This window comes from Micromys minutus (assembly GCF_963924665.1).
Source record: "Micromys minutus genome assembly, chromosome: 14".
Classification (NCBI taxonomy): domain Eukaryota; kingdom Metazoa; phylum Chordata; class Mammalia; order Rodentia; family Muridae; genus Micromys; species Micromys minutus.
In genome coordinates, this window is record NC_137983.1 from 1340899 (window position 1) to 1482709 (window position 141811).

General features: G+C 48.5%; 6 protein-coding genes across 19 annotated transcripts in view; 3 read left to right on the plus strand and 3 right to left on the minus strand.

The window, feature by feature from the left end:
• The window catches only part of GATAD2A (GATA zinc finger domain containing 2A), an 81666-nt gene extending 50157 nt beyond the window's left edge, over positions 1-31509 (minus strand). For 2 of the 8 annotated variants that reach the window (XM_080928358.1, XM_080928357.1), the window contains exon 1: positions 31222-31509. The gene's annotated coding sequence lies outside the window, so the exon portion shown is untranslated. Of the gene's footprint in view, positions 1-6526; positions 6555-11485; positions 11679-31221 lie in introns of those variants that run through there. The other 6 variants (XM_080928361.1, XM_080928360.1, XM_080928359.1 and 3 more) reach the window with 5 other exon arrangements.
• An 18364-nt stretch (positions 31510-49873) lies between these two features.
• Positions 49874-75058, minus strand: MAU2 (MAU2 sister chromatid cohesion factor; the record flags this gene model as incomplete). 5 transcript variants are annotated; one of them, XM_080928325.1, is made up of 19 exons in its annotated part: positions 49874-52205; positions 52301-52428; positions 52792-52882; positions 54532-54643; positions 54754-54831; positions 55005-55054; positions 56011-56097; positions 57888-57953; positions 58234-58311; positions 58664-58767; positions 59438-59528; positions 59596-59742; positions 60566-60721; positions 61163-61190; positions 62310-62404; positions 63143-63238; positions 64912-64977; positions 65322-65339; positions 74765-75058. In XM_080928325.1, the coding sequence occupies 19 exons, from the start codon at positions 75056-75058 to the stop codon at positions 51945-51947; spliced, it is 2046 nt and encodes a 681-aa protein (XP_080784451.1). In that variant the 3' UTR covers positions 49874-51944. The 5 variants fall into 5 exon arrangements, with proteins under 5 accessions (XP_080784451.1, XP_080784448.1, XP_080784447.1 ...); XM_080928322.1 differs by having other exon boundaries at positions 51997-52212; positions 56014-56097; XM_080928321.1 differs by having other exon boundaries at positions 51997-52212.
• Positions 75059-75330: 272 nt separating this feature from the next.
• On the plus strand, positions 75331-98842 carry SUGP1 (SURP and G-patch domain containing 1). 2 transcript variants are annotated; one of them, XM_080928291.1, is made up of 14 exons: positions 75331-75452; positions 79945-80116; positions 82026-82126; positions 85118-85336; positions 88049-88172; positions 88505-88605; positions 89308-89431; positions 93379-93746; positions 96449-96555; positions 96912-97089; positions 97289-97395; positions 98011-98156; positions 98410-98539; positions 98692-98842. In XM_080928291.1, the coding sequence occupies exons 1-14, from the start codon at positions 75419-75421 to the stop codon at positions 98716-98718; spliced, it is 1938 nt and encodes a 645-aa protein (XP_080784417.1). In that variant the 5' UTR covers positions 75331-75418; the 3' UTR covers positions 98719-98842. The 2 variants fall into 2 exon arrangements, with proteins under 2 accessions (XP_080784417.1, XP_080784418.1); XM_080928292.1 differs by having other exon boundaries at positions 88061-88172.
• A 980-nt stretch (positions 98843-99822) lies between these two features.
• TM6SF2 (transmembrane 6 superfamily member 2) lies at positions 99823-106193 on the plus strand (the record flags this gene model as incomplete). 2 transcript variants are annotated; one of them, XM_080928931.1, is made up of 10 exons in its annotated part: positions 99823-99917; positions 101075-101178; positions 101801-101898; positions 101968-102071; positions 102447-102529; positions 103787-103911; positions 104285-104386; positions 104718-104810; positions 105212-105331; positions 105827-106193. In XM_080928931.1, 10 exons carry the CDS (start codon positions 99823-99825, stop codon positions 106034-106036), a joined length of 1134 nt encoding a protein of 377 aa, XP_080785057.1. In that variant the 3' UTR covers positions 106037-106193. The 2 variants fall into 2 exon arrangements, with proteins under 2 accessions (XP_080785057.1, XP_080785058.1); XM_080928932.1 differs by having other exon boundaries at positions 104291-104386.
• A 510-nt stretch (positions 106194-106703) lies between these two features.
• HAPLN4 (hyaluronan and proteoglycan link protein 4) lies at positions 106704-117152 on the plus strand (the record flags this gene model as incomplete). Its single annotated transcript, XM_080928592.1, has 7 exons — positions 106704-106786; positions 109858-109964; positions 110509-110672; positions 110758-110878; positions 111114-111476; positions 113122-113445; positions 114456-117152. 7 exons carry the CDS (start codon positions 106704-106706, stop codon positions 114845-114847), a joined length of 1554 nt encoding a protein of 517 aa, XP_080784718.1. The 3' UTR covers positions 114848-117152.
• Positions 117153-123077: 5925 nt separating this feature from the next.
• Positions 123078-141811, minus strand: part of NCAN (neurocan) — a gene marked incomplete at both ends in the record, with an annotated part of 19647 nt that continues 913 nt past the window's right edge. The window contains 13 exons of the mRNA XM_080929127.1: positions 123078-123205; positions 124078-124260; positions 124677-124821; positions 126424-126506; positions 127761-127919; positions 128409-128522; positions 129967-130083; positions 133194-134372; positions 135182-135778; positions 137263-137556; positions 137764-137891; positions 137987-138161; positions 141101-141499. Of these exons, the coding sequence (XP_080785253.1) occupies positions 123078-123205; positions 124078-124260; positions 124677-124821; positions 126424-126506; positions 127761-127919; positions 128409-128522; positions 129967-130083; positions 133194-134372; positions 135182-135778; positions 137263-137556; positions 137764-137891; positions 137987-138161; positions 141101-141499 (3701 nt within the window). The remainder of the gene's footprint in view (positions 123206-124077; positions 124261-124676; positions 124822-126423; positions 126507-127760; positions 127920-128408; positions 128523-129966; positions 130084-133193; positions 134373-135181; positions 135779-137262; positions 137557-137763; positions 137892-137986; positions 138162-141100; positions 141500-141811) is intronic.

The following is a 141811-nucleotide window of genomic DNA, read 5'->3' on the forward strand; positions in this document are numbered from 1 at the left end:
ACCCTTATTTCCTCAAGTCTGCCAGAAGAGCTAAAACTCAAAACCACCTGAGCAGTCCATGAAAGCATCACAAAAGCTACTAGATAACGTGTTTCAGAGAAATTTTCCTGTATGTACACATGTGCACACACATAATGTCTAAGTGTGTGCATACAGGCACAGAAAGAAGTGTCATGTCTTGCCTCCATCTTAAGGCAGCCCCTGTTACTGTTGCTGATGGCAGGCTAACTAGCTGTGTGAACTAGGAGTCTTTCCTGTCTTCACCCATCACCCATAGTTAACACTGGTATTACAGACATTGCTCCTGCTGGGAATTAAAATTCAGGTCTTCATGCTTGCATAGCATGCACTTCACCCACTGGTTCATCTCTCCAGTCCCCGATTGTCTGATGTGTGCACACTGGAAGAAAAGCCAAGCACTCTTAACTTCTGAGCCATCTCTCTAGCCCCGCCCCACCCTCTCTATGGAATAAGGTGTGCATGTGCCAAAGAACAACTTGTAGGAAGCAGTTCTCTCCTTCCACCATGCAGGTCCCAGGCATGGAACTCAGGCTGACAGGTTTGGAGCAAGCATCATCATACTAGCTCCTTCCCTGGGTCTTTCTAGAAAGATTCCAAAACTCAAATTGGACACCAAATACAGTGGCTCACCAAGGAAGAGTTTGAGCCCAGTTTGGGCTATGAAGAGAGCCTGGATCAAAAGGTCAGATGTGGTGACCCACACCTGTCATCCCAATACCTGAGATATGGAAGCAGGAGATCTAGACAGAGGACAAGGCTAGCCTTGACTACACAGCAAGTACCAGGTCAGTCTCAAAAATTTTTTTATTTATACATAAATAAAAAATTTAAATCCTCCAAGCTTGAAAAAGCACTTTTCTCAGCTAAGGTAGGGGCTGGGTCCTTTTAATTTGACAAAAAAAAAAAAAAAAAGCCAGCTGTTTGTTGCATGTGCAAGAGACCTGCCATAATGTTCTCACAAGTCTCTCCACACTCGTTTGCACAGAGCACTACTGTCTGGAGAAGCGTGATGACTACAGACTAGACTCCAAACACCTCCTCAAGGGTCAGATTCACCCTCTGTGCTCAGAGATAGCAGATGGTCACATGGGCTCACATTTCCACTCAGGGTAACAAAGCAAAAAAAGGCTACTCAGAGCTATGGGCTACCTCACTCACAGCAAGTCTCTCCAGGACCCAGGTCTTCCCTGCCTCTGCCTAACTACCAATTTTGCACCTCCTAAAACTCAGATTCAGTCTTGGAATCTGTATTACCCTCCAGTCCCTACTCAGGTGCCATCCCAAACAGCCTCCCACTGACCTTCTTGTCTCAGGGCACTCTGTTACACCTCTTCTCTTTCCCCAGCTCACTAGCCTCCAAGGCCAAGTGAGGGCGTCTTTACTAACACAGGATGGCATGGCTCACCAGGGGCAGAACCTGGGAGCTACTCCCAACAGTTGTCAAGCAAACAGACAGAAAGTCCCTAGTCTGACTCCAGTTAACCACCACAACCTGTCCAATGTGTCTTTGATACCTATCCTTTTTTATGTAGGCAGACAAACCCAAGATCATAGGAGTGTCTATCTGTCTTTGCCAATGGTCTCTCCTTCGCCACAGCTTCCCTGCACAGAAGCTCACATAGCCCTATGCAGGTACACTTCAGGTTCTCCTGTGTAAATGCTCAACAATGACCCAATGCCTGCCCATTACACTGTCCAGAAACCCTAGGTCCTGAGGGTGAAATGGCTACTCCACTACTCCTAAGAAACCATATCCCTGCCTAGGATAGTGGGAGAGGGTGGCACAGAGATGCTGATGTAGTAAGAGGCTTCTCACACTCAAAAAAGTAGCTGGGCAAGGACTGGGGCCACACTTGTCTCCCTATCCTCCATCCATCCCAACCTCCCAGCTAAGCAGCTCTGTTCAGACTCCCATCTTGCTCTCCATCCAGTCACTCTGCAGTGAGGAGGAAAAGCCGGGGCTGTGCCACACTCCAGGACTAACAATGGTAGATTAGGCTTTCTATGTCCATGGAATTTTTGTTTTTTCTTTTGTGGTGTTGAACCTCGGAGCTCATGTGTGCTAGGGAAGTGTTCTATCCCTAGCCTCTGGATAAACTTAAAATAACTCAAAAGGGTATGGAGCCTATTCAGTGGTAATACTCTTGCCTAGAGTGCATGACACCCGGGGTTCCACACCTGCCCCCAATAAAAAATAAATAACTTCTAAAACTTTTAAAACACCCAACAGTGCCTTTCAGACTCCGGAGTCTCATTGCTGATGATGTGCAGCCTGTTGTCCTTCTTGCTTGTGCAGTTACGTCATAACCACAGGGTGCTCCCATCGCTACTAAAAAGAAACAACCTCTAGACCAACTCATTCCACAAGTTCCTTCCTTGGGACTACCTGTCTTTGTTGCTTTCTATCTCTGGAGAGAGAAAAAACCCTCTGCACTCCTCACAATCTCTAGTATCAGAAAAGTCACCTTCTCAATCCCAAACCAAGAGCCTGGCTTCCCTAGAACTAGAATCTTAAAGCCTCTTGGCTCCATCTCTTTTGTAACACTGTGAGGAGTACCCCAGGAACCACAATGGACTTTTCCAGACATAAAAGCCATACAAGAGAGGCAACCTGACATACACATACACAGGGCCTGGGTCTCTAACTCTAGCACAGATTATTAGAGGATTATGCAAGACACTGAACCCTCTGCCAACATCACCCTCAGCAGGGTGTGCCAAGCTTACCTCCCCCTGGACAGGCTTGGGCATGGTCAGAGCTGCTGTGGGGCTGACAGACAGGTACTCTGCTTGCTGCTCCCTACTGCCAGGGCTAATTCTGGACCTCAAGTGTGCCTACAGTTAAGTGCATTTACTTTTTTGATTTTGGTTTGTTTGTTTGGAGACAGGGTTTCTCTGTGTAACAGCCCTGGCTGTGCTGGAACTCAATCTGTAGACCAGGCTGCCCTCAAACTCAGATCAGCCTGCCTCCATTTCCCAAATGCAGGGATTAAAGGTGTGTACCACCACCACCCACTCACAGTTACTTTCTTAATGAGACAAGGAAGCACTGCTTAAGCTTTAAACCATCACCCACTGGATTTCTGGGATAGGAAGCCCTGAGATTCCTAAAGCAGCCCTGCATAACTTCCTCCTCACATCCTGTCCTCTTCTCAGCAGAGACCCACAATGACCTCAAGTTCAAAAGTAGACAAAGCCAGGAGAGAGGAAACTGGCCAGCAGACCTATATAAACAAACTGTGCAAGCCTAAAACAAATGACAGACCAGACAGACTGACCAGGGATACTCTAGGAGGAGCCAGATGCTCAGCTCCTTCCTACTACAAGTCAATGGTGGGAAGTCTCACTCCCTTTTGGGCCTTAATTTTCAGTTTGTACCATGGAGAATCTCCTGGCTCACACTCAAGTATGGGGTTCAGCAGAGCAGAGCACAAAGGAAATCCCACAGGGGATGCTACACCTGTCTGCTGTCAAAAATCTGTGTGTGCAGGCTGGAGAGATGGCTCACAAGTTGAGAGCACTGGCTGAGTTCAATTTCCAGCAACTACATGGTGGCTCACAACCATCTGTAATGGGATCTGATGCCTTCATCTGGTGTGTCTGACGACAGCTACAGTGTACTTATATACATTAAATAAGTAAATAAAAAATCTGTATGTTCATGTATGCACATGTAGTGTGTCAATACAGGTGCATGCAAGACAAAGTGCATTTGTGAAGGTAAGAACAACCTCAGGTCTCAGAGTGTCCTGTCCAAACATTCAGCACTGTGAACAGTAGGATGGCTAACCATTGAGCCTCCCAGGATTCTCCTGTATTCACTTCATCTCTATAGGAACATTAGGATTACAGGTGCCGGCTCTGTGTCCTGTTTTACCCACTGAGCTATCTTCTTATCCCCAAAAAGGTATTTTTTATTTCATTTTATTGTGGTGCTAGACCCAGAACCGAAAGCATGCTAGTACCATTAATCACCTCCCTTGGCCTAACAGTTCCATTCTTAATGAAATGGCCTGGCAAATATAGTAATAGTGGCCTTCATACTCAGGGCCTAAACCTCTAAATGGCAAGAAAGATGACTAAGCATAGTAAAGGCTTACGTGCTACAGGCCTTGCAATCTGTGTTCATTCTCTAGAACCCAGTTAAAGGTGGAAGGAGAGTGGCATGCACCAGTTACACATCATGCAAACACAATAATGAACAGCTAGGTACCATGACACACACCTTTAACCCCAGCACTCAGGGTGCAAAGACAGGTCAATCTCTATGAATTCAAAGCCAGCCTGCTCTACACAGTGGTTTCTAAAACAGTCAGGTACATAGAAAGGCCCATCTCAAAAAGCAAAAATAAAGTAGGCCAGGCAGTACCACCCCATTACTGATGTCAAGTTCCTACTTCTTCCCCAGGATTCAGCACCAGGAAATATGACTTCTGCAGGTGAACAGGAGAAAAAAATTGCACAAAACTTTACTGTAAAAACAAACAACAGGTTGGAGATGACTCAGTGGTTAAGAGACCTGCCTGCTTTTGCATAGGACTCTGATTCAGTCCCAGTGTGAGGGGACCCCACACTCTGGTCTCTGTGGGCACCAGGTATACCCAAAGCACACATACATTCATACAATGAATGAAAAATAAAATCTCCTTTGGACACAGTGACACACTCAGGAGACACTGGCAGGTGGATCTGAGTTAGAGGCCAGCCTAGTCAACACAGACAGTCAGAGCTACACAGTGAGCATTGGTCACAGACACCAGCAAGCAAACTTTCCTGGAGCGATGCAGAAGTCATGAGTTCATCTACCAAGCAAGTTAAGAGAAAGGCAAACATAACCAGAAACTGTGTTTCTATTAGTGGCCATAAGAGAACCTCCAGGATGGAGTTGGTTCAAGAATCCTCTGAGGAAACCTTACCACTTGTAAGATTCAACCTACTCACAAGCTGGAGCAGCAAATGAGACATTGGAGAAGAAAAACTCAGCTGTCCAGTCTAATGGCACCCAAGCCAAGCATGCCACAGGTTTAAGTGACTCAACCACTTCAATATAGCTCTAAGACAAGTTGGTTTAGCTAAGCACTAAGCACTCATGGCACAAACCTGTGATTCCAGCCTTGACAAACCAGAGGTAGAAAGAAGGCACACCACAAGTTCAAGCCCAGCCGCCAAAAAATAGCAATCAGGGGCTAACTGGATGGCTTAGAAAGTAAAAGAACCTGTGGCTCAAACACAAGAACTTGACCTCGATTCCCAGCATAATATATCAAGTAGATCACATCCTCGTACCTACCAATGGAAGCAGATAGCAGGATTGCTGAGCCTTGCTGGATGCCAGCCAAGGTACAAACAAGTGAGCTGCAGGCTCAGGGAGAGACTCTGTCTCAAAGGAACACGGCAGAGAACGAGCACAAGAGCAGCCGTGCACACATGTCATTGTGCTTTCCTAGTCAAACCTCCAAAAGCAGCTGGGAAAAAATGTCATGAATAAGTACACAAGAAACTACATCTCTATGTCTCTACCACAAAACCCACACCTGGAAACTCAAAAAGAACAGAAATACAGACCTGTACAAGTCACCAGCTGAGGTGAGCAGTCAGTTAAGGTGAGGATGCGTTCCACAGTGCCAGATCAAAGGCCAACTGCTATAGAAGCTATGTCTGGAGCAGTGCTGGAGTAGGGCAAAAAGCAGATTTTTCACAGTTGCTCCTTTCTCCTCAAGATACCCTGACCACCACGCAGATGAGAATCCTACTCCCAAACCCTCCACATTCAGGGCTGAAGAGATACTTTAGCAATCAAGAGCTTTTGCAGAGGACCCAGGTTCTGTGCCTAGCATCCATATAGTAGCTCACAACCAACTGTAACTTTCAGTTCCAGGGGATTTAAATACACTCTTCTGACCTCCACAGGCACTAGGCAACACCTGGTACAAACATGCAGGTATAACACTTAAGCACAAATAGAATAAGTAAATTTAAAAAAAGAAAAACAAACCAGGCTGGAGAGATGGCTCAGCAGTTAAGAGTACTGACTGCTCTTCGAGAGGTTCTGAGTTCAAATCCCAGCAACCATAGTAGCTCACAACCATCTGTAATGAGATCTGATGCCTTCTTCTGGTGTGTCTAAAGACAGCTACAGTGTATTCATATGGAATAAAGATCTTGGGAGGCAGATTCAGACAGATCTCTGAATTAAGAGGCCACCCTGGTCTACATACCAAGTATCAGGCCAGCTAGAGCTACACAGTGGCAACCAGTCTCAGAAGTAAAAAATTTAAGAAAAGAAAAAGAAAGACCCAGCAATTGGAGGCAGAGAGGCAGACAGATCTCTTGAGTTCCAGGACAGCCAAGGATACACAGAAAAACCCTACCCAACCCCAACACACTACTGAAAGGAAGGAAGGAAGGAATAAAAGGAAGGAAGCAAGCAGTCCAGTTGGTGAATCTGAGCAATCTCATTGGGAAGACTGTGGCTCCAAGATGAGAAGAGCAGAGACTGGAGTACCTGTTTTTTTATTGACATGTCCCACTTTCCCCAAAGCCATCCTAGGACATCAAAGATCACTTGCCAACAGATGAACAAGCTGAGGCTACGTGGCCAGGTGGCCCACCTAAAATGAAAAAGGTTAAACTAAGCATTGTCAAACAACTCTGCCCACTCAAGCTAGCTGAAAAGCTACCTGGAAAACTGTTCTCTAGAAGAGACTCTAGAAAAATGAGCCTGGGGCTGGAGAGATGGCTCAGCGGTTAAGAGCACTGGCTGCTCTTCCAGAGGTCCTGAGTTCAAATCCCAGCAACCACATGGTGGCTCACAACCATCTGTTAATAAGATCTGATGCCCTCTTCTGGTGTGTCTGAAGACAGCTACAGTGTACTTATATATAATAAATAACTCTTAAAAAAAAAAAGTAAAAGAAAAGAAAAATGAGCCCTAGTATGCCCACTGGCCACTGTGTACACCACCCCACAACCCACCAGTAGCTATTCATGACAATTAAGTAGGATCCACAGCTCCCAAAGGGCCCATGGCAGACCTGCCTAGTAAGGCTGAAGAGGCCACCTGGACAACAGAGAGCTGGGCTCTGTAAGAAGGCTACAGATGAGGACAGAGCCAATCTGGCCACTTGGTGTTGCCAGAGGCCTGAGAAAGGAGGAGGAGGAAGAAAAGGTGAGAATGGTGGAAGAATGAGTTCAGAGCCCACAAGGTGACCCTCAAACACTCCCTCGTGGTTCTGGACTTTGCCCCCTTCATCTAGATGGAACAAGAGGCCAAGCTGTGCCACAAAGCCGAGGGTGAATGTGCTCCATGTGGGAGTGCACAGTGATCTGGCATCCCTAACAGTACTGCACTATGCTGAAGCCCATGTCTATACCCCAGGCATGAAGAGACTGTGAGCATTCCTTATCTCACTAACTCCCACACAGCCTTTCTTCCCAAGCAGATAGAAAGCACCACCCCTTTTCCAGAAAAGGAGACAAGGGCAGTTCAGCAGCAGCCAATCACTTGCAAGTGGCAGGTGGGGCTCACACCCTGGCAGAGCAGGCTAAGTCAGGCATATCCAGCCGCCTAAAGTATTCAAAAAGGCACCACCACCTCAGGCAGGCTGTAGAACAGACTTATGTGGGTCATGCTCAGGACTGCAAAGAACTGCTAAGAAGAGTTGCTAACAAATCCTTAAACAAGTGTCCTTTACCCTCTCCCCAGCCACAGCTCAAAGTAAGGTACCTTGCTATCTGAGGACAAGTAGCCTCCAGGATACTACAACTTCAACCCCCCCCCCAATGCCTACCCTCAACCTTCTAGGAGCTCCTCTTCCCTCCCAAACCCCCCCCCCAAGCCCAGATGGATGCTCTGGGCCCTGACATAGGTGACATCAACCCTTTCATATAAAGAACCCAGAACTGAAAGTGGAACAGAATATGGAACAAAAATCCCTAAGGATCTCATCTGGGAATCAAGTGCTTCTTCGAAGATGAAGACAGAAGACCAGTGCAACCCACAAGGTCCTGGCTGGACAACCTGAGGGCTATCCTCAGTCTACCCTACAGATATTCCACTAAAATTAATTCTGTCTTTTAGAAGTGTAACCTACATTTTTTTCATCAGTCAAAAAGAGGTCACAAATATCGACCAGGGAATTGAGCCTGACATTCTCTTAACTAAAAAGTCCTGGTCCACGTTGTAGGCGTCTTCTGGTGCCAAGCAGAATGGGCACTCTTCTTTCTCCCAGACTGGAGACATCTAGTTTGCTGTGATCAGTTCAACGACTGCCTTTGTACTTCAATCCAAAGAGACCACTTTGTTCATATAACAATGAAGTCAGTCCTGCTACCTGACTATCTGTCACCTCCTGAAGCTACATCCACACTGACCATGACCACACTCAGCCTCAAACTGTAGCTGATGACAACTTGTTCTTCTGGTTCTTAGGAGGAAACCCCAGCCATGTTCCTCAAAGACTGCACCTACCAGCCTGTTTCATAATCTTCCAAGCTCTCTACACTGAACATAAATTACTTCACTTATGAGGGCAGAGAAAACAGTCCTGCCTCTCCCTGTAAGGGACAAGAAGTCTGGAGTCTCAACACTTAGACACTCAGCTGCTGTACTCGAGCTGGCCCTAAGCACAACTCTCAGGAAGGGCTGAACACCAAGACTGCTCAAGCCAAGATCTTCATTTTCTCCCAACAAGGCTAACACTGCTGAACATGGAGCTGTTTTCCCACCTACAGCCTTTCAGTTAGTTGTCTGTTCAGATCTAGCAAGCAAGGTCCTGTCCTGGGCTGTCTGCCCCAGTGATAAGTCCCAATACTCTCAGGGGAAACACCAGCTGCCAAGCTATTGGGGATGGGGCTGCCACAGTACCCAACAGAGATAGATACGCACACACACGCACACGCGCAATCGCGCATGTACAGAACAATTCCAGCTGCCTTCAGTTCAAGCACTCTCCGCACAGAAACTCCCTTTTTCTCTTGATGTACTCAACCTCTACTTATTTTGTGACCCCAAAATGGAAAAGCTCCCACACCAGGCCCATATGGTCATATAGCCCTTCTCCCTCTGTCCCATCTAAGTTTTCTTGCCCCACTAATCTCACTGCACCTCTCCAAGCAGGGAGTTCTAGTATAAAGTCAGAGGCACAGTATGCACACCGATATGCACTGAATAAATCAATCTGTAAATCACTACTTGCAATGCCAGAAATTCACAAAACAAATGATGCAGAACAAGTCAGACAGCTATTGGAAAACTGAACTCTAAGTCTTAACAATGCACTTTATTACTCAAATAAGGGGTGAGGATTGTAACAAGTTTGAGGCCAGCCTCCCCTATACAGTGAGCTCCAAGCCAGCCAGAGGGAGAGTGAGATCCTGCCTCAAAAAGAAACAGAACCAACACAAAATAGCTCCTTCCTGGAGGTGGGGCAGCACAGACACAACAGAAAGCTTCCCAAGGAGGCTTGAACCCAGATATAAAGATCTGTCACCACCACAACATGCTTCATCACAGGACCTGCCAAATGACACATTAATAGATATGACATGACACTAAAGAAATGTCATCAAAGTGGAACTAACAAGGCATAGCGAATAATCAGTAATGCACAAATGCGTCCATTTCCTGAACTACACAGCTTCCAAGGGGAAAGGCAATCTCTGAATTGAGAGGGCTGGGGCCTGGTGATCAGCTGGAAAAGACACTTGCCCCCAAGCCCCATCACACAAGCTTTCTCAAGAACCCACATGGTGTAAGGATAAGCAACTCCTGAAAGTTGTCCTCAGACTCCACACACGCTCATGAATACAAGCACACAAAAAAATTACATTTTTAAAGAATATTTCAAAATTTAATGGAGCAAATGAAGAATTAGAGGTGGGTAGAGAATGGGTAATAAATAAAGGGTGGGTGGTTCCCACACTTAGCTGTTTCCTCTAGAGAACTCTGGGTCTGAAGCAGGAGCTTGGTGGCTGTGCCCCTCAAAGGCCATCTGGATTCTGTTCTCCAAAGATACAGAAAGGCTGGCATGGTGTTCTGCCACCAGATAAGGCTGCAGAGGTACAAGGAGCTTGCTTCATGTCTGGAGCTGGGGGAATTCACAGACAGGCTGAAAACAGCAACACTCCCCAGTTCTAAGGCAGAAAGGGAACCACAATCACATCTCTGCCTCCACTAAGCAGCCCTGAGGGAATAATAAGACCTGTAGAAGCTGCAAACTCCTCAAGTGGAAATTAGGTATTACACACCCTACATCTGAAGGATCACTTTTGGCACTTACTATTCCTGCAAAGGAAACTTGCCCACACACTCTGAGCCAGGTATAAGCTACGAACTGGAGAGTATTCACAGTGTTGTGGTGTAATGTTGCTTTAAAGGAAAGTTGCAACCACCGAACGGCAGGATGAGACCAGAGCAAGAGGGAAACTCAGGCTCAGCATACAGAATTATTGTCACAACAGGTATCTAAAGCTTTGTGAAAGGACACACACATTAACAGAGACATACAAGTGCAGCGTACTCCAAGAAGACAAAAAGAAATTAATGCAGTCAAGAAAATGTTAAGACTCAAGAGACTCACCCAGACTTTGTCCTAAAGAATCAAAAGCCACAGCTAAGGGTGAGTACCTGCAGTGGGTCAGGTACGTAGAACTTGCACCCTCTGCTAAACTGCAGGAGCAGGGAGAAAACACACACCACACAGGCTGCCATACAGGTCCTAATAAGGGCTCCCCATTTATTTCTGGGTTCCGGAGAGCGCAGACCTGTATCGGTGTCCGGCGGCGGCTGAGGCCTGCCCAGAAGCCTTTCCTTGTTGAAGTGATCAATTCCGATTCTTGGCATTAATCCCTTTAAAAGGCCAGCTGCTGCTGTCTAGTCACTGATGCCAACCCGTTTCAGGTGGAAGAAAAAGGAAATTATTAGAGCTACATCGTGGACCCGGAGGCAAATTTAAAGTGGAGAGCCATGAGGAAGCCAGGAACTAAGAGAGGGGGAAGGGTCCCGTGACTCCCCGGGGTCAAGCAGGAAGGGCGCGAGCCCAAGCAGGACCGTGGGGGGGGGGGGGCGGCCCTGCAGGCGTGGGCGCGCGGGGACTCTTATTCTGACACGGGATCCTCCGCCGCCTCCTCCACCGCCTCCTCCGCCGCCGCCGGATTCAACACCGCCGCCGGGCCGGGACCCCCGACCCTCGCGTGGACTCTCATCCTACGCCACTCGCCCACGTGTTGTGCGCCCGCCGCCCCCTCTGGGGCGGCCTCCCAGCCTTTAAAGCTCAGGAGACAGTGAAGCGGCTCGGCCACTTCCCGGGACCCGGCACCCCGGACCTCAGCCCCACGTGCGCGGGCGGCGGGGAACTTTCCAGTGGCGCCGGCGAAGCGAACCGCATCGTAGCTCGCCGAATCCGACCGCGCTCCCACTTTCCCGCGCCCCCGCCCCGCCTTGCCAAGTTTGCTGGGAACTTACCCGGTCGCGCGTCGACCGGGCCCAGGGGTAGCGCGCCAGTCCACAGGGCTGGGGGCGGGGGGCGCCGGCCGCGCGTGCTCGCTGCGCCAGAGGGGCCGCCGGGGCCCGCGGCGCTCGCTCAGCCGCTCCGCCCGCCCGCGCCGCCGGCCAGATAATGCGCCCCTCGGCCGCACACATGGAGCCCGGCGCCGGCGTCACCGCCCGGGACATGCGCACCAGGTCAGCGCGCCCGGCCCGCGGCCCCCAAAACACCGGGGAGCTCTTAAAGGCGACGCCACCCTCCCGCGCCCGGATGGGCGGGGACCGAAAGGGAGGGGCTCGTGGGCGTGGTCTGATGTGGGCGGGGTACCCTGGAGGCGAGGCTGGGCCGGCCTACCCGGAAGCGCCGCCCTCCCTACCCCATAGACTCGCGACTCTGCGCTAAGCAGCTGAGTTTCCCACTGGGGCTGCTAAGAGCCCCTCAGCCATGGCCAGCTTAGTGCGAACAGCTCGGCCGCGCCCAGGGCTGACTCACGCTGACCTCGCCCGAGCCCTGCGCAGCCACCTCTGGTAACTCTGAGACACGCGCCTGGGGCCTTGCAAGGCTCCCTCTCAGGAACTTCGGTGTTGACCTCCAGGGAGAGGGTGCGATGGGCTCAGCGGTTCCCTCCCCACGGAGCCGCAGACAGTTAAACCTACCCACTGAGCCGACCCACCTCCAGACAGAGGTGTATGGCTGTCCCCTTCCAATAATCCACATCTGGCCTATGCCTCTGAAGAAGGAATCCCAAGAAAACAAACCTGCGCTCAATCCTCTCCGGTAGCACCAAGGAGACAATAATAACCAGAAAGGAAGCGAGTTTGGGGAGGTTATGAAGTACCTAAAGCCAATTTACAATTTCATCAGGGAAAGTACAAAGTTCATAGAAAACCTATTTCAGGACAGCGCGATGGCTCAGTGGTTTAAAGAGGCTTGCCACCAAACCTAACGACCTGAGTTCCATATGCAAAAGTTGTTCTCTGATACAAACACATGCTCAAATAAAATATGTTAATTTTTTTAAAACCGCACATCTAAAGCAATGGCTTGGCATTTAAAGGTACTACTGCATGCCCTTGCAGAAGACCCAAGCATCCACATGGTGGCCTTACAACCTTCCATAACTCCAGTTCTGGGAGATCTATGCCTTCTGTCCTCAAACACATACATAGTGCCACAGAAAAACACTCATACACATCATAAAATCTTTAAGAAAACAAAGCCCAAGGCTAAATAAAGACTTAGCCCAGTGGTTAGGGGCACTTCTCATTGTAAAAGACCTGGGTTCTATTCCCAGCACCCACATGGAGGCTCTCCACCTCCTCAGGCAACAAGCACACATTTGGCACACAGATGAACATGCAGGCAAAACACTTGTGACATATCAATTTTTTAATATAAAAAACAAAAAGAAAGGAAAAGGAAGCCTCAAGGTAGGTGGATGAGTTGGTGGCCAGCCAGTGCTTAAGGCTACAGAGAAACTCTGTCTTGAGGAGAAAAAACGAAAAGGAAAACCTAGTGTCACAAAACAGTTGTTAAAATCAGAATCACTGACACTGACTCCTGCTATGTTCCTATTCCAGCTATAAAAGGTGATGAGACAGACACCTGACTCCTGAAAACTCAAGGGCCTTTTTGTAACACAGAGAACTGAAAGGTGTTACTGCACAACTGTAATGTAATCCCATGGCTTCTGTTGTGTTAGAAAAAACATCAAAATACTTCTAACCCATAAGTGGGTCTCACCCCAAATTTGAAAAATTACAAAAATCTTCAATACTGCCTTCCCAAAGTCCTTTTGAATTTCTGTGGAGTTTCACAGTTGGCAACTTTGTCATTGACCCTACCAACACCTAAACCTTCCAAGTTTAAAGCAACATCTTGCAGGATTTTAGGAGAAGCATTCTTCTACCTCAAAAAGATACAAAATGACCAATCTGCGAGGAACCTAGCAAAGAATTGCAAATGTTTCTGCTTAGACAAAAAGCTCTCAAACTTCACTAGGTGTAGTTCAGCCGCCTCTTGCTCCATCCCTGTCCAAGGAAGGATGGGTAGGCAGAATCCAGGGCTTCCGCTGCACACAGCACTGTTGCTCTAAGAGCCACTGGTGCCACAGTGGTTAATCAGATGGCGTGCATTACAGCAAAACAAGCAACATGTTACCACCTCACATACCTCACCTGGTTCCGATTAATGCCAATTTAATTAACCCAAGAACTGAACCAAGTGTGGTCAAGTGGGAGCCCCGAAACTCCAGGCCAGAGTAAGGATTCCAAGAGTCCAAACTGTTGAGCCCTTTGTGAGTCACCAAGGTGGCAAACTGTCCAGTTTAAAGGAGGCATCAGTTGTGACATGGGAATGACACAGCCCTGTGGACTAGTGACCCATGGGCTGCTCCAGAAGGCAGTTCAGCTTCTCTAGCTGAGAAAGTATTGGGTGAAGAGCAAAGGTAAAACACAACAGGGTTTCCTTCTGTGACAGAAACAGATAGGGACACAAATAATGAAGTGACAGTAGGGCAGGCTTCTTTGGGGGTCTTTTTATGGCTTAGCTGTTTGAATGGAAACCTCCCTGCCCTGATGCATTGGACTGACTTTTATGAAACTTGAGACACTCAGCAGCTCACAACACTGTCCAAGCTGTAGAAATCCTAATTACCAGCCATGCTTTCCTCTGCTCTCTCTGCCCTAAGAACAAGCTGCTAGTGAACCACTTTCAAAACACTTCTCTAGCAGGGGATGTAGCTCGATAGTAGAGACCTTGCCCAGCATGCCCAAAACCCCAGGGAAGAGGGGAGAAAGAAAGAAAAAAGAGCTTGGCTAATAATAGCCAAGCCTCCTTACTCCCCAACCACTGTAAAAAAAAAAAATAGTCTAATTATCTTTTAATGCTCTATTAAATAAACTCACATCTGAGCCTGTTCCTACACAATGAAGTTACTGAGGGGAAGAAAAAAAAATTGGGGGGCTAAATTCCCATGTTTGGGTCTCCTTTCATAGCAGAAGCTAGGGTTGGCTCAAGAATCCATAGCAAGTACAGTGTGCCCCGCTGAATACTAGAGACACTGCACATTTTTCTCTTTCTTTTTCTTTCCTCCTTTTTCTTCTTCCTCTCCCTCCTCCTTTTCTCTTCTTCCACCTGTCTGTCTCTCTCTCTCTCTCTCTCTCTCTCTCTCTCTCTCTCTCTCTCTCTCTCTCTCTGTCTCTTTCAGGTTTTTCAAGACAGGGTCCCTCTGTGTATCCCTGGCTGTCCTGAAACTTGCTTTGTAGAACAGGCTGGCCTCAAACTCAAAGGTACACCTGCCTCTACTTCCCAAGTGCTGGGTTTAAAGGTTTGAGCCACCACACCCAGCTGGACACTGCACTTTTCTATTTTATTGAAATATAATGCATTTCTAACTGATGGTCAGGAACTTGGAGAACACTGATACCTGATAGCACAGGTGACAGGCTAACAGGAGCATAGTCTAGAAGCTGATGGAGTAAGAAAGATAGAATGACCCCAGAATGACTTAAGAAACACTCAAGTCAGCAGGTACTAACGTATCATCCAGCACTCAGGAAGCAGAGGCAGGAGGATTAGGAGTTCATGGCTACCTTAAATTGTATAAGATCCTGTCTCAAAAAACTAAAAAGAGGAAAAGAGAAGGGGAGACTAAGACACTCTAGCCTAGCTACAGCTCAAGAGATAAGCAGTGACTAGCAAGCTCAAGACCCTTGGTTCCCAGTAGCATAAAATAAAAATTAAAGAGTCATTTGGCCTAGGGATACAGGCTGGCCATCCTGACAGCAGAGAGGCTGAGGCAACCTTGGCTATAAAATTTGAATTCAAGTTTGGGTAACTTAGACCATGTCAGGTCCCTCAAGAAATTCCTTTCCCCAAAGTCTGGCATTTAGACAGACTTTGTTTCAAAATAAAAAAGAAAGCTAAAGCTAGATTAGTGCTAGAGAGGGCTAGAGGGCTTGTCATTCATGTGGAGGCCCTAAATTCTATTTCAGTGTAGGGGGCTGAGAAAGTCCTGGGTGAATGTAAAAAGAGTGGATGAAGTCCTCAGTGAATGTGTATTGTTGGCATGGGCATAGCCAATGCCTCAGAAGCCAAGGGAATTAATTGGTAAAGCCTTCTCCCAGGGTGAGGTTAGAGGGATGGTAAAACTTTCCTCTGGTTCCAGTTTAAATGCTGGCAATGTTTACAAAAACTAGCATGTACATCTTCCTCCTCCCCGCCAGGATGCAGAGATTGCTCCCCTACTGAACCTCCAACCCAGACTAGCTAACTCCTCCCCTCTGTGGTATACACAAGAAACACCAAAAGGTGTCAGGTGTAGTAGATGTCCTCCATCAGAGCAAGCACAGCCTACCCGACCCCAGCTTTTCTGTGCAAGTCTGTTCTTTCCTCATTCTTTCACCACCTCAGTCTGGGCCTTTCCCAAGTCAGTGTTAGGAGGAAGGAAAAAAAGAAAAAGGACTATCAGGAACTCTCCTTTACAGCCCTCTTCCTGCTCTCTGACTCCAGCCCTGACACACACAGCCCATATTTAAGGAAAACATCTGTCCAATCATTGACCTAGGTAGATTAACATCAAGCCTGAGATTTCCAGCCTCACCCCAGTACAACAATGTCAAAATGGCACCTTCCTAGTCCTATAGAACAGAGTGACAACAGGGCAAAGGGAACCGCATGCACTCCAAGCTTTACAATCCATGACAAAGCAGTCAGTCAGTTACTGGAACCTTCACCTTCCCTGGGTAATCAAAAATAGCCAAGGAGCTCAGGTGGTAGAATACTCAACTAACAGGCACAAAACCTTGTGTTCTATCCCTGGGACCACATAAACTTGGTGAGGTGGTACATGCGTGTCACTGAAGCCCTGAGGAGGTGGAGGAAAGAGGGGCAGAAGGTCAAGCTCCCCCAGAATTCCATAGTGAGTTTGTGTCAGATGATGATGCCTAGATTCTTTCTTGTCTGAATTTCTTAATATTTTTTTAAAATACTTTTGGGGGTGTTAGACAGGGTAATACTACGTAAAACAATCTACCTCTGCCTCCCAAGCACCAGGATTAATGTGTACACTACCAAACCTATGTCTATAGATTCCCAAGGAGGCCAGAAGTGGGTGTTAAATCTGAGGTTACAGGTGGCTGTGAACACCTGAGTGCTAGAAACTGAGCTTGAATCCTTTGGAAGAGTAGCAAGCAATCTTAAGGATCAGACCATCTCTCCAGCCCTGAACTTTTTCCCTTCAAACTGATAGGGTAGTGCCCACTATAATCTCAGAACTGTAGATGTGAGACAGGAGGAATGTAAGAATTTAAGGCCAGTCAAGGATGGTGGTAATCCCAGCATCACTCAAGGATCTCTGAATTCTGAGGGAAAATAGCAAGACCCTCAGAAGAAGAAAAACAAAAAACAAAACAAAAACCAGGTAATCCTACAGTCCCAACTACAGTGGGAGATCAATTGAGACCGACTTGGTCAACAAAAGATTCTGTACCCTGTCACCAAAAGAGGGCAGAGACAGAAAGATGGAGTCCCAGGCAGCCTGGGTAACACAGCAGAACGCTGTCTCAAAAAATTAATCAAAGCAACTGAGGAGGAGCAAGCAGGAAAGTAGCTGTGTATCTTGGAGCTTGCCTAACATGAGTAGGTCTCTGGGTTTCATACTCAGCACTACCAAAAGAAAAAAGAAGAAAAGAAAAAAAGCTTCAATGTGAGAAGAACTTTGCTAGCCATTAACTTCCGCAATAACTCTGCCCTGAAGGGATGCCATAAGACTCAAACACACAGTATGGTGGTTTCTACAGACTCAAAGCTGAGCATTCTGCTCTTACTGATTACCCCAGATTCTCTGGTTTCTCAGCCAGTTGCCATGAATCAACTACTGCCAACAACCATCATAAACCTCACAAATGCCAGAGCCTCCTGGCCTCTGTTTCCAGGGAAGAAACAGAAGCTAGGTGAGGAAGTTAGAGAAACAGTGAGGTTTCACTTTGATACCTCCCAGAAGTAGACACTCAGACTCCCAGTGAGACTGGCTGCAGCATCCAGGGGTATACTCCAGGAAATACCATGGAGTTGAAGCTTGTCTCCCTGTCTGCAGCTGGACTGGCAGCTCAGTGAAAGCCACCATTCTGCTCACTTACAGACTGGTGAGACTCGGCGATCACTTCAGGCAAGCAAACACTGTTGAGATTTTCGCTGGCATGGGAAGTTACATCAAGCAGTAAACGTCACACTTCCAATTTTTAAACTCAAACTAAGATAAGCATTTGTTTGAGACATGGTCTCCCAGGCTCTTGTATCTCATTCAAGAATCAAACTTTCTATGTAGCGAATAACTACTGATCCTCCTGTATCAGTCACACTGAGTTTATACTGTACTGAGTACTAAATCTAGAGTTTTGTGCACACTCTGCAGTGCTTTACCCATTGAGTTACATCACCAGACCTAAATTATTTTTTAATGGCAGGAGTGGCAGGATGGCTCAGTGGGTCTTTCTGCCCCAGGCCTAATGGTCTGAGCTCAGTCCCCTATGCCCACATGGCAGAAAAAGGAAGACTGCTAATACTCAGCTTCTGACCTCCACACACATGCCATGGCATGCACTAAACCCCACACATATACAGAATAAATAAGTAAATAAATGAACAAATTTGGGGAAGAAATATTTTTTTCAAAGACATTCCTGAGGCTGGAGTTGGTGGCAGAAGACCAGGGTTCAATTCCCAGCGGCTCACACCATCTGTAACTCTACCTCTAGTGGGTCCTAAACCCTGCTCTTGGCATCTTGGGCACCAGAAACACATGTAGTACAGAAAAATATAAAAGCTAAACACCCATGTGATGGGTGTTCCTGATTGTCAACTTGTTTCCAATGCAGAAATGAAGAGCATGCCTATAAAAGAGATTTTTTTGTCATGTTTGAAGTGCGTAAACCCCTTTTGTTTTGTTTTTTGTTAAGATTTATTTATTTATACTATGTATATGAGTATACTGTAGTTGTGAGCCACCATGTAGTTGCTGGGAATTGAATTTAGGACCTCTGGAAGAGCAGTCAGTGCTCTTAATCCCCAAACCATCTCTGCAGCTGGGGGAGGGGGCGGTCTAATCTGGGCCTTTGAGAGAAGGCACATGCCAAGACTTAGATCCCGACGTTTTAAAGTGGGAAGACACGCCTGTAATCTGGGCCTCACCTTCTGCTGGGAACTTATAGAACAATTGAAGAAGGAAACCTTGGCTCTTTGCCGGCTTGTCCTTGCCTTGTTTGCACATCCATTCCTTCACTGACACTGGAGTCTACTTCAAGACTCCAGCACACACTGAAGACCAGCTGAGATACCCAGTCTTGTTGACTGAACAACTACTGGATTCTTAGACTTTTCATTCACAGCAGCCATTGTTGGACTGTCTGGACTGCTACCAGATATAGAAGGGGGGAGGGGAGGTTCATTCTGGAAGTTTTGTTACTCTAGAGAATCCTAATGCAACCCATACTCATAAATTTTCTTTTAAATAATTAATATTGAATCATGGTCTCTATGCAGCTGTGGCTATCCAGGAACTCACTCCATAGACCAGATTGACCTCAAATTCAGAGTTCTGCCTGCCTCTGCCTCCAAAATTCTAGGATTAATGGCGTGTGATACCACACCCAGTGACATAAACCCCTCCAGAAGCAGAGGCAGGCGGATCTGTAAGTACTGTGCCAGTTAAGGCTACATAGGGTGACTCTATATCATTCAACCAATCACCAACCAATCAATAAATAAATAAATATAATTTAAAATAATAGTTTAAATGGTGCTGGAGATGTAGTTCAATAGTAACAGTACTTGCCCAGTAAGACTGAGAGCGGAGAATCTCATCCTTAGACCCTCAATAAATAAATGAAAACATTTTATTCATTTGACAACCTGAGGTCAATCCTTGGGGCCTACATGATGGAAGGAGAGGAGTCACTGGAAAAGATGTCCTTTGACTACATGCTTTCCCACAATAACTAAATGTTAGTAATTTAAATAAAGTCACCTTATTGACAGCAACACAGAAAACCCTGCCATAGTAGCTCTTTTTTTGTGGGCGAGCAGAGAGTAAGAAGTCTCATTATATTGCCAAGGCTGAACTTACAATCGCCCCACCTCAGCCTCCCAAGTGCTGGGATGATTAGTGTTCACCATGTGCATAGCTAGAACTCTTAAGTTCTCGTGTACCCATTACAAGCCAGTTTATAGGAACCTACCCACACTCAGTGATACAGCACCACACACATGATGGTGGCATTGCCAACAGGGGCAGGCCAAGTCACTGGACATTACAAATAACTCCTCATCCACTAGACTTCCATCCCATACAGTAGTCATTTTCCAGTTCCCAAAGAGGCTCCTTATTTCTTATTCTCAGCATCCCACAGGGAACAAATGCCCCAGTGCTGTCTGCAGCAGGAAGGAAGCCCTGACTTCCCTGGCTATTTCAGTTATATAAATCAACATTTCCTTGGCTGGAACAGGGCAGGGGCAATGTTTGGACCCATATGCATATCAGCACTGCCCACTAACTTATAACCACAAATTACATTATACTAAACAAAAATGCCTAGATTAGTTCTGTTTCTAACTACCCAAGGGGTTTTGGGTTTTTTTGTTTTTTTTTTTTTTTTTTTTTTTTTTGCTATCAAGACGGTATTAAATGGGAAAAAAATGAAATTTAAATGTAATTTAAGGAGAGAGTGAATTCCCTAAGTTGATTACTTTACAAACATACATACAATTTTAATTATATAAATAAAAATAGGGGACTGGAGAGATGGATCAGTGGTTAAGAGCACTGACTGCTCTTCCAGAGGTCCTAAGTTCAAATCCCAGCAACCATATGGTGGCTCACAACCATCTGTAATAAGATCTGATGCCTTCTGCTGGTGTGTCTGAAGACAGCTACAGTGTACTTATTATAACTAAATAAATCTTTAAAAAATAAAATAAGTTAGCTTGCATAATGGCTCATGCCTATAGTTCCAGCACTAGAGAGGCTAAGGCAAAATTGCCATGTGTTTGAATCCAACCTGGGTGACAGTGAACCCATCTTCTAGCCCTAAAACCTATGTTCAAAATGCTAAGCATGGTGATGAACCCTTTAATCCCAGCACTGGGGAGGTAGACACAGGCACAACCCTGAGGCTACCTGGCCAACCAAGACTACCCTACTGGGACCAGTGAGAAACCCCATTACAAATAAATAAATATTGTTTTTTTTAAAGTTTATTTATTATATATAAGTTCACTATAGCTGTCATCAGACACACCAGAAGAGGGCATCAGGTCTTATTATAGATGGTTGTGAGCAACCACATGGTTGCTGGAATTTGAACTCAGGACCTCTGGAAAAGCAGACAGTGCTCTTAACAACTGAGCCATCTCTCCAGCCCTAAAAATTGTTTTTAATGTATCACACCAAAACCTTTTTCAAAGTTTAAGATTAATAGGAATTTCTTAAAATGTTAAAAGACTCAAGAGGCAAAGGCAAGCAGGTCTCTGAGTTTGAGGTCAGCCTGGTCTTCAAAGTTAGTTCCAGGATAGACAGAGCTTCACTAAGAAACACCCTGAGGGAGGGGGAGCTTAAAAGCCAAGTCAAGCCAGGAATAAATATTAGCATTTAGGAGGCAGAGGTAGTCAAGACTGGTCAGGTCTACAGATTAATACCCTGTTTACACAGATAAGATGACAAACTGAAAGACCCCCGCTTAGCAACAGTAAATGCCATTTCTGTAAGGCTGTGCACACACGGGGCAGGCTAGGTCAGGGTCCCAGGTGGCCAAGCAAGATACCGGTGGGCAGCCAGCTTGCAATAGACAAAGAAAGGGAGACACTCAGACAAGCCCAGCTTTCAGATAAGCTGCAGCCCCTGACTGGTACCAAGAGTTGTGTCCTTGGAGCCATATTTCTGCCACAGTCCCTGCCAAACAAGATGTCTGTAGTTGACCACCTGGACCTGGGTAAAGACACAATATTTTGTCATACATGCTGAGACAAGGACGAAAAACAGCACCCTGTCCCAGAGGAGGGGCCAAGGCCACCCTTTCCGAAGAACTTGAGGCTTGTCCCCAGTTCACCCTGGTTTCATTTAAACTAACCAATTAAAACCCTGTTGCTATGCTTCTGCTTCTGTACCTTGCTTCTGCCCCCTAAGCCCTATAAAAAGGGGACTGCCCCTTTGTCCGGTGCACAAGTCCTCTGAGAGACTGTGTGCCCACAGGTACCTGTGTAAATAAACCTCTTGCTACTTGCATCCGAAGTGAGTGGTCTCGCTGCTCCTTGGGAGGGGTCTCTTCAGAGGGAAGATACCCTCTGGGGTCTTTCATTTGGTGCATTGGCCGGGAAACTGAGACCCCCTACCCAGGGACCACCGACCCACTATCGGGAGGTAAGCTGGCCAGCCCTTGTTTGTGTTTGTGTCTGATTGTTTGTCTAACTGTCTGCCGCGCAGGGAACTCTGTATTTTCGGTACTTGGCGCCAAGTAATCAGGTAATCAGTATTAGTATCTGAATCAGTATCTGTATCTGGCGGACTTGGAAGGAGCTGACGAGCTTGGACTTCCCCTCCGCAGCCCTGGAAGACGTTCCATGGGCATCTGTCTGGTTCCACTGTACGTGGAACTTCTGGGAGAGGAGGGATCCAGATCTGGACCCTCATCTGTATGGTCTCCGTCTGATGCTGTGCGCTCTGTGTTGATCTGTCTTTGTCTCTTATTCGTTTGTTCTGTGTTTGCCGTTGCCTTGTTTAAAGCCATAGGACAACTCGCCCTTGCCTTACCCTCCCAGTCCTCCCTTTATCCCGCTGTAACCCGAGGTCCCCAAACAGGAACAAAAGAGAAGCCACCCAGAGATAATTTATTGATTGACCTCCTGACAGAAAAACCCCCGCCCTATCCAGAGGAGGGGGCACCCGGGGAGGCTGACCCAGCACCTGTGGCACTTCCGCTGGCGGCCCCGGCCGAACTGGCTCCATCCCCAGTGGCCGGACGCCTCTGTGGAAGAATAGAGCCAGCCCTAGACCCTACGTCTCAGGCTTTCCCCTTACGACCGGGGCCAAACGGTCGCCTGCAATACTGGCCCTTCTCGGCTTCTGATCTGTACAACTAAAAAAAAAACAACAACCCCCCCTTTCTCTAAAGACTTCTGTATGCTAACCTCTTTGATTGAGTCTATTCTAGTTACCCATCAGCGCACCTGGGACGATTGCCAACAGCTGCTGCAGGCACTCCTAACCTCTGATGAGAGCCTACCTAGAAGCCCGGAAAAACGTTCCTAGAGAAGATGGGTGCCCCACTCAGCTACCCAATAAAATTGATGCTGCCTTTCCCCTTACCAGACCAGACTGGGACTTCACCACGGTTAGAGGGCAGTAAAGGCCTTTGTCTTACAGGAAGGACCTGGATCGCACCCTGGAGGAGTTCAGCGGGAGGAGGCTTGCATGCAGAGAAGAGGCTGCACGGGGAGGGAATGAGTGCAGGGAGCGGTAAGACCGGCCTGGGGCAGAGACAGAGCCCGAAAAGGTTGGTGGCTGTAGCAAAAAAAAAAAAAAAAATTGCACAGTGAGACGGTGGGGAGTCTGCCGGCAGTTGCTAAGCTGCAGTGACCATATATGTAGTGATGGTGTAGCTGAGACAGCAGGCGGGAAAAGAGGCCAGCATGGCCCATGCCTCCGGAGCAGCTAGGTGCTATGGCTCACTGAGGGGCGTCACCACTGGCCCCCAACACCCCGAGAGGCCACTCCCACCAGGGCGGCCTGAGTAGTGCTAAATGAGTTCAGGGCACCCGCCAAAAAGGTGGCGCTGCTAGAGCAGAGCCGCGGGTACATTGAGGAGCTGGAGCTGAAGGCAAAAGAGCGACTGCCCGTTAAGCCAGAGACTCCTCGGATTGCAGGCTGGGGTGCACGGAGGTGGCAATGGTAGTGGGGGAGGGCTACGTGGCTGGCAGGCTTGGGGCTGGTCCAATTGAGTCCGCTTGGAGGCAGGAGGAAGGGAGTGACTGACAGTCTGTTGCTGGGCTCTCTGGCAGCAGGTCTTAAAGGGACCGAGATTTGGCTTAAATAAGAAGATATTAGCTTATTTATTAGAGACCAATTAAAAATTACATTGTGCTTACCCTAAAAGAGACCAAAATTGGCCTTAGAGACCAGCAAGAGTAACTGGACAGCCCTCTTTATCCTCCACTGCCTTCAATCATAAAAAGGTTCAAGAAAAAAAAAACTGGTTTACAGGATTGGTCCTAGATAACATGGCCAAACTCAGGGAACGACTAGCCCAGAGGCAAAAACTGTTTAAGAGCAATCAGGGGTGGTTCAAAAGTTGGTTTTCTAAGTCTCCCTGGTTGACCACCCTGCTCTCCTCCCCGATGAGACCCATAGAGATCTTACTCATGATTCTGACATTTGGGCCCTGCATCATCAACAGACTCCTGCAATTTGTCAGAGAAAAAATTTCTGTTGTCCAGGCACTGGCCCTGACTGAATAGCACTACCAAAGATTACAACAGCAGGATACAGAGGTACCCTGATGCAAATAAGTGAAAGATTTCCCTTAATGCAGAAGAGAAAATGGGGGAATGAAAGACCCCCGCTTAGCAACAGTAAATGCCATTTCTGTAAGGCTGTGCACACACGGGGCAGGCTAGGTCAGGGTCCCAGGTGGCCAAGCAAGATACCGGTGGGCAGCCAGCTTGCAATAGACAAAGAAAGGGAGACACTCAGACAAGCCCAGCTTTCAGATAAGCTGCAGCCCCTGACTGGTACCAAGAGTTGTGTCCTTGGAGCCATATTTCTGCCACAGTCCCTGCCAAACAAGATGTCTGTAGTTGACCACCTGGACCTGGGTAAAGACACAATATTTTGTCATACATGCTGAGACAAGGACGAAAAACAGCACCCTGTCCCAGAGGAGGGGCCAAGGCCACCCTTTCCGAAGAACTTGAGGCTTGTCCCCAGTTCACCCTGGTTTCATTTAAACTAACCAATTAAAACCCTGTTGCTATGCTTCTGCTTCTGTACCTTGCTTCTGCCCCCTAAGCCCTATAAAAAGGGGACTGCCCCTTTGTCCGGTGCACAAGTCCTCTGAGAGACTGTGTGCCCACAGGTACCTGTGTAAATAAACCTCTTGCTACTTGCATCCGAAGTGAGTGGTCTCGCTGCTCCTTGGGAGGGGTCTCTTCAGAGGGAAGATACCCTCTGGGGTCTTTCAAAACTAAGAGACAATCATAATTTTATGTGAGATATAGCCTCCTTCTCCCATTAAAAAAGGCCAATGTCACTAAACATACTGTTATACTTCTGTAATTCAGAAAACAGACACAAAAGAATCAGTGGTGAAGGGTATTCTGGGCTAGGCGTAGAGTTTAAAGTCAGCCTGGGCTATAACAAACTGACTTTTTTCCAACATGGGAGGGTCTGGTTCAGACTTTTCACTCGTTATTTCCCCCCTGGGTTTTCTCCATCTATTGCCACACTATTCATATACCATGATTATAGGGCTTTCACTAATTACTAAGAAAAAAATCCACAAAAAAAGCATGTGGGCATAGAGACACATGCCTATAATCTCGGCCCTCGGGAGACAGAGGTTCCTAAGTTAGAGGACCATGAGTCTAAAGCCAGTCTGGGCTACATAGTGAGTACCTATCCCAAAAGGTGGGGATGGGGGTGCAACTGTTCTGCCCTCTCATTCCCAATCCACCTTATCCTTGTCTCATCTCAGCCCCGGAAGTGGGGTTAGCAACTCAGCTCCCTAGAGCTGGATCCCAGAGAGGGGACTTCCAGTCTCCTTGTGAGCACTAAGCCACACAACTTGTCTTCTCAAAATACTATTATTATGTGTAGTTAAGTGCCTTTGTACAATACTTTTCCATCTTTTGTTCCCAAATCTGATCCATTACCACGAAAAAGGTTCATTTTTCAAGAACCTCTCCACATCATATACTGTTTCAAAACAGGACAGGATCCTTTAAGATTGCAGCTCACCTACTTTTTGGCTTCCCACAATGCTTCTAGTTCATTATCTTCTATTTCGCCTCAGGTCTAATTAGTTATGCATCTCTCTACTTGCCCTTCACTCACAAATTACCCCATTTGAAGGAGGGAGATGCCAAGGCCAAAGCAAACACAACTGCCTGCCACATAGCAAATCTTTCTCACATCTGGTAACAGAAAAGAACACAGAAAAACTGAAAAACTTCCAACATTTGTTTCTCTCTGAGAATATTTAGCTTTGGCAGAATGTCTTCTGGTCTGGGAGTCTAGGCCAGGGCCCTAACATGAAGTATCATAAACACCCTGTGCTGACCATCTAGTCCCTTACCTCTTTCCCTCGAGTTATGAGCACTTCCTGACAACATGCCAGTCTTCACCTTCACTCACAGCAGTGTGCTTCAATCTTTAGTAACATGCTGGGTTTGTGCTGTAAGTTGGTAAACCACACAACTAGGACAAATATGCCCCTTAAAGCATCAAAAGGGAAACCTCCAGAAAGAGGTATTACCCTGTTGTACAGAAGAGAGAGAGAGAGAGAGAGAGAGAGAGAGAGAGAGAGAGAGAGAGAGAGAGAGAGAGAGAGAGAGATCACAACTGTGCTGTTATCAGGTTAGAAAACCAAGTGTGGTGGCATTGGTCTTTCATCCCAGCACAGGAAAGATGGGATGTAAGAGGATCAAAAGTTTGAGGCCAGTCTTGGTACAGAGCAAGCACAACTCCAGAGGCTACATGAGACCTTGTCTCAACCATGTTCTTCCTCAAAAAATGAGGGTAGAAATTTAACTAGGCTATATGCTATTTAAATACGAGTCTGTAGGTGCAAGTCTGAAATATCTGTTGCTCAGGGTCTGAGGCAAAAAGGATTCTAAGATCAAGGCCTTCCTGAGCTAGAGTGAGCTCAAGGTCAGACTGAAAACATAACAAGATTCTATCTCACAACTACAATAATAAAAATTGGAAGGAGGGGCAAAGAAACGGCTCAGTAGTTTAGTTCAGCTTCCAGCACCACATAATACCTCATAACCACCTCCAACTCCAGTTCTAGAAATTCAACACCATCTTTTGAGTATATATCAATATGATGCACATACACACAGGCAAAATGCCGTACTCATAAAATAAAAATGTTAAAATGCTTAAAAAATTTTAAATACTAAAGATACAGCTCAGTGCTGTTCAATGGTAAAAAGCACTTGCTTAGCACTCATGAGCTTGGTACAATGACAAATAAGGGTTGGCTTTAGAATTCATGAAAATCAATCCTTAGGGTGAAGCTCCCTTGGCTAATCTGGTAACCTTTTAAGAGAAGGGCTAGAGGGCTGGAGAGACGGCTCAGTGGTTAAGAGCACTCACTGACTGTTCTTTCAGAGGTACTGAGTTCAATTCCCAGCAACCACATGGTGGCTCACAACCATCTTCTGTAATTGAATCCGATGCCCTCTTTCAGTCTGTCTGGAGAGAGACAGCGTACTCTTAAAAAAAAAAAAAAAATTAGAATGCATTTAAAAAAAAAAAAAGGAGGTGGGGGGAGGGAGCTAGAGAGATAGCTCACCAGTTAGGAGCACTTACTGCTCTTGCATAAAACCCAGGCTCATTTCCTAGTACCCACAGTTCCAGCGGATTCAACTCCCTTTTCTGATGCCCTCCAGTTTATATACACGAAACTCACATACATAAACATTAATTTAAAAAAAAAAAAAAAGAAGAAGAAGAAGAAGAAGAAGAAGAAGAAGAAAGGAAAGGAAATGCTGGGTATGGCAGCATGCCTTTAATCCCACCTGAGGCAAGTGGATCTCTGGGTTCAAGGCCAGTCTGGTCTACAGAGTGAGTTCTGAGACAGCCAGGGTTATACAGAAAAACTCTGTCATTTATAGATAGATACATACATACACAGTTACGCACATCAATAGCCTGCTCCCAGTCCTTGCCATTAACACCCTGTGCCATCTCAGCAGTCAATAAACCTCTTTATAAAGTAGCCTGACTCAAACCACTTTGTTACAGTAACAAACAAGAAACAATTCTCACTTTAAAGTCAGCATTCACCTCTTTTTTTTTTTTAAACACTATATGAACTGAGTTATCTTTCAAGAGATAAATATATACATGTATATCTCATCTCAGGACACCCTAAATCCCAAGCTCCTCACCATCTCCACTAAGAGCAATATCTACAGATAACCAGAAAAAAAAAAGCAATGGAAAAGCAACAGGTCTGCAGCAGCCTCCTGCCTGGACTTGACTACCCTAAGAGCTGAGGACCCAGGAAACACTCCAACTGCTTCTCCACAGAAGAAAATAGCTCCAGTTGAAACTTGTGTCCACATGGTCCACTGACAGATTTAGAACTCAAATTATAGCCTCAGAAAGAGTCTTCACAAGAAACTCAAATTAAGCAAGACCAGGATGGAAAAGAAACAGGGAGAGACTATGTTAAGTCAAACTAGAAAGAAAAGTAAAGGTCGAGCTGAACCGCTGAACTGAGGGACACAACTTGTTGAAAGCTGAACAGCTCACCCACTTTGGTGCTCTGCTCAGGCCAGCTCTCTTGGTGCCCAGTCTGAAACCAGCCTGTGGACTCCAAGCGGTTAGGACTTACTCAGATTTCAAACTGAGTTCACTTCTGTCCTGGGGACCATCTCTCAATGACAGCATTCATTTCCTTAGGCTCCTGAGAGTTCTGCCTTGGCAAAGCAGATAAAATTAGCTATTGCAGTGACTTGGAATCCAGGGTGGGCCACTAAAAAAATATGTAAGAGATTTGTAAACACCATGGAAAACCTTCCTTTGGGCCAGGTAAAAGTCACCAAAAACTTAAAGAAATGTAGTTAAGTCCTCAGTCTCTTGCCTGCTTCGCACCTTTTCCACACCTAGGATGACCCATTTCCTGCTTTTGTCCTTTCAAACCAAGGTCACAACCTGGGACTCCTCTTTTGATCAGGGAGTAAGTCAGAGGCTCAACAGCAGGAAGCCCTGAAAGAGCAAAATGCTTTCTTCTCTTTTCTTCAAGGGAAGGTTCTCTGCAGAGAGGACTGAGGAACAGGACAGGAAGTGGGTTCGCCCCATAGGCTTGACCTTGTGATAATAGGGAGACAATGTTTCTGCCTTGTTTCTCAGTGTCCACAATCTTCTGACACTGGCCTCAGATGTCAGGAAAATGTAATACATTATGGGGACATTGCCCACCTACAAGGCCAGCACCCAAGAGGCTAAGGCAGGGGGACTATCAAAAGTTTGAGGTCAGCATGAGCTACATGGAAAGACGCTGTCTCAAAAAAGAAAGAAAGTTGGGTATGGTGACCTGTGACATTAATCTCAGCTTTAAGAGTCAGAGGCAGGCAGATCAGGAAGAATTCTGTGAGTTCCAGGCCAGCCAGGGCTAAATAGAAATCTTGTCTCCAAAAAAATTAAAATAAAAAAAATAATTTTTAAAATTTATTTATTTTATGTATATGAGATCACTATAGCTGTCTTCAGACATACCAGAAGAGAGGTGATTGTGTGATTGTGAACCAACATGTGGTTGCTGGGAATTGAACTCAGGGACTCTGGAAGAACAGCCAGTGCTCTTAACTACTGAGCCATCTCTCCAGCCTCTAAAAATAATTTTTAAAAGAAGAAAAAAAATGAAAGAAAATAGAGTAACACACCTACAAACAACCCCAAATCCCAGGACATAGAAAAACATTAGGTAGGCAAAATTTTTGTTTTGCTTTGTTTTTGATTGTTTGTTTGTGTGTTTTTCATACAGGTCTCCCAACTTTCCTTCTAGCCACAAAAGTCTCGGTCCTCTGAAAACAAAGATAAAAGTCAAGGAAAAAAATCCAGCACTCTGGAAGCTTAAACAAGATGATTTAAAGACAGCCTAGCTACAAGTATACATGGGCACTTTGAGAACAGTCTGGGCTACACAGTAAAAGGCCCTGTCTAAAAAAATAAAACACTGAGAAACCCCAAAACTGTCATGAAAAAAAAAAAAAAAAAAAAAACTAAACAAAAGAAAATATTTGTAAGTCTTTCCCTTCACAGCAGAGAATTGGATACCATACAGAAATAAGAGAAATGATAAGTCTCTCCAGTAAAATGAAGGAGGGGAATCTCATGTAGGGAAAAATCCCAGGCAAGTAGATATGGAACTCCTACACTGCAGGACCCCTCAGGAAAATGAGTAATCCAGAATCTCTTATAAGGAAAAGGATACCTATCGAAAGTAGGGACAAAGGCCTTTAGTCTTCAGGCTGAGGCAGGAAGATGACCATGAATTTGTAGCTTCCCTGGGTGCAGAGTGAGTTCCTGTGAGACCCTGCCTCAAAAAGGAAAGAAGGATGCATGCCTTTGTTTCTAGCACTGGGAATACAGAGGCCAGCATGGTCTATAGATTGAGGACAACCAGTGTTGCACAGAGAAACCCTGACTCAAAAAAAAAAAAAAAAATTTCAAGACAAATCTTAATTCAAGGACAGCCTAAGCTATATAATGTAACAAAACTGAGTCTCAATTAAATCAAAATTTAAAATGTGGGGAGACCAGGCATAAGGGCACGGGCTTTTAATCCCAGCTCGCAAATGGCCTCGGCAAGCTGACCTCTGAGTCCAAGGCCACCAGAGAGAGTTACACAGTAAGACACCCTCTCTGCCCTCCAAAAAAAAAAAAAAAAAAAAAAAAAAAGATGGTAAAGCTTGCTAAAAAATTAGAAACAGTTCAGAAAAGTGGGAAAAACCTCCAAGGAGCACTTCGAAAACTTGAAAAAAAGAAAGGAGTCACTCAAAATAAGGACAGAAAAGCAGGGAGAGAATTTCAGAGAGGGGATCAGTCAAAATAAATAAATAAAATGAAAAAACAGAAACAACCTCCTGAGAAAATTGTGGGAGGTTCCCCGAGAGGCAGGGTGATCGCAGAAACATCCTCCATAGAAGAGTCAAAGTGTCTCCTAAGGGAAGTGGAACCTTCCTGAGGGAGGCAAGGAATACCAGAAATGAAGGGGGGCGCTCATCAGACAAAAAGCCACCTTTTACAGAAGTGACTGTGGCCAAAGACCCTGTGGGGTGGGGGGGGGGCTCGGAGAATTACTACAGACCCTTAAAGAGACGGCGTACCTCTGGGAGGTAAGGATCTCAGAAATAGGGGCTCCCCTCAAGAACTCAGGAAGTTTGAAATAGGGTTCCTCTCAATTATGGATCAGAAAGACTCCCCTGAGAGAGTTGAAGATTTTCTCAAAAAAGAGGTTCTGCCTCACAAGTAGGGGTTTATAGGCGGGGGTAGGGAGAGGACACGGATAAACAAGGGTCCTTAAGATTAGATTCCTCAGAAAAGTTGAGTCAAGAAAGGCAATGGTCCCCTAAAGGGGACACTCAGAAACACAAGATCCCCCTTTCTAGGGTACTCGCGGAAAGGCATGGGTTCTCTAGGGAAGGAGCACCCTCAGAGAGGTGAAATCCTATAAAGAAAGGGCACCTTCAGACACTAAGTCCCCTACAGAAAGGGTTCCCTCAAAACAAGGAGTACCCCAGAAAACGGCACTCTCAGACACGCGGGGGCTCTTCCAGAGAGGGGGAGCCATCGGGGACAGAGGGCCTTCAGACGCAGAGTCCCTAAAGATTAGTTCAGCAGAGAAACGCACCAGCCCGGCCAAGCGGAAGCCGGGGGAGCCCGGGGCACCGGAAGCCGGGACCCCGGCAGCGGCGCCTGCCCCGCACTCACCGAAGTTGCTCAGCTCCGCGCGATCCGCAGCTGGGCCCCGGGCCAGCCTCAGGGAGAGCGCTCGGGTCCGGTCTGGTCGCGTCCCACGGCGACGGCTCCCTCGGGTGGCGCCTGAGGCGGCGGCGGCGACAGGACGACCGACGGACCGACTGCGCGGGGCGCGCTCAGGCAGCGAGGGTGCGCGTGCGCGCGCCGGGGCACTGACCCCGGGCGGAAGGAGCTGCCGCGGCGCGCTCGGAGCCGCCGCTCGGTCTCACCGCTTCTTCTCACACTGAAATTGCCCGCTTCACAGCCCGGCTTCCCCGGTTGCTAGGCAGATTTTGCCTCTCACACTTCCGGGTTGAGGAACGTATCTCCGAGTGGCGGCGCCGTAGGCCAATGAAGTCTGGCCGGGGCGCTCCAGACCAGAACCCCACAGGGGGTGTGGCCAGCCTCAGGACTGACAGTTTCCAGCAACCAATGAGCGCGTTGGCCGGCTGGCCCTCCGGATCGCGCCGGTGGCTGGGGCGGGCCTAGGGGGCGGGCCAGGATGATTGACAGAAGATCATCCAATGGAAGAATGGAGCGGGTTGCAGAGCCAGTCAACTCGCCATGGGGGTGGGCTTTAGGTTTGGGGCGGGAATGCCGTGAGGGGTGCGGTCTTGGAGGACACGTCAATTCGTGGCCGGCTTGCTGGGACCTTGGAGGGCGGTTCGACTGGGCCGTCCGGCGGCCAGCAAGTGGCTGAGCTGAGGGTTCCCCACTGTGCTCAGCAGGGGCTCCCCACCCACAATGCACCGGAGGCTGTCGGGCCTGGACTGGCGCCTCTGAGTAGACCTCAAGTGACTGGTAACTTGGCTTGGTTCCCATGGGCGCTGGGGATCCTATGCTCTTCCATTGGAGCCAGGGCCGCGGCCGCCGCCGCCACCTTCTGAAGAGAGTCCCGGTACGCATCCCTGGCCCGTTCGGAGGAGAATCTTCAGGTTCGCGTCGCTGGTCCGGTTCTGAGGACGCCGGCGCCGATCTTGGCCTTCACCTACCTTTCTGAGAATTGCCTAGATGTGGATACTTTGGGAGTGGCGGGGTTCAGCAATCCCGAATCTCCCGAAAGCTACTGGAATGCATGCACCTATCTGAATGAAAGCCCCACCCTAACCCTGTAGAGCACATGCCACCACACCTAGAGATTTGGGACTACAGAGGTCCTAGATTTCCCCTCACCCTTTACTCAAATTGTAGCCTTTTAACTTTTTCTTCCTCTTTATGTAGACCCGGCAGGCCTGAAACTCACAGATATCTGCCTGCCTCTCTCTGCCTTCTGAGTTCTTTCCCTTTCATCTTTGTTTTGGAGGAGGGGTCCTTTATTATCTAGCATTTATTCTATCTGTTGGGTTTGATGTGAATGCCGCCACAAGCGTGTTTAAGACAAAGGACAGCTTGAAGGACTTGAGGCCCAGAGATCAAACTCAGGCTTGGTGGCAAGAACCTTTACACTTTGTGCCCACTGTTTTGTTTTTCAGACAGGGTCCTAGAAATCTATGTAGAACAGGCTACCCTCAAACTTAAAAGATCCCCCACACACACACCTTTGCCTTTCAAGTGCTGGAATTGAAGGCATGCCCCCACTACACCTGCAAGATGTATTTTGATATGTCTCATGTATCCCAGGCTAGCCTCAGACTTGGTACTGTGTAGCTGAGGATGACCTTGAATTCTACTATCCCCTGATGAAATCTTTCTGTCTCTCCATCTCCACAATTTCTCTGCTAGATAGAAACTTTCCAAAAACCTTTCTACTTCCCAACCACTTCAAATAAAAACTAATCTGTCATTCCAAATTCAGCACATCATTGGAGTGCTGAATTGCACAGCAAAGGAGTTTCAACTATCTTCCCCTATTTTTTTTTAAGATGTATTTATTTATTTAATGTATGTGAGTAAACTGTAGCTGTCTTCAGACATACCACAAAAGGGCATCAGATCTCATTACAAATGGTTGTGAGCCACCATGTGGTTGCTGGGAATTGAACTCAGGACCTCTGGAAGAGCAGTCAGTGCTCTAACCACTGAGCCATCTCTCCAGCCCCCCTATTTTTTAAAGTATATATATTATGTGAATGGTTGCATTCCTTGTTTGTACCAAGTACAGTGCCCCCACTGTATGCCAGAAGAAGGCATCTGATCCCCTGGGGCTGGAGTCACAGAACATTATGAACTGTCTTATAGAGTCCTAGGAATTGAACCTGGGCTAGAAAAGCAGCTAAGTACTCTTAACCTCTGAGCTACCACCATTCGAGTGTGTCCCTTTCTAAGCAGGATCTCATGTAGCACAGTGTGGCCTTAAATGACCTTGAATTACAAGTAAGGCCTTGAACTGCTGATCCTCAGGCTTCTCCATCCCAGCTATGACAAGTATGTGCAATCACACCCAACTTGTACAATGCTTGTGCAAATCAAGTAGCTTACTAGTGGAGCTTCATCTGGAGCCCCCTCTTATTTTCTTCAGGAGGGTCTTGTTGCCCAGACAGGTGTTAAACTCCTCTTTCTGTCTCCATCTTTCATGTGCCAAGATAATAGGAGTGCACTACCATGTTTAACCCCTAATTCATTCCAAAGTTCTTGCCTGATTTACGACCCAAAGGATCCAGCTTTATCTAAATAGGTAACCAAACAACCTAGTGAGTCCAAGAAATGAAAAAGGCAGTGAGGAGAAAGACCTTCAACTCTGAAGATTCAAATGGTGAGCTGTGGTTGCCATTGCTTGGTACAACAGGCATAGGCAGGCACACAGATTATCAAAGGGAAGTTATTACTGGAGAGATCCTATGATCCAAAAAGAAGGCAACAAAGGGAAAGACAGACCTATTTATTACACGAGGCAGAATTGTACATTGAAGTGATACAAAGAAATTGCAATTCTAGGGGCTGGAGAGATGGCTCAGTGGTTAGAGCACTGAGTGCCCTTCCAGAAGTCCTGAGTTCAAATCCCAGCAACCACATGGTGGCTCACAACCATCTGTAATGAGATCTTATGTCCTCTTCTGGTGTGTCTGAAGACAGCTAGTATACTCACATACATAAAATAAATATCTAAGAAGAAAAATTGCTGTACTAATGTTCAGGAAGAAGCCATCAAATAAAATAATGGATGAGAACTAGAAAGCATTCAAGTGTTCCGTGTGAACCTGGAAGCCCTGTGCTTCTATGAGGATGGACTTATGCTTACAAGTAAGCTGAGCTTTTGAAAGAAAAGTAAGGGGCTGGAGAGATGGTTCAGTGGTTAGAGCACTGACTGCTCTTCCAGAGGTCCTGAGTTCAATTCCCAGCAACCACATGGTGGCTCACAACCATCTGTAATGAGATCTGATGCCCTCTTCTGGTGTGTCTGAAGACAGCTACAGTGTACTTCCATATAATAAATAAATAAATCTTTAAAAAAAAGAAAAGAAAGAAAGAAAAGTAAGTTCAGATATAGCAGGGATGAGAGCGAGGAGCCATGCATGACTCCTTGAGTAAGCGCAAACTGGCCCCAGATGACAGGCCAATTCACTGTCACTGGCTAAGGAAGGGAGCCATGGTAAAGTTGAAGACACGTCCTCTACACACTTGTGCCACCTCTGCTCCAGGAGCTACCACCACATTCCCTTATGTTGAACCCAAGGGCTGGCAGAGCTGGAAAACCCATGACTGCCACATCCGGAACCCTGAGCCAGGCCCAGTGGTGCACATGTTAACCCAGGGGAAGCTGGGGCAGGAGCATCTCAAGTTCTAGGCCATCCTGGATTGGGGATAAAAGGACTCTGCTTCAAACAAAACCAGCAATCTGTTCAAATGCCAACACTGGAGATGTGAACCAGTGCTTTGCACTGGCACACAGTAGGCTACAGAGGCTAGTTCAATTCCTGTTCCTAACTGGGAAGCTTTACGAGCACAAGAACCAGCCTATTTAAGTGATCTGGTACTTTACACATAACTCTTCTTGTTCTTCTTGAGAAGGGACTTACTGTGCAGCCAGGCTAGCTTAGGTCTATGTAGCCCAGGATGACCAAGCATGCATAGTTCTCTTGGTAGGTGTGTCCATTACAACAAGTATTGATGAAATCAAAGGTCAGCACATTATCTAACTCCTCCACCGTATGCAGAAGAGAAAGGCAGGTATACTCAGCTACTGTTATGGGTCTACATTAACTAACATCTTTACTTACATCTTAATTGACCGTTGTAGTATTTAAATCTCAGATCCAGAAGCCATTATGACACTTGTTGCTTTTGCAGAAAACCGGATTTGATTCCCAGTGCTCACATGGTGACTCATAACCCTCTGCTACTCCAGTTCCAGGGCATCTGGTGCATGTGGTACACTTATAAAGGCAAAGCATTCATACACATAAAAAAAACATAAGACCTGAAGAGATGGCTCAGTGGTTAGAGCACTGACTGCTATTCCAGAGGTCCTGAGTTCAATTCCCAGCAACCACATGGTGGCTCACAACCACCTGTAATGAGATCTGATGCCTTCTTCTGGTGTGTCTGAAGACAGCTACAGTGTACTTGTGTATAATAAATAAATCTTTTTTTAAAAGAGGGTATATTGAGCTGCACACTAACTAGAGTACTGCTTATCAATTTTTTAACACTTTTTAAAAAGATTTATTTATCTTATGTATGTGAGTACACTGTCACTCTCTTCAGACACACCAGAAAAGGGCATCAGATCCCCATTGCAGATGGTTGTGAGCCACCATGTTGTTGCTGAGATTTGAACTCAGGACCTCTGGAAGAACAGTCAGTGCTCTCACCACTGAGCCATGTCTCCAGATCCCTCAATATGCTCTCTTATAGTGATGGCACTAAACACTCCTGAGGCCACCAGGATAGCTCAAGAGATGATAGCACTTGCTACTAAGCTTGACAACCTCAATTTGATCCCCCATCTAATAGAAGGACAGAGCCAATCTCCACAAGTTGTTCACTAACCTCCACATGTGTTTTGTGATGTGTGCCCACACACAAAATAAATGTAAAAACTAAGCCACTCCTGTACTGGTAAAACAATCCAAATAAATAATCAAAACATTTGAGCCCCAGAATTTAGGAAAGAGATTGGAAATGCCCAGTGTGCGCAGTGTCTGCTCCCAGCACCACATAAACTAAGTATGGTAGTGCACGCCCATCGCCCCAGAATTCAGGAAATAGAGTCCCAAGACTCAGAAATCTAAGGTCATCCTCATCTTCATAGTTCAAGGACAATCTGAGCTAAGAAAAAAAAAGTTCCTAAGTCTTTACCTTCTCTGAGGTGAACTTCGAGGTCTCTGAAGAGAGACTCTCTCAGACGTCCTAGTGAAATTCCTGAACCTCTGAGCTAAGGGCAGCCTGCTCAGGGCCCAAACCAAACTACCTCTGTCAAAATGAGCTGGCGAGACAGGCATGGTGGAGCACAACAGTCATCCCAACACTAGGAAGACTGAAGTCGGAGGATCTCAGTGAGTTCAAAACCACCTTGAGCTTCATAGACAGACCTAGTTTTATAATACAAACTGAAGCACGAGCCACGTGACTGAGGATGAGTTTCCTTTCCCTGGTGGAAGCTGATTGCATCTGTTCACCAAGGCGCGGCTCTTTCTGGGTCTGGGAAACCAACTTGGCAAACAGGCTGAGTGACATTTACACCCATATAGGGAAGTGGGAGCTGGCCCAGGCGGCCCCACAGGCGTTAGGAAGGCGGGGCCTCTGCCAGCCAGAGATCTGCTGCTGGCTTCCTGAGAAGTCTCCTTGCACAGAGGAAGCAGGTCCCACCAGCACTGAGAGCGATCGCTGAGTAACAAACGCCGCAGACAGATAGCAAAAAGGTTATAGCTTCCAGACGCGAGGTCTCAGGTCTGTTCCTGCACACAGGAGGCTGCGGAAGGAAGGATTCTGGATGGCTAGTGTGAGCTACAGAATGAGACCCTCTTTTGAGAAAGAACACAAAAGCTAGGTGCGGGAGGCCTCAAGCCTGTAGTCCCAGCACTTTAGAAGAGGATCACCGTGAGTTTGAGAATAGCCTGGCTTGCAAAGGAAGGGGAGGAGAAGAAAAAAGGAGAAAAGGGAAGTGGGCTCTGGAGAGACGGCTTAGGGGCACTTGATGCTCTTGAGGGTGATCCAAATACCCACCACGTAAGACAGCTCACAGCCGCCTCTGTGTGCAGCTCCAAGGGATCCTCTGCCCTCTTCTGTCCTATAAGGCCACCTGCAAGGCACACGTTAATAAAAATTAAATATATCTTCATTCTTAAACAGTAAAAAAAAAAAAAAAAAAAAATGGGGCTGGAGAGATGGCTCAATGGTTAAGAGCACTGGCTGCTCTTTCAGAGGTTCTGAGTTCAATTCCCAGCAACCACACGGTGGTTCACAACCATCTGTAATGAGATCCTATGGTGTGTGTCTGAAGACAGCTGCAGTGTACTCATATAAATAAATAATCTTTTAAGAGAGAGAGAGAGAGAATGGGGAAAGGAAGGGAAAACTGCGTGTTAACCAATTGTCACACCAGCACTTAGAAGGCAAACATGTAATTTAAGGGTTATCTTTGGCTACATATGGAATTCCACAACAGCCTAGGCTATAAGGAAAGGGAAGGGGACAGAAGAGGGAAGAAAAGAAAGGAGGGAGGAAAGAGAGAAGAGAGCTGGGTTAAAGCTGTACAGTTACTGAGTGGCAGAGTTGCCGTGCACAGAGCTAAATACTATACCTTCCATCAGGGCAGCGTCTTTATTCACTAGTGTTTGATCAGCATGTGTGTGTGTGTCACACACTCGTGAATCACTGACCTACTGAGGGTCTGTGGGCTTGGTCCTGGTTCCCCCGGAGAACTGGATCGTTGTTTCCAGAGGGGAAAAGATTTGGTAGAACAGCAACAACAGGCTGCTACACGCACCCCGTGTTTTCCTAGAGAAAGTCAGGTAGACACCTAATGCTAGGGTAGAGCAAACTGACTTATTGAAATCAGTTTCTAGAATATACAGAAACAAGGCCAGACTGCACAGGAGCTCTTAATATGTAGCTCAAGCTGCCTGACATCCCTATCTCAAACTCCTAAATAAGGGGTCACAAGCCTGAGACCCACACAAAGCTGCTGGCTGAATTTCTTTAAAGAATTTATTTATTTTATGTATTCAAGTACACAGTCACTGTCTTTAGAAACACCAGAAGAGGACATCGGATCCCATTACAGATGGTTGTGAGCCACTATGTGGTTGCTGGGAATTGAACTCAGGACCTCTAGAAGAACAGACAGTGCTCTTAACTGTCGAACCATTTCTCCAGCCCCTTGAATTTTTTTTTAATATTTATGTTATTGGTCACCAGGACTGACAATCCCAGCACACGGGAGGCAGAGGCAAGAGGAGCTCTGTCATGAACACACACATACACACACACACCTTTATTTTTAATGATGTATATGTGGGGGGGGGTTGACTAATGCAGGCATTTGAAGGAGTTACAGGTAGTTGTGAGCTACTCAACACGGTGCTGGGTCTGAACTCAGGTTCCCTCTCTAGCAACAAGATATTTTATTTTTTGACACAGGGTTTCATGGACTCTAGGCTGGACTCAAACTCTTTGTAGCTGAGGATGGACATCATCTTCTAATCAGTTGGTCCACAGATGCTTTAACCAGTGACTTCGCCACGACCGTAGAGCATTTCCATCTGTAGTTTCTGAAAGAGAAAGCATCCTTCCTAGACACGAGCTGCACAGGAAGGCAGGAGGAAGTGAGCTCCCTGGGCCTTCTGTAGAGTTTGAAGACAGCATCACCACACCCGTTTACATATAAGCTGAAGCACAAGGCAGAGGTTCCTCTCAGCCTCCCGGAGTGTGGGTGTGGTCCCACCTGGGGTCTGAGATACTGTCTCACTTACACACCCTTCAGTCCCTCCTTTCCCTCCCACAGGAAATTGAACCTAGCCCAGAGACTGATCACTTGGAGTTTATTCAGTGTTCTGGTTTCTGGAGGACAGTGCCTCCTGTTAGAACATCTTGCCCCAACCATCTGCTCTAAGTCTGGATGTTTTACCTGAAGTGAGCCTCCAATTTAGGTGCTGGGAATCAAAGCCCAACCCTATGGAAGAGTAGACTCTGCTCTAGAGCCAGCCATCTCTCCAGCCATGGAAACAAACTGACAGAGAGAGAGAGAGAAAGAGAGAGAGGCAGAGACAGAGAAAGCGTGAGCAAGCTTTATCCAAGCTGCAAAGGCCGGAAGGACTCTGTCAGAAACTGATGGCTGCTCAACATCTCAGAGAAGACCCTGAGAAACAGCATGTCTTGTATTTAGAAATGACCTTCATTAAGGGAACAAGTGTGACCAACAGAAAAATACCTCAGAGTACTCAGTCCTGAGGACTTCCACATAGTGCCCAAGAGACTGAAGGAGGGAAGCAAGCCCAGAGCGTCTAGAAAAGCTTCTGATAGATTATTGCCAAAGGATAAATTCATTTTGTAGTTTAGAATGACCTTGGGCTCTCCTGCCTCCTCATCCAAAGTGCTAAAATCACAGGTGTAGCAGGACTAGGGTCTCCTGAAGTCTAGGTTGGCATGTGTAGCTCAGAAGAACCTTGAACTTGTCCTTGCCATTGTCTTTGTTGTTGTTTGAGGACAGGATTTCTCCGTGTAGCCCCTGGCTGTTTTGGAACTCTGTAGACCACTGGTCTTGAACTCAGTGATCACCTGCCTACTGATTGCTGGGATCAAAGGTGCTTCCCACAGGCAGGGGCAGCTGACCTTGAACTCTTGATCCTCTTGCCCCTCCCCTCCCAAATCCTGATCCTGCTGACAGATACAGTTTGTAGGATGCAAGGCTTTGTGGATGCTAAATAAGCACCCCACCAACAGAATAGGAGTCAGATCCTTGTTTGTTTGTTAGAAACAAGGTCCAGTTTTTAGCCCAGGTGCCTCCCAAATGCTAGGGTTTCCTCCCTTCCCTCTCCCCCTTTAACCACGTAACCCAGGATGGCCTAGAACTTGAGATCCTCTTGCCTTAGTCTCCCAAGTGCTGGTTATCCCCCTGCATGGACCAAAGATGTCACTGAAAAGACACAAGGTGTGCTCACACTAGCCTTTAATCCCACTCCCCTCCAGCACTGCACTCACCCACCCCGTCTCAAATAAGCAACAAACAAGCAATCACATCATCAACCTAGCTGCTTAAGAGATGCTCGTAGACAGGAGTTTAGGGATAGCAGTATGTCCAGTACCTGGACTGTATTAAGGCACGACCTTGGAGAATTCTAGACAGATGAAATGACTATGGGCCATAAATCACCTCAAAGCTTCACACTGATGCTGTCTCTGGGTCGATTTGTTTGGTTGGTTGTTTTTAAGGTTTATTTATTTAATTTATATGAGTACATTGTACATTGTAGCTGTCTTCACACACACCAGAAGAGGGCATCTGATCCCATTACAGATGGTTGTGAGCCACCATGTGGTTGCTGAGAATTGAACTCAGGGCCTCTGGAAGAGCAGTCAGTGCTCTAACCACTGACTGAGCCAACTCTCCAGCCCTCTGGGTCAATTTGTATACAAAAGCCACTCAGCCTCTGGTGACCAAAGCCCGATCTGACACAGGACCTGGGGTGAACTTTGGGAAAGCATGCTTTATCCTCGATGATGCTTGCACTCTAAGGACTCCTTGGTGAGAGAACATGGTCCTCCTGTGAATGAGGTGCTTGGGTGTAGCCCAATAGTGACTTCCTTCCATCAAGTCAGTGCCAGAGAATGTTCTAGAGGCCGGCAGAACTTCCTGGGGAGAGGAAGTCTGTTTTCCTGGGGTAGGCTAAGGACACGGTGAATGAGCTACTGGAGTTCATGGGTTGGGGGCCTGACTCTGAAGGGAAATGGATCAGGCCAAATACCTGGATGCCTAGGTCCGTGCTGTGGGATTGTACATTATTCCAAGAGTTGGGACTGACTCAGCCTTATCCTCTTCTAACCCACGTGTGTAGATATGCTACCACTACCTACTGGGTATGGTCACAGAACTGGGATTCAAGCATAGAGAGGGCTCTGGATAGAGGTTGGAGACATTCACTCCTTTCCTTCAGAGGACTTCTGTCCCATCCCAATCATCTGTCTTCTCAAGACATCCTTCTCAATGCCAATGATCTACACAGCAATAGGGTGTCTGCTAGAAGCCCTCTCTCCACAAGCATCAGGGCTGGTAGCTTGTGTCCACACACTGGCCCCTCTAGAGCAGAGACAGGAAAGGTGCAGCTGGACAGTCTGGAGACCTGGGGCTTAGTTTCTTTTCTTTTTTGAAATACACTTTCTGTCTTCTTGTTCTTTTACATTTTTTATTACTTTATCCCCTCCCTTTAAGAACAGTCTTACTGTGCATCTTTGGCTGTCCTAACCTACTGTGTAGACCAAGCTGATTTTGGAACTTACAGACATCTGCTTGTTCTGCATAGTGAGCTCCAGCACAGCCAGGTCTATATAGAAAGGCCCTCTCTCAAAAATAAAAATAAAAGTGTGAGCCACCAGGTCTCTTACTACTATATTTCATTTATCTGCTTATGTGTGTGTTTGTTTGCTATGATACAGGTACACACGTGGAGGCCAGAGGACAGTTTACAAGAGTCTATTCTCTCCTTCCACACTCACTGGTCCTGGGGATCAAACTCAGGTCCTGTGTGTGTACACACGTGTGAAGGTGTGTGTGCATCTGTGTAGAGGCCTGAGGTTGATGTCACATGTTTCTCTCAATCTATCTACCCTATAAATCTGTCAGGGCATCTTATTGAACCGGAAGCTCATTGAGTCTGCAGTGGAGCTGGCCCACTGGCTTTAGGGATTTCCTGGCTCTGCCTCCTGAATGCTGAGATTACAGATGGCCACCATGCCTACCTGCTTTACTTGCTTTTATTGTTCTGAGAATCAGAACTCCAGGACCCCATGCTTTGGTCTCCCCAACCCATCTGGGACTTAATGTTTTTTTTTTTTTCTCTTTCTTCTTCTTTTTTTTTTTTTTTTTAAATATTGAAGATTTTATTTACTTTATATATATAATAAGTACACTGCTGCTGTCTTCAGACACACCAGAAGAGGGCATCAGATCATATTACAGATGGTTGTTATCCACCATGTGGTTGCTGAGAATTGAACTCAGGACCTCTGGAAGAGCAGTCAGTGCTCTTAACTGCTGAGCCCCACCCCTTTCTGTTACTAATATTCAAAACAAATTTTCCAGAGGGCCTGAGTTTGTTTCCTAGCACCCACGTGACAGCTCACCACTGTCTCATGCCCTCTCTGGACTGCCACCACACACACAGACACACATGTAGGCCAAATACCTATACACATAAAATAAAGCAAAATGAAATGTTAATAATTTAAGGGGCCATGCCAAGGTGGCTCACACCGTAAATCCCAGCACTTAGGAGGCAGAGGCAGGCAGCTCTCTGTGAGTTTGAGGACACCCTGGTCTACAGGGTGAGTTTCAGGAAAGCCAGGGCTACACAGAGAAATTGTGTCTTAAAAGAAAGGAAGAAGGAAAAAAAGAAAGAAAGATAGGAAGGAAGGAAGGAAAAAAGAGAAAGAAGCAAACAAAAATAATACTTAAAATGTGTATGTGTATATGTATATGTTTGTATAGTCTTCTACAAGAGCAGTAACTTCTCTTAATGGCTGAGCTATAACTCTAGCTCATTCCCCTTCCAAATATTTGAACCAGGGTCTCATGGAGCCCAGGACTAAGTAAATTCTATATAGCTGAGGAAAACCAAAACTCCTGACCCTTCTGCTCCCACATCTACAATGCCAGGATGACTGTCTTGGTCAAGAGATATCTCTGTTGTAGTAAAGTCCTGGTTTTGCCTCTCAGTCTCATATTTTTAGAAATAAAACTCAAGTGCTGGAGAGATGGCTCAGTGGTTAGAGCACTGACTGCTCTTCCAGAGGTCCTGAGTTCAAATCCCAGCAACCACATGGTGGCTCACAACCATCTGCAATGAGATCCCTCTTCAGCTACAGTGTACTTATATATAAGAAATAAATAAATCTTCAAAGAAAAGAAATAAGACTAAAATTTGAATTATATTTGCAAATACCTTGGTCATATAGCTAGGCTCTATTTTGACTAGGTCATAACTAAAGAGACCCACTTACTTTAGGCTACATGTTGCTATGTGCCTGGTTATCTGTGTTTATGTACCATGTGTCCATGTGTTTGTCTCATCTCTTTTGGGGCTCCTCTTCTGTTTATATAAATTTAGGATTAAGCTGTATGCTTTTTTAACTTGCCAAGGAAGGACCCTCCTAATTATTATTAAGCAAAAACCTGTATAACTTTTAAGGAAAATGTCATATTGAATCTCTATTGTTTGTTAGTGCTTGTATCCATCAGTAGAGGGTCCTACACTGACTTTATTGTGTAGACCAGGCTGGTCTAGAATTCACAGAGATTTGCCTGTCTCTGTCTCCCTGCTGCTTGCTGTTATGTAGGTTAGACACTGTGCTTTCCTTGGTGATGCCCCTTCTGTGCCCACCCCAGGCCTTTGTTTACAGGGAGGTACTTAGGCCTTCCAGTGCAGCAGCAAACCTAGGGCTGCATTTTACCACACCATGAATGCAGAGCATTAAGTCCCATAGAACAGGATTGGGCTGACCTGCTGTGCCAAGCTTGGGAGAATCAGAAGTGGCTTATCCACAGCTGTGGTCTCTGGGAAGTGTCCACTGTCTTGTCTGCTGCTGTATGGGCTGCATTCAGCCAGTGTGTAAAAAGAGCAGGAGCTGATTCTGCCCTTGGGAGAAGTCAGAACTTTTGTGTTTTGCTTTTTAATTTAGTAGGAAGAGTCAGAAGTAAAAAAGATGAGACTGTGAAAAACTATTCCAAGGATGAAGGTGGCCGCACAGAGTATGATATAATAAAGATTGGTTTGGTTGCAACAAGGCTTGCTGATTAAAGATGGTGAGGACCTGGGAGATGATCCCACAGAAACTCTGCTAAATATAGTAAATATAGTCAAGGATAACCTTCCTATTCACATTCAAAAACTGACCAAAAATACCAAGTAAGACAGGGTTTAAAGCATCCATTATAATTTGAAACACAGAAGAGCCAACACTGACCTTTAAGATAACACTTAATTCCCCTCTTTTAGGGACCAAACTAGAGAGAGAAGAAGGTGAATGAAGAAGAAAGACATCATGGGATAGGAATAAAAAAAACATGGTCCTTAGGGCCCGCCAATTGGAGTTTAAAAGCAACACAGATGAAACATAGTAAATAATAACTGAGGATTATCAATAGAAAACTAGATTCTAATCTGCCCAGGTCTAGTGCTGATTAAGGCTTATTATAAGCATAAAAGTTACATATGTCTTTTATCCAGAAATGAAATGGTCAAAAGCAGGATAAAAACCTCATTGGGATTAAAAATGTCTACCACACATGTAAAGGGATCAGAGGAAGGTGGATTTGTAATGACCTGGTTGAAGGAGGGAGAGGAAAGAGAGGAGAGAAAGAAAGCTGCCTTGAGGGGAGATGGGTGATGAGCACGTGGCTAGGAGAACAGTGTCTGGGGGACACTGCTGGGAAGGTAGCCAGGACAACAGTTAAAACAGTAGATTAGTGTGAGTCCAGTCATTGTCAAAGCCAAATAAAATAACCATAGTCTGAGTCTCATTTATTTATAAGCTAGTCAGGGAAAGTTTAAATGGGCTGTACAACATATCTCCCCCCTTTCCCATTACAGCATCCCTTATTTATCTCTGATTGGCCCCATCTACCTTATGTTGGACCCTTGTTACATTGTTGGGAGTTTCATGCCCCCTCTGGCCTGAGTGTGATTCCTGAAGCCCATATACAGTTGTTAGGAGAGAGAATGGTCTACACAGAGCTGTCCTCCGACTTCTGCTATGCACACTTCCTCAGTGACAAGGTATGTATTTCAAAGTTCCCTGAGGGAGGGGCGTGGTGTGTCTACAGAATTCCCAGTCATTTCCCCAGTGCCTTGGCACAGAGTTGCTCTGCAAATATCTGTCCAGTCATGGAGGTAATGTCAGGCTAGTAAACCTTGAGCCTTTTCTTGGCTGATTTGGAAGTCACAGGGAACTGAGAGGTTGGGACTGAACAGTCACCCAGAAGCACTGTGGAGGAGGTCTCAGCCTGGACATGTCTGTGCTGAGGTGACAGAGACAGCTCTCTGTGCTGCCACCCTCATTAGCTTCAACAGAGTCCCCTAGGCTTTTTGGGATCTTGACTCAAGCTGGGGTATGTGGCTTCGACACTGAAAATAATTTTGTGTCTAGCCAGTTTATGAATCACAGTTGTAGATTTTATTAAAGATATGTATTTTTAAGATGGACATAGTGGCATATACTATTAATCCCAGGACTCAAGAGGCAGAAAGCAGGGCGAGTTTTAAGGTTAGCCTGACATACAGAGCAAGTTTCAGGCCAGCCAGAGCTACATAGACCATGTGGTAATAAATAGAGAAATCCTTTAAAGTTTTATTTATATTAGTCATATACGTATGCACATCTGCGTGAGTATGTGCATATGTATGCAATGACCTCTGAGGGCACAGGGCCATGTGCAGATTAGACATATATTGACAAAATGGTATACATACCATTTGGCAGCTCTCTGGTTACATCTCTAAAGGTTGCGAAGGAAACCTTTTCTCAACCTCCCCCACCCCTAACAGTCACCTGTACTGGGCTGAAGACTGTTCAGCAGTTAAGGACACACACTGCTTTTCCAGAGAACTTGATTTTTGGCTTACAGATGCTTATAACTCCAGTTCTGGGGAATTTATTGCCCTCTTTCTGGCTTTCTGGGGTATTGCATGCACAAGTGTCACAAATATACACATGAATATAAATCTTTAATGCTGGGTCCAGTGACACACACCTTAAACACCACACTATTCAAGAAACACAGAAGGGAATTATGTGGGTTTTAGGCCAGCCATGGCTACAGAGTTGCCTGAAGAAAAAAAACCTCTACATTTCATTTTTATGTGGCTGCCACACAGTGCAGAGAGGTCAGGTGACAAGTTGCAGGAAACAGTCTCCTGTGTGTAACACGTGGGTCCGAGGGACTGAACTCAGGTGGATGGGCATAAGCACTTTGACCCACTGAGCTCTTGCAAGCTCCTTCCCAATCCCCTGAAGGAGATAAGTGAGGTGGCTCTGCAGAAACCTTGAATGGGAGTATAATATAAAATAAAGCCAGAGCCACCAGGGGTCACTACATATGTATGTTCTTTCCAGTAAATGAGATTCTGAGGAAATTCCAGATTGCAGCTGAGAAGAAAGACCTAAGCTCTTAGTAACTGGACTGGACTTCTAGATTTCCTACTGGCAAGAGGCTTCAATAGACTCCAGAGTAACAGGTTCTTTCCCTTTGCATGTCCTCAGAGATTTCACCATCTTTTCTTTTTTAACTTGCTGCCATATACCTTTAATCCTATGGCTGAAGAGACAGAAGCAGGTGGATTTCTGAGTTCCAGGCCAGCCTGGTTTACAGAGCAAGTTCCAGGACTACACAGGAAAACACTGTGTAGGCTTAGATTGTTCAAAATCTACTTTTAATATGGGTTCTAAAATGCTTTAATCTCCTTTCTAGCCCACTGCCCTCCAGAGGTAGTGGAAAAGAAAGATTATTAGGATACTGGGGAAGTGGACCTTTTTAGAAATTGTTCTTTGGAGCAAATCCCATCTGTGTTGTCAGGATATATACACCAGCAGTCCAGTTAGTAGAGTCAGGATAGCAAACAGGAATCAGCAGCCAGGCCTCAGCTGAATCGGCATGAGTCAGCAGGAGCCACCAGGACTAGCAGGGACACCAGAAGTTCTCTGCTGTGTCTCTCTCAATAAAGATCAGTGAAGATGAAGACAAGAGACCAATGAAGCATTGCAAAGCCAGCTATGCAATCTGCACCCCCAAATTCCCATCAGTGTTGAGTTCTCTTTAGACTCTCAAACATCATGTGTTCTCCCATGGGTCTTGCCTCAGCAAAACTCCAAGAAGTCTGTGTCAGCTGACAGCACTCTGCCAATCAGCTTTGAGAAAACAACACGTCACCAGACCACCACCAGTTTTTTGGTGTGTTTCTATGAAGTCACAACAAAGGGTGTTTAAGGACTAGCAAAGTGTACAAATACCACCCAGTACTGTCCGCGGTGTGTCAGTTCCTTAACACCAAGTGTCCTTTCATGTGTTTGCTTTAGCAGAACCTCCTTTCTTTCACCTGTGTCCCATTCAGGAAAACATGTCCTTCACGTCTGCCCCAGAAAACAACATTCAACACAACTGACTTTTCAAAGAAGCTGTAAGTTTCCTCTTCATTCCTGCTTCAAAAAGTGTATGTATGTACATATATGTTTTATCCACATGTATGTCTGTCATAGACGCTGTAACATTGGGTCCATGGGTACTGGAGTTACAACTGGATCACAGAGCTACAATGCGGGTGCTGAGAATTAAGCCCAGGGCTTCTGGAAGAACACTCAGTGCTTTTAAACATTTCAATTTCTGTGCCTTTCTACCCTTCAGTCTGGTCACTTTGATTCCAGGATGAGGCCTCCAGTATCCCTACTTAATAGGGACATGCCTAGCTGTCCTGGGTTTGTTCTGACCTCTGGTGGCCAGTGTAGGAGCTTGCCTCAGCCCTCATGGGAAAACATGCAGAGGACAGCGATACATTTCCAGGTCACAGTTACTTTGCAGCAGCTTGTGCTTAACCCTTTAGAACAAGGAAAAAATCTGGGTAACCTAGCCTTGGATGACAGAACAATATATATATATATATATATATATATATATGTGTGTGTGTGTGTGTGTGTGTAGATAGGGTTTCTGACTCTCCTGGAACTATGTAGACCAGGCTAGCCTCCAAATCACACTTCTGACTGCCTTTCACGTGTAGAGATTAAAGCCAAATGGCACTATGCCTGCCAGACCCAAAAGAAACCGAGGACAAATGATGCTTATTAGTGCATTCTGTCCTTCAGGCTCCCTTTTATAACCACCCGTGGCTTTCCCACCCACCCCTCCCCTTCTCTAGTACATGAGTTTCCCTCTCTTATAAACTTGTCACATTGAGCAATTGTGCTCTTGGTGTTTTTGGTCTTCCTTGATTGGCCCCTTGTCTCTTGACCATCTCTTCCTCTCCTGGACAAATCCAGTCTGCTGGCCATGTTCCTTCTACTGCTCTCCCAGTTCTGGACTCTTGCAGATGCCTCTGGCTGCATTCGATCTACAATAGAAACCTTCCCCTCAACCATACTCTGGAGCAGTTATATATATCCTTGGTTTACACATGGAATTTTCTTGAAGATCAAAATCTTTAGAGTTGTTTTTTTTTTTGTGCATGTTCATGTGCACAAAATCGTGTCAGAGGCCAGAGGGGACCCTTATGTGCTCCTTTAAATACCGATTAAGCCAACTGGCCAGTGAGCCCCAGGGACCACCTGTCTCCATGGCAATTGCTGGGATTTTTAAATGTTATCTCTGTGTGACTGTAGGTCTGCATGCTATGACATAGCGGTCAGAGGACAACTTTTGGGAGTTAATTCCCTCCTTCTACTATGTTCTGGAGACCAAACTCAGTTATCAGATTTGACAGCAAACTACTTTGAGCCATCTTGCCAACCCTTGACTTTTTATTTTTCAGACCTCTCTTTAATTGTGTGTAAATGCTATAGGTGTTTAGGTATATGTAGAGGCCAGAGAGGTCATCAGACCCTCTGGAACTGGAGTTACAGGTGGCCATAAGCTGCCTGATAAAGGTGCTGGGAACTGAACTTCCGCCTCTAAACTGCTGAACCATTCCTACAGCTGTTTTATTCTCTTAAAGACAAGGTCCTGTAGCCCAGGCTAGCCTGAGGATGACTCCTGATCTTTACCTCTTCAGTGCTGGAACCACAGGTACATGCCACTTTGCCTGGCTGTGGAGTATTTTTGCTATGGGGGATGGGAGGCCATTCTCATGAGAAGCTAACCGTGTGCCCAGCCAACGTACCACAGGCTGGTGAGACTCAAACCTTCCAGATGGGGACACCTGCTGTCACAGGTACACACAAGTGAAGCAAGAGGATTCATCTAGCACACCCTCTCCAAAGGCTGGTCAGTGAGGTAGGACCCAGGACCCTGACCTGTTCTGAGGATATAACCTTCAAGTTGACAAAGGATGAGCAGACTCTACCTGAATTAGTTTAGGTAGAGCCTGGAAGGCAGGTATGCCCAGGTGTGGAGGGTGAGTCACACAGCTGGACTCTGAAGCCTCTCAGAAAGGACAGTGCTTAGGCACATAATGACATACCCAAGGCAGTGGAGGCTCTTTCCTTGAGTCCTCTGAGCACTGGGGTCTTGAATACAGGAGCAGCTGTGGTGTAATTCAGTGTGGGAGGTGTGTTTGCTGTGCACAAGGGTCTGGTTCTGCCCCCAGTAAAGCACAAAACTACCAACAAGTGGCTGGAGAGATGGCATGGGGGGAGTGCCACCTATGTATGGTCTCAGAAACTTCGGGTTGAAATTTCCTAGGTAAACCAGTGGAGATCCTGAAACTAGGCCACCAAAACAAATCAGTCTAATCTTAGAGTGGTACTGCACACCTTAACCTTGGGTGAGGTTTGGGGAACAGCAGTTTCAAAATAAACCAGGCATAGACAGCTAAATTCTGTTAATTTAGTCACCCCCCACCCAAAAAATATCAGTAAAACCTGTCTAATCTTATATAGATCTCAACTTAGTCAAGAGTCAACTAACCCATGGAAAAGCAAAAAGGCATTCCCTACCCCGGGGCCCAGGCTTTCCTTTATTGGTTTATCTGTATTTCACTGTGTAAACCCTTACTGGCATGTAACTTGGGAGCGTTCTTCCCACCTACCAAATGCTGGGATGACAGGTGTGAGCCACCATGTCCAGCTGGTTTCTGCCTTTTAAGAACTTGGGGTCTAAAGGACACCTGGGTAAAGAGCAGGCCTGTCTAGGGGCTTGTGTGCTGAAACAACAGGGCAGAACACCCTTCAAATGCTGTATCAAGACAGGAGTGGGATAAAGCTACGGCTCAGCTGGCAGAATGCTAGCCTAGCAGCACCAGGGAAAGTGGTGCAATGGCACATGCCTGTCATGGAAGGACTAGGGTAGAGGCTGGAGGATCTCAAGGTCATCCGTGAACAAGAGATACTGTATCAAAAAACAAAAGCTCTAAATGCTGCCCCCTCCAATCAAAACCCCAAAGCCAAACTTTCAGAGCCAGGCACTTAGATGCTGAGGCGTAGCACTGCAGAGCCTTCAACAGAAGCAGAAACAGAGAGCATCAATATCTAGCCAAAACCAAACAGAAAAAGGGTCTGTGGACAAGCTTTCCACTAGGCTGAGTTGAAAAAGGGGCCATGCCTCTGCCTCTGGGCTGCAGTCTACAGTAGAGGGGCTGCTGGCAGGGCTGGAGGGTGGGCAATGAAAAGACAGGGGAGTAGGGGTCCAAAAGGAAGAGACCGGCAAACAGACTTCTCACAGATTTCAGCTTATAGTTCCTGATTAAAAGGCTGCTAAAACCAGACCACACCACCATGTTTATAAAAACAAAACCTCTACACAATATGCCTTCCTTCACTCCTGTCACCTGAGGCTTAAGGGTTAACAGCCTCATATAGGACTAGTTAGCCCTCTTAACAACTCATGGGCTATAATACCTTTGTGTGCTAGCCCCTCTGGGATTCCCCCTCAATCTTTAGCTATTGGGATATTGGACATTGTGACTGTGCTGGGATCATGAAAGTGGAACCTCAACATTGACTATGGAGTTTGTCATGACTCTGTCCTTAGCTTCCAAATGCCTGAGATGTGGACACTAAAAGCACTCAAAGCACTCTAACATCAGAACAGATGGCAAGTCGAGAGGTCCTTGTTTGAATTGCTCTATGTACAAAATGCCCTAAAAGCAAAAAAAAAAAAAAAAAAAAAAAAAAAAGCTTAAATAAATAGGCAGGGCTGTGATGCAGGTATTGAGGGTAGGTCCCTGGGACCCAAAGGGCTAGAGGAAGACAGAAGGGTTGGGAGCACCTGGCCACAGGCAGTGGCTGCCAACATGGCTCAGAGAGGATGCCCATGAAGGCCTCGGAGCTTCATCCCTTCAGTCATGGATTCCAAAGCTCTGAGAATTGGCCTTCACATTGCCTGGTGACAACTTCTGAGCACCACCTTTGCCACCGAAGAGAGTACCTGCCTAGATACCACGATCTGGCAGGAACCACTGTGCCCCACCCCCATCACTGTCATCCTCAGGGCAGCTCTCAAGGCAAGAGGAGCTGAGCTGGTCCCATAACTGTCTTCCATGGAAAAGCCAAATAGCTGCCAGGAAGGAAACCCCTCATTCAGGCCCAATGGGACTTCTGCCTAGTCTTCGGCAGGGCCAAGAGGCAATGCTGAATATGAGCAAGGAGCTTCTTATGGGTCCATGGAGTCTCAGCCTCATCAACTGCACGTGCACACCTCTTTCCAAGCTCCTCCCTGAACTGGGCCACCCTGGAAGACCACTCAGGTTAAGAGGCTGACTTCCAGGTCCTCAGAAGTCCCTGAGTGCAGGGACACTGGAAGAACAGCAGGCTGAGGAAAGGGAGCCACTGCTCTCCCCTCAGCTTGCCCTGGGCTGGAGACCACATTGTGCAGCTGCACTTAGGTTTGGTAGAGCACTCAGATGATGCCTACACACACACTGTCACTTTGTTCTTCTCAGGTGACATCTAGACACAGATTAGGCCACTAGTCCCTTCAACAGATGGCACTGAGTCCTGGAACAGGTGCAACTGACTGTCACCCTCAGAGGCAGATGATGGTTCCAGCACTCTTGGGACTTGGCTCTGGACAATGGTGAGGGACTTGTGGGTGCCCTGGTGGTTTTGTTCCCAGAGAGCTCCCGGGCTGGGTCCAAGTTGGGGGCACAGGCCTCACAGAAGGCTGGCCAGGCTGGTGTTGGGTCCATTCTGAGCTTGGAACTGCACAGGGGGTGGGCCATCTGTCCACTGTAGGGAGAACACACATGAGTAAACCCCTGTACACCTGAGAAGTCAGAGCCCCTCATCCCTATGTCTGTTTCTCCACCCTTTATACCGTTATAAGGTTGTGCTCTGGGAGGCTGCAGGCCTCGATGTGGTCTTGCAGCAGCTGCTGTGAGAAGTTCTGGTGCATCTGTGCGGCCTCATGGGCATCCATGGCGTTCCCACATGCCTTGTTTAGGTCTGTGGATGGGGCAGGTGTCACTGTTTAGTTCATCCCCTGTGGCCAATCTCATACCAACCCAGGGGAGACAGGAGTTACCCTCAGAGATCCAACTCATTTTGAGACTCAGGTTCATCCACAAAGCCCTGTAGCAGGAACCCAGGCCCCACCTGCCATAGTTCTTAAAAATCCCCTTGAAAGCTAGGTCTGGTGACTTGGCATACAAAAGAATGTAAACTCACAACTTCAAGACCAGCTTTGTCTACTCAGAATTCCAGGCCAGCCAGACCTTATTTCCAATAAGTAAACAACCCCCCCCCACACCCCTGCTTGTATGATGTCAGGGCCCAACAAGCATGCCTGGCAGCCTTGTTCACGCTCACCTCTCAGGAGGGCAGATGACCAGAGCTGCACAGACATGTCTGGGATCTTGCTGGCCAGCTGCATGGCAGGTACCACCATGTTGTTACTCTCCTGCCAATCAAAATTTAGGAGTTAACAGTGAGGCCACAGAAGAATGTTTGACTCCATCTGCCCATTTTATGTTCTGTTGCTCCTGGACAAACTCTCATTGTGCCCTCAGAGCCTATCTAAAACAGTCCTCTAAATACTCTAGTCCACCTTGGAAAAAACAGACTTGAGCATTCTTGCCGTCCTCTGCACACGAGGCAACGAATGGGCCATACATGCCTCTTGCCAGCTGAAAACAGACAGCTCTGGCTCCAGAATTAGAAATGATTAAAACTATGAACTCATACAGGTGTCTAGAGGCTTCAGAAGGAAGCTGACAGACCGGGTGCAGACTTGCTTCTTTGAGCTGGCTTTTGTAGGCTACTGTGGGGATGTGAGGTCTCTAAGCCTGTGACTCCCTAACTAGATTTAGATTCTGTGTGTGCAGAGCTGCTGACCTAGCATCCCGGTGTTCCCATGACAAGGCTAGGGGAGACCTGGAGTGCAGTTTCCTGTTTCTGACCCCACGCTGAGGAACCCGAGGTAGTTCTGAAGTCCAAACCATGCCCCACTGAACTGTAGGCCTGTGTTTGGGTACTTTCTGTGACAGAGGCTGAGAGCACCCCCTGCTCTTGCAGAGTACTTAAGTTCAGTTTTTAGTACCCCCATGGCAGCTCACAACTGTCTAATTCCTGTACCAGGGAATCTGACCCCTGCACTTTTGACCTCTGTGGACACCAGGCACACACATGGTGCATATGCATACAGGCAGGAATAATATTCACACACATAAAATAAGTATATTCAGAAACGAACAAATAACAAAAATTTAAAAGCCTCAAACCAGATTCCAGTTCTAGGCACAGGTTAATAGAAAAACCACCTAACAAAATAAATGCAGCTCAGCTGGGTCAGTCAGACCGTAACCTCCAATAGCCACAACCAAACCATGTAGAGTCCTTCTCAGAAGAGCCGCCCCCTCCTCCAGACCCAAGCAAGGATGGCTCAGTAGATGCCTACATAGGGTGTGACCCTCACCTGAGCCAGCCCTCAGCTGGCTCTGTGGTTCTGGCTGCTGCAATAATTCTCACCCATCAGGGCCTTGCTCTCTAAACTGTCCCTACTGCTCAACCACCAGGCTCACTTTGACTGACATCACAGGCTGTGCTATCTCCCTAGTCAGGCTACTAGAGGCCAAGGGAGTATTTTACAGAAAGCCATGGTGTGGCAAACATTGCTAGACTAGCAGATTTCGGGCCCACACCACTACTCTAAGTGCTCTGAAGCACTTGCCCCATGCCTAGCAGCTGCCACAGCAGCACTGGAGCACTGACCACTCCCTGCTCTCCATGGTCAAGCTCACTATATCTTACAATGACACAACGCAACAAAGTCTTGTGACGTCATGTGGCTGATGGTGCCACAGACACAGCAGGGCTGAACACTGTTGGTCTCATCTATGGTTCTGAGACAGTCCCTTGGGGCCACAGATTCCCAAGGGATGGTGTGCTGAGAAGCCTACAGGAACATGGAGGAGGCTGCTGTCTCTTAGTTCTGAGGCTTGTAAGGCCAGGACCTTCCACACCCTGGATTCCAGGACAGGAAATGCCACACTCTTCCACGGTAGTGCTCCTCACATCTTGAGCCTGTGCACTGGACAGGTAGGGACTCACCCTGTGATTTCCCAGCACATAGAAAATGTGACCCAGGAGCACGAGGGAGCAGGCTGTGAGGCGGTTCAGGTCCTCCGCATTTGACATCTTTAGAGTTTCTCGAAGAAATCTCCTGTAAGAGGAGACAGATGCTGACAACCTGCAGATGTAGCAGTCGTAGAGAAGCAGAGGTTGTCTGAGAAAAGAGAGGCCATCATACATGATGCCCTGACCCAAACTTACTTGGCTTCATTGTAGCGGCCCTGGAAGAAGGAGAAGAGTCCTCGGACGTAGAAGGCTGCTGCTCGGAGGCAGTGTGAGCTGCAGGAAGCAGAGTCACAGTTGGGTACAGAAGTTTTCTAAAGGCAGCCCCTGAAAACTGTCTAAAGGGTAAGGTGCAAGTAGTGTTGAGCATGTGTGGGGGTCTGGGTCCCACAGGAGCATTTACCACCCCAAGAACAATGGAAAGTTTGTGTTGGATACCGGTGGCTCACCTGACCGGGAAGCTGTGGTCTGGGTTTATCCTCTCAAGCAAACTGTACAGCTGGTGGAGAAACATCAGTCAGGGCTCCACCTAGAGGAGGCCAGGCCCTGAACATGCTACAGGGGACAGGGCTTCTTCCACTCCATGGGAAGACTACCACAACATGCAGCATGCCTGCCCTGAACAGCCTCAAGATGGAGTGTCCATCTGAGGGAACCATGCAGGAGACAGGGGCAGAGTGGGGACACTGGGACACACAGTATCCTTGTGATCCAAGAATCCTGCCTTAGCTCTCTGACATCCAGGGTGGCAGAGGTTGGGCTTCCTGCTTCTCCCAGCACAGACCAGGAAAGTTAGCCATGATTTGTGTAGACAAGAGATAACAGTGGTCAGGGCTGGAATGAAGGCTGTAGAGGTCAGAGAATATAGGCCACTCTGGAGGGACTCCAGGGTAGAATATCCTAGGGTCAGAGAAGAACTTTTGTGGCTCTGGCTAGGAAGCCAAGTTCTCTTGGCTTATGAGAATAGCCCTGTGATGATGGCCAACCTACCCATATAAGACTTTCTTCCATATGAGGTGTGGCTCTGTGGCAGAGTGCTTGGCAGCAAGCAAGAGCCCCAGGTTGGATGCAAACTCCAGTGTTTTTTTTTTGTGTCCTTTTAATTTTTGGGAGTCTCTGTGCAGCCCTCACCATTCTGGAACTTTCTCTGTAGATCAAACTGGCCTTGAACCCAGAGATCTATCTGCCTCTGCCTCCTGAGTGTTTAGATTAAAGGCATGCACCACAACCACCTTATGACATTTTTTGTTTGTTTTAAGTACAATGTGGGGTCAATAAAGGTTGAGTGGCTTAGGATGGGACAGAGATCACATGGCTACAGGAGTGTTGTCCCAGTCCTGACCCTCACAAAACACTAAACATCTGGGCTTTTCTAAGGTCTGTGGGTGCCTAAGGCACCCATAGTCCCCGCACAAGAGATGGAGAAGGATACCGAACATGAAGCATGTCACCTACTACCTCTTGGTGTCTATTTCCTTCCCGTATATACACACTCGCAAGGTTGGTCACGATGAAGGCCCACAGCTCCTGATGGTTGGTGAGCTAGAATGGAAGATAGGGCATTTAAGAGGCCAGCTTGGCCACTGTCACACCCTGTTGGGGCCTGACTGGACCCAGAGCTGCACAAGGGCTCCATTCAGACTCAATCAGCTCACTCCAAACCCAAGCCCAAAGTTGAGCTCTTTGTTCTAATCCTGCCTGTGATCAACAGTGGGTAACGACCAGCCTTGCTGTCCACACAGTCCAGACTGGCTTGCAGTTCTCATTCTTCTAGCTCAGGGTCCTAGCAGCTGGGTAACAGGCCCGTAACCGCCCTGGCTTGTTTTTGCTTTGTAGTCCAAAGATGTACAGTGAGGCCCTGAAGCACACTGGGCATGGCCTCTCCACCGAAGCATTGATTATGGAAAGTGTGATGGTCTAGAGAAGGAACAGGCCTCCAGGTGTGGCAGTGCAGGCTGGTCACCCCAGCACTTGGAAAGGAAGCTGAGGCAAGATTAAGAAAAAAAAAAAAGAAAAAAAACAAATCCTTCTTTTTCAAGACACTGTCTGTCTCTGAACTCCATATGTAGATCTGGCTAGCTCCAACCTCACAGAGATCCATATGCCTCTCCCTCCCAAGTGCTGGGATTTATTATACTACCACACCTTGCCAGGCAAGATTAGAATGTAAGGCTTGTGAAAGGAGACAGCCTATCTTAAAAAACAGGCAGGGGCCGCAGCTGGGCAATATAATACTTGCCTGGCATGAGTGAAATTTTGTGTTCAATCTCCTTAGAAAAGCCCAGGTGTTTGGGCCCTCTGACTCCAATTTAGTGGGCCTGGCACACAGAAGCCCAGGGCTCCCTTCCCTGACCTGAGCTGCAGTAGCATTGGGATGCAGGCTGTGAACAACAGGAGGAGCCTGAGTTTCAGGATGAGGTTTGTTTGTCTTAGCTCCTCCCCTCAGCACATGACTTAAGCATTGTGCTGCTGAGCCAAAGCCATATACAGAAGACAACCACTAACATGAGAGTCCTGGCTTCGCAGCAGCAGGGCCTGGGGTCTAGGGAGACAGACAAGTGGGCAGCCAGTTGACTTTTCACATAGGATCCAGACATTTAGCAACCAAAGAGGGGAACCCCTACCCCACAGTCAGAGGGATGCTCCAGCCACCTTGCTTATAGAACATAACATACTCTATAAAACCTCTACTGGGGGATACCTGGGGAATAGGTCAGTAGCCTCCCTTTCCTGCAAGGACACTGAGCCAAAGGTAGGGACATCCTTCCCTGGTCCTGGGCCAGGTGGGCACAGTGGGAGGAGAGCTGTCCGTAGAGGCATCTGCATCGCTCTGGGAGAAATGGACTAGCTTCTTAGGGACTAGTAGGAGTTGTCTTAAGGGTGTGGGTGCTTTGTTGGGGATCCTCTCCCTGAGGTAAAACCTGTCCTTTATCCCTGAGCATCTATCATAAGACTTAGGTAGGATAAAGGCACATCCCACATAATGTGACTCTACCAAACCCCAAAACCCAGCATGACTCCAAGAGCAGTACAAACTGATCCAGTGTGAGAATGCCCTCAAACTTACCAGGTGTCAAAATGGCTACCAGTGTCCCTGTATTCCTGATACATATGTCCTTTTTGCATATCTTTCCAGGGTTAGATATACAACTCTTCACCCTAGCCACCTCTAACTTCAACAGGAGCTGTGTCACTGTTGTGGCCACTGTCAGGCTAATGGCAGTAGATGTGGGCTCAGTCTACAGCTCTTGAAGCAGACCTAAGCTGCTCTCCATCCTTTTTGTGTGTCAGCCAACCTTACACCATATTGTTACTTAGGAAGCCAGCCTTACCCGAAGGGCTGTGGTAAACTGGGCTTCAGCATTGTCCATACAGTTCACGGAGACACAATACAGGCCCTGCAAGGACAGGGATACATGTAGGGCTCAGGTTAGAACCAGGGCAGCTGGCACAGTGACCACAGGCAAACATACTTTGTACCTGGGCCCTGGGATGAGCTTCAGGTTATTGTAAAGGACCCTCCCCATAACACAACAGAGCTCATGTTTGGATGCTGCCTGGGTAGTGTCATAGGGTTATTTACTGGGACATCCAGATCTTTTCAGGGTAGATCACATCCTCTGCCAGGTATGTGCTGGATTCTGGCACGAGTGAGCACAGTATCTGGGGCATACTCACCAGCAGTGTGTGCAACTGGGCAGCATGGTTGGAGAAGAGCCTAGGGGACTGCTGGCACAGCTGGCAGACCTGGGAGATCTGAGGAGAGAACCAAGACATGCTCCTATTTACCTGCCAAACTGGGGCCAAAGTCCTGTCAGGAGGAGCCACCACATGGAAGAGGATGACCCTGATCTTTCTCCTTGCACATGCTAGCCTTCGTCCCAGTTTCAGGTTACAGAGTGCTTCCCTAATATTCTCAGGAAGGTGTGCATTTTGGTGACATGGAGCCCAGTCATATCCCATTGTTCCCTGAGCCTACGAGTTTTAGGAAACTAGACTACTGGCTTTACACTAGGCTGGAGCAGTGGCGGTGAGGTCACTGTACCCTCCCCTCAACAATGGTGCCCACCCAAACCAGCTCCCACATTCCAATCTCTGTGCTTCCTACCTCCTGTAGTGCAGTGGCCTTGTGGCCTGTGACAAGCCGGCACATGATGATGTGCTCCAGCAGGATCACTTGGAAGGATGACAGGATGGGGCTGCAGTCCAGCACTGGGGACAGGAGGCAGGAGTGAGCAGGCAAGCATGGTACCACCAGGCCTGCCCCATCAAACCTGCTACAGCCTCTCCCCATCTAGATAAGGATATAAGGTCAAGCAAAGGCCACTGTAAAGTATCCCAAAGCTGAGAAGTCCCCAGTGAATGGGGCTCTTAGCAAGCACAGGTCAGGTCCTGGCTTGAATGCCAAGCACCAAAAGCCACAGAAAACTCCGGGCTGAGCACTGTGCTACCATAGGTCATCTCAACAGAGGCTGCCTGTTACCCCTCCTAAGAGTTCCAGAACCTGCTGAGTGGGTTCTCCAAGATGTCTTCAACTGTGTATGCCTGAGTGGGAAAGAGCCCAAGCCATGGGGACCTCAGACAGTTCCTGGCAGCCCTGCACAGATCTCCTTGCGTGAGGAAAAAGTTGTTGTCCAACCCAGCTTGATGAAAAGAAAAAAGCACAGTTCCACAGGTTCAAAGAGATTTAGAGGAATGCTAAGGCCACATGCACACCCAGGATGCATGAAATAGTCAAGTGTGTGGCTAGAACCTTAGAATCTGGAAGGTTCATAGCAGGTAGGTGAGGGCTAGGATCTGACCCTGGCATCCCTGAACATGGCAGTGTCCTAATATCAAGGACACCTGGGACTGCTGGGGTCCCTGTTTGGACAGCACTTACTCTTGAGCTTCTCCAACTGCATGAGTGCCTTGTCTGTGTACTTCTGTGCCTTCTCCAGGTAACCAGCCTGCATCGAATGCATCACTGTGACCTGCAAGGAGAGCAGGTGGTGGTCACAAGGCCCTCTCCCAGCCCAGGCCCAGGGTGACAGGACTTACCAGGTAGACGAGCACGCACATATGCTCCTTGGGCAGCCAGTGGAAGAGGTCAGCAGGGTTGCTGGGCAGGATCTCATCATCGTGTAGAGTGGAGATGGTCTGGATGCACTGCTGCAGCTGCTTCAGGCACGGCTTGACGCTCTTCACCTGTGGCATGTATGCTCAACACCACACCCCAGGAGGCCAGGCCTGCCCAGCTCCTGTACGGGGACTCTCCTACTACTACAGGAGTTCTCCTCAGAACTCCAGAAGCCAGGCTTCAAGGAGGCAAGAAGAGGCCCAGTAGTTGCCTCCCACAAACAGAAACCCTGTTAGCACTATGGCTTCTGCCAACCCTTCTGTCTGTCATTCTAAGCCTTTTGGGGATAGCTATGGTTCTCAGCATTCAGGGACAACTAAAAGCTGCCATGTCCTTATATGCTGTATGAGGAGCTGGGCACAATGGGAACACAAGGAAGGCCCTTACTAACAACAGGGTCACTGAGCATTTCTTGGGTCCCCACAACACTGGCCTAGTACCTCACAGGGGTGAAGAGCTAGTGGACCCGTAGGAACAGGAAAGGGCAAAGGCAGGCAAGGAAGCCCCCCATTCATTACTCATAGGCTGAGACCATCATATAAACACAAGTGCCAGGTCTTCGACACAGCCACACAGTCATACTGGGGTCCCTACTGACCCAAAGCTGTTGTTAGCTGGAAAAGGGGAGTCTGTAGCACACTACTCTGCTGTTTTCATGGCTTCCATGAACTTCCTTCAGAGGCCTCCAACCATATGTGCACTCAATGGATGTGAGGCCACAAATTCTTACTCCAATGAGGATAGGCCCACAGGACAAAACTGAGCACCCTCTATCTGTGGGGTTGTGTCATATAGTATGATGGAGCCCCAACTGTATGTTGTGTACTCACAAACATTCAACAGGAACATGTCATGGCAAACCCTCCCCACAGACCCTGAGGGACAGCATACCTGCCCAGCGTCCAGGTAGTGGGTCACCTGCAGCACCAGGAAGAAGACACGTAGTGACTCCTTCTGGATGGGGTTGCCCTGCCAGTTCTCCACAATCTGCCCACACAGTGTGAGCAGTGGGTGCACCTCTTGCAGTTTTCGCTCCATTAGCAGCAGCTAGAGGGGGGAGAGGGATGGAGCGTCACTGTTACCAGTCCAACAGCTGAGGACACCCCTCCCCAGCCCCCAAAGAGCAAAGTTGGGTGCAATGAGGTCAGGTGTGGCAGCACTTGCATCTAATCCCAGCACTGGGGAGGCAGAGGCAGGCAGATCTCTGTGAGTTTGAGGCCAGCCTGGGCTACATAGAATTCCAGAACAGCCAGGGTTACATTGAGAGATCTTACCTCAAACAAACAAAGCTGGACACAACAAAGAAATTAGGGTACAGGCAGCCCACAGCAGGCTTTCTCAATAGCACATCTACTACCTGAAACCTCAGAGCCCCAAATGAAGTCCACAAGGGCAGAACCCTTGCTCTAGTTAAGACACTGTGTAGAAAAGCCCCCACAGGTGGCCTCATGCCCACAACACGGCTGCACATACCCAGCCTTGACTTACCATCCCCTTGCTGAGCAGGAATAATGCCCTGAAAAAGACACAAGATATCAGGTTTGTAAGGCACCAAGATCAATACAGCTGCCCCTCAGGAAGATGTGCTTTATTTATAGGACATTTTAGAGTGCTGCATTTTGTCCTATCTATGTTTACAATTGGAGGGGGCAGATGCTGGAATTGATGTTAGGGTCTTATACACACTAGACAGTACTCTGCACTGCACTATACTCCTAACTTAACGTTGAACTTTTATATGGAGTTCTAGAACAGCCAGAGCTACATAATAAAGAGACCTCGTCTTAAAAAACAAAACAAAAAAAAAAAACTTTGTCTATATATGTGTGCCTACATGCACAAGTGCACCACCTTCACGCAGGTGCTACCCAAAGAAGCCACAGGGGGCATCAGATGCTGAGGAACCGGAGTTAAAGGAAATAGTATCTCCTGAGGTAGGTGCTGAGAAATGAAACAACAGAGGACAGAGGGAGTAGGGAGTGGCTTGGCTGTCATCTCGTCACCTGTGCATTTGGCTGTGCCCAGCTCATGTCCCCCCAGGATTAAGGGCATGGACTCAGGGATGGCAGTCAGTGCCCTTCCTTTTCTGTCACCTCTCTCAACCCCACTCCATGGACTTCCCAAATAGATCTATGTACAGGCTGAAACCAAGGACAGAAGCTCCCACTGCAGGGGAGGGTGGTCTCATACCAGTGTCAGCCCATACAGGAGGACACCGAGCCACACTTAGTTGTGCACAGGAGGCACCTGTGCAATAAAGCCTGTGGCTGGACAAATCCTACCAATGTTTTCTATTTCAAGAGATTTGGAAGTGTGTAAAAGTACAAACCTGTCACCCCAGCTCTTAGAAGGCCGAGGCAAGAGGATTAAAGTAGTTGGAGACATCCTGGCTATAGTAGTGACAGCCTATCTAAAATCACCAGAGAAACTGCGCCAGTACCAGCTCTACCAATGAGACACTGCCCTGCCTTCCCAGCCAGTGTTCACTTGACATCAACTGTCACTCGCTAGGATCGATTCTGCACGGGTCACTACACCAGAGGCATCGCACACTAAGGTGCCATGTTTAGGGTCAGTAGCAGAACGGCCAAGTTCTTCCCAAGTTAGCAGGAGGAAAGGGGTGGGCGAAACCTACCTCGTATATTCAGATCCCACCACTCGGGCATACTCGGCTCCCACACCCAGGAGGTCACAGGCAGATACCAGGTCCTTCTCCAGTGTGTGCAGTTGCTGAAGAGGAGAAAAAGCAATGACTCTGGCTGCCAATGCCAGTCCTTAGAACTTGCCTCAGTGTGTCTATGTCTCCTGTATCTGCACAATTATTACAGTGTTGGCTTGGAGTTCAAACACTAACTGCTCTGGGTATAAACTAAGCCACGCCTAGTACTCTGTCACTTCTGCTTACTGGTGCAGAGAGCCAGCAGCTGAGCTCTGGGGCAGACCCAGTGAATACCAGGTAGGCTACCAGAAAGGGCTCCCTTGGAGCAGTAGTCTAAGGATGCTTCAAACCCAGAAACCTGGGAAACTGAAAGAGACCACATCTGATTTTGGTCCCTAGAAGGGCATCTTCCATGCAGACACTGGGTATAGAGCTCAGCTCCCTTGCACACAGAGTGTTGTCAGCTCTGAAAGCTGGGTAGGTTGGACAGCTGCCTAGTCCACTTCCTCAGCTGCACATGGGAGGCTGCAAGAGACAATGTGAGCACAGAGCATAAGGGAGGAGCATGGGGGAAAGGCCACAAAGTTTAGCATCTATGGCTATGTGAGTGATAGGGCTGTGTTACAGAAGAGGACAGGACAGATGGCCAGGTAAAGGACAGGTAAACGTCAGCCAAGGGTCATCCAGGTACCCCCAAGAAAGAGGTGCAGATAGGATGTAGGAAAGAAGAGGTGACTGACAGTGTAGGATGACTTGTTCCTCTATGGCAGCCCGGAGATGTCCCAAGGTATTGCTCACTCTGTACTCACAGCGAGCTGGAAGAGCAGGCGGCAGTGCCAGTACGGTGTCTGCTGTGAGATCTGGATAGCTTTCCGCAGCAGCGGTTTCGCGGCATCCACAGAGTTCTGGAAGGAAATGAGGAGGACGACAAGTTGGCATCAAATGAAGCTCTGATGCAGCAGCCACGGTGCCAGCAGGGCCCCGTCCCTCCTTGTTCACTTTCCAGGGTAAGATGGGGAACGCTATTACAGTGTACTTGCTGCTAGCTAAGAGTTTGCATGGTTTCAAAATTTCTTCTTCCTCGGTGTGGTGGCACACCTGTCTTATCAATGTTTGGGAGTCTGAGGCAGGACAGCCTGTGAGTTTAAGCTACACAGTGGCATTGTTTCAAAAACAAATTTCTTTGAAGTTTTTTATTGTAGAATAATAAAACCAGGTATGGTGATTCATTCCTTTTATTCAGCTATCAGGAGGCAGAGCAGATCTCCAAGTTGGAGACCAGCCTGGTCTACAGAGTCCCAGTACAGCCAGGGCCATATAGAAAGGGCTTGTCTCACCACAAACAAAACAAAACAAAACCAAAAAAACCCCAAAAACAAAACAAAAAAAATCCACAAACAAACAAACAAAAAGTTTAGAATCTACAATAGCCTCTCATTCAGACAAGTATGACTGGCAACATTACCTAGAATCTTATCACCGAGGAAGGTGAGACACAAAGTTTGAATTTGAAGCCAGTCCACGCTACACAGAAAATTCTAGGCCAGCTAAGAGTAGGTACATACCACAAACCAACTTTAAAACTATACATATATGTGGTATTGGGCGAGGTAGTGCATGCTTTCAATCCCAGCACTTGGGAGGCAGAGACACCTAGACCTCTATAAATTTGAGGCCAGCCTGATGTACACAGCCAGGTCTAGGCTAGCTAAGGCTACATAGTGGGATCCCGTTCCAAAACAATAGTCCCAAAGCCTCCCTCCATAAAACCAACAACAAAAACCCAAACACGAACTTGGGGGACATTGAAGATGGCTCTGTGGTTACTTGCTACTCTTGAGAGGGCTTGGTTTCAGTTCCTAGCACCCATGACAGCTCACAACCTCTGTCATTCCAGTTCCATGGAACCTCATGATCTCTATTGAACTCAGTGAACAACTGGCAAGATATAGTATACTCACACACACAAAACTCTTATAGCCAATGAATAAAAATAACACAAATTTGAAGGGTTGAAATTAGTATGGTGCTGGAGACTGTCAGCACAAGTTCCTGGCACTACCCTAGGACAACAAAAAAGACACAAGGAAAAGTTACACCTTAAAGAATATTGGACAATGGTGCCTGGTCACGTATATTATAGTAAGTAGTACACATCAGGAGGGTCAGGGACAGAGCAGAGCTCAGTGGCATTATCTGTCTAGTCAAGGTGAGATCCTGGCTTCTATCCCCAGCCCTGAATGAATAAATACAGATATAAAGAAGTGTGAGTGAGCCATGCACATGGATTTCTGAGAGCTGAACACAAATAACTTCTTCCCAGCTGGGAACCATGCTCTCCTGCTAGACCCCAGGAAACAAGGAGACCCTGCTTTCAGAACCAGCAGCATGTTCTCACATCTTCTTTTTAAAGATTTATTGATTTTATGTATGTGAATACACACCAGAAGAGGGCATCAGATCCCATTACAGATGGTCGTGAGCCACCATGTGGTTGCTGGGAATTGACCTCAGTACCTCTGGAAGAGCAGTCAGTGCTCTTAACCGCTGAGCCATCTCTCCAGCCCCGTGTTCTCACCTCTTGACAATACAGCTCTGACAACAGGCTCGCTGCCTCAAATTTAACATCTTCAAACTGCGGGATCTGGAGAAGTTCAGTTAAGGAAGTACAATGCAAAGACATCTCTTTAAAAAGGGTCACAGCTCCAAGTAAATCCTCCCCTCCATGATGCAGGGCAAGCAGAGGAGGCTGACTTGGGGCAGAAAGGAGCAGGAAGAGGACCTTGCTGCCCAGAGAATGGTGGCTGGCTTTCAGGGCAGCTAGGGTACATGGTATGCCAGGGCAAGAAACATTGACTTTTCATTCGACATTACATGGGGGTATGGCTCAGTGGCAGAGTGGCAGAACATTTACTTAGCATGCCCCAAATGTTGGGTTCCACCCCCAGTATGAGCACCCCTCAAAATACATATACAAGAAAAGGATACTTGCTGTGATATCAACCACTGAAAGAGAAAGAAAAAGGATTAATTAATTTTGGGGGGATGGGAGGGTCAAGAAAGGGTTTTTCTGTGTAGCTCTGGCTATCCTGAAACGTACTTTGTAGATCAGGATCTGCTCAAACTCGAGATCTGCCTGTTTCTGCCTCCTGAGCACTGGGATTAAAGGCAGGCACCACCACACCCAACTAGAATTAATTCTGAGGCAAGTGCTTGGTGCCTGGTTATAATGGCCTTATACCATACTGGCACAGCAAGCCCATCACTAAGGGCAGTGTGGGGAGAGACAGCTTTGCTTCCCTTGCAGTCTGGTTCTGGGATGGAAGCTGCATGGCACTTGGGGGATGCCTAATAAAGAGGAGACCTCTCTTCCTAACATCAGACAAGGAGCTAGGACTATTCTAGGGAGGGAATCCCCAGGGTGATCTTAGCCACACTCTATACTTCAGCAGGGCTGATAAGACTGAACACTCATGACCTCAGGAGTGCTGAAGAAGTAGCATATCAAAGAGGCTTCAAGTGGGCAGAGCTAGCCTCAGAAGGGGAGTGAGTACACCAAGAGATTTATGAGTCTCTGTCTCAAAACAAAACAAGGACACAAACCAGTTTCTCAACACCTTTAGCCTCCCAACACCTGCATTCAATTGCACACACAAACACAAGCACACACAATTATAAAAATAAATAGTTGGGCCTGGTGGTGCATACCTTTAATCCTAGCACTGAGGATGAGTAGGCAGAGGCAGGTGAGTCTTCATGAACTGGAGGCCAGACTAGTTAACATAGCTAGCCTAGGCTAAAAAGTTAAACCCTGTCTCCAAATAAATAAATAAATGATTCAGAGGGCCAGCTTTGCCTTAGGGAACTACTGTTTCTCAAGCTACATGTTTCAAGAAAACTCCTTGGTAGTGTGCCGCAGTCAGTGTTCAGTTGTTAAATCTCCCAAGTACATGCTAACACTGTTCTGATAACCAAGGGTGCAACAGTTACCAAAGGACTGAGGAGGAGAGGAGTCCTGACAGGTGTGGAGCAGACCGGGCCCTCACTCACCCACCCCACGGTGTCAAAGGGTCACACAGGATGAGGGCACTTGATGCTGAGCTTTGAAGGCTAGAGCAGGATGTAACTACAGGAAAGAGAAAGCGGTTGGTGTCCAAACACAGGAGAGATAGCAAGAGAAGAACCAAGACCTGGGGTACCTAGAACTGCAAGGCTGACAGCTTAGTGCCACTCATGGCAGCGGAGGCTGGGCGTCCACTCCAGGTTTGAACCTGACCTGGTGGGGAAGAATCAAAGTTCCTGGCCAGATTGTTTTGTCTTTTTTTAAAGATTTGTTTTATGTATATGAGTACTCTGTTGCTATCTTCAGACACACCAGAAGAGGGCATCAGATCCCATTACAGATGGTTGTGAGCCACCATGTGGTTGCTGGGAATTGAACTCAGGACCTCTGGAAGAGCAGTCAGTGCTTTTAACTGCTGAGCCATCTCTCTAGCCCAGACTTTTTTAAAAAATCAGCTTAACATTTATTTATTTGCGTATTTACTTATATGATTTATTTATACAGAAATAAAGGAGTGTGAGTGAGCCATGTACACGGATTTCTGAGAGCTGAACACAAATAACTTCTTCCCAGCTGGGAACCATGATCTCCTGCTAGGCCCCAGGAAACAAGGAGACCCTGCTTTCAGAACCAGCAGCATGTTCTCACATCTTCTTTTTAAAGATTTATTGATTTATTGATGCATTCAATAGGCCATGGTGTGAGGGTTGGAGGTCAGAGAGTACCTTGTGGGAGTCAGTTCTTTCCTTCTACCACATTGGTCCTGGGTACTGAAGCCAGGCTGTCATGTTTGGCAGCTAGTACTTTTACCTGCTTAGCCATCTTGCCAGCCCTACAACATGGCTTTAGAGTTGGCTTAGGATAAGTGTAGTGGTATGTTTTTGTCATCCAGAACTTGAGAGGCAGAAAATCAGAAGTTCAAGGCCAATCTCAGGTACATAAAAGACTGGGGATATGACTCAGTTGGTAGCATGGCTGTTTAACCTATGGTAGCCTGACCCCATAATTCAAGGTCATCCTCAGCTACACAGTATAAGGAAACTAGCCTAGATTGCACAAGATCTTTTCTTAACAGAAAGCTGTCTTAGAGCAGAGACCGGTACAGAGGGAAAGAAGAGGCTCTAGTGTGACCAGAAACACCTACCTAGGTTGCCTCTTGAACCAGCAAGACAGAGGGAGTCACAAAGAAGGGAGCTGTTGGCTAGGAGGAAGCACTGTAAAAGGCAGAAGGCAGGAGGAGCAGCAGCCTCCTCTGGTCAGCTCTGGAGGCCTGCTCAGAGCATCAGTAGCTTCCCAGGACCACAGACTCACTGTGTTTTTTCAAATAGGCAGCTGAGGGATGAATCCAGAAATCACAGCCAGCTGCCAGGGAATGGAGACCCACTGCTCCAATTTCTTCCATGTCTGGGCCATCTCCTTACAGAAAGGCCTCTTTGTTATTTCCACTTAGGTTTCCTTGTGGCTGCCATCTGCCTATTTAGCCATACCTTTCTTTCAAAGCCAAAGGTCTGTCTGTCTTCCTGTCTGCTAATGAGTGGACATCCTGTCCTGTGATCTCCTCTCTGGACATTCACTGCCTTTCCAGAATCTTCCACTACCCTATGGCCCTCCAGTCCTCTCAGACTCTCCTACTATTATTCTCTTGGAACTCCATCTTCCTCTCATACCTCCTTCCATCACCTTTTGTGTGCAGGTATCCTTAGACATTGCTAAATTGGCAGGGACACATTCTAAGACACATGTTGCTAGGTGATTTCACACGTGTAAAAGTAATCCAACACCAACATGTACTTTTACAAAACTGAGTCAGCCACAACACTAGGTGACATAATCTCTCTACAAGTTTGCCATTGCCAAAATGTCTTTGCACAACCTATAACAGCATACAAAATGGAGGACGTTAGGTAAAGTCCAGGTCAAGGCTGTTTCTCCAGCGGCTGCTTCAGGGTGACACTCCACAATACTTGGGAAACATTTGTGTCATGAGCAACAACTGCACCCACTTATGGACATTCATTATCTGAAGAGATTGGCCTCAGCCATGCCTGGACATCTCCATCTGCAGATGGCCCCGGAGCTATTTCTTCCCCTCAAGGTAGGGTCTCTCTACATAGCCCAAGCTGGCCCTGAACTCCTGCCTCTCTTTCCTTCACTTGAAAAGTGTTGAGATAACAGGCAATAAAATCCAGGACTTCTTGAATGATAGGCAGGCACTCTACTCAGTGAACTACATCTCTATCCCACTTTTTTCTTAAATTTCTTGAGACAGGATCATGAAGTCTAGCTTGTCCTCAAACTATGGAGATGAGGGTGGCCTTGAGCTCCTAATTCTTCTGCAGGTCCACAACAGGTTCAGCTACATTGATTTATTTTTATGTGCTAGTGTTTTGCTCGCATGTATGTCTGTGTACCAGGTAAATGTAGAGGCTAAAAGAGGGGCTCAAATCCTCTGGAACTAGAGTTATAGATAGCACCCACTAGATGCTGGGAATTGAACCTGGATCCTCTGGAAGAGCACCAAGTGTTCTTAACCATCTCTCCAGCCTTGTCCAGCTGCATTTTAAATCCCGTGGGCATGAGAAGAGTGTGGGGAGTTTTGAGTCGTTTACCATTTGGACCACAGCAATGAGTTCATAAAAAAAAGTACGTGAAACAACCATGAATCTATGTCCAAACTGTTGCAAGGTTAGCAAGATGACTCAGTAAAGACACATGCTGCCAAGCCTAAACACCAGACTTTGGTGACTGGAATCCACATAGTGAAAAGAGATAACCAACTCTCACAGTTGTTCTCTGACTTCTATACACATGCTGTGTATTGCCTGGGCTGGGGAATATAGCTCAGATAGTAGAATGCTTGCCCACCACAGCTCTGCACTCCATCCTTGGCACCCACCTAAAAATCATGCATGTACTGTGGCCTCAGCACTGAGGGAGAAGCTGGAAAATAAGAATTCCAAGGTGGGGCCCCTATATAAGTCATTTTGAAGCCAGCCTAAAATGAATAATGAATCTCAAAGAAACAAAAGTAAAAGATATACAATGTATCCTAACTTAGCTGTAAGCAGTTGTACATTATAAGACTCAAGAAATTTTATCTCTTCCTTGTGATTTTTTTTTAAAGCAGTCAAAATAATAACTTTCTAGTTCACCAGGTACATGGTGGTTGTTAGCTCTCTAGAAACCAGTGGGGTTGCCTTCAGGTTTCCTTTCGGTTTTGTTGTTTTGTGAGGTGGATGTAGTGTCAGGTGCTACCTGTTACTCTGTTTACTTGGGCTTTTGCTATCATCACAACTTACTGTTGCTATCTTTACTTTGAAATAGAGACTTACTATATAGCAATGGCTAGCCTAGAGCTGATTTTAGAACCAGGCTTCCTCCAAGTCTCAGATCTACCTGCTTCTGTCCCTAGGACATTAAATATATGTTACCATCTAGCTTTTGCTTTTTAAACAAATATATATCTTGTTCAATCTGACAATCTTTGCTTTATGTGAGCACTCCCACACACATGCAGAGGAATGTAGAGGTCAGAGAAGAATGTCAAGTGTCATACTCTGTATCTTTCTCTTATTCCCTTGAGGTATGCTAGCAGCCAGCAAGGCCTAGTGTTCCACTTGTCCCTGCTCCTCAGCAGCCAACACACTGGGGTTCCCAGTGAGGTCATGCGTAGGCACATGGCCATGCCAAATCCTTTCCATAGAGACTGGGATTTGCACTCCGACCCTCCTTCTTCAACAACAGTTCTCACCCAGTGAGCATTTGTCCAGCCTCATGCTTTTTTCATTTCTGAGGCAAGGCCATGCTGGCCTTGACCTACCTAACAGCAGTTTTTTTTCTTGCCTTAGCCTTCAAAGTGCAGGGATTATATTATAGGTTGAGTCAGCACATTCAGCTTTATAGGTTCTTATTCATGAAAAACAAAGTAATTAAGAAAAACAAACAATCAACCCCCACCAATCCAGGTCTTTTAATTTACCAATTTGAGTAAAGAAAGCTACTAATTTCAATAATGGAAACAGAGGGAGCTTCCCTAATTTCCTGCTACAGTCAGCTAAGGCTCTAGAACAGCTTCCAGCCAGCATCACGTTGGCATCAGGAAGTCAAGAGAAGGGTGGGCAAAATGGCTTAATGGGTAAAGGTGATTGCTATCAAGTCCGAGCACCTGAGAGAACAGATTCCCCCAAGTTGTCTTCTGACCTGCACACATGCTCTTTCTGTACACACACTCTAAACAAATGTTAAAGAAGGAAGTCAGGAGGTCTTTATCTCATCGGTTTGCTGAGGATGATGCTTAACACAGGGCTGGCACATAAGCACCAAGAACACAACAGTATTTTGTAGGCAGGATGAGTCAGAATGAAAGGCCATGCTGATAGCTCATGGAGCTGCTTTGTATGAAGGCCACAGACCGGGCATGGGGCTCTATTCCAGTTTTGTCCAGTGTAGAGTGGGACATGGTCAAAATCACAAGGAAAAAGAGCTGCTGCAGCTGAGCCACAAGGAAAAAGAAAACAGGTAAAGCAGACTCCCAGGCTAACCAGAGAATGAGCAGTGCCTGACCAGTGGAAATGAAGCCGCACATCTAGGTCAAGTGAACAAAACCAGCATCACAGAGCATTTAAGGCAGGTGCAGCTAACACCTGCTGTCCATTACCCTTGAGACCAACCTGGCCAACTCCACCTTCATGACAAAACATGGGAACATGGTCTCTATCTCAGAATATCTTGTTGTTCTAAACTTACCCTATCTTGTGGAAGGGCTGTTATATTGTATGCTGTGTTGCTAAGGTGGTGTGAGTCACATAGAGTCTGATGAATACAGCACTGCAGTACTTACTGTACCTGAGACCTAAGATTCCTGCTACTGGAACATGCAATAGAGGGTTAACAGGTAGGGGCAAAGAAAGGAGGGAACTGAATGCATAATTTCAAACCTAAGAAGCAGCCAAGTGCGGGTATTGCACACCTCTCATCCCATCAATTTTTTAAAAAAGATTTATTTATATGAGCACACCATAGTTGTGTTCAGACACATCTTAAGAGACATAACAACAACTCCCAGCAACCACATTACAGATGGTTGTGAGCCACCACGTGGTTGCTGGGAATTGAACTCAGGACTCTGGAAGAGCAGTCCTGGACCTCACTTTGTAGACCAGGCTGGCCTTCAACTCACAGAGATCTGTCTGCTTCTGCCTCCTAAGTGCAGGGATCAAAGACACATAACACCACATCCTGGCTCATCCCAGCACTTTCTAAAAGAACCCAATTATACTTTTAGGCCGGTTTTGTTTGTTTTAAAGAAAAGGGCGTTTTATTGTGTGACTTAGGCTAGCCTGGAGTCTGGAATTCCTGGTTTCAGGGATTTCAGGGTATATGGGGCTATAGGTTTGTGTGCTGATTCATGTTCTGATTCTTTACTGAGTGGCTCCAAGAGAAGAGAGTAAAAGCTCATAGCTTTGCCTTTAGGAAAAGTGCAATTAGAAACAAATGAAGGGGCTGGTGACACAGCTTTGTACCTGAGTGGCTTATAAACAATTCTAGGGTCACTCCAAGGACAGCAATATCATTTTAAATAAAACTCAGGGGAACTGAATGGAGGAGCAGCTGTGATTAACAGAGTTTTACAGGTATTGAGCTGGGGTGACTTATGGAGGGCACAATGTGGTTCTGTGGGAGACCTTTCAGGAGTCAGCTTTCTGTGACACCAAGAGAAAGCACTTCTCAAGGGTAGGGTTTTAATTACTGGTCTCAAAGCCAAAGCTAAAGAGAGCAGCTGCAGGCATGACTGCACAGGGCTGGATGAATGAGATACAAGGAAAGAAGGGAAAAAAGGGAGGTGGGGGATTAACTGCCCTGAACAAGAAAGAAAAGAACATTTCAGAACCAGCCAGGCCCTGGCAGCCTCCAGCCTGTACCTACACTGAAGCACTTGGCAGTCAACCTCACTCACCACTGCCCTGGATGCTCCAATCCACTGGCCCCAGGTGCTCGTTGTTGACCTGAAACCTTGAATGGGCCACTACCTCATACAATTCAAATGTCACTCATACAAACAAGAGGTATCCTCATCCCTGTATCAATTCTATCCCTTTCTCTACAGTGTCCGTAGCTCTTATACAAACAGCCTGATTGACTGTTACTCTCACTAAAGAAAAGCTACCACGGACAGGACTTTTCAGTCAGCTCAGACTCAGACAGTCCACAACAGGCTTGACATTTGGTGGGAGGGGAACAAGCATCTCCTTGATGAATGAGTAAGACAACACCAACCAAAAGCACTAACACAATAATGACATCTTGTTCTAGATGGTGGTCATTAAACTGCAGGACTAGAGAGAGAGCTTGGCAGTTAAGAGCACACATTACTCTGCACAGGACCCAAGCTCCGCTTCCAGCAGCTCCATCAGGCAGCTCACATACAACTCTTCCAGTCCCAGGGGACTCAAGAGCTCTGACCTTAACGGGTACAACACACAATTAAAAATAATTAAATCTTTTTCTCTTTAAACTCACAAACTGGATATGCCCAGATTTCACTTTTTTTTTTTTTTTTTTTTTTTGGACAGAGCTTCTCTATGTAGCTCTGGCTGTCCTGAAACTCCTTCTGTGGACTAGGATGGCTTCGAGCTCCAAGAGCTCTGCCACTGCCCAGCTCAAGTTTCACTTTTTTTTTTAAAATCTATGTGAGTACGCTGTATGCTGCCTTCAGACACACCAGAAGAGCCACCATGTTGGTTGCTGGGAACTGAACTCAGGACCTCTGGAAGAACAGTCAGTGCTCATAACTGCTGAGCCGCTTCTCCAGCCCCGTCATCGGTTCTGTTTGAGACAGGGTCTTGCCCTGGCCCTTTGGCAACACTCACAGAGATCCATCTGCCTGTCTCCTGAGTGTCAGGATTAAAGGCATCCATCACCATTCCCAGTTTCTTTTTTAAATTATAATTTTTAAAAATTAATTTTATTACCTGTGTGTACGTGTTTGAGTGCAGGTTAATTCGGAGATCAGCGTCCTCACCTTCCCCTTAAAGCCAAGTTATCAGGCTTGTGCTGCAAAAGCCTTTACCCAGAGTCATCTAACCACACCCACTTTTCTTTCTTTGAGATTCTCCTCCTATGTAGCTGAGGCTAGCCTTTTGACTCTACCTTGAGCATGCACATCACAGGAAGGATGATTGCTGGAATTGAGGCCAATTCTGTGCTACATAGTGAGACCTCTACACCCCCACCCCAAACAAAACTCCACAGTGTGGTCTTTGCTAAATCACTTCACTTAGCCAACTCTATATGGTTTTACTCTTTTTTTTTTTTTTTTTTTTTTTTTTTTTTACTATCTATACATATACTGTCTCTATCTTCAGATACACTAGAAGAGGACATCAGATCCCATTACAGATGGTTGTGAGCCACCATGTTGGTTGCTAGGAATTGAGCTCAGGACCTCTGGAAGAGCAGTCAGTTGCCATTGCTCCAGCCGGGTTTCACTCTTGAAATAAGGAAGTTAGTTGGTTCAATGAGGATTAGAAGTTCTAACTCTGCAGTCTGGGAAACATGGGCTTTAATGCCTTCCTGAAAGCAATTTACTTAGACTGTCTGCAGGTCAGTACTTTAAACATCTGAGTTGTCTCAAGGAGCTTCTTCAATCAGAACAAAGATAAGAAAATGGCAAAAAGGAGGAGGAGGAGGTGTGAAAGAGACACAGTTGCCATGAAAAGAAACAAGTCTTACAGCCACTAAGTTTACTGAGAAGCTAATGATAGACACCTCTTCAAATTCTGTGAAACAACAAGACGTCACAAATCAAGTTGAAGGTGGAGTGGGGATTCCTTCACAGACGGACCACCAACGGCGAGACCGACCTCCAGACCCCCGAGGTACTACTGACTCTAGAAGCTACATACATCCTTCTCTTCACACCCTCACAGGGCAACAATGTTCAACCAAAGGCTCAGAGTCAATATCCAGGCCACAAGGAACAAGGACTCGAGACCTAGACACCCGAAAGTCAAAACTTCTGGTCCAGGGACTAGAAATGGCATTTTTCAGATCTCCTGAGACCTCGCTTTTACATCTCAGGGAGCTTGGATTTCTTCCTATTATATGCAGCTACATTATTAGGTAGGTGCTTCTAGGCTGACCCTATGGGTAATCTTTCCACGACCACCCGACTATGGGGGTCCCCGATGCGAGAACCAAGTTGTTGCTAAGGGACAACTTTCCTAGTTCCCGGGTGAGAGGGCGTGGCGGAGCTGTGTCTGTCACCTCAGGTGAGGGCAAGGCCTTCGGAAGTCCAAAAAGCCCGATGAGGCGAAGAGGATCGAGTCCCTAGTACCCCGCGGCCCGACCGCCCGGCCCGCACACTCACCGCCTTCTCCAAGTGGCTGCGCGCCTGCTCGCTGTTCTTCGTGTGGTGGTAAAGCACCGAACCGAGCTGCAGGTGCGTACGGGCCTCTATCCGCTGAGGCGGTTTAAAGGGGAACACGGCCTGCAGGCAATGAACGCACAAGCGAATCTTGGGCGGGCTAGATGTTCGGAAGTGCTCGGCGAAACCCAGGAGAGCCAGATACCACGACTCGGCTGCCTCGGCCTGTGCGGCCTGCGCTGCGGCCGCCTGTGCTGCGGCCGCCGCCTGCGCCGCCGCCGCCGCCTGGGCCGCCATCTTGGCCTGCACAACAACAAGCCGCCTCCACAGAGAGGCGGAAGCACCTTGAAGGGCGGGGTCTGGCGATCCGCGATTCTCGCGAGAACTGCTACGCAAAGACTTCTGGGTCTTATGGTGTGCGTTCGAAGTGGCTGCGACTGAGGAAGAGTCTGAGGAGAGGATGATACCTCTGTATCATCGCGACTGAGAATAACACACGTTCATGAACTGACGCCGGCGTTTCTGAGGAGAAGACGCCTGGTGTCCTAGAAGAGGTTAGACGTGATTGACAGAGTAGGACTACATTTCCCATCAGACCAAGCGCACTATAACAGAGCCTCCCTTCTCTCAGGTGGCGCCGGAGCATTGTGGGATTGGATGAGTCTCAAGATGGACAACAGGGATGTTGCAGGTAACATCCCCCGCCTCCCCTTCGGCACCTGCCTGGGTTCTCGCGACTACACGTCTCCTGTTCACCCTCTTTTCTGTCGCCGACCTGACACGCGGACTTCTCGCCTCAGTAACACACAGTAACGTTGCGTGTGCACCTCTCGGGTCGGCCGAGACCCCAGACTCGGGTTGCTCCCCCCCCCCCCCCCCCCCCCCCCCGCCTCCTGTGACTGAGGAGCATTTCTGGTCTTCCTCAAAGGCCTTGGCGCCTTGTGGGAATCTCGAGGGCTTTCCCAATGAACTGCTCTCAGAGCCGGTGGCATCCATAGCGGCCAGCCTGGGACTGCTCTCCTGCCCCTCCAGGTCCCCTTCAGGTGGCAGATCCTCTTTGACTTGGATCCTGCTTTGTGGAAAAAAAATTACATTTCAGAACTGCGCTGGGTCAGCCAGGGTAGTGTCCCACTGACATGGGTTTAGCAGACCCTGTGCCTAGTATAGGATGCATTTGTCCATTCACCATATGCTTCCACACTTCCTGTGTGCCAAGCACAGTGCTAAGTTTGCGTGTCAGTGCACCTGGAAGTAAATTTTCCAAAGAACTAGGTCTGGTGACGTTAGGTCTGGGTTGGATGCTGCTAATATATTAAAGGTCAGGAAAGGCCTAACAGTTTTTAAAAGTTAATTTGTATTTATGTCTGACTATGTGTGTGAATGCATGTGTGAATGTGGGTGCCTATGGAGGCCAGAAGAGTGTTGGGTTCCCTAGAGCTGGAGTTATAGTGAGCCACCTGGATGTTCGCTGCATCCCAACTTGGATCCTCTGGGAAAGTAACAAACTCTTAACCTTTGAGCCATCTCTACAGCTCCATGAAAGGTCTTTCTTGAGTACAAGGTATTCCATATGAGTAGATATTGTCTATGGGAAGGCAGAGGTTTTTCACCACAGAGGCTGAATAGGCCTTGGAGTGGACTGGGATTGTCTCCTTGGAGATTGTCATGAATGAAATGGGAATAACTAGGGTTGTCAATTCTGGGGAGTCAGCTTTGCTTTCAACATTTAGAATTTAAGGGCTGATGAAATGTGTCAGTAAAGTGCTTGCTGCCCAAGAATGAGGACCAGGCCCCCATCTTCAGTGCTCATGTAAAAGTTAACACTCTTGGAAAAAGCCAGGTATCATGTTGTGAGCCTGAAACCACAGGTTTGTGGGCTGGAAACTGGTGGATTTCTGAGGCTTATTGGCAGCCAGTCTAGCTGAAACAAGGCTTAAGGTTTTGTGAGCTGCTCTGCACCAAGAAATTAGGCAGAGAGCCAGCAGTGAATGCCTTTAATCCCAACTCCTGAGAGGCCGGTGGACTTGTGAATTCAAGGTCATCCAGGGCTATGAAAACTGAGACCCTGTTTTTTAAAAAAAAAAAAAGCTGACGAGTGGTATCCTATGTTTTAGCCCCAGCACTTGGAAAGGTGTTGGAAGGTGCAGGTAAGTTTCTGTGAGTTTGAGGCCAACCTGGTCTACAAAGTGAGTATTTACACAGAGAAACCTTGTCTTGGGGGGAAAAAAGAAAGAGAAGACACCAGATGTCAACCTCTGGCTGGCACCTGTTTGTGATCTCTACTGGGAAGTCAGAGGCAGGAGGCTTGTTTCAAGTGGAAGCCAGTCTGGTCTACATAGGAAGAAAATGGGCTGGAGAGATGACTGAGCAGTTAGGAGCACTTGCTGTTCTTACAGAGGACTGGCACCTAGCACCTGCATGGCAGTTCATAAGCATTTATAACTCCTAGGCAGTCACATGGTACACATACATACATACATACATACATACATATATGTGTGTGTGTGTGTGTGTGTATGTATGTATGTATGTATACACACACACACACACACACACACAAACATCTTTTAAAAATGTATTTAGAAAAATTTAGAATTTTCCTGAGAACCCTTAGGATACAACTCTAGGGTTTGTTGTTTTGAGACAGGGTCTCATGGCATATCTGTGGCTGGACTTGAACTCACAGAAATTTGTCTCCCGCTACCCTCCTACTCTGCTATACCACCATGCCCAACTACAACTCTACTTTAATGAGGCAGAGTCTCATTAAGTGGGTGTTTGTCTGGAAAACATGATCCTCCTGTGTTAGACTGAATAGTTGTTGTGTGCTACACAGTACACACATGGTACTGGAATTTTGCTCAAAGCCAGTAATTTGTTTTGGTTATCTTGCTGTCTGTGTACTTTCTTTATGTCAGAATGATCACCCTGTCCCCAAGGTCATATTAAAACTTAGAAAAAAAAAAGTAGAGTTGGCTGACAAAACCCAGGCTTATAATCATAACACTTTGGAGCAGTGATTCTCAACTTTCTTGATGCTGTGACTTTCTAATACACTTTCTCATGTTATGGTGACTCTCAACCATAAAAGTATTTCATTGCTACTTCATAACTAGTTTTGCTACTGTTAAAAATTGTAATATGAGTATCTTGTATGTAGGATGTGACCCTTGAATGGGTCATGACCCACAGGTTGAGAACCCCTCCTTTGGCAGCACAGACCGGAAGAAGTTAACGTTATTCTTGACTGTACAGTGAGTTGGGCTATATGAGCTCTAAATAATTAAATACAAATAAAAAGACTTATGGAGGGCTGAGGAGATGGATTACTGCGTAAAGTACTTGTAAACATAAGGAACTGAGTTTGATACCCAGAACTCATGTAAAGCCTTATCAACTTCTGTAATCCTGTTGCTTCTATTACCATAGGAAATATGAGGCAAAGCCAGGATGTCATAGACAGCTATGAGCAATGTTTCAAGGTAGAAGATAAGAACTAACATACCACCATATCCTCTGACCATGTGTGGTGCTGTGGACACATGTGCCCATATTCACAGGCCCATGCACACACAGAAATACTTAATCAGAAAAACTCATGGGATCTTGTTACTTGCTTACTAAACACTGCATCATCAGTTCCTAAAGTCCTAGAAGTAAAATCCACAGTCTGTGTCACACTTAGTCTTTGCCCGCTGCTGGAATATTGTTCCTCTAACCCCACTGAGCCTTTTGTTCTCAGATGTGCAGTGCATCTTCCTGTTTCTGGCTTTGGCATCTCCTGTTTCTTCCTGATCCCCACTAACATGGTTCTTCCTGACCCTGGCTCCTAATAACTCTCTTTTCCAGCTGAACTGTGCTCTCTTCTAAAGGTTATTTTTAGACTGCCTTACCAGTTTAGGCATTGTTCTGTTTTCTGTTTCTAGTCTTAAGTCTTACCATAATTTGAAATTTCATTTTTTTTAATTGTTAATTTATTAGTCTGGGGAAATGGCTCAGTCCCCTCTGCTAACATGATGACCTGAGTTTTATTCCTGGACCCCCATGGTGAAGGGAAAGAACTGGATTGTGAAAAGAGGGAATCTCAGTCCATAAACTAATTTCTACACTTGAACCAATTTGAAGACCCAGAACCTCTTGAATAAAAGGGCAGCCAAGTTCTCCTGAAGAAGAACTTTGCTAAAATACTCAAGAGTTTTATTATTAGTCTTTCTCCGATCCTTCCCAGGGACCTACAGCCTTTTACAAGGATAACTGCATGAGGGGGAAAGGAAACAGTCAGACTTTTGAGGGCTTACTGGATTATCTGGGACCTGCTGGTTCTGACACTGATCAGGGAAATCCTAGGAAACATTGTAGCATGCGCATGAACACACATACACACATATATGGTTTATTATTGTGAGTGTAGTTGAGTGAGAACAGGTATGCCACTGTGAAAATCAGAGGACAATTTTTTTTTTTTTTGAGACAAGGTCTTATCTAAAGCTCATATGTTGGAGGATGATATTGAATTTCTACTTTTAATTATGTTTGTGTGATTATCTAGGTAGAGTATATGTATATGCCATATGTTGCTTGTAGTGTCCCCCAGAGACTAACAGAGGGTGTCAGAGCCCCTGGAATTGGAGTTACAGATGTTTGTGAGCCTCTATATGAGTTCTGGAACAAAACCTGGGTCCTCTGGGAGAGCAGCCAGTGCTTCTAACTGCTGAGCCATGTTTCTAGCCCTGATCTTGAACTTCTGTTCTTTCCTTAATCCTCTTAGTGCTGAGGTTATAGACATGCACCAGCGCATTTGGTTTATACTCTTGTAGGAACAGAATCCAGGCAGGTGTTATTGCTAAGCAAGCTCTCCAGTACTAGCTACAATCCCAGCCATGCAGCAGGCCTTACTGTGTAGATGAGGCTGATTGGTCTCTTCCTCAGCCTGCTGAGTGCTGAGATTGCATATGTGTCCTAATACCCTCATATCTAGTGTTTGATGTTACATTTCTGTATCTTCTTGCCTTCTCAGTCAGAGGTGAGCCACACCCGACTGGAGTCCTCTCTAGAGCCTACCACAGTATTATGTACATGACAAGTATTCTTTAAGCATTCATTGAAGAAATAAACAAATGACCATTTGAGTCCTGAGCATCGCTGTTGGGCATTTTCTGATCTCCATCTTTTCCCCTTTCTAGGAAAGGCCAATCGGTGGTTCGGGATGGCACAACCCAAGTCTGGAAAGATGAATATGAACATCCTCCACCAGGAAGAGCTCATTGCTCAGAAGAAGCGGGAGATTGAGGCCAGAATGGAACAAAAGGCCAGGCAGAGTCATGTGGCCAGTCCACAGCCCCCTCATCCTGGGGAGTAAGTGGCTTCCGTGAATCCCAGTGTGACAAAAGACAGGGTGAAGTGACAGAACAAGGGCTGGTGTGACAGTAGAAGCGGGGTGTTGTGAAGAGGCTGGGGTGGTGTTACATATCTGTTAACCCAGAACTTGGGAGGTAAAGTTAGGAACATCCAGAATTGAAGGCCATGGCTATAAGTTAAGTTCAAGGCTAAGCTTGTCTTATGAGAACTTGTTTCAAAAAACGAAAACCTCTTATGATCCTGTGTGCTGAGAATACAGACCTCTATGTCTCCCGTGGCTGTTGTCATCATGGTCCAGTGTTAAGTCTATTCGTGGGCTGGGGCACGGCTCAGTGAGTGCATAGCACTCTTGAGGTCCTGAGTTGTTACATCTGTGGCATTGGAGGCAAAAGTAGAGGGAGCATCATGTGTGTACTGACCATGTATGTGTTTGTTATACTTTAAATTTTAGCTTGTATTTGTGTATGCATATGTACATGCAGTGAGTATACATATATGTTGAAACCAGAGGACAACCTTGGGTATCTTTTTCCTTAGGAGTTGTTTACATTTCTGCCTTTTTGTTTTGTTCTCTGTGTAGACCTAATTGGCCTTGAATTCACAAACATCCACCTCCACCTGCCTCTGCCTTCTGAGTATTTCGATTAAAGGCATACATCACCATACCTGTCCACATTATTTTGTGAGACAGAGCTTCTCACTGGTCTAGAACTTACCAATCAGCAGCCAGACCCCAGGGATCCTCCTGTCTCTGCACCATCTGTCTGGCTTTTTTACATGGTTCTGGGGGTGGAACTTCAGTCTTCACTTTCTCATGGCAAGCACTCACCTGAGCTTTCCCAGGTCTTTGGACAAGATTTTTTTGGCCTCACTCTCAGCTGGGTTTATCTTCTCAGCATTGTTTGCTAAGCAGCAGAGCCTGACAGCTGATTGCACAGCATCTGTGTACAGTAGTTGCTCTAAGCTGTCTAGAGATCATTAATAGTACATGGAGTGGGGGGTGGTGACCATGTGTTCCATGCAAATACCACACACCTTAGGTGCTAGAGCAGTGTGAGGACAATGCCAAGGCCTGAAGGTCCCCAGGATCTTAGCTGCTAAACAGGGGGCTGCTTTCTCAGCAGAAGCTTCTTTGCTGCGTCAAAAAAAAAAAAAAAAAAAAAAAAAAATAGACTTTTGGGTTTTTTTTTTATGTCAAAACTCAGGAACAACCAGGGACATTGTTGTTGTTAAACTTGGAAAGAATTTGTGGGCCAACAAGGTTGCTTTGCTGATAAAGATACTTGCTGCCAAGCTTGTGTGTGACCTGAGTTCAGACACACCAGGAGAGGGCTTCGGATCCCATTATAGACGGTTGGGAGTCCTCATGTGGTTGCTGGGAATTGAACTCAGGACATCTGGAAGAACAGCCAGTGCTCTTAATCACTGAGCCATTTCTTTGCTCCTGTGATATGGTTTTAAAGAAAGGAAACTTCCAAGTTCAGTGGCATATGCAATGCAATCCTAATACTTTGAGGCACAGTCAGGAAGATTAGGAGTTAAATACTAGCCTTGGCTACATGAAACCCTGTTTAAAAGCAAACAAAATCACAAAGTACTCAGGAGGCAAAGGCAGGAGAAGAACAAAAGCCATTGATGGGACCACTGGGACCACAGAGCTAGGACTTAAGCAGCAGTAGCCCAAGTATATGTAATATTTTCACCAAGTTAGAGTGCACTTAGTTAGCCCACTACATACATGCCTGTACCCTGCACTCAGCTATTGTTCCTAACATCTTTGGGGCTAGGATCTGGGCCTCAGCAGGAGAACAGAGGTGGGTCTAGAACCAGGAATGTCAGTGGACTAGCCCTGTCATTGGCTCTCTGCCTTTTTCTACAGCTTACTCTAACCTATGCTTGGTTCTAGAATTGCTGATACACATAACTCTTGCATCTCCAACAAGTTTGCCAATGATGGCAGCTTCCTGCAGCAGTTCCTGAAGTTACAGAAGGCACAGACAAGCACAGGTGAGGACAGCCAGCTCTCCAGCTCTCCCATTCCAACCTCTGTCACCCAGGTTCCCTGGGACATTGTGGGTGACAGTTCCCACTTCAGACCATTAAATGCCCTCACTGTTCTATATGTGACAAACAGGAGGGTCAGGTCCTACATGTCCCATGATGGGCACAGAGGATTTCCAGTGGTGTATGGGTAGGTTGTACTCCAACACTAAGCTGGCTTTAGGTATCCAAGTTGTGTCAGAAGATGACACATTCTGGCCTGCTGCAGCTGGTGCAGGATCCTGGAGGTAACCAAATCACCCAATAATCTGATGTTCACTGGAGTTTATTGAGGGCCATATCTAGCCAGTGTTTCCTGTCCTTGGAACTACACAGGCACCTGCCCTGCCCTTTTCCTCATCCTCCTTCATTTAGCCTGTGGGCAGAGGATCATTGAAAACTCTGTGCCACATGTCCCTTTAAGAGTTGACAAAGTATGTGTCCTCTTTACCTGAATCAACAGTCTTGTCCATTATTTTTTTGTTTGTTTTTATTTTGTTTTGTTGTTGTTATTGTTGCTTTTTTAACAGCCCTAGCTATTCCCAAACTCAGTTTGTAGACCAAGCTGGCCTCAAACTAAGATCCACCTGCTTCTGGCTCCCAGGTGCTGTGATTAAAGACATGCACCACTGCCCAGAATGCTTTTCATGTGGGGGCTGGGGATCCGGAGCCTTATGCTTGCATAGCATAGCAAACCGTCTCTTACCCACCAAACCATTCTTTTCAGCTCACACCGCCTTTGATGAGACAGGGTTTCACTGTGTAGCCCTGGCTGGCCTAGGGCTCATCATAGACCAGGCTTGCGGGAAACTCAGACACTCACCTGCCTCTACTTCCCCAGGACTAAGATGGAAAGGCCTGCACCATCATGCTGTGCCTCACAGGTTTAATTTTTGATACAGGGTTTCATGTAGCTTACACTGAACTCAGACTTGTTGTATAACCAAGGATGATCTTGATTTTCCCGCCTCCACCTCCTGAGTGCAGAGATGGCAGCCGTATGCCTCGTGCCTGCTTAATGTGGGGCTGGAGATGGAGCCCAGGACACACATGCCAGGCGAGCACCAGCCCAACAGAGCTCCAGCCTTAGACCTCAGCCTGACTTGTTATGGCCACCAGAGGCCAGGCTCCAGCCCTAACAGCTCCAGCAACAATAGGGTCAGATGGCCAAGCAAAGAGGATGATGTCCCTATCCAGGGGGTAGAGAGCCCCACTGTGGTCTTACCAGGCTTTGAGGGAGAGGAGAGAGAGACAGAGACAGTGAGAGACAGCTCAAGCTCGAGCCAACCCACCCACCTCTAAATGGTCTCAAGGCTCTTAATGACAATGCTGACTGAGGCATGGGCCCAGCTTCTAATCTGTTTGTTTGTTTCTTTGTTTTAAGACAAGTTCTTTCAGGGCTTCTAAGAGCACTTGTTGCCCTTGTAGAGAACAAGGTTCAGTTCCTAGCACTGCCATGGTGGTTCACAACCGTGCTGGTTTCAGGGGATTCAACACAGTCTTATCTTGGGGATACTAGGCACACAGGGTACATAGATACACATGCAGACAATAGTCATACCATAAAAATCTAAAATAAATAACAGCAGCCAGCAAAAAAGGTAGGATCTCATTATGTAGTCCTGGCCTGGCTAACCTGGAACTCACTATGTAGAGGGTAGCCTCAAACTCAGAAATCTACCTGCCTTTGCCTCTCAAGTGCTGGAATAAAAGCTGTGCACTACCTGGCATTTTTCATTAAGACTTTTAGGTTTGACTTTTATTTGTATGCCTGTGGGTCTCTGAGTTCATGTGCATCTTGTGGTTGCAGGAGTCCTTGGGTGCCAGAGACCTGATAAGGGTATTGGGAACTGGATCCAGGTTCTTTGAAAGAGCAGTAAGTGCTCTTAACTGCTGAGTCACCTCTCCAGCTCTGGATCTTTATAGTAATGAAAACACATGGGAAATGTGGCATAGCCCTACCCACACCTCTACCTCATAGGAACCCAATGCTGGCAGGTCCTGTCTTTAGCAGTATGTAGCATTGTTTGGGATACATTGTAGCCTCCCTCATTGGACACTTTTCTGTTTGATGAGAAGGGATTCTCTTTATACCCAGAGGGATGAGTTCAGTTTCTGAGGCATCCTGTAGCCAGGAACCCATTTTATACTTAGAAACTGAGACTTTGGAAGATAAATTTGCAGTGTAGAGCCTCCTGAGCCGCAGCCTACCTGCCATTTGTAGCAGCACTGCTCCCCAGGGAACTTGATTTCCTTGTCTTGTTCATACCCATGGGATTGGGTTTTTGTGGGGCTTGTAGGGTTGGTATTGAACCTGGGTTCTCATGAATGTTCAACAAGTGCTCTACCATAAAGGAACCAAAAGAGGGTTCCTCTTTTGGCTTTTCATTTTGAGGTAAAACTTAGTTGACCAGTTGGACCTGAACTCCCTCTGTTACCCATGCTGGTCTTGAACTCAGTTCTTTTTCCACAGTTTTCTGAATAGCTGGGATTATAGGTCTTAAACCACAGGCCCAGTCCACGTGTGGGATTTTAGGAGAAGAAGCATGTGTACCCCAGCACATCCTCCAGCTTACCCTAGTGGGTGGGAATCTAGACACAGGGAAGCTACACAGCCTGGTTGGAGCTTGTTGTTTCTGTAAGACTTCAAAGCTTACTCATCCTTTGTCAGAAGAGGACATACTATTTACCCAGCAACTACAGGGTGGCTCATAGCCATCCGTGATGAGATCTTGAATGTGGTGTGCAAAGGCATATCCAGCAAGAGCTGCCACCTACCTGCCCAGCCCTGGCTTATCTTCTTGTAGCTAGGAACCCTAAAGTCATCTCCCCTGACCTAGACGTATCACTCAGTGATGCTTAGAAGTCTAGGATGTGTGTGGTGTCTGTACAATGGTGGTATGCCCACAACAGTTCCCTCTGCAGATCGTCAGTGTGTTTTCTTTTTACCAACCCCAGATTCAGCCCCCAGGGCCCCTCCCAGCATGCCAACACCCAGCTCCTTGAAGAGACCCCTCCTGCTCAGCAAGCGAACAGGCCTGGGGCTGGGTAGCCCAATGGGCCCTGTGAAGAACTACTCACATGCCAAACAGCTGCCTGTTGCACACCGCCCAAGTGTCTTCCAGTCCCCTGATGACGATGACGAGGAGGACTATGAGCAGTGGCTGGAAATCAAAGGTAAGTTATAGGGCTGCCATACCTCCTTCTACCCACTATCATGGCAGCCATGCCCAGAGCCTGGCACAAAGTGCTGTGTCTGGGTCAGCAGCTCACAGTTGCCTAGGTGAAACTGTGGAGTTTGGGCAGAGTAAGCCACCATGGCAAGTTTTAGAACAGCCCCTCCAAGAACACTAGCCCTGTTCTGAGGACAGTGTCTGCTGTTCTTAGAAGACTTTCCTAGACAGGGCTTCATGTAACCTGAGGCAGGAGCTGCTTCAGCTGTCTCCACAATTTGGGCCAGAGGTTTGGAATGTGAAGATTGGAAGATGCACTCCAACATGGGGGAGGTGGTCTCTGGTCTTGGACTAACTGTGCTGAGGCTCATCCCTGTGACAGACAGCAAGACCCTGTGGAGAACTGGCTGCACATCCTGACACAGGACAGACTGATCGTTCATTAGCTATGACATGTCAACCTGATCTGAATGCGGGTCCCCAGAGTAGGTTGGAGGGCACTTCTCAGGTGTTCTGTCCTTTCTCATGGCTCATCTCGAAGCCTTAGCACCTGTTTTGGGCATTGATATGGCCTTAAACATGCCTGTCTCTTTACACAGTGATTAGGTAGTGTTCTAACTGCAAATGGGAAGAAGCGCAATCTGGAAGAAAATTCAGCACAACATGCCCCAGTATTCACTGGACCCTTCTTAGGTTATATGTGCCTTTATCCTCTTTATCCCATTCTTGTGATTCCTGACAACCAAGATTAGCTACAGGCTCAGCATCAGCTAAAGGCCAGACATCAGCTGTCAGTGAGCGATTTTCCTTGTGAAACTCACAGAAGGACATGATCCATTACTGTGACCAACAGACTCAGCTTTAGGACTAGGCCAGAGAGAACTACAAAAGCAAGCCCCACCTGCCTCGTACAGGTAGCTAATCCTCCTTTAAAGACATATCTTGGGCTGGGGATGCAGCTCAGCTGGTACAGTACTTGCCTAGCAGGTATAAAACCCTGGGTCCCATTCCCAGAACAGCATAAGCCCAGGCATGGTGGTACAAGTCTATCATCCAGGCACTCAAAAGGTTGGAGCTAGGGGATGGGGATAGCCCACCGCACAGGTCTCAAAAACAAATAAAAGTCAACATTGTATTTTTGAGACAGTGATTTAGCTTAAGTGGGTGTCCTGGTGCCTGGGAGGCAGGCTGTGAGTGTATGGGGGAGCAAGAGATTACAGGAGGTTATTCTAGAATGCTGTATGACTGGATTAGGTGGAGTCCAGTAGAAATATCTGGGGTCATGGCCAGAGTGCTTGGGAACTAGCTTCAAGATAGTGAACTGAAGTCTATCCAGTCTTCAGATCAGAGTGTGTAATCATTTTTAAAGGAGCCTTTGTGAGATCTTGAAAGATAGAGCAGTCAGAAAAGTGCTTGGCCTTCTCCTTTGAATGGAGACCTGCTGGTTTTGATTGCAAATCCCACATTGAAGAGCAAAAGAAAACGGTGACATTGCTGTAATCACAGTGCTGGCACTGTAGAGACAGGTAGGGCTCGTTAGCCAGCCAGCCTAGTATACTTGACAAATTCCAGGGGAGACCCTAAATCAGAAATTAAAATTCAAAAAAAAATTAAAAAGTTGGGGAGATGGTTCAGCAATTGAAAGCACTTGCTGCTCTTTCTGAAGATTTGAGTTAGGCTCCTAGTACAACATGATGGCTCACAACCATTTGCAACTACCACGAACCTGGCACACAGATACACACACTGACAAAACACTCAAAAACAAAGTAAACCTTTTAAAGACAAAATGAAAGAAAAAAGGAGGAGGAACTACTTTGGCCTCATCTTCACTTGCACACATGCATTTGCATACACATACAAAAGAAGTTACCATCTTTTAAGAGTACCTGGGCTTGGTGGCTTACACCCTTAACTCCAGCACCCTAGAGACAGGTTCAAGGCCATCCTTATCTCCAAGTCTTTCCGGGAAAGACTGGGCGACACAGAAAGAAAACAAAGTCCTTGGGAAGAATGGAAAAAACAAAACAAAAAACCAGTACACCTTGCTGAAAACTAGTAAATTTTTTTTAAAAAGTGGAGGTGGCTTAATGGTTAGAGCTCCAGTTGTTCTTACAAAAGATGTGGGTTTGGTTCTAAGGACTTACTTCGTATCTCACACCTTTAACTCCAGCTCAGGGGATCCAACACCCTGTTTTGGCTTCTATTGTCACTGTATAAGTACACTTACATACATGCAGATAAAATACTTAAAAATAATTTTTTTTAAAGAACATTAACCTGGACTGGAAAGATGGCTCAGTGGTTAAGAGCACTGACTGCTTTTCTAAAGGTCCTGAGTTCAAATCCCAGCAACCACATGGTGGCTCATAACCATCTGTAATGAGATCTTATGTCCTCTTCTGGTGTGTCTGCTACAGTGTAGTTATAGATAATAAATAAATTAATTTAAAAAAAAGAACATTAACCACACATACACACAAGGCCCAGTGGCCCCTTTTAGCTTGAAGGTGGCTCACCCGCCAGAGGCCGACATTCATCCCCTGCCGCATTGTCTGACTGGAGACCCAGCACCCATCCACGGAGCCATGTGTGTGGGTTGTCAGCAGCCTCCTGCATCTCCCAATTCTCTCCTGTTGTGCGGTCTATAGAGAAAGTGTACCTAGTGACTGTTGGGTGTGTGAGTTGGAGCCCCGTACTGACAGCATCCTTAAAGTTTCACCCCCAGAGGGAGCGGAGACTCGGAGAGTGATAGAGAAGCTGGCCCGTTTTGTGGCAGAAGGAGGCCCCGAGCTAGAGAAAGTAGCTATGGAGGACTACAAGGATAACCCGGCCTTCACGTGAGTACTGCTGGAGCAGTGCCATGCTGCTCACATGTGTGGGCTCACATAAATATGAAAATATGACACGCCTGAGCCAGGGACCTCCCTGTCTGTGGAGCTTTGGATAAAACTTAGGGCATCTTGTGTGCTAAGCAAGGACTCTTCTGATGAGCCACATCCCAGCCCCAAAGGAGGATATTATTGTTATTTGGGTGGAAGTGCTGGAGGTAGACTCCAGGGTCTCACCCTGATGCTTGTGCACCCAGCCTTAGGCACTCTCTGAATGCCCTGCTTATTACAACTGCACCCACCACTGAAACTCATTTCCAATGTCCAAATCTTCTTTCCAGATTTTTACATGATAAGAATAGCAGGGAATTCCTGTACTACAGAAAGAAGGTAGCTGAGATCAGGAAAGAAGCCCAAAAGCCACAGGCAGCCACCCAAAAAGGTAAGTGGTCAGAGGAAGGCAGGGAATACTGTGGTATGTGGGCAGCCAAAGCCTAAGTTCTCATGGGCAGTGGGAATTTCCCTATAGGTACACCAGTATACCTATAGGTCCCCCAGGACCCAACTGTATTCTAAGTATCAAGCTTGGCTCTAAGGTGTAGGGTTGTGGCATGTCAGGGGCCTCATGGGGCATGGGGTTCTGTGCAGGGGTTCTGTGCAGATGCTCATTCAAACATGGGAATGGGCCACGGGAGCATTTGCTTGTCATTCTGACAAGATCTAGTTATCTCTAGCTCCGTATGTGCCCAAGGCAGGTAGGTATGGTACCTGATGCCAAGTAGGTGGGCTATGGATAAACAGCAGGAGGTAGGTGGGATGGGTCTCTGGGTCAGGGGCTCTGATGGGCAACAGGAGTGTGACATGTGAAATATGGTTGATCACTTCATACTTCTGCTTTGTCCTCCCCAGGAAAAGAGGGTGAGCCCCCCAATGCCATGTACTTTCAAGATGGGGTGGGGTAGGGAGGGATTGTATAGTTGTGATATTTCTCTGGCTTTGGTCCCAATAGTAATCTGATTCCTGTTTGCCTGTCTCTCTTTGCACTGTTCCTAAGCCAAGCCCCGCTCACTTCCGAGGGGCTCTTAGCAGGAATTAGGCTGTTGGGTGTGGTGAGTTGAGCTCAGTACTGACAGCCTGCTTAAAGTTTCACCCCCAGAGGATGAAGAGGCCAAGAACCTTGCAGAAAAGTTGGCCAGGTTCATAGCAGACGGGGGTCCTGAAGTGGAGACCATCGCCCTCCAGAACAACCGTGAGAATCAGGCCTTCAGGTAGGGCTCTGGGTGCAAGTGTGGACAGTACACTGGAGGGAGGAAAGGTTTGTTTGGCTTATGTTTTGGAAGCTGTCCTCCTTTGTGACTGGGAAGGCAGCGTGGTTTATGGTGTCTTCACTGGCCAGGAAGCAGAGAACACCTGGATCAGGGGCCAGACTATGGCCCTCAGAGCTACGGGCATCTCCTGAAGGATCCTTCCCTAGTGTTAGAGGGACCAGGTGTTCAAATCATTAGCCTGTGGGGGGTATTTCAAATTCAGCTCATTTAATAAGACTCACCCCAGCCATGGCTTATGCAGAAGGTACAGGTACATGTGTAAGGATAAGGACTCTAATGTAGGAGGGTTTCTTTTCCTTTTTCCTTTTCTTTCTTTCTTTTATTTATTTATGATGATGATGGTGGTGGTGATGGTGGTGGTGGTGGTGGTGGTGGTGGTGGTGGTGGTGGTGGTGGTGGTGGTGATGGTGGTGATGATGATGAGACAGAGTCTCACTATGTAAGCCCTGACTTTCCTGGAACTAGCTCTATAGGCCAAGCTGACCTGGAACTTGAGATCTGCCTACCTCTGCCTCCTGAGTGCTACCAACTGGGCTAGTCTTGGAATTTGTGACTCCAAAGCCCATGGATGTGTTTCCTTAGTGGTATCTGAACAGGCACACTGGGTGTTTAGGTCTCTTTCTCCCATGTATTTTACATAGCAATTACTTTGTTGCCTATACCAAGTGGCAGTTGCTGGCTGGGGGTGGACTGAGCTCATGGCTCACAAAAAGGTTTACATTGGATGTAGTCTTGGAATGTCTTTTATGATGAGGGAACAGTAGGGATCAGGAGTCTTCAGGTGTGAGGAGAGGGAACCCATCCTGTGCTCTGGTACCCAAGAAGGCTGGATCACTTTTGGACCCACCTATGAGCTAATACACCAATCCTGAAGTTCAGACTCATTTTGCCATCGGCTCTGTGGTCTGGAGGGCAATCGCTGTGGGGTTGAAGGGGTCAGCAGAGTCTTAACTGCAGTGAGAACTACCTGCAACTCTCACTTCTCCTCCATCAGTCTGTTGAGTCTGGTATGACAGGTGTGTGCCACCACACACAGCCTGACAGACTCCATAAAGTTACCTAATGGAGAAACTTAAAGAAGAGCTCGTCCATTTTCATGTTCAGTTTGCTGTAGAGGTCTGTCTGGCACAGGACAACTGAGAAAAAGAATGGGATTGTACTGTGAGCTCCTGCCTCTCAGGAGCTCAAGGTCCAGCCCCATTCAGCCCTTTGTCTGCATGGAGGGTACGGCAGTAGATTCTTAGCCTCAGAATAGCTGTCATTGACACTGAGCCAACCTGGGATGCAGGAAGGCTGACAGAAAACTATTCCCACACTCATCCCCATGACTCACCAAATTGGGGAAGGAATGGCTCATATATTTTCTGGCCCCCACAAGGCATGTGAGTTCACATGAAATGTACAGTTCAGCATTAAGTTGCTGAGTTAACTTTATTTCCAGCTGTTGTGGAAAAAGTTCCCTGACAAAAGCAACTTAGGGGGAAAGAGTTTCTTTTGGTTCAGTTCCAGTTTATATTCTTTGATTGGGGAGAAAGGCAGCAGTAAGTTAGTCACAACCAGTCAGGAACAGAATGAGTAAATGTGCTCAGTGTACTTTCCCTACTCAGTTATAGAGTGGAGGGCATTATACAGAGGATGGTTCCTCCCACAGTAGGCAGCTCTTCCATCTCAACTAATGTAGTCAAAACAACTCATCATAGACATGCCCACAGGCCAGACTGACCCAGACAGTCTCCCATTGAGACACTTCCCAAATGATTCTAGAGTGTGTCAAGTTGACATTGAAAACTAACCATCACACCAGGGGTTACATGTGACATAGCCATAAAGCCCAGGCTTGCCATGTAGACATGCTACTGGTAATACCTCTGTGCATTCCAGTCCACCTGTGACTTGGCATTCCTGTCTTAAAAGGTGTGCCTATTACCTCTGGTCCCTTGAATACCCCAATTAAGAAATGCTTTGGGACACCCAGAGGAGAGGCAGATGAATTTGTGAGTTTAAGGCCATCCAGGGCTATGTAGTGAAACCCTATACCAAACACACAACAAAAGAAAAAAACCCTTTGTAACCATGTGTCAGAAAGCCAAAGTTATGTTGCTACAGCTAGCCTTTTACCAAGTGATTCCGTTCCTGGCATACTAGATTCTTTTTCTGGTTTGGTTTGGTTTGGTTTTTTTTTTTTTTTTTTTTTTTTTTTTTTTTTTTTTTTTTTTGAGACAGGGTTTTTCTGTGTACCACTGGCTATCCTGGAATTCACTCTGTAGAACAGGCTGACCTGGAACTCAGAGATCCTCCTCCCTCTGTCTCCAAAGTGCTAGGATTAAAGACATGAGCCAGCACAGCCTGACACAAGTGCTGGATTCTTTTTTCTTTCTTTAAGACTTTTTTATTTTGTGCTGGAGAGATGGCTCAGTGGTTAAGAGCACTGACTGTTCTTCCAGAGGTCCTGAGTTCAATTCCCAGCAACCACATGGTAGCTCACAGCCATCTGTAATGGGATCTGATGTGTCTAAAGACAGTGACAGTGCACTCACATACATGAAATAGATAAATCTTTTTAAAAAAATTATTTTATGTGAGTGTAGTGTATCTATCTTCATGTCTCTTACTTAAAAAAAAATAAATTATATGTGCACCATGTGGTGGAGGTCAGAAGAGGAGGATGTCAGAGCCTATGGAACTAGACTATTGTGAGCTGCCACATGGGTGTTGGGAACCAAACCCTAGTCTTACTTAAGAACAGCCAGTGCTCTTAACTCTGGAGCCATCTTTCTAACCCCGTCTCATTTACAAGTGGCCTTTTTGGGTCATGCTTATACTATGGTCCAGGAATACAAAGGAGACACCACCACTTTCCACTCTTCCTGTCTTGCCCCCCCCAAGATGGCAGATGTTAACAGGTGTCTTCCAGCTGTTTCCTAGGGCTCATGCAGACACATGGGGCTTTTAGGAGGTCCTTGCTTATGCAAAAGGAATCCACAATATCTGACCCTGTGCTGTCATCTCCTGTGTCCTCTGATTCCCCACCAAGCATTTTGCAAGCTACATGATAAAACTATTCAAAGGCAACCTGCCTTTGCCATGTGTGTACAAACTACAGTCATTATTCCCTGAAGAGCACAGAGCAGCTCTGTTGCTGTTGCTGTTTCTTCAGGCATTCTGAGTCATTTGCAGCTCATTTTTGCCCTCAGGAAGGTATGTGGGCTCTGTTCAAACTATACTGTTTAATAGGAGAGACAGAGCACCTGAACACAGAGTTAGATAGTATCAGGCTCCAGGCAGCTGCCTCCTGGGAAACGAAGGTCATAGCTCTCTGCTAGAGTACAGCTCTGCTGAGACCAACCTCCAGGTTCATGGGTATAGGTCTGCTCCTTAAGCCAGGATCTTTCTTAGTATTTACTACATGAAACTGGGAACACTGGGCCAAGTTACTTGATTCGGCCCTGTCTGGTGTATTTGTCACCTCCGTCCTAATGTATTTCCAGCTGCCTCAGGACAAGGTGATAAGCTTTCTGCCTACAGCTTTTAGGGAAAGAGTGCTCATGCCTCCAAGCCACTTACCTTAAGATGAGGCTGGAGTCTCAACCTGTGTCCTTCAACCCCTGGGGATTCACTGGAGATATGATCTGAGTACAATTACCAAGGATTTTCTGATGTAAGTCACTGATGTGTTGGAGGCTCTGAGGGTGCCTGTCACATCTCCAACAGGAGCCTTTATGACTGATGGCACCTGATAGGTGAACAGGCTTGAAGTAGCCTCTGGGTGAGGCCTGACTGAACAGTGATGCTTATAAACCTAAATGCATACAGCTTGATCTGTTCTCACCCCAGTAGCAGGGCCAGGTTTCCTCCTAGCTATGGTGTTCCTCTACTTTCTTTTGCAGTTTTCTCTATGATCCCAACAGCCAAGGGTACAGATACTACAGGCAAAAGCTGGAGGAGTTCCGGAAAGCCAAGGCGGGCTCCACAGGCTCCCTCCCTGCTCCTGCTCCTGCTCCCAATCCCAGCCTTAGGCGAAAGTCTGCTCCAGAAGCCCTGTCAGGGGCTATACCCCCCATCACTGCCTGCCCCACTCCGGTGGCCCCAGCGCCTGCTGTCAACCCCACTCCATCTATCCCCGTGAAACCCTCCACCACAGCCACTATGAAGAGGAAGCGGAAGAGCCGGTGGGGGCCTGAAGAGGACAAAGTGGAGCTGCCACCTGCTGAACTGGCACAAAGGGACATAGATGCCTCACCTTCGCCTCTATCAGGTCGGGGGGAACTTTCTTGGTGGTCCTAGGGGTCATTTGAGAGCATGGGCCCCATTTTACTCCATTCTGTTGCTGGGTACTCTCTTCTATTTGTGTATAGACACCTGTGCAGCTGGAACTGTCTCTCAGTCTAGGACCCACACCAACACCAAAGCCTGTGACTATCCGTGGCCTTTTTATACAATTACATACATACTCAGAGCCAGGCTTGAGTATAGCCCTTTATCCCAGAAAGTAGCATCAGGGGAATTGAAAGTTGCAGGCCAGTCCTGTCTCAAAACACATATGTACACGTACATACATATCCGTCCGGGTAGATGTGAAAACAGTCTCATTGTGGTTTTTGGTTTGGTGGGCAATGTTTTGAGATAGTCTTGTGTAACTGAGGATGACCAGAACCCCAGTCCTCTACCTCCTTGGTACTGGGATAGTATGTTCTACATTCTTGGCACAGTGTAGTAAGTAATACTTTACTCAAGAGGGTGTGTGTGTGGGCAAGGAAATAAGATTAAGAGTTATAGAGTGCTGGACATGATGGCACAGTTTAATCCCAGTATTCACGGGGCAGGGACAGGTTCATCTCTGAGTTTGGGGCCAGCTCTGTCTACACAGTAGGATCCAGGCCAGCCAGGTCTGTGTAGCGAAGACGCCTCCCCAACAGCAACAGAGACGTCACAGAGAGTGCCACCCTCAGGGTCTTGAGCTTGCTGGGCTGCCTTGATACAGCGCAGCTTCTGTGTTTTTCAGGTCACAGGTGTGACCCGCCATGACTAGCTTTATTTATTTTTATTTTATATGTTTGGGTGTTTTGTCTGCGTGTATATCTGTGCACTACATATATGTGTTGCCCACAGAGGCCAGAAGGTACTCTGTCTCTCAGAACTGGAGTTATAGATGGTAGTGAGCTTCCGTGTTGTTCTTGGGACTCAAACCCAGGACCTCTGGAAGAGCAGTGAGTAAGCAGCTCTGAGCCATCTCTCCAGCCCCCAATCTTTTCTGAGACGGGGTCTCATGAAAACAAAGCTGTTTTTACTATGTGACTGAGACTGAAACTTCTGACCCTCCTGCTTCCATCTCCCAGTGCTGGGACGATGTGTACCACTAGGCTGCATTGGGTTCCCATGAGCAGCTGTATTTCTACAGGTGGCAAGTCTGACGTCTGTCTGAAGTTGGACCCATTTGTCTTCTTAACTTCACTCTGGTTAGGATCTGTGCATCACTATGTGACTTAAGAAATGACAGACAGCCATCTTCTTTTGCTCCTCGGTTTTCCTGAAAAGCTTTCAGTTTTTCCCCCACTAGGCTTTTTTTGTGTGTCTGTGTGCTCTCTGGATCGAGTCCTCTCCAGCATGCTGGGCACGTCTACTACCACCGCTCCAGCCTCAGCCCTTGGTGACTATGTTGTGTGGTTACTGTACCATTGTTAGAAATGCCATTTTAGGGGGTTGGGTGTGGCCCAGCAGGGAAAGCTGCCCTGTCAGTCATTGCAGGCCTGGGCTCCACCCCCAGCTGCTGGAGTAAAAGTAGCATCGTGTATTCTAACCTGCAGGATGCCCTTCCCCTTCAGTGCTGTCTACTTTTACTTACTGTGTGTTGGAGGCTCTTTAAAAATGTGTATGGGTCGACGTTCCCTCTTCTCAAATAACTACATAAAATTAGCCAGTACATCTTCACGGGAAAGGCTGTCTGTGCACCACATGCATGCTTGATGCATTCAGAGCTTAGAAGGTGGCATCAGATTCCCTGGAGCTAGAGTTACAGGTGGTTGTGAGCTACCGTGTGGATAGTAGGAAATGAACCCAGGTTCTCTGGAAGAGCACCCAGCACTCATTGCTGAGCCATCTCTCCAGCCTAGTAGATTTATTGTTGGTGATCTTCTCCATCAGCAAATCTGAGTATCACTGTGCAGCTTGGAAGTCACTAGTAGACTAGGTTGACCTTGAACTCAGAGATCAATCTACCTCTGCCTCCCAACTGCTAGGATTAAAGGTGTGTGCCACCATGTGTGTGCTAGAAGCATATCTGTTTCCATTCTGTCTTTTGCTGGGGGTGAAACCCAGGGCTTCATGTATACAGGCCAAACACTGCCCCTGAACCTCATCCATCCCTAGTGGGCAATTCTGGAGGGCAGTATGCCAGTTCTTGATGGACACTGCCCTTTCTACCTTCCCAGAGCACTCTGTGCGTAAGCATGTAGAGTGGCTTCTGTCAGCCAGTCGGGCTATCACAGCACTTTTCCATGGGTCAGTGCAGCTCCAGCCAAGTTCTAAGGATAATGCAAAATTTAAATGTCAGTAGCTTTGAGGGTAGCTGATTCTCTTCCCTGAGGGAGCCACTCCAGTGGCATCTACATCAGATAACATGTGTGAGGTTCATGGGCATGTACACCGCTTGGCTCCTTTCTGTTGCTTTGCCAGGCCTCTGCCCCATCACCATTAGCGTGTGGTGTAGAGAGGATTCAGGCCAGGTTTCTCTTCTGGGATATGAGCCCTCTCTGATCCTTAGCCATATCTGTGGCTAAGGGGTTGTGAAGCCTCCTGGAGGCTTCTTTCTAAAGATGTGAACAGCAAGAGCTCATGACAGCCTCTACCACAAAGGAGTTTCTCTAGGTCTGCTGTGAGCCCTGCATGGAGTGCCATGGGCAGAGTTGGCACCAGGAGTGCCACTTTCTTACTGTTCTGTCCTCTGGTTTCTGTTTCTAGTTCAGGATCTCAAGGGGCTTGGCTATGAGAAGGGGAAACCTGTGGGCCTGGTAGGTGTCACCGAGCTGTCTGATGCACAGAAGAAGCAGCTGAAGGAGCAGCAGGAGGTAAGGCCACAAGCAGGCGACTCAGCTCTGCCCCAAGATAAAGGGTCACATGAGTGTCAATGTCTGAGTGCTATCTGAGAAGTCCCTGACAGGCAAGTCCCCCGAGCTAGGTTATGGCAGGTCTCAGGGCCTGTCGACTGTTCCTAAAGAGAAGTCTCCCCTTTGCTCCCCCCTTCCCTAGCTTCCTCCATTGTCTGGGTATTCTATGCTCTGAGACCTGGTGATCTGAGACATTGATGTCTGACCTCACCATTGAGGGGTCAGTGGGGTAGATTAAGTGGGATCACAGAACTCCTAACCCCACCTTGCTATAGGCCTGCATATTCTCAGTGAGTGCCTGCCTGTCCACTCCACAGATGCAGCAGATGTATGACATGATTATGCAGCACAAGCGTGCCATGCAGGACATGCAGCTTCTGTGGGAAAAGGCGCTGCAGCAACACCAACATGGCTATGACAGTGACGAGGAGGTGGACAGTGAGCTGGGCACCTGGGAGCACCAGCTTCGACGTATGGAGATGGACAAGACACGGGGTGTGTGGGGCACGAAAGGAGGGTGAACCCCACTTACCTGTACTGCTTAGCCGTGACACATGGTCCAGAGGCTCCATTTCTGCCTCTGTTTCCTCCCTGAGGGGGCTGAGCCTTCACGAGCGATCATAAGTCCAGAAGGAGCACCATTGCTATCGTCGACTGCCTCATCCCTCACCCCTGTCTTCCTCTCTCTGAGCAGAGTGGGCAGAGCAGCTGACACAGATGGGCCGGGGCAAGCACTTCATCGGTGACTTCCTGCCCCCTGATGAGCTGGAGAAGTTCATGGAGACGTTCAAGGCCCTGAAGGTGGGGAAGCTGATGGGCAGGCACTGACAGGAAGAGAAAGGAGTCACACCTCCAGAGCTGGGGACCAGGGATAGCTTTCTTTCTTTCTTTCCTTTTGACAGTGTCTTGCCATGAAGTCCTCACTGATCTGGAGCTCATTGTGTAGACCAGGCTAGCCTTGTTCTTTTGCTATATACCTATGCCACCCAGTTGCAGAAAGGCACCATCCTACATGCTGCCCTACTGTGGTGGGCTCAGAAACCAGTGGGCTGATGTGACACAAATTGGTTTCTCTTTGTATCCCATAGCCACGTCTGTTTAGCATTCTGTGTGACAGATTGTCCCCAAGCTGGGTTTTCAGAACAAATTGCTCTTGGAACATGAGCTACTCTTTGCCAGTAGACTGTTAATGTCCCAAAGGGCAGCATCAGTGGTCACCTTGCCCCTTGGAGACAGCAGAAGGATGAAGAGCTTGATTTGTTTAGGTGGAGTCAGCCACTGGTAGGAGGGGCACATGGGTGGTACCAATCTGACCTGAGGCTAAGACCAGATGGGGCAGGCATTGGAGCCAGAACTGGGGCCTAGGGACAGCTGCAGTCCCTATGGCTGGCAACTCTTTCCTCTTTCCTGTTGCAGGAGGGCAGAGAGCCAGACTACTCAGAGTACAAGGAGTTTAAGCTGACGGTGGAAAACATTGGCTACCAGATGCTCATGAAGATGGGCTGGAAGGAGGGCGAGGGGCTTGGCACTGAGGGCCAGGGCATCAAGAACCCAGTGAACAAGTGAGTGCTGACACGGGGTTGTCAGGGAGCACGCAGATGGACAAGTCTTAAGACTCCAGAAACAACTAGTTTTGCTTTCACTAGTGTGTGAGACCTTGCTGCCCGTGCTGCTTGACCCTGAAGCTGACCTCTGACCTCATGTCTGGATGAATTAGGATCTGCCAGCTCTGCCACCAGTCCCCACCCCAGTACCCTGTAGTCCTTCCTGTCTGTCTCATCCTGCGCCCACTCACTGACTGCTGGCTTCCTACAGGGGTGCCACCACAATAGATGGAGCTGGCTTTGGCATCGACCGGCCAGCTGAGCTCTCCAAGGAAGATGATGAGTATGAGGCCTTCCGAAAGAGAATGATGCTGGCCTACCGCTTCCGGCCCAACCCCCTGGTGTGTGCCTCCCTGACTCCCTGCTGGTGGTGGGGAGATGACAACCCTCCTGTTCCAGCCTTCACAGGATCAGCTCTGCTGCCTAGAAGGTTCTGGAGGGAGGACCTATAGTTTTCCACTAACACTACTTTGATCTTTTTGGCCTTCCACAGAACAACCCCAGACGGCCCTACTACTGAATATTCTGGAAACACAAAGTCTGCTTTCAGATCAGCCATCCTTGGACTGTGGAATTTTCTGGCTTCCATCTCTGCCCTGTTGTCACAAGTGTTGTGCTGTGTATTAAAGTCCCAATGCTCACCTGCCCAGCATCCTAGTTCCTGCTGTTGCCAGAAACCCCCTTTGTCCCTCCTCCAGTCCCAGTGAGGCTCATCATTGAGTTCATAGTAACTGGAGACCAGCCAGTTGATTCAGACTTTACCCCCAGGCAGAGGAAAAAGAGGCCTCCAAATACTTTGTGATATGTGCATGGGCTGATGCGTACTGGGCACAACTGGGGTGGGGCCAGTCTAGAGCCAGAGACCTGGGATAAAGAGATAAAGGCTGTCTCATGTATTGTTTACCTCATAGCTACAAGAGCTCAGCTGGAGGCCATGATGGATAGGTGGCCTCCTGGTGACAGTCTGCAGCTCCATTGCATTTGTGCTGCCCTCAGTCCTCTCCAGACCTCTCCAGCTAGTTAAAGTCCTCGAGAATGAGGAGGAGAATGGTAGAATACCCCAGTCTTGCTCCTCTGATCCCCATCTCCCCTGTGTTTCCCTCTCCCAAATCCGAAGAGAGATCTGGTATGTGGGCATGGCACAAAAGGACCAAGAGTTGGCAGCTGTGAAAGGCAGAGCTGAGGGTAGGGCTAAGCTGCAGCAGTGTATAAGTTACAAATGTAGAGCCTCGGGGAGAGGCCATGTAGGCCGTGGCTGCACCCCTGAAGCCGCTGTAAGTCTAGGAGAGTAGTTCCTGGGGCTTCATGAAGGACTGTCACCAAAGTCCAGCCACAAGGCTGAATAGGATCTGGGGACAGAGCTATAAGCTGGGTGGAGGTAAGGGGGCGTGACTGCAGCCATGCAATTGATTAATGGACTGAGAAAGAAAGCTGGTGGGCGGAGTCTTGTGTTAGCAGGGAGGAGCCGCGCACACTGGCCAAGAATCTGGGAAAGGGTGGCGACCCGCTCCTGGGCGGGGCGACCTTTGCGCGGGGCAGATCCCTGGCACCCCAGAGCTCTGACGTACTGCAGTCACGGAGCCAAGCATTCAGGAAGCCTCGCTGGGGTCGAGGTGCTGCTGCCATGGACATCCCGCCGCTTGCCGGCAGGACTGTGGCGATGTCACTCGGCGCCCTGCCAGTGTCCTACGTACTCAATCAAGTTTCAGCGTTCTCGCAGTGCGTTTTTGTCCATGAGGACTATGGGACTGGAGGGAGGATGAGGAGTAGAAGAGTCCATAGGATGGGAGCTGGGCCGGGGGGGGGGGGGCGCCCATGCAAGCAGAAATACCTCTCCTGCCTTGCTAAATAAGGAGGATGCAGTCCTACATTTCTGGGAAAAGGTGATCTGGAGCCATAGTGGGCTGGGCGGATATCCAGGATGCATGCTGTGCGGGTTCCAAAGTCGCCAGGGTCAAAGTATTTTCCTAGATAAAGACCAACTCATCCAAGTCCCCTGGCACGCATGCCCTGTTCTTCCATCGCCTCTGTCTTAGGCGTAGAGTAAATTCCCCCTACAAGGAATGACCACTTTGTTCAGCAAGTCCCTTACTCCAAAACCCAGTTGATCCAAACAGTGGGATAGAGAGGGTCTTAACCATAGGTCTGACTCCCTGGTACCTGTCTCTTGGGTGTCTGAGTGAACCAAGTGCCCTCTGGGAGCCTAGGTCCCTTCATCTGTCTTGGTATCACTGTAGTTATGGGTGAGGATCACTCATCACAAGTTCTGTGCAGTGTCAAGCTTAGTGTGACTGTCATTGCTGGTTAAGTAAAACCAGGCTGGAGTTGATGAAATGTGGACCTGGGTGGTTTAGGAGAATTGAACAAAAACTTGCTGTGTGGCACCAGACCAGTGGATTCCCCTCTCTGGGTTTTGGTTATTTGTCCAGCTGTGTTAAGGGAAGCCCAGAGACCTGGCTTCTGTTACCTATGCAGCTAGCTGAACTGTCAGGCTGTCGAGGAATAACTGAGCAAGAACAGGGAGGAACAGTTGGAGACATTCGGACTTTAGTTGGGAGAAACTGGGAGCCTCAGGGAGTACTGGGTACCCTTCCTACCAGAGCCTGACCACATGAAAGCTAAGTCTCAATGCTGGCCAGGCAAATCCAAATATTAGCTAATGAGGAAACACTGGAACTAACAGAAATGGATAGGGAGGTCAGAGGGCTTCCAGGGAAGCAAGATGGATAAGACTTGGAGGACGAGTAGGGGCTTGCCATAGAAAGCCCAAGCAAGAAGCCCCTGATGGAGGTCAAGTTCCATTCCCCTTTGCTGGTACTTTCTGAAATTCCTCCAGCTGGTCTCACCCAAGCATGGCTTCCCTCGGTTTCCCCTAGGCCCCTATGTGTGGTGCTGACGAGTGCTCTGGTACTGGGTCTGCTCTTCATGGCAGTCTACAGCTTATCTCATGGGGAGATCACTTATGACCCTCTCTATGCTGGTGAGTCACTGAGAGGTGCTGGAAGGCAGGGTGCTCCGGGCAAAGGCCTCTGTTCTAGACTTGGGACCAACCCAAGGACCTCCATTAGCTTTCGAATGGTTCCCATTATCTGTGGAACTCAGAGGGCCTGGAATACCACTAGACTGGAGAACTACAAAGGGTCTTCCCTTTCAGAGCTGGAACTCCAGAGAAGTAATTGTTTCCCCTGTGCCCTCCCCAAGCTCCTAGTCATCCTGCCTCTACCTGAGTTCTGAACACTGGAATAACAATGATCCTTTGTCCAGCTCCAGTCTTGACTTCCTTCATCACACATGTAGAATGGGGCACTATTATGTGTGGCCGGGTCACCTTGCCTTGGACCTGATGTTTCGAGCCCAATTATAAGATGAACTAAAAGTTAGGTGTGGTGCTGAGAGACTGTAATCCCAGCACTTGGGAACCTGCAGCAAGAGGACTTTCATTTGTCCAAAAGCAGCCTGGGCTACAGACCGTGTCCAAAGAACAGAACCTGAGGTTGCTCAGGCCCAAACTATCATTGTGGCTTTAGCCACTCCTACAGTTGGCCCTGTCCTTGCCATATGAAGCCCACTCCCCTGCTCAGTCCCACCTTCTCTGTCTCCAGTTTTTGTGATCTTCTCCTTCACCTCGGTGGTGGACCTTGTCATTGCACTCCAAGAAGATGGCTACCTGATGGGCTTTATGGATTTCTACACCAAGGAGGTAGTGTGGGATGCTCGGGCATGGTCCCGGCCTATCATGCATGCTCCTGAGCCCCACTCCTGCCCACAGGGTGAGCCCTACCTGCGCACAGCACATGGTATCTTCATCTGCTACTGGGATGGTACTGTGCACTACCTGCTCTACCTGGCAATGGCTGGTGCCATCCGCAAAAGGTGAGGTGGGCAGAGGACCAGGAACCCAGGAGGAAGTTGATTCCTGGAGTGGGTCCCAGGTCTCTGGGGAACCAGAAGTGTTTGAGAAGGAATAAGTTCACCCGGGGATGGCTGGAAGACACTTCCAGGTTGTCAGCAGGTATGGCTGGTTGGAGACCATTGGAATTATTCCCAGTGCCTATTGTCCATGTGTGAGGTGCCATCCAGGCACATACTTGAGCACGCTCAAGACCCATGGTCCATTTCTGGATACTAGTTAATAAATAAATAGCCCAAGAGGGACCCAGAGCTAAAGATCCAATGTGGCCTCTGGGCCCTAGCAAGGGCTTGAGATGGAGGGTTAATGGGCCATAGCTATCCCCCTTTCCTTCCCAGGAAAAGGTACCGGAACCTTGGGCTCTACTGGCTGGGATCCTTCGCCATGAGCCTCCTGGTGTTTCTCCCAGGAAACATCCTTGGTAAGGATCCAGACTATGAAACTCCAGTCCTTCACGTGTCTAAATAACCTTGGCCAGCAGCCAGTATACTCTCTACTCCCTTTCCACATGGAAGTAAAGGGGAAATGGCATTAATCCTGACTCCTCTCAGGTTATGCCCATCACAGAGCAAGGGAGTTTAGTGAAGGCTTGCTAAGTAGGTCTTTGAAGATAGGGCAGAGATGATGAGTCCCAGGGTTGCAATGGCTCAGAAAATGCTGATTAGGAGGACTGTTGGACTGCTCCACCCCAGGGAGCACCTGTTAGAGAGGTGGGATGCAGGGAGTTTGTGCTTATTTCACACTGCCACAGAGTTCCGTGCTGGGCTGTGGGGAAGCTCCGAGACATTGCCCCTGGGATGGGAAAGCACAGTCTGAGATGTAGGAAAGTCGGAGCTGGCTCAGGATCCCTGGACCTGCAACGAGGCTGGGGCCATGGGGTTTCCATACCCTTGGACATCCAGGCACTGCAGAGAGTCTGGAGGAGCAGAGAATACAATCAGGCCATGGGCTGAGGACAGCACCAACCTGGGGGCAGGGGAGCGGGGGAGCTTCAGCTTGTCCCAGTGGGGTTAGATTGTCCTTAGCTTGGCAGAGGCAGGCTCGGTGGCAGTTTTGACTGTGAACACAGAGAGGCCTTCTATGGGAGAATTAGGCTACAGCTCTGTAGTCTTCCCCAGGTTCCTTATGACAGACGGGTCTTGACAAAAGAGACAGTCCATGGTTCAAAACAGTTTATTGGTAGAAAATGGATTTCTCAGGGTGGGCCTGAGATTAAATACCTTTTGCAGGGAGGAATGTCTGGGAAGGGAAGATTTTTAGCTCTAAGCCCTCCGGGCCTCTAGGTATCTCATTAGCATGGAGGACACTGTTTTGAGCCTACAAGACACTATAGGACACATGTCTCTTATGTGAGAAGCATGGCATGTGTTCCAAGTCAGGAGTCTGGCAGGGAGCTGGGAGTCACCTGAGCCTCAGGTGTGTGCCCCTCGAGTCTCCAGGTCTCAAACTGCTCTACCTTACCAGACTTCCTGACATGGTTTTATGTCCCACAGGGGACATCCAAGTTGGGAAGTGAAGACACCCACTCAAGTGTCACATCTATATTTAGGCAGGCCAGGGTAAGGAGCATGCTGGGAGAAATGAAGGGTAAAGAGCGTGATCCAGGATAGTATAACTCAGAAGTCTAGGTGCCGTTAGGAGCTCCTTCATGAGTCACACTCTCTCCTCTCCCTGATAGGTAAATACAGTTCAGAAATCAGACCTACCTTCTTCCTCGCCATCCTGTACATGCTGGTTCCGTGCTGGGCCGGTGTGAGGATCTTCAACCAGTCCAGTGCACCAACCTCCTATACCCCTGCCATGGTGAGTGTACCCGCCAACACCCAAGCTGAGCCTCAATGCTGGCCTGTGCCTAGGGAGACTAGGGCAGGATTTCCATGAGTTCAAGGCCAGTATGGGCTTTATGGTAAGATTGTCTCAAAACTTCAAGAACTCAAATGTGACTTGGCAGTAGGACATTGGCTAAGAATCACCCAGAAGGGGCTAGGAGTGTGGCTCAGGGTTAGAATGCTCAACCAGACTATAGGAGACTTAGGTTAACACTCAGTTCATGTCTAAATGACCGTATACTAGAACCTCCGTGGTGCTCAGGAGGACAGAAAGGAGCACCTTCTGAGCATCTGCTGGGTTTCCAGCAGAGTCTGGCCTCTGCCTAGCTCTTTCTCCTATGGGGCAGGTACAGGAAGAACAGAAGAAAAGTCTCCTACAGCGTCCGGCTGACCTGACTCTCATAGTGTACCTCATCCTTGCTGCGTTTTTCACTCTCTTCCGGGGCCTGGTGAGTCTGCCTTGGCTGCCCCACTCTTTTACCTCCAGTCTCCCTCTTTAGCCTGCTTCTCCCAAATTTATTTCCTTATTCATTGCCAAAAGGACAGCGTTCTTCTATCTGATTACCCAAGGAAGTTCTTCACCAAGTCTGACCTGAATGTTTCGTGACATTCAGCCTATAGCCTCTTCTCTGCAATCTTACGGTGAACAACAAGGCAAGGGGAGAGAAACAGGGAGGGCTGAGAGACCAGAGTGATCAGTGTGGGCTCAGCTTGAGAGCTGGAGTAGGGAGGGGCCTTGTGAGATGTTTGACATGGATGGTGTTTTTCTGTGCATCTTAGGTAGTACTTGACTGCCCCACAGATGCCTGTTTCATCTATATTTACCAATATGAGCCATACCTTCGGGACCCTGTGGCCTACCCAAAGTTGCAGGTGAGAGGTCAGGTGGGAGGAGTGGGCTGTGGTCCTGCCCAAGCTTCTCTGAAGCAGTTGCCTGAAGCCCCTACCAGCCAGGCAGATGCACATTCGGACTTCAGGTATGGTGGGATCCAGGTGCTTAAGGACACATCTGAGAAGCACTCCAGGGTTTCATCTGACCCCTTGGTCACCTAGGATTTAAGAGCATGTTTCATTCAGGCTCTGACTAGCCCAGCCTGGATCACATGCTTCTGTCAATCTTGTTAGCCTTGGAAAGGGGGTGTTCCCATTTGCTAGGCCGGAGTCCTGCAGCTGAGTACAGACTTAATGTGGGTAATGGGAGGGACCCCATAGAGAAGGAGAGCAGCCTTGTGTAGACGCCCCACTGTGTCCTCACGGGCTGTGGTCTCCTCTAGATGCTGATGTATTTGTTCTATGCTCTCCCGTTCTACTGCCTGGCTGCCTATGCCCTTGCCTTTCCTGGCTGCTCCTGGCTGCCAGACTGGGCCTTGGTATTTGCTGGAGCCATTGGCCAGGTAAAAAGGGCGGGGATGGGATAGGGGTAGTGGTAACAGACCCGAGTCAGAGCTAGAGAGACCTGTCAGGGCATATGATGAAACTGACGCCCTGAGGGAAGGAGGGGCGGGGCCTGCAGAGTAGACACATTGTGACCTATGAAGACAAATACAGGGTAGGGCCTCCATGAATGGAAACCATATAGAAAGGCAATAAAGAAGACACCAAGGGAGAGAAAGACAAGAGACATTGGAGCTAGATGTTGACAAATTTGAACTCTGGCTTTGAGCACGTGAGGAGAGGTAGGGAGCCATGGAGATGTTTGAGCAGTGGAGGGACCAGAGCTCTTTCTGAGTTTCTGGTAGGAATAAAAAAATAAAAGCCTAGGCCCAGCCAACAGAGGGGGGAAGAGCAGCATCAGAGACAGGAATGTTTAGAGCTCAACAGTGGAAGGAAGACGGTGGGCAGTGTCCGGGGTGTCAGCCTGACCTGCGTTCCTCCTGCATCTGTGGCAGGCACAGTTCTCACACATGGGTGCTTCCATGCACCTGCGTACACCCTTCACCTACCGAGTACCAGACGACACCTGGGCCACCTTCTTTCTGAGCAACCTGCTGTTTGCACTGGGTCCCCACCTGCTGGCTTTCCGTTGTCTGTGGCGGCCTGCCTTCTTCTTGCATGCAGTACCAGCATCTTCAGAGAACCAAGGCAAGAAGCAGCAGTGAGCATGCACAGCTCCCGCCTTCCCAGGGTGGGTTGCCGTGGAATGACGGACATATGGAGAAACTGCATAGTGTTTGTGCAATGTCACCGTGCCTCAGACGTCACGAGGACTCTCATGCCCTCTCCTGAGATGTAGCCATCACTTCCCTCATCCTTTTAATAAAAGCCGTTCTGTTGTCTAGAACACCACCTAAGTGCTTCAGAGAGTTGGATCAAGGGACCATCTTCTTGTACCCCACAAGGGGAAAGTGGGGTGCTCACAGCCACAGTGGCTATCCAGAATCAGAGTGGCCAGGACATTCAAAAATCAGCCTTTCAGTGGGACACACAATTCCATATTCCAGATGTGAAAACTGAGGCTTAGAAGTGGGGAGAGCTCAGAAGGTAACTCTGGAGAAGTCACAGCACAGCAGGGGCTGTGGATATTGGCAGAGTGCTTGCTGAAGTCATTCCCAGCACCACATGAACTCGGTGTGTTGGCGCACATCTGTTGTCCTTGCACTGGTGCGGCAGAGGCAGGAGGATTAGGAGCACATAGCAAATTGGAGACCAGCCTGGGCTACATTCTCACCTCTCTACACATAAAAGACTCAGGGGCAATATGGCAGTCAGTAAAGTAGATGAGGAACTGAGTTTAAGTCCCCACAACCCACATGAAAACCAGCAGCTATGCGACATACCTGTAACCTGGCACTGGGACACAGGAAGAAGACAGGATCCCCAGAGCTCACTGCCAGCCAGCTCCAGGTTCGGTGAGATACCCTGCCTCCAAATCAAATAGAAGCCAGGAGAGGTGAAACACATCTTTATTTTATTTTATTTTATTTTAAAGATTTATTCATTTAATGCATGTGAGTACACTGTCACTGTCATCAGACACACCAGAAGAGGGCATCAGATTCCATTACAGATGGTTGTGAGCCACCATGTGGTTGCTGGGAATTGAACTCAGGACCTCTGGAAGAGCAGTCAGTGCTCTAACCACTGAGCCATCTCTCCAGCCCCACATCTTTAATCTCATCACGTAGGAGGCAGAAGATGGCAGATCTCTAGGTCAGCCTGGTCTACATAGTGAACTCCAGGGCAGTAAATGTTCTCTCAGACAGACAGGAAAAGCTGAGGGCTAGTGAGGAAGACACCTACTGCTCACCCCTGACCTAGACACCTGTTCTCTCTCACCTCTCTCTCTCTCTCTCTCTCTCTCTCTCTCTCTCTCTCTCTCTCTCTCACACACACACACACACACACACACACACACACACACACACACAGTGTCTTAGGGTTTTATTGCTCTGGAAGACACCATGACCAAGGCAAGTCTTATAAGGACAACATTTAATTGGGGCTGGCTTACAGGTTCAGAGGTTCAGTCCATTATCATCAAGGCAGGAGCATGGCAGCATCCAGGCAGACATGGTGCAGGAGGAGCTGAGAGTTCTACATCTTCATCCAAAGTCAGAAGAGGACTGAGTCTGGCAACTTGAGCCACATAAATGAGACCCTAAAGTGACATACTCCCTCCAAGGACACACCTTCCCCAACAAGGACACACCTCCTCATAGTGTCACTCCCTGTGGGCCAAGCATATAAACACATAAGCCTACGGAGTCCAAACCTATTCAGACCACACATGGAGCAAAGCACAACTAAGCACACAGTGGAGTTGGGCATCTGGAGAAGATTTTAGCTCGAGGTGATACCTGGGCACAGTGAGTTAGGAACTGACCTCCATCCTAATGTCCCAAGTTAACAGGCTGGTTAAGCAGCAAAGGATGGAAAACGAGTCTCCATGTCCTGTCTTTAATCTGCAAACTGGGTGAAGGGTGGAGCTAGCAGATGATGGGCCCTGAGCTCCTGGGCGGGACCAACTGTTCACCAGTTTCTAGTGGAAACCCAATCACAACACTCTGTCTTGACCAGAGACCCGTGGTTTTGACAGGTCTGTCTCAGGCAGCAAGCAGAAGAGTGGAACTCAGGCCTGTCCCTCAGGGTCCCAGTGCGATGGGCGAAGCAAGAGCAGCAGCCGTGCTCCTTAGCCGCACTAGTGCGCTGCTGCCGCTGAAAAGGAAACTCATTCGTGCTGTCCTTCTAGAAAAGCGATAATGTCTGACGTGGAGCTCAGGCTAACCTCAAACTTGCTATCTATCCATCTGCCTTAACCTCCTGAGCTCTAGGAAAACAGCCTGTGCCTCCATGCCTGGCTTTCCCTGTCCTCTCCTCCTCCTCTTCCTCCTCTCCTCCTCTTCCTCCTCTCCTCCTCTTCCTCCTCTCCTCCTCTTCCTCCTCTCCTCCTCCTCTTCCTCCTCTCCTCCTCTTCCTCCTCCTCCTCCTCTCCTCCTCTCCTCCTCTTCCTCCTCTCCTTCTCTTCCTCCTCTCCTCCTCTTCCTCCTCCTCCTCCTCCTCTCCTTCTCTTCCTCCTCTCCTCCTCTTCCTCCTCCTCCTCCTCCTCTCCTCCTCCTCTTCCTCCTCTCCTCCTCTCCTCCTCCTCTTCCTCCTCTCCTCCTCTTCCTCCTCCTCTTCCTCCTCTCCTCCTCCTCTTCCTCTTTCTCTTCCTCTTCCTCCTCCTCCTCCTCTTCCTCCTCTCCTCTTCCTCCTCATCTCCTCCTCTTCCTCTCCTCCTTTTCCTCTCCTCCTTTTCCTCCTCTCCTCTTCTTCCTCCTCTTCCTCCCTTTCCTCTTCTTCTCTTCCTCTCCTCTTCTTCCTCCCCTTCTCTCCTCCTCTTCCTCTTCTCCTCTTCCTCCTCTCCTCCTCCTCCTTAACAAGGTCTTTGTGAAGCCTTAGCTATCCTGGAACTCACGCTGTAGAAGACAAGGTCTTATGTAGCCTCAGCAGGTCTTAAATTCCCACTGTAGCCCAAGGTAATTTTACGTTCTTCAATTAATTTTTTTTTTTTTTTTTTTTTTTTTTTTTTTTTTTGAGATACGTCTCTCTATTATGTAGCTCTGGCTGTCCTGGAACTTGCTAAGTAGAGCAGGCTGGCCTCAGACTTACAGAGATCTGCCTGCCTCTGCTTTCCAAGTGCTGAGGTTAAAGGTGTGGCCACCACGGAAGCACGGCATGTGTAGGCCGGGCTTCACACTCAGGACCCCCTACCTCTGACTCTTAGCATGTTTTACTAGCATGTACCACCACAACTGGCCCAAGGTGACTCTGAATTCCTAACCCGGCCTCAGCCTCTCTGGTGTTGAGATGACAGGTATATACATTAGCCTCACTTTTATGGGGTGCTGGGGATGATCCCAGAACCTCAGGCATGCCTGCGAGCCCTCCTCCAACTGAGCTTCAACCCCAGCCTTCAGCTAATACATGGCCTGGGTATAGACCAGGCTAGCCTCAAGCTCACTGTCTCCCAGCCTCAGCTTCTTAATTCCGAGATTATAGACTATGGCTCCAAACCTCTTCCTCTTTTCCCTTCTCATCCAAGGCTGACCTCGAACTTACAGAAGATAACTTTAAACTGCTCCTTCTCTCCTTCCCCCTCCAGAGTACTTGAGTGACAGTTGTGTACCAAGAAATGAAGTGTGCTGGGGTGGAGCTGGAATACTTGATTAAGAAGTATTAAGCTTGGTCAGCCAGTCTAGTTCACTCATCTGCTCACTGGGTGGTCATATGGGACTTCTATGCGGCAGCACGCCTGTCACCGAGGTGTCACCGAGGCATAGAGTACCAGCCCAGTTCGGTGAGACTGGCTGGCCAAGTAGTCCCCGTGGGTGAGAGGTTGCAATGGGTCACTATCCCTGTGCCCGGGCTGCCCCACCTTCCCGCCGCGCGGTGCGCAGGCGCAGGCACCTTTAATGCCCCATGCGCCCTCCTCTCCTTGCAGGCAGCCACCCGGATTGCACGGCCCCAGCTGGCCGGACTGCTGTGCGCGCGTGCGCAGTCAGAAAGAGCAGGAGCACTGGCCGCTCAGCGGGGGCCGGGACCAGGATGGTGAGTGCCACGCTGCACTGGGCTCTCGAATCTCACATTTGTCTCTGTCCCTCTCCTCTCTACCTCTCTCCGTCCTCTCTTCTCTTCCTCTTGCCTCCTCTTTCTCTTTCTTTGGCACTTTCCGTTTCTCTGCCTCTTCAATGTCTCCCCCATGTTTGGGGGGATGGAGAAGAGCGCTCACTGATTCTTTTTTCCGAGTCTCTCTACTAGTCTCTTCTTCCTCTACCTCTGAGTCTTTCTCTGCATCTCTGATTCCACACTTCAATTTCTATGTCTCTGGGCCACTGTCTCTGCGTCTCTATCTCTGGGTCTCTGCATCTCTGCATCTCTGTCTCTGAGTTTCTGGATTTCTGCCTTTGCGTCTGTCTCCGGGTGTCTGTGTCAGGGTCTTTATCTCTACGTCTCTTCCTCTGTGTCTCTGTTCCTGTGTCTCTGTCTCTGCGTCTCGACTCTGGGTCTTCATATCTCGCTCCTTCGGTCTCTCCTGGACTGGCTGAGTAGCCCATTGCCCCCCACCTTCCCGATCCTGTCCCTCTATCCCCAGCCCCCGCTCGAGCTGCCGGGCTTGCTGCAGTCTCCTGGCGCGCGGATAACCTTGCGGTCCCGGTCTGCGCTGCGGCTCCCCCTTCCGTGCGCTCCCGTAACGGGGGCGGGGACTTAGGGAAGGCGAAGGGAATCACCAGACCCTCTGGTAGCTCCACGGTTGTTGTGCGGCTGAGACCCCTTTGGGGAGGGCTGGCAGAGCTAGGGGCGGTCGGGGCAGTACAGCTGGACGCAGCTCCTGTGCCCGCAGGCATGTGCTCCAGGAGCCCTCGGTCACCGCGCACTCTGGGCCGTGGCCTGGGGACTCCTGCTGCTGGTCCCCATCCTCGCAGGGGCGCAGCGTGGCAGGAAGAAAGTCGTGCACGTGCTGGGTGAGTTTTGTGCGAATCCTCCAACCCCCAATACACACACACACACACACACACACACCCATGCACGCACACACACAGCGGAGGCCTAGAGTGAACGACGGGAGTGGGATAGGGTGGCGGATTGCCATGGTCCCCTACTCAGTCTCCTCTGAACTACTTTCCCATCGTAGACCTACATCCCCTTCCTGGGCCCCTCCCTACCGCACCTTTGACCCCTGATTGGTCACCCCCGCAGAGGGCGAATCCGGTTCCGTGGTGGTGCAGACGGCGCCGGGGCAGGTGGTGAGCCACCGTGGTGGCACCATTGTCTTACCCTGCCGTTACCACTACGAGGTGGCCGCTCACGGTCACGACGGCGTCCGCCTCAAGTGGACAAAGGTGGTGGACCCGTTGGCTTTTGCCGATGTCTTCGTGGCTCTGGGTCCCCAGCATCGAGCCTTCGGTCCCTACCGAGGGCGGGCTGAGCTTCAGAACGACGGACCCGGGGATGCCTCGCTGGTTCTCCGAAATGTTACTCTGCAGGACTACGGGCGCTATGAGTGCGAGGTCACCAATGAACTGGAGGATGACGCCGGCATGGTCAAGCTGGATCTGGAAGGTGACCGCAGCATGGGCTGAAAGGGGACTGTGCGGGACAAACGGAATCAAGTTGGCGCGGTAGAGATTTTGTTGGGGGGAATAACTCATTTAGAAATTACAGCTATTATTTATATATGTGTATGCTAACGTATGTGTGTGGTTAAGGCCAGAAGAGGTCTCTGAGCCCCTAGAGTTGGAGTTACAGGTGGCTAAGAGCTGCCTGGTGTCTGTGTGGGGAATAAAACTTTTTGGCTGGAGAAGAAACAAGAAAGAGGGTCCCCTCCCCCGCGTTTTCCTTGCCTTCTAGGCAAGGTCTTGCCATACTGTCCTGGAACCCGTTCCATAGACCACACTAGCCTGTGTTCGGATAATCTTTTTGTACACAGTGTGAAGGTATGTCTGTGTCCTTCCTCACCTGCCTAAGGCACCTTCTGATTAATTTAATAAAATCTCATCAAGCCTTGAATATGCCGAGATTGGCCTGCTTCTCAATGACCATTCCTGGCCTGCAGAAAGCGGTTTCTGTCTGTTCGTTTGCTTGTTTTTAACCACTGAGCCATCTCTCCAGCCCTAGCTCTATGATTAAGACAAGGTTTAAAGGACCCCCAAATTGGCTCTGAACTCATGATCTTTAAAGAAGAAAGTTACTGACTTTTTGGTGTGTATGCACACACACTTATGTGTGCTCATGAGTGTACAACTGTCTTGGTACTTGTATGGAGATCACAAGCAATTGGCAGAATGTTTCTCTCCTGAAACAAAGTTCAGTTTGTCAGGCTTGGTGGCAACCCCCTACCTTCCCAGCCATTTTATTGACCTCTCTGAACATTGTAACAATGGCAAATCGTAGCTGTCTTCACTAGATACTTTCTGTTTGCCAGCCACTTAGCTGAAGGGCTCTCTGGAGCTCCTCATTTAATTTCCTCAAATCCCCGAGGTAGACAGCTATTAACCTAGAGATGAGCTCTGCCTCAAGAAGGCTATGACGTTGCCCTGGGCATCTGTAGGTGAGGGGCATGGCCAAGATTCACATACTGTCCATCAAAGCTCTAGGGCTTCACCATAGCTGCTGTTTGCATCCTGTGTAGAATAGGGGAGAGCATGAGCCTAAGCCTAAGCCCTGTCCTTAACACAGAAACACTCCAGAGTTGGGTTGACTGTGAGTTTAGGGAGAAATAAGTTAAGTTACAGACAGGACTTGGAAGGGAGACACTTTAAATAATACTGGCAAAATCAAAGGGCACAACACCCTGCCTAACCTTTTCAGGACCCAGGGACAGGCATTTCCAGCTTACTGGTCACTTTGGGAAGGATTCAGTTCTGGCGGTTGTCAGAACATTGGGACAGAGGACATTAGGAGTTGAGTTTTGATGGAGAATTAAGCAGCTGGAAAAGGGTAAAAAGAACATGAACGAAGGTCTGTGACCACAGGAGAGTAGACGCGATTAAAATGTGTTGAGGAGGAGGAATACATCCCAGGTTTGAATCGAAGGGCCCATAATGGGCATGAGCTAACCAGAGGTGCGGCCAGGTCTGAGGGCTAGACAGAAGAATGAACTGGAAGGTTCTGTTTCATGCAAGGTGTAGTAGAATCCAGAGTGTATGTATGTGTGTATGGGGGGGGAGGTACCCTGACAGACTCCCATTCGTCTTCATCCATCCAGGGGTGGTCTTCCCCTATCACCCGCGTGGAGGCCGCTACAAGATGACGTTCATGGAAGCGCAGCGCGCTTGTGCCGAACAGGACGGCATTCTGGCGTCCGCCGAGCAGCTGCACGCAGCCTGGAGAGATGGCCTGGACTGGTGCAATGCGGGATGGCTCCGTGATGGCTCCGTGCAGTACCCGGTGAGCCAGGCCCGGGAGCCCTGTGGCGGGGCTGGAAGCACTGGGGCCAGTGGCGGCACCAACGGGGGTGTGCGCAACTATGGATATCGTCATAACGCTGAGGAACGCTACGATGCCTTCTGCTTCACGTCCAACCTCCCGGGTGAGTTAAGCCCTTTCTAAAGAAGCGGGACTCCAGCGCTTATTTCCCGCCTTCTTGAGGAGACCAAGGGCCTACCTACCCTAGGCTCCAACCCCTAAATACATAGGCTTCTTCCTGAAGGGGACCCTTCCCTCTCTCCTTTCTCTTAAACGTTACGCCCTCTCTCTGGAAGGAGGCCCACTCTCTCCCTGGAGGGACATCTGCCCCACATGCACGGGCCCTGACCCATTGAGCCTGGCCCCACTCCAGAGTGCATAGTCTCTGTCCCCTAAAGTGAGGTCTGCTCCACTACATATGCCCCGCCTCTTAGGGAGAAACCCACCCCAAGTGTCTAGTCTCCAACCCTTTGAGGAAGACTGGCCCTAACCGCCTAACCCTAGGGCCTGGCAGGTGGAGGGAAGTCTGTTTCAGAAACAGACGAGAACAGTCTCCATTCCTCAGAGTATAGGCTCCTTCTCTCTTGAAGGAAGACTTCCTCCATGGGCTCTGCCTCAAGGAAATAGGCACATTTAAGCCCAAAGTCCCCCATCCCTGCTTCCCCGAAGAATACCTGTCTAAAATACATAGAGCCTACCCCGTGGTTGAAGGTCCGTTTCAAAAGCGTGGACCCTGCCCACAAGAACACAGATCCTACGCCTAAGGACATAGACACTACACAAAGGCATAAGGACACTGGCCAAAACCTTCCCAAACATAGGTCCCGCCCCACTTAGGAGGCCTGCCCAACGGACAGAGATCTTCCTGAAGAGCAATAGAACCTTCCTCCAAGACCATCACCTCCCACCAAAGTGAGCAGGCCCCGCCCCTCCACCTTGCCCTCCTCTACTATGAAGATGCCTTTCCAGGATGGCCACAGGGGGGCAGTGAAATGCCACATGGTACCCGCACTGGCAGAAGCAGAGGTCCCAGGTTTCAGAGAAAGGGATGGACTAGGAGCAGGAAGCCCCGGGATGCTGGAGCCTGGCAAGTTCATCCCTGGCCCAGCTCTGACACACTTTTGGATCCCGCAGGCCGCGTGTTTTTCCTGAAACCGCTGCGACCTGTGGCCTTGGCTGGAGCGGTGCGAGCGTGCGCAGCTCGAGGTGCCACAGTGGCCAAGGTCGGGCAGCTGTTTGCTGCGTGGAAGCTGCAGCTGTTGGACCGCTGCACTGCAGGTTGGCTGGCGGATGGCAGCGCGCGCTATCCCATCGTGAATCCGCGAACTCGCTGCGGAGGTCCTCGACCCGGCGTGCGCAGCCTTGGTTTCCCTGACGCCTCCCGACGCCTCTTTGGTGTCTACTGCTACCGCGCTCCGGGTGCCCCAGACCCAGCTCCAGGTGGCTGGGGCTGGGGCTGGGCTGGCGGAGGAGGTTGGGCCGGAGGGTCGAGGGATCCGGCTGCCTGGACCCCGCTGCGTGTCTAGATCTGAGAGGATGCGCGTTTTGGGGTGTTGGTGGCTGGTCCAGTGGCTCCATGCACCCCCTGGATAAGACCATGTTTCAGAGTCTCAGAGATCCCTTGGAAATATGACACACCCCTGTGGTGCACTGCAGGCTGATTTGGCTACCTGTGGTCTTTGGACGTTGACCACACCTAAGGTTTCCTGGATACGTGACACACCCCTGCGGTGAGCTGCAGGCTGACCCACCTGCTGTGGGCCTTGTTCGCTGACTATGCTGCCCTCTGAGGATCCCTGATAGTGGCCAAGTCCACGTCTTTGGATAGTGAATGTCTCATCTTTCAGACTTTGTCTAGAAGAGTCATGCTCTCCCCGAACCCCCGGATCCCAGTAGACCAACCAGACTCTACGGTCTCCTAAAGATGACCCCCCTTCTACGGCCTCCTGAAAAACAGGTGGATACTCCCCCTCAGTCACCTGGAGGCTGGACCCCCAGGATTAACTGGAGACCGCCCCCCCCCAGTCCCTCTGCATTTCCCAGGAGCTGGAGAACTGGTCTTGGATAGTCAGCTGTCCACTGACTTCTCCCCATCACTGGTGAAGAAACAGAAAACTGCGGGTCACAAGGGGATTGTGCCCTATGCGGGCAGATGACCCAGAGGCTGGGTATTCCCACTCTTCCAGAGAGTCTCTTTATGTTTTCAAGGTAACATGCCTTGTCCCTGGGTCACTATGGAGGCCAGACCCAACACCTCTGGCTTCATGGGAGAAGATCCCCAGGTGGCTCCCAGAAACAGTGGCCATGCCTATCCCTCAGGTACTTCTTCTGGCCAGAGTAGACTTGCCTGAATGTCTCATCCCCAAGCTCCTTGGGGGATGTCGCCAAAGATATTATTCCCTCAGACCAGAAACCCCTAAAAATCTGACTTGTAGACACAAGCTGCTCGGCTTCTAAGGTCACACAGACTACCAGTGCAGCCTTACCCGCCCGTCTCATCCGATACACCCACGGAAATGGCATGTTTGCCTTCCTCTGTAACCATGGTTACCACACTTTTCCTTTCTCACTAGTCTAAAGCCCAGACACCTATCACTTCATTTTTGGCTGTTCCTACCCGGGTGGGCCACTGTAGAGACAATCTTCCCCACAGAGCGCCCTCAGGGTAACCCAGCATTCAGTTCCCCAGGCCTCTTCCAAAGTGCAGCTTCAGTTTCTCTCAGCTGCACAAGCCCCGCCCCTAGACAGTTTGAACCTCCCGACTGTTGCCATGGAGACTAAACTCTGGTGTCCAAGGTAACAGAACACCTGCCCCTTCATGGCTTTCCCTCCAGGGTCCCATCCTGTCCATCTGTTGCCATAGAGACCATCAGTGTCTCTATGACAACTGATCTGCAGCACTCAGAAACTCCTTGCTATGAGCAGAGTACCTCTGACTGGAGCTGCTTACTGTGTTCCTCAGGCGCCTGACAACGTCCATTCTTCAGATGGGCCCATGCTGGACTCCGCTTCAGGGCAGCTGCCTGCCACCATCCGTTTGCATGCTAACTCTACTCCACACTGCAGCAGAGCCCAACCAGCCTGCACCCCCTCCAGCATTTTAAATGCTCATCCTGCAGATGAGAACTGAGGCTGTGGTGCTGCACAAGGCCAACCTTTTCTCTCCCCAAAACCACCAATTTCAACCCATTTCTGAGGGCCCGTGTGTGCTCAAGGGTCAAGACCGGTCTAAATGCAGGAGCCTCCAGGTCTCAGGTGCTGCTGGGACCAGCAAGTACCTTTGCCCACACACCTTCCTGCCTGCCCCATCTATCTCGGCTAACTTCATCCCTGAATCTGGAAGCTAAAGGGGTGCGGGCTCCAGTCATACCTTTTGTTCTAAAGTGTGCAACCAAAAATGTATCCAGGCTCTTCTCTGGACTAGGGTTGTTCTGAGGCACCCAGCAGCCGTCTGCAGCCCAGGTTCAATAAACCTTCTGGTGAATGCGAAACAAGGCTGCTGGTCCCTCTGTCAGAAAATTGGGTTTCCCGGGCCAAGTTCGGGAGTGGCTCCTCCTCTTTCAGTGCTCCCAACCTGAATACAGAAAGGCAGAACAGTTTACTGCGTGTCAAGACCAGGACCCTGTGAGAGCCTGTCTGACCTCACGCGCTGTGGCATCATAAGAACATGTACTTTAAAACGTTAAGTAGGATCTGGTGTAGAACTGAGATAGCCATCTGTATTTTCATTTATTTATTTATTTCGGTTTTTTTAAACAGGTTTTTGCTGTTTAACCCTGGCTGTCATGGAACTTGCTACATAGACCAGCTTTGGCCTTGTACTCAGTGATCTGCCTGCCCCAAATGCAGAGATTAAAGGCATGAGTCACCACCACCTGGCCAACTTTTATTTATTTTTAAGTTATTTGTCTGCACTTAGTGTGTGCCAGTTTCCCTGGAGGCCTGAAGAAGGAGCTGGACCCCCTGAAACTAGAGTTAGAGATAGTCGCATTGCTACGTTTGATCTGGTCCTCTGGAAGAGCGAGTCATCTTAGACAGCTCCGCCATCTCCCTAGCCCTGAGTCTTTCTTTGTAAACTTTATTTATTCACTTATTTCTAGTGTGTGTGAGTGTATACAGATGGTCAGAGGCTAGGAGCCACATCTCAGTGGTTGGCATTCATGCGGTCCTGGACCAATCAAGGTTACTCTAGGAAATGAGCCGTACCATTATTGGCTGAGCTGGAAGAGGTGGCTCCACCCCCTTTGCTTTTACCCAGTGAAAATATGAAACTTTACATGCAAAAGAAAACCCAGAGATCCGATGCCCACTTCTGGTGTGTCTGAAAACAGCTACAGTGTACTCATATAAATAAATAAATCTTTAAAAAAAGAAAGAAAAAAGAAAACCCAGAAGCTGGACCCCAGTTCAGGGATTGAAAATATTTATCTAGAAATCCAGTCCCACCAGGATACATGCTATCCCAATGTCCCAACCCCCCCAAATAAACTGGGGGGTCCACTCTTTGAATTCTGGCATTCTGAGAAGCAGGTGACTCTGTGAATTCCGGGCCAGCCTGGTCTATAGCAGTGGGTCTCAACCCTTTTGGAGGTCACATCAAATCTCTGTATATCAGAACTTTACAATTCATAACAGTAGCAAAATTATAGTTTTGAGGTAACAATGAAATAATTGTATGGTTTGGAGTCACCATAACATGAGGAACTGCTTTAAAGGGTCTCAGCATTTGGAAGGTTGAGGACCTCGGCTCTACGGAGTGATTTTCAGGCCAGTTAAGGTTATGTAGTGAGACCCAGTTTCAAAAAGTACCGCCCCCAAGAAAACCCCTTTCCATCTCCCACTCTGGTATGTGTCCCTTGTCACTAAGGCAGACTGGAGCACACACCTTCATCCTCTGTGCACGACTGTCCCTGACACAGATGAGGGATTTACACAGCTGGCAGCATCACTACTGTCATGACAGATGCCACCCAGAGCCTGACAAGATGGCTCAGTGGGTAGATACTTGTCACTGATTATGGTGACCTGAGTTTGATCGGTGCAATTCCCATGCTCTGTGGCTCCTATGGGCATTTCTTTGGTGGTGATGGTGGTGGTGGGTTGGTTTTTTGAGACAGAATCTCTCTGTGTAGCTTTGGCTGTCCTAGAACTCCCTCTGTAGATCAGGCTAGCTGCAAACTCAGAGCTCCATCTGCCTCTGCCTCTAAAGTGCTGGGATTAAAGTCATGAAGCAGCTGGGTTCACACTTCTTATCCTCCCACTCTGTAGGCTGAGGTGGAAGGAGCTGTGAGCTCAGGCCATCAGTCAACAGCTAGTTCCTAACTTGGCACCTCCACAGGCAGCTCCTGTCTGCGGGACTCCAGCGTTTGTATGTCTTCCTCTCATGCTTTCCTTTGTTGCCCAGGCTGGTCCTCCTGCCTCCACCCCTGTAGCACTGGGAGGAGCGGCACACAACATTGCTGTTTCTCATCTGCCCTGCTTACTTTTCTCTCTGTGACCAGTTGCCCAACAGAGCAAATTAGGGGAGGGAGGGTTATTAGATCATCAGTTCAGTTCGAGGACACAGTCTATCACAGTGGAAATGTCATGATGGCAGGGCCACTCGGGCCACATTGTGCTCACAGGAAGGAAGCAGGGTGTTTCATCCCTCTTTACACTATGTGAGTGTGTGTGTGTGTGAGTGTGATTGTGTTGTGTGTGAGTGCGAGTGTGAGTGTGTGTGTTAGTGTGCATGTGTGAGTGTGTGAGTGTGATTGTGTTGTGTAAGTGTGTGTGTGAGTGTGTGTGAGTGTGTTGTGAGAGTGTGCGAGTGTGAGTGTGTGTGTAACTTTATTTTGTGGGAGGAAGAGAGGACTCACTTCATGGCCTCCTTATGGTTTTCTACTTCTACCATGTGTGTCCAGGGAACTAAACTAAAATCACAGGGTTTAGCCACAAGCACCTTCACTGGCAGAGCCATCTTGCCATCCCCTCAATGCTGATTTTAAGTAAATCATGTTTTTTTTTTCAGGATGACTTTAGTCTTTTCTTTGTTGAAACTGTGGCTATGTCTTCCCTCCCAGTCCAACTCATGTCATGCCTCCATTTTACCCATCTTGCCTGTCCTCTGTTGTGCAAGTGTACTCCTGGGCTCTCGTGGGGTCCCTGAGGCTGCTGCAGGAAGATACTGAGTTCAAAGCCAGCCTGGGACACACAGTGGGACTCAGGGGTGGGGTGGAAGAGAAAGAAAGAAAGAATAGAAAAGATTCCTTCTGTTTCTCCTGCGGTGTCCTACTTCCTTCTGGCCCCACACAGTGTGTGGCTTCTAAGAAGAGCCCAGGGCCCGTGGTTGTGGCTCATTTAGTGGAGTGTTTTTCTCCCCATTCACAAAGTGCTCTCCTAGCATTGGTAAAGTTCCCAGCACCCCATAAAGCAAATATGGCAGCTCACTCCGTTAATCCCAGCAGTGGATAGGCAGAGGCATATAGATCACCCCGTTTCAGGCCAGCCTAGTCTACATAGGTACATCCTTTCTCAAAATCAAAACAAAATGAAAAACTAATCAGGAGTTCAAGATCATCCTCAGATGCACAGGGAATTCTGGGCTAGCCTGGGTTATGTGAGTCGTCACTTCAAACAAACAGGTTCTCAGTGAATAACCAGGCAGGTAAATAGGTGAGGGGCAGTCTCAGGGGGCCACAGGCAAGTTGGACTGTTAAAAAATTTTATTAAAATGTCCAAGAAGTACATTAACATCCACAGTGTCAGATACCACAGATCCAGGGAACATCAAAGCTCCCAGAAAAAAATAAAACAAACACAGCAGAACCTGTAGCCATTCACACACGTGCACACACACATACACACACACTCACACTCCTCCCCCATACGTGGCCCAAACAGACACACACCAGGGAGGGAAAGAGCTGAAGAAGAGCCTCCAGTCCAGAAAAGCCTAAAGCACCTGGCTTCCTGGAGCAGGCAATGCTGGGGCTAGGAACAACCATTGAGCTCCAGCAGGCCACGCCCCATGCGGGGGCCAGGCTCCGGCAGGCCAGGTCCCCAGACCCTGGAGCCTGGGATTGGTGTGGTTCCTTCTGAACTAGGAAATGTTACCAAGAAGCTGTGTCCTCAGCCGCAGGGATCTTTAGGGATCAGGGTCCAGTTTGCTTTTCTCAACCGATTTCCCAAGCCTGCTCGTGTGTGTGTGTGTGTGTGTGTGTGTGTGTGTGTGTGTGTGTCTGTGTGTGTGTCTGTGTGTCTGTGTGCGCGCGCGCGTACACGTGCACAGGTAAGAGGTTTCGATCTCTTCCCTTAAACAAAAGCAAAGTTTGGAGCACAAATCAAGACCAGGGTTTGGGAATCGAGCTAAGTTGGTAGTGTTTGAAGCACAGTTGACAGAGTGCTTGAGGCTCAGGTGTAAGACATTTACTTAGTATGCACAGAACTCTGGGTTCCATCCCTAGCACTGTATACACCATGGTGCACACCTGCCATTCTAACAGTTGGGAAACTGAGGCAGAAGAATCAGGACTTTAAGGTTATCCTCAACTACCCAGTGAATTCAGGGCCAGCCTGAGGCCCTGTCTTAAAAAAAAAAAAGAAAAGACAAAACAAAAACCTTACAGTAATTATAATGCACGGAAGGAAATTCTTCCTCTGGCTCCTCTAGCACAGTCTGTCACTTTGTCTTTCTCTTTCCGTTATACATTAAAAAACAAAACAAAACAAAACTGAGAGACTAAAGGCCACATGGGCTGCAGAGAGGATTCAAGGGCATCTCACAAGGCTTTTCATGGCTTCTGTTCAGTGACTGCCCCAGGCTCTCATTACCGCCCATGAGGATTGCAGGGTCAGAAAACAGTCACTTAGAAAGAGCTGGGCATGGCGACCAGGACCTGTGCAGATCCGTCTAAGCTCATTCCTGCCCGCCTTGCCTCATCAGCTCCTACAGGTTTTACTGATTTGATTTGTGCTTGTGCAGTGTGTGGAGGGGGTTGTGCGTGTGTTGGGAGATTCACCCATACTGCAGTGTGCAGTGGAGGTCCAATGCTACCCTTTCAGAGTGGGCTGTAATTCTCCCTGCTTTCTGCCACGGCTCATCCTCTGGGCTCTCGATAGGAATGCTGGGACTGGGATACCCAGGGCTGAGCTCAGGCCCCACTGTGGTTTTAACGTGAGTCCACAGATTCTACCCAGGCTGCATAGGCTCTGTAGACAAGTCCCTCTGACTGAGTGACTCTGTCTCTGGCTTGGGAAGTCTTTCTGGGGTGCAGATGGGGAGAGGGAATGCAAGTGTCACAGTTTTACAAATGTAAAACCAGGTGTGTGTGTGTGTTTGTGTGTGTGTTGATTCTAAGAGCATTCCTCTCTCTAACATAGGACCACGAACACTGTAAGCATTAAGCCCATCAGGCAGGATGTGGAAACAGAATTGGGGTGGGGCAGGAATGAGATCTGAGGCAGGAGATTTACTGAGCTCTGCTGAAAGGGTTTAGTAAAGACAGGCTCTGGGCTAGAAAACATGGCACCATCTTGGTCCAGGCAGAAGGTTATCTGTCTCCCTGAGAGATGGAGGGGGAGGGGTACAACAGCGTTCAGCACATTCTACTCTGCTGACCTCACTTCTATACACAGGGATGTAGGAGATTTGTCATTACAAACCCACGGAAGTGCCACCCATGATGGTGTATGCCTGTCACCTCAGCTTAAGTGGTTGGGAAAGGATGATCGCTGTGGGCTGACACCCAGCCTAGGCTCTGGAAATCCTATGTCAATAAAACAAAAGAAGGCTGGGTATAGTAACTTGAAAGGCAGCGGCAGACAGATTGCTGAGTTCCAGGTTAGCCTGGTCTTTATAGCAAGTTCCAGGCAAACCAGGGCTGCACAGTGAGACCCTGTCTCAAAACAAAACAACCCAAAACAGAACCACGAGATCTCAGCACTGCACTAGACCCGGAGCATCAGCCATACACTAACCCTTCCCACCCCATCGCTCTGAGTAACCTGCCCTAGAAAGCCAAAAAGGCCAGTGGCTCTAAGAGACATCACTAAAATTCAGTATACAAGAGTTCCACACTAGATTTAGTGGTCTGCACCAAGATCAGGGCTGGTTAGTAGAGAGAGCACTTGCCTAGTACTAGGTTCCATGTCCAGCACCAAATAAACCAGGTAGGCATGGTAGCGCAGAGGCAGGAGGATTGAGACTTCAAGGACATCCTTCTACAATAGTGAGTTCAAGGCCAGCCTAGTTTGGGGGCTGGGGGTATTGGAATTGGGAGGGAGGAAGAAGAAAGGAAAAAAAAGAAAGCCAGAGGGGCGGAAGCCCATCCTTGGGGGGATCCTAGGGGACGGCAGAGCCCTGTGTTTGCTCTGTTGGTCCTCCACTCAAGTGCAGTGACTTTAGCCAAAGCTTCACCATGGATTCAGGATGGTCCACTGTTTACTAAGCCTGAATCTCTGGTGTGAAAGTCACTCGCCAGCACACACAGACATACTGTTGCTCCACATGGATGCAAACTTAGACTCTGGGGTCCCCTTTGATGGCTGGGAAGTGATCTTAGAGGCCCAGCCAGACCATAATGGCCTCTCAGGCCCTGCCATCCCTGCCAAGAGGACCTTAGTAAGGAAGAAGAGGGTTAGCTGAGCTTTATACAGAGGACCGACCGCAGGGGTGTGGGGTTCCAGGGTGTCCCCACCCTCTCTGATGGCTGTCTGGATTCTGGGTCCCAGGGGAATACTCTGGAGGAGGTGTGGGAGCTTGATTAGTCTGGATCTTTAGCAGAAATCCCCTTCGTCTTTCTCCCGGTCTTCCGCTGGGTGTCTCTTGTGTTTTCTGTGCTCCTTGCGGGGCTTGTGATGTCGGCGTGGGCGGTGGTGTCTACGTGTCCGATGTGACCGCCTGGCTGCAGGGACAGGAGGGAGGAGAAGGGGTGAAGATGGTGCTTCCTCACAGGGATGGAAAGAGAAAAACACTGGGAAGCAGAGGCAGGAAGTACAAGGCCAACACTGCACAGCAAGACCCCTTTTCATAACCCCAAAGAAACAAACACAACACAACAAAAACCAACTTGGCAGGGGCTGAAAATTTGACGCAGTTTGCCAAAAGAGCCACATCCCTGGATGTTGTGTGTCTTACTTTATAGCCCAGGCTGGCCTGGGGTCTGCAGCCTCTTTCCATAGCTATCAGAGCAGCTGAGAACAGTGTCAGTACCCATACGGAGTATGAGGACCTGTGTGTGCCCGTCACCCCAGCACTGCCAGTCTGGTAAGCATGGCTTGGCTACATGTCCCAACTTTGAGGTCAGCCAGGGCTATGTGATATTCTGTCTCTAAAATAGACAATTAAGCACCTAAGGAAGCGGTAACATTTCACTTATCTGTAAGGCTCTGTTACCAGGAAGACCTCACTTAGCCCAGGCTGGCCTCAAATTTACTATGTAGCAGAGGATGACCTTGAACTCTTGATCCTCCTGCCTCCCAAGTGCTGGAATGACAGGTGTTGCCACCAGTCTTAGCTTATGCAGTGATAGAAATGGGTGCCCTGGCTCTACCCACTGAGCCACAAGCACTCTACCCTCTGAGTACATCCTCAGCCTCGCTCTTTTTTTCCTGTGGGTCTTACACCCAGGCTGACCTCGAACTTGTTAATCTTCCTGCCTCAGCCTCCAGGTTGCTGGGGTTTCAGATGCTGCACCATTGTAGGATAGACATTAGAATCAAGAGCTATAAATGAGTGTAGTCCTGTTGAGGAAAGAGAACTGGGCATGGCACTTACGTTTGGTGCACACAATCTGAGGCCGGTCCCATTTCCCATTGCTGCGGCAGCGGATGGTCGCCGCGCGGCGCTGAGAGAACCCCTCCTCACACTGGTATCGTACAGTGGCATGGACATTGTATTTGACTTTTCGCACACCCACAAGAGAGGCGTTCTCCACGGCTGGAGGGGGTCCACACAGCACTAGGGACAGAGGAGTCTCTGGTTAAGAAAGTTGGTAAAGGTGAAAATAAACCAGTGACATGTCTTGCTGGATGAGAATCCCCCACATGTTATCAGGTCCCTCTTTCTGCACAGTTCTGAGCTGACAGAATTACAAATGACTACGGCTATCTCTTGTCTTTTACCTAAACCAGCAGCACCTTATGGTGGGGATAGAATCTTCTGGACACACCCCACTCCCTAGGGCATAAGGTACAAGAAAAAAAAAAAAAACTGAAGCACAAAAGAAAAATGGACAGAATGCACATAAATTATTTTCTTCATATGTAAAAAGTTCTTAGAAATAAATAACCTCAAGGCACTAATTGGGAAAGGGTCAGGTCACAGGAAGACAGCTGCAAGTGTCTGGAAGGACTACGGGAAAGAAGTGTCAGTACCTGTACCCTTCTTGCAGACATAGGGGAGGTTGTAGTTGCAGGGGACATCATTCCAGCGCCCACTTTCATGCGCCACCATCACCACACAATCCTCCCCACCTGCGAAGAAATTATCTGGCTGCTTCTCCCTCCAGTTCTCATATTGCTTTGGAGAGAGCGAGACAGAGAGAAAGAGAGAGTTGGGGTCACTCTGGTGCCTGGCTGTCAACCCCTCCAAAATAAGAATCAGTGCCCCCCCTTTACTACTCCTTCCCCAGGTTCCCACACACATCAGCATTAGGCAAACAGTTGAAGAAATGCTGACCCCAAGTTTGGAAGTAAAGGAGGGCTTCCCTGAGGAGGCAACAGGAAGCACTAAAGCAGAGGGGAACCCAGGTATAGACACTTGCAAAGGTCCAGGGGCAGGGAAGGAGTCAGTGCCAGATGGTGGGGAGGCCTGTTGGCAGAGTAGGCGGGGCCAGATCTCACTGACAGTAGGAGAGGCTGGATCTCTTACAAATGGTGTTAGTTTTGCCTTTAAACATATTATTAACTTTTTAAAATTTGGGTGGGAGAGACGGCTCAGCAGTTGAACATCGGCTGCTCTTTCAGAGGACCTAAGTTCAAGTCTCAGCACTCACACAGTGGCCCACAGCCTTCAGTAACTCCAGTTTCAGAGGATCCAATGCCCTCTTCTGACCTCAGAGGACACTGTGTGTACATGGTGTACAATCTAGCAAAACACCCCTACACATTAAATGAGTAAATACAATTTTACAAAAAAAATTCATTTGAGCCAGGCACGGTGGTGCACGCTTTAAATTCCATCCCTCAGGGGCAGAGGCAGGTGAATCTCTAAGTTTGAAGGCAGCCTGCTCTACAGAGTGAGTTCCAGGACAGCCAGGGCTACACAGAGAAACTCTGTCTCAGAAACTGTTTCAGAAGAGGGACACACCTTTGGAAGTCACAGACAGCTATGGAAGTCTGTTCTTTTCTTGTACCGTGTGAGTCCCCAGGGATCAAACTCAGGTTACCGGGCTGGGCAGCCAGCCTGGACCTGCCGTGCCGTCTTACCGGATGCCATGTGAAGAGTTTTAAAGCCATGGTTCATGGCTTTAAACTCCATTCTCACTGTTGTATAACCATCACCACTGTATCTATTTCTAGAAAATTTTCATCACGACAAACCAAAAGTCTACACCAATCCAGAAAAAAACAATTTCTCATTCTGCCAGCCCAGCACCCAGCACATGCCGCCTACTCCCCAAGTCCCACCCATAGCTCCGCCCCACCCACGGCCCAGCCCTACCCCCACGCCACAGCTCCTCCGTAGGCTTCCTCTGACGGGGTCTGACCCTGTGCTGTTACCCGTTGCTTAGCTTATTGGTTTTTTGAGAAAGGGTCTCCCTGTGTAACAATGAATGTTCTACAGCTCACTTTGTAGCCCAGGCTAAAAGCTCAGACTTGTGGTGATCGTCTAGCCTTGTACCCCTGTCCCCCACCCCCTACTAGGATATCCGGCCAGTACCTTAGTAACCACAGTGGTGTGCACATCTTTATATTTTACAGTGTTTGGATGGAACCCAGGCTAAGCCACGCCCCCACATCCTCACTGGGGGATTCTAGGCGGGTCTTATCTTCTAAGCCACGCCTCAGAGCCTCTGAGGATTTATGATGCCCACCAGAGATTGCTTCACAGGGAGGTAAACTGAGGCCACTGGGCAGGGCCACGGGCTCAGCAGCCTAAGAAGAAGAACCTGCCACTCACCAGTCCCGTGTTGTCTGTCCACTGAAAGTCCCTCTCTACTGTCCTGTCATTCAGGCCAATCCACGAATTCTCATGTCCAAAACCTGTTGGGAGAAAGGCTGTGAGGGAGTACGCCTGCCCCAGGGTGAAGAGGGAGAGACGGTGTCCAGGGAATTTCTTCTCTTTACCAGCCTAAGGCTCAGGCTGGTGAGAACCACACAGGGCAGAGCTGGCAGGGAAAAGGGTCGTGGTGAACAAACAAGACAGGGATAGGCAGCAAGCATGGGCCTTGAGTTGGGAGACCTGAGTGTGAGGGGTGGAGGAGAAAGGACCAGAAGTTGGGGGTTAGGTGGGATGGGCAGGAAAGACTTAGCAGCATGGGTAGGAAGGAGGAGGGCGGCAGACAGAGAGCCACACCTCTGCCACACAGTTTGCACAGGTTCGATCTGCTCCGGAGTGCTGTAGTGAGTGGAGGCTTGCAGAGGTGAGGGAGGCCCACAGCCCTGTCCAGCCCTGGCTACAGGTGTAAGGGAAGGGGACCCCGGCATCTGGCAAGGACAAATGCAGCAGGGGAGAGAACAGACAAACTCCTTTCCAAGCCTCTCTGGAAGGCAGGAGTGGGGGACAGGGGCCACCCTGGCCAGGGATGGCTGAGGAAGGAGGGACAGAGCATTGAGGCACCAGAAGCCAGTGGTTCAGACTACGGACAGTGAATTGGGTGGACACAGCAAATTGCACAATGGACAAGGAGAGAATCCACAGTGTCAGTGCCACGCGAGGAAACCCACAATGACTAAAGTATGTCATTGCAAAGCCCAGGGCCCCCAACTTCCATCTGCCCACATCAATAACACAGTGAAATAAAAACAATGCAACCAGGGCTGGAGAGACGGTTCAGCGGCTAAGAGCACCAACTGCTCTTCCAAATGTCCTGAGTTCAATTCCCTGCAACCACATGGTGGCTCACAACCATCTGTAATGGGATCTGATGCCCTCTTCTGGTGTGTCTACATTAAATAAATAAATAAATTAATTAATTAATTAATTAATTAAAAAAGACAATGCAAGCATCCAGCCATGTATTATCCACTTCATCATGCTTGATGGCCAAGCTCCTTGGCCCCATGAGTGTCACTAATGACACACTGACCTTACCTGTCAGTCACAGACCGGATAGAAAGATAACATGCATGCAAAGAATATTTAGGGAGCATCAGTGAACTGATTCAGGCTTCCCCAGACGCATGCCCCATCAGGAAGTGGCAGGGAGTTTGTAAGGTCCTGTCTTCAGGACTCCTGGGTGTTACATTGGTCAAAGAAGGCGTTCCAGCCCCAGTCCACCACCACTCTGTCCTTACTGTTAATGAACTTGTGCTCTTCTGGAGAGTGGACACTTGTCAGGTGGCCGGCTCGGCGCCTGCAATCTCTCTCTGCGTCCTCCCAGGCCCGCCGATGGGCAAAGTACCGGTAGCAGTGACCCTGGAATTTGTGCCAGCCACGGTCGCAGCCTTCTGTGTCTGGGAGGTGACACGAGAGCATAAGGGGAGCTGGTCACCACAGTACACGTGACATCCAGACAGACATGTGGCCACAACACCCATACACATAAAATAAATTCACCAGTTAAAAAAACTTAAATAAAATAGGGCCAGCAAGATAGCTCAGTAGGTAAGGGTGATTGTCACCAAGCCTGAGGAGCTGACTAGACATGGTGGAGTGAGAACTGAGTCCTGAACATTTTTCCCAACCTACACACACACACACACACACATACACACACACACACACACTTGCCATGGCATGCCAACCTCCACACGCTTGCCATGGCATGTGCATGTGCCCCACCCCCACCCGATATGTGCCCATGCACAAAATATGTACGTTTTTTAAACATATTTTTAAAACTTAAGTATACAGAATAAATAAATAGTAAAAGGAAGCTAATTTACATCCTGTGGGACTCAGCCAGACTCAGGCAAGGCTTGGATGTGTAGGCGGGGACTCACCCTTCTCGCACAGGCTGCCCCCATAGCTGGGGAGGCAGAGGCAGATGAAACCATTCACCTCATCAATGCAGGTGCCCCCATTCTCGCAAGGGCTGCATAAGCAGTCATCAATGTCTGGAAAGTGTGCAATAGGTTGAGGTCAGAGGTCAGCCCCTACTCAGATCTCAACCCACAGGTAGGAGATGGGTCAAGGTCCTTCTAACCATGCCCTGGATCCCCACAGAGATCGCTCTGCAGCTATGATTTGGGTGAACATAAATGACAGGAGGTGCCATGGGGTGAGGAGTGAGATTCAGGCACTTGGGTTACTGTAGTCCAAAAGTCACTACTCACAAGGGCCCCACTGGCAGTAAACAGAACCAGATGCTTTGCCCCTGAAAACAATTTCCATCCATCTCCCTGTGTATGAGTGTGAGTGTGTGTAAGTGTGCATGTGTGTATGAGTGTGTGAGTATATATATGTGTGTGAGTGTGTATGAGTGTGAGTGTATGTATGAGTGGTATATGTGTAAGTGTGCATGTGAGTGCGTGTGTGTGTGTGTGAGTGTATGTGGGGGCCATGCATGCGTGCATGCACATTCTGCATCTGTGTGTGTATGTGAGTGTGTATGAGTGTATGTGTGTGTATGTATGTATATGAGCTTGAATGTGTATGAGTGTAATTGTGCATGTGAGTATGTATGAGTGTGTGTGCAAGTGTGCACATGCTGCTTTTGTGTGTGTGTGTGTGTGTGTGTGTGTGTGTGCACGAGTGAGTGTAAATGTACACACGCTGCATCTGTGGGAGGCCAAAAGTCAATCTTGGGTATTCTTACTCAGCTATCACTCATCTAGATTTTTAAAATACAGTATTTTAAAAAGATGTTTATTTATTTTGCGTTTGTTTTGCTTTGGAGAAAGGATCTCTTTATATGCAGCCCTGGCTGTCCTGGAACATGCTGTGTAGAGCAGGCTGGCCTCGAATTCAGAGAGACCCACAAGCCTCTACCTCCTGAGTGCTGGGGTTTAAAGTGTGTGCCACCGTCCCTCGCCCTCATTTCTATCATCAGTTATGACTCTATAGTTCCCAGTGTAGCTGTGAAGTCAAGCAAAGGATGCACGGCGATCAAAAAATTACATCCTAGGGTCTGGAGAGGTGGATCATAGGTTAAGATCCAGGGGATCCAGGTTCAATTCCCAGCACAGACAGGGCTAGCTATGTTTTGTCTGTGGCCCCACTGTGTGCATCCCTTCAGAGGCTAAAAGAAGGTGCTGACTTTCATGCAACTGGAATTAACTGAGCCCAAATTAGATGTATTTATTTTATTTTATACCATATATATTTAATGTAATCTTATATTTAGCAATGTGAACGGTACTCACACTGCTGTGCACCTGAGTACAGGTATATCCCACAGTCCTTTGCTTGCTGGGGAGCACCTGACCCTTTTCTTGTCCCCTCCAAACTCCTAATACCCATGTGGGAAATGGCTCTCCTGAGCTAATCCCCGGGACAGAGCAGCTCAGCTATCTAGTTTGAACTCAAATAATTCCAGTTGGACTCACAAGGGACACTTACCTATTTCACAGTTCTCCCCAGCATAGCCCTGGTCACAACTACAGCCATACATGGTGCCGTTGGTGTGGCAGGTGCCCCCGTGCAGGCAAGGGTTGTTCTCACAGGGATCTGTGGGGTCTGTGGGATGGACAGGACACCATGTCATCTTTCCAGACTTGATCCTTGTCTGTGGTCTCCCCAGTGAATGAGTTAATGCTTTGTGTTAAAGACCTTACCACTCTGTCCATGGGACACCCTGCTCAGAGCACAGTTCTCTCCCAAACCATACTAGATTGCTTCACCCAGAGACCAGAAGACAGCTTGTAAGAGTTAATTCTCTCTGTCACCATGTGGGTCTTGTGGCTTGAACTCACATGCTCTGGCTTAGCAGCAAGTACCTTTACACGCTGAGTCCTCTCCCCAGCCCTGCCAGGCTCCTTCTTGTACTCACTGTTTTGTGTTTCCATCTTGCCTGAGAACAGTGACATTCCAATGGCAGCCTTTATCCCCAATTCATGCTTGAACTAATTAAAACAAGATGATGCATACAGCCCTACGAGCCGCACGTCAGTCTGATCACACAGAGAAGGTGGCTGAAGAATACCAGCTTTCAAGGCACACAACCATTACTAACTGAACAGTTTCAGGCAGCTGGCTGTCCTGCAGTGGCTGATATCTGTCCCTGAGGCAGTGACACTGGGTGACAGCAGGCTCTGGACCCTGTGATCTGCTTGCTGAAGCCCCAGCTCTGTGCTAGCATGTCTGGGACTGAGGATGATATACGACACTTGACAGTCACCAGGTGTCCCCGCCACGACACCTGCCCACAGCTGGCACTGACTCATCCGACCTGGTGTATTTTTGACTTTATTAGCATTTGTGTTGTGGGAGTCTTGCTACTCTTCCCACCACAGCCACCTTCTGCCACCAGGATCACCCCTGCCCCCGGAGTTCTGACTGCCAATCCTTCATTTAACTTTTTGGGACAGTCCAGGCTGACATCAGGTGTACCACACACACTGTGCCCCACATCTTTAAAGCCCGAGACATGGGCTCCTCTTCCTTTCCTCTCTTCCTTTCTTCCTCTTTTCATTTCCTCCCTCCTGCCTCCTCTTTCCCGATTCCCTCCTTTCTACAGACTCAAGCAGTAACCCACACTGTCCCTGAACGTACTCCTTAGCCAAAACAACTTTGAACTCTGACCCCTCTGCTTTTACCTCCCCAGTGCTGGAATGACAGGCATGAGCCAAGCTCTATTTTTTGTTTGTTTTTCTGTTCAATGTCCAGTTCTAGACACAACTGCATGAAGATATTAAGTGCTCAGATCTCCCCATATCTCAGTTTCCCCACAAATAATCGAGAACCATTATGAGAATTTGTTGCACAAGACATTATAAAGTTATGCCAAGCTGGCTGGGCCTGGATACACATGCCCATGATCCTCACACTCAGGAGACTGGGACAAAAGGGTTGGGGAGATCTCTAGGCCAGCCTGGGCTACAGAGTGACATCCTGTCTCTGAAACAGAGAGAAAGCTGCAGAGACCTTGCACCCATTTAAAAATATTCGGATATAGCCAGGTATGAGGCTTCTTAATCCGGGCACTCGGGGGGAACAGGCAGATGGACTTCCATGTGACTTGGAAGGCAGCCTGATTGAGCTATGCAACAAGTTGCAGGCCAGCCAGGACTGCACAGTGAGAGCCTATCTCAGAGTCGCGGGGTGAGGACAGTTAAGAACACTGTTTAGGGGTTTGATTCCCAGCATTCACCTGGTGCTTCACAACCACCAGACATAGCTCTGGCTCTAAGGGATCTCCACAGGCACTAGGCACTCAGGCTGCGCACACAGCTACAGGCAGAACCCCCATCAGTATGTGGCTCTAGCCCTAGCTCTGGGGAGGCGGAGACAGAGGGTTCCTGCAGGCTTGGTGACTAGCCAATTCAGCTTGATAGGCAAGTTCCAGGCCAGTAAGAGACCCTGTCCCCAAAAGAGGATAGATGGCGGAGACACAGAAGGGTCAGCAGATGAAGATGCTAATGCCAAGCTTGACTCCTGGAACCCTGTCCCAAAAGTTTCTGCTTGATCTTTGCAAGGGCGTTACGGCAGGCACACATGCATGTGCATGCACTGAAGATAGCCCCCCATGGACTGTACATGCATGTGTTCATATTTGTACCAACATACATGTATGCACACATGCACACACATAAAGAAATGAATAAATTTTATAAAACTAGCCAGGTGTGGAATTAGAATGAGAAGGACCCCCAGGTTCATATATTGAAACGTTCAGTCACCAGGGCTGTAGAACCCTTTGAATAACATTGAAAGATTACAAGGTGTGGTCTTGTAGGAGGAAGTGTGTCTCTGGAGGTAGGCTTTTGGATTTTAAAAAGCCCATGCCAGGTCCAACTCTCTTCTCTCTGCATGCGTACCGGGATGTAGCTCTCAACCCCAGCTCCAGGACTATGCATGCCACCATGATGATACTGGACTAAACCTCTGAAACTGTAAGCCAGCCCCAACTACAGAAATAAAACAGTGACTAAGACTCTGGGTATGATGGCAAACACCTATTACCACTCAGAAGGCTGAAGCAGGAGGATTGCCACCACCTTAAGGCCAAGCAAGCAGTATTGTTGGTCACTGAGCTCTTGCCTCCTACTCTCTCTGCATGGCTCCTCCAGTCCCTGCCATCTCCATGACTGAGTCAACCCAGCTGTGGTTCCTGTCTTCCTAGATACTGCTTGGACCATATCTTGCCCTTCCTTCCCTGCCTGGGATGCAAACAGATCAACTGTCTTCTCGAGACATGAAAACCATTTATGGCCAGCCCCCTGCGTCACACTGCCCTGTACCTTTCAAAGTGATCAGGACATTTGATAACAACTTTCCAGATCCAATCCACTGACACCTCATGGGCCCATGCTTTAACCAATGGCCACCTGCTTTAAATGTTAACAATTCCCAATATTAGCTAGGCAAAGTGGTGAATACCACAGGTGGATCTCTGTGAGTTCGAGGCCAGCATGGTCTACAGAGTGAGTTCCAGGACAGTCAGGGCCACAGAGAGACACCCTGTCTGAACAATAATAGCACAGCACAGCACAGAAAGGTTTGATGTAACCTGCCTCCTGACCTCTGACTTCCAGCCCTCCCAGGGAATTACCTATGCTCGGAGAACCCCCAGCCTCCACTCCCTAGGTCCTGGCCACACTAGGACAGATGGAAAATCCAGAACTTACCCTCCTGCCCACTGGCCACCTCTTCCCAGAAGCCCTCCAAGCCTGGACTCTCAGCCACAACATTCGGATCTGATTCATCCAAGCCCACGGACATGGGTATCAGAGTGTTGGGGGTGTCCCACAGCCCTGTGGGTTCCCCTGAGGAAACTGAGGACACTTCATCCATGTTGGAGGCCAGGGATGACCAGGGATGAGAGGGCAGACTGCTGAGAGGCTCCAGTGACTCCTGGCCCACCGTCTGGCCATCTGGCTGTGGGTGGCCTTCAGAGGTTGTAGAGGTCAGTGCGAGCACACCCTGGGTCCCAGCCCCAGTCACAGCCACATGATTGCTAGAAATGGAACTTTTGGGTTCCGACCTCCAAGTGGCATCAGCAGTGCTGGGGACCATTTCCATGGTGGCTTCTATAGGACTCTCGGTGGCACCTCCTTCCAAAGCCACTGTAGGTTCCACACTCACGGTGACCCCATGGGCTTCCATGGGCGTGGACTGGGAGCCAGTGTCTGGTCCTCGGCCAGGCGGCGGTAGCCAGGTGGCCAGCACCTTGTCCACAGTGGCCTGTCCACCTGGTGTGGGACTCCCTGGTAAGTCCAAGACCCCAGACTCAGTCCCTAAGATGCCAGCATCAGAAGGGACAGGATTCATTGTCACATTACTAGAGTTCAAAGAAGTCCATGGGCCAGAGATGGGGTGCTTTGTAGCCTGCATGGAGCTGATCCCCTTGATTTCTATATAATCTGTATCAGGGGATCTGTGGCTGGCTTCAACTGGGGCAGCCATGGTGGTCTGAAATGGGGTTTTGAGGTCTTCTGCTTCAAGGCTGACAGGCCTGACAGCCTCCTCTTCTGGGCCCCAGGAGGGGAGTGGAGAAGCTGGGGAGAGCGGGATTGGGGTCATATTGGGGACAAGTGTAGTGTGTGGTAGAAGCCACAGTTTGGGGGCTCGAAGCATGGCTACAATGGGGAAGTCTGGGGCACTGTCACCAGGGGCTGACTCTAGGGGGGCCTTCGAGGAACTGGAGGAGGGCAACCAGGGCAGGTGGGAAATGGCTGACTTTACACTGGGGGCCTCGGCTGCCCCTGGCTTCGGGCCACGAGGACTGTCGATGCCTGGAACAGCACTGGGTGAGCGCAGTGATGAGAACCACGTCCCGGACTCTGGGAGACTCCTGCCAAAAGAGCCTGTGACATAGAAATGAGCTATAATTAGTTAGCAGGGCCTGGTGGCACCTGGGTGGCTGAGAGAGGAAGACGACATTTAAGGCCAGTCTGCACTACATAGAGATGCGGGCTGTAAAGCCACGCTTAGCAGGTGTGGTCGAACAAACCTGCTAAACATGCAGTTAGAAGGAGGCAGGAGGATCTGGACTCATTCCTGGATACAAAGAACTTAGAGACCAGCCTGTGCTACATAACAAGTTGTCTTAACACCTTCCTCCAGTAAATGATAAAGTCACGTGGGCCAGCACACGCCTGTCACGTTAGCACTTGGGAGACTGAAGCAGGAGGATTTCTGAGTTCCAGGCCAGCCCAGGAGGGCCATAAAGGAAGAGACACATGAAGTGGACCTCTGGTCTCTGAAAGCTTGTGTACGTACACACATGCACATACAGTCACACACATGCACATATAATTATACACATGTACACACAACCACACACATGCACATATAACCACACAGATGCATATACAATCACACACATGCACATACAGTCACACACATGCACATATAATTATACACATGTACACACAACCACACACATGCACATAACCACACAGATGCATATACAATCACACACATGCACATACAGTCACACACATGTGCGCACACAGTTCAACTCAGTCACATGCATACACACACACATACACACACAGGCAAACACATGCACACAAAATAAAACAGGAACTTGGAGGCAGGACTATGGGAGAGACAGAGCTGCCAGGACGGTTGTGTGGCTGCACTCACCTTCCTCTCTCCTTAGGTCACTCACCTGCTTCTGGCACATCCACTTCATTGGTCAGAATGGCCCTAGGACTGTGGCTTTGGTCACTCTCTGAGGCCTCTGTGGCTGCAGAAGGCCCCATGTGTTCAGCAGTAACTTCCAGAGTGGGAGGCTGGGCACGGGCCTCTGCTGCCTCAAGCAGCTGGTCTTCTGGGCCCTGTTGCTGGAAGTGTCGGCCATTCAACCCTTTAAAGCGACCCCTCCTCCTTGTGGGGGTAGGGGCTACCTCTGTGCCTGAGGGTTTTGTCTCTTCCATATCTACTCCCATGCTGCTGGGGCTGGGGACACCGGTGGAACTTGTGGCACCTGTAAGCAGCCATTTTTCCAAAGAAGACACTGAAGCTGGTGTGGGACCCCCTGGCGTAGAGCCAAGGGTCTCCTGAGATGCTTGTGTCCAGGTCAAGTCTGGGGGTTCATCTTCTCCACTGGACAAGAGAGGTTCCTGGAAGTCAGGTGCTGTCACCTCCTGCTCCCCCAAGCTGGGCTTTAGTTCTTGGGCTGGGGGCTCCTCTGCTGACACAATCTCCCCTTCATCTCCAGATGAGGGGATCTCAGAGTCTCCATGTTGTGGTGTATGGTGGTGAGCTATAGAAAAAGCAGAAGAGGTATGGGCCCATGCATGCTAGGAAATTCCTGCCTGCACATCCTAGCTGCTGTATCTATCTGGGCATCTGGACACCTGTCTGTCGTTCTGAGTTGTTTCTGAGCTTCCCCAGCCATTGAAGAGGAAGTGTACCATTCCTGCAGCATCAGAATGTTCAGGTTACGGTCAGGGTCAGCTAGTCACATGAACACTAGAGGCCCGTTGGTTCATTGGTGGAACTCTGAGATTGAAAAGTGAGGTGCTCCTGCTACGTCTCTACTGGGCTGGGCCTATGGTGTGGGGACAGGCAGACAGTTAAGCCCCATCCAGGGCAGAGCCCATAAGAGAGGACACAGCCTCCACCAGAGCTCTGTCCATTAGTGCTCTGTCTCCTGTCTGTCTGTAACCCAAGCTAACCTGGAATTCAATGTGGAGCCCAGGCTTGCTTCAAACCCTAAGAGATTCTTCTACCTCAATCTTTCAAAATGGCCCAGCAGTGACCACATCTAAGGAAAGACCCATCTGGGGGTGAATTCTTCCCTAGAAGGTGTGGCTAGTCACATGGTTTCCACCCATCTCTCAGTGGGCTTGGGAATGATTTATTGTTTTGTTTATGGCTTTTGAAGACAGAATCTCATGTAGCACAGGTTGGCTTTGAACTAATTTCGTAGCCTAGGATGACTTAATGCATCTGATTCTTTCCCCTCTCCCCCAGGCGCGCAGCCCCACACCTGGCTGTGTTTGGTGATTGGCATGGGACTCAGGCCTTTGTGCTAGGTACGTGCTCTACCAAGTGAGCTGCAACCTTAGCCAGAGAACAGACAGAAAGGAAAGCCCTGGGCATGGTGGCAAAAGCTGCAGCATTTGGGAGGCAGAGGCAGGTGCATCCCCGTGAGTTCCAGGACAGTCAGGGCTGCACAGTGAGACCCTGCCTCAAACAAAACATAAATAAATAAATGTTGGTAGAGAAGTGGCCTTTGCTTCCCTGTGTCTAGAAGTGTGGCCACGGTAGATACATCCGCGAAAAGCATGCTCATTACCAACAGTTCTCATAGGGATTATGGGTTTAGGACATGAGGTGTGGCCTCCAACAAGGATCCTAGTGAGGGACAAGATTTGGAGAGGACCTACTCCCAGGGCATGTAGTCTTTATAAACTCCTGACCCAAGGGAACACAATAGTGGGGTGTGGAAGAAGCGCCCATGGAGGCGTGGCTTTCACAATGCACTTTCGGGGGTCCTGTGACATGAGGCACAGCCATAACCAAGCTTTCCTGGTGGGGCTGCGATCGCAAGGGGACACACCCACACGCACAACAAGTAGCTGCAGAGGTTGGATCGTCTGCGGTCAGGCAGGAACCACTCCAAGGGGCATGGCTTAGTCAGACACCCTCAACCTTAGACCTGTTTGAATGACACACACTCACAACGAGTGGCCCAAGATGATGGCTTTAGGGCGTGACCTGCAGGGGCACATCCTAACGCACCTCGGAAGCAGTAGGCGTCGAAGCGTGCTCCTGGCGCAGGAAAGCCGGTGCGGTTGGCGAAGCGGTACACCGTGCGCACACCTGGAGCAGGGCCCCCGCAACGCCGGCGCGGAGTCTGGATCGGGTAGCGCACGCTGCCGTCTGCTAGCCAGCCCGGGTCGCACTGGTCCAGGCCCTCATGCCAGGCCAGGTGCAACTGTCCCACGGAGGCCAGCGCTGCACCCTGCCGCTGACACTGTGCCCGCGCGCCAGCCAGGGTGAGTCGGCGGGCGGGGCCCACGTAAAAGACTTCACCTGGGAGAGGAAAAGGGTAGGGGTCAGAAGGGTGGGAGGAGGAGGGACGTGCGGACATGGGGCCTGAAAGAACACCCGACACTCGGGGAGAGATAGCCAGGTCCCACATGCAGCTTTGGAGGGCACTAAGAATTCGGAGATTCACGTAGGCTTAGGGAAACACTCAAGGAAATGTGGCGACAGGGGCCCAGACGCGCCTTGTCTTACCCCCTAGCTCGCGGGCAAAGCAGTAGACGTCGTAGAGCTCCTGCGGGTCTCGTCTCCCATAGCTCCGAACACCAGGCAGACTGCTGCGGTCACCATAGCAACCAGGACGCGACTGAGTGATCGGGTACCTGACCGTGCGAGGGGAGTGGCTATCGCCGCGTGTTCTTGGAGCCTGTTCTCCGGGAGCACCCCCCAGTCCCATGCCTCCCGCTCACCCCCTCACCGAACCGTGCGGTCTGAGAGCCAGCCCGCGTCGCAGTTGTCAAAGCCATCTTCGAAGGCAGCCTGCAGGTGCCGTGGGGCGGCGATGGTAGCAGAGCTCAGGTGACATGCCTCCTGGGCCTCAGCGAAGGTCAGCGCATAGCGGTCCTGGGCCGCCCGGTAATGGAACACAACGCCTGTGGGTTAACAGCCACAAGGCCGGAGAGAGGCTTTGTGGAATCTTAGGGACAGAACCTCACTGGAGCACATTTCTAAAGTCAGAGTCTCATACTTTAATCCGAACACCCGGGAGGCAGTCAGGTGGATCTCTGAGTTCGAGACCAGCCTGGTGAGTTTCTGGCCAGCCAGGGTCACACAGGATGAAGATGTCTCAAATCAAAAACAACAATGAAACACACACACACTCAGAGAGAGAGAGAGAGAGAGAAAGAGAGAGAGAGAGAGAGAGAGAGAGAGACAGAGAGCATTGTCTCATGTCGCCTAGGCTGGCCTCCAACTCCAACTCTCTCCAGCCCTGATTTACTGCACTTTGAATTTTGCACATCTGTGTGCTGTGTACATGTGTGCATCTGTGTGCTGTGTACATGTGCACATCTGTGTGCTGTGTACATGTGCACATCTGTGTGCTGTGTACATGTGTGCATCTGTGTTGTGTACGTGTGCATCTGTGTGCTGTGTACATGTGTGCATCTGTGTTGTGGTCATGTGTGCATCTGTGTGCTGTGTACATGTGTGCATCTGTGTGCTGTGTACATGTGTGCATCTGTGTGCTGTGTACATGTGTGCATATGTGGCGAAGAATGACTTTCATTTCTGGCTTTGGTTGGTTGGTAGTTGGTTTTTCCAGACAGGCTTCTCTGTGTCCCCGGCTGCCCTAGAACTTGCTCTGTAGACTGTGGACTCTGTTGCAGACATCCCCCTGCCTCTGGGACTGTAGACTGTGGACCCTGTTGCAGACATCCCCCTGCCTCTGGGACTGTAGACTGTGGACTCTGTTGCAGACATCCCCCTGCCTCTGGGACTGTAGACTGTGGACCCTGTTGCAGACATCCCCCTGCCTCTGGGACTGTAGACTGTGGACTCTGTTGCAGACATCCCCCTGCCTCTGGGACTGTAGACTGTGGACCCTGTTGCAGACATCCCACTGCCTCTGGGACTGTAGACTGTGGACTCTGTTGCAGACATCCCCCTGCCTCTGGGACTGTAGACTGTGGACTCTGTTGCAGACATCCCCCTGCCTCTGGATTAAAGGTATGTGCCAACACTGCCAGGCTTCATTTCTGTTTTTGAGATGGGGGTCTCAATATGCAGCCCAGGCTGGCCCTAGACTCATATAGCTCCATCTGCTGCTGCTTCCTGAGTTCACTCCCACAGCCCCACCCCAGCTTGTTTTGTTCTGTTGGGAAAACAAAAACTACAGTGGAACTTAGCAGAAGATCTCAGTGTCTCCTGAAAGTGTGTGTTAACTGACGTTGAAAGTCACTTTAGGCTTTTAAAGAGATTTGTGTTCTTAAAAGATTTGTCCTCCCACCCCTACTGCCCCTGGTTTCTTGACAGGATTTCTCTGTTTACTCCTGGCTCTCATGGAACTCTCTGTAGACCAGACTGACCTTGAACTCACAGAGCAATGGGATGAAAGGCATGTGCCACCACCAGCAGGCTGTGTACTTCCTTATTTGGATGTGGGTACCTGAATGTCTGCTGCTGTCCAGTGCACAGAAGCCACGAGGTCTACAGTGGAATTACGTGTTGTGAGTTGCCATGTGGGGACTGAAGTGAAGCCCCCTGAAGAGCAGCAAGTGCTCTTAACTCCTGAGCCATCTCTCTCCAGCCCTGATACACTAAATTTTTCATTCTGTGTACCTGTGTGCTGTGTGTGTCTGTGTGCCTGTGTGTGTGTGTGTATGTGTGTTTGTGTGTGTGTATGTGCCTGTGTATGTGTCTGTGAGTTTGTGTGTGAGTGTGTGTATGCCCATGGGTGTGTCTGTGTGTATATGTGTTTGTGTGTGACACATGATGAGGGCAGACTTGGCAGAGCCCTTGGAGCCACCTGACATGTGTCACCTGACATGTGTTCTGGGAACCAAACTCATGTCTGGAGGAGCAGCAAGCACTTTTAACCAGCGAGCCCGTAGAGGCCTGGTTAAAGACACTGACTAAAGACAGTGTCTCATAGTCCAGGCTGGCCTTGAATTTTTGGAGATTCCCCTGCCTCAGACTCTAGAATGTAGAGGGTGGGGGCACCACTACATAGATATATTCATATTTGGTGGAAAGCTAGTGATTTTGTCTTAAGTGAATTAAGCAAGCGCAAAGGGTCCTTGGGGGCTACAGTCCAGCTGTGACGAGGTCCCACAGCACGCTGCTGGCTTCTGTCTGCTCTAAAGAAGCCGAGCATCAGAAACTGAGGGGAGCCCTACACACAGCAACTTCGGGGTTTTTTTGTAAGATTTATTTATTTATTTTATGTATATGAATACACTGTAGCTGTCTTCAAACAGATCAGAAGAGGACATCAGACCCCATTACAGATGACTGTGAGCCAGCTGGGAATTGAACTCAGGACCTCTGGAAGAGCAGTCAGTGCTCAACTGCTGAGCCATCTCTCCAGCCCACAGAGGGACTTCTAAGGAAAACCCCAATGGCCTCATGCTTACTCCATCCTGTCTTGATTTGGTCCCTCCCTTTCTATCTTGGCCCCTCCTTTCCCATTCTAATTCTTCCCTTTCCATCCTCAGCCTCTCTCTTTCCATCCTAATATCTTCTCTTCAGTCCCACAATACTCACTCACCAGGCTGTCCCCTATCATAACTGACTCCTCCTCTTTCCTCCCAGTCTCTCTGCTACCATTTTATTCCCTTCCCCCTCTGTCTTAATCCTTCCCCTACCACCTTAGCTCCACCCCTTTTCTTAGCCCCTCCTCTTCTATCCTTGATTGCTTCTCTCCTCCACACTCATCCCTCTCATCCATCCTTGGTTCCTCTCCTTCTGTCCGAGGCACCTTCTTCTCTATCCTCAGAGCCTCTTTTTCCAGCTTTTGTCCTTTGAATTTCCCCTTCATTTTAGGTTCTTCCCCTTTCATGCTGACCACGCCCACTGACTGCCCCCAACTCACCTGTCACTTCCAGGGTTACCAGGTCCTGCTCATCTTCGATACCCTTCACCACTTGGCAACGGTACAGCCCAGAGTCGCTGGCTCGCAGTGGCCCCAGCAGAAGGGTAGCATTGGCTCTGTGCCGTGGGTAAGCAGGCAATGACACCCGTCCCTGCCAGCCCTTGGCCACACGCACCACGTTGTCTTTGGCCACCAAGATTGGCAAATCCTGTCGCTGGCCTGATGTAGTCTGAACCTTAGTCCACTTGATCCGAGGGATGTCCCGCAGGGTGTTTAGCCGTGGTTGCAGCGTGAAGAAGCAGGGCAGGGCTACTAGCTCTGCCAGGGCAGCACGGACTGGTCCTGACCCTGACTTCAGCATGTGAAGCCCCTTTTCTGTGGTGGTGGTCTCCTGTGTGTCTGGGGTGAAGAAAGAAGACCTGAGTCAGAGGCAGGGGCCAACCTGAAGACACATTTCTTGCTTTAGTGAGTGTGGTTTTTTTTTTTTTTTTTTTCTTTTCTTTTCTTTGCCTAATACTTTGTTTCACTTTTTTGAGACAGTGTCTTACTATGTAGTCCGGGCTGCCCTAGAACTCATTATATAAACCAGGCTGGCCTCAGACTTACAGAGATCCTCCCGCCTCTGCCTCCCCAGAGCTGGGATTCAAGGTGTGGTCTACTACACTTAGCTTCATTAACAGCTCTTTACAGAGAGATCAAGGCCAGAGAGGC

Coding starts and splice junctions, on each gene's coding strand:
- SUGP1 (XM_080928291.1), top strand. CDS start 75,419: ATGAGTCTCAAGATGGACAACAGGGATGTTGCAG. Junction 97,396..98,010: donor AGACGTTCAAGGCCCTGAAG/GTGGGGAAGCTG, acceptor TTCCTGTTGCAG/GAGGGCAGAGAGCCAGACTA. Junction 98,157..98,409: donor ATCAAGAACCCAGTGAACAA/GTGAGTGCTGAC, acceptor GGCTTCCTACAG/GGGTGCCACCACAATAGATG.